This window comes from Microtus oregoni, unplaced genomic scaffold (assembly GCF_018167655.1).
Source record: "Microtus oregoni isolate MIOR12 unplaced genomic scaffold, Mior012 000002F_ref0000024, whole genome shotgun sequence".
NCBI classification, from domain to species: Eukaryota; Metazoa; Chordata; class Mammalia; order Rodentia; family Cricetidae; genus Microtus; species Microtus oregoni.
In genome coordinates, this window is record NW_024543061.1 from 88519906 (window position 1) to 88626840 (window position 106935).

The window sequence follows — 106935 nt, forward strand, 5'->3', positions numbered from 1 at the left end:
CACCTATCCTTTCTCCTGCCATTCACCTATTGGGCATTCAGTTCTTTATTAGACCAATCAGGGCCTGAGGCAGGAAAGATGAACCAAATGTTACACATCTTTTCACAATTAAACAAATGCAGCAGAAACAAATAAAACACCTTTACACAGTTAGAGAAATATTCCATGGCATAAACAAATGTGACACATATTTACATAGTTAAATATTCCTGTTGTATGGAGAATGGCGGGGCTGCTTCCCGCCACCTGGCTAGCTTTATCTGAAATAATTACACGGAAACTGTATTCTTTTAAACACTGCCTGGCCCATTAGTTCCAGCCTCTTATTGGCTAGCTCTTACATATTGATCTAACCCATTTCTAATAATCTGTGTAGCCCACGAAGTGGCTTACCAGGGAAGATCTTAACCTACGTCTGTCTGGAGTGGGAGAATCATGGCAACTCCCTGACCCGGCTTCTTTCTCCCGCATTCTGTTCTGTTTAATCCACCCACCTAAGGGTTGGCCTAACAAATGGGCCAAGGCAGTTTCTTTATTAAATGAAAGTAACTCCTCCATCATTTCCCCTTTTTCTGTTTAAACAAAAAAAAGGCTTTAACTTTAACATAGTAAAATTACAAATAACAAAACAGTTATCAAGTAAGAATTACAGTTACAATATTTATATCTATTTTATCTTTTATCATAACTAAGGAAAACTATAATTATCTATCCATTCTTTAACTCCATCAAAGACTCCAGAAGGATATAATATTACCTAAGCAAACAAGAAATAAGAAAACTTTAAACTCTAGAAATGACAGAGACATCTCACTGCCTGTACAGTCACCCAAAGTTCTTTTGTACCGTTGGGGCATCCGTCTTTGGCTTTCAGGCCCATAGTGTCCAGCAGACATTTCCATGAAGCAGGAAATTTTAAAGACAGTTCAGTCATTTTCTGCTGTGTCCTGCAGAATGTCTCGCAGACTCTTTCATGAGTCAGGAACCCCGAAAGACCATCTCACCTTTAGGCAAGTTCAGCAGTCCTCTCTCTGCGGGTTCTTTGTGTCCAGTTTATGCAACAGTTCAGGCAAGAGCAGTTTCTTGTCCAGATAGCTATCAAACTCCATAAGGATCCTCTTCGATGCCCATTTTCCTCTCAAAGTAGATTGGTGCTGCCAGGAGCAGACGTGTCTCATTGTCATGAAAAGCCCTAAGTTATTAAAACATTTAAAATGTCATATTCTGCAGTCTTTGAAAGATATGAAGAATGCCTATCTAACTGAAATATATCTCTATATATCTAGAAAATCTAACTAACATGACTACAAGCTTTATTATTATCGATGATTATCCATTACAACCTATATTTTCTAATTATACAGTACATTTTTAAATGAACTACACAATCACAATACCTTAATCAAGATCAGAAATACATATACATATAACAAAATTGACCTTAAAATCCATACCAATGCAAATTATTCATATCTATATCATATCCCCCTTTAAATGTAAAAGAACATTTATAAACAATATTTCGGAACATGGGCGCAGATTTTTATCTCCAAACTGCTTCCTGCTGAATGGGGACGCTGTTATTCTGATCTTTTATGGGATAACCTATCTGTTAGGTTCATCTCAGTCGACTGTTGAGCAAAGTAATTTTCTTTTTTTTTTTTGGATTTTTCGAGACAGGGTTTCTCCATGGCTTTTGGTTCCTGTCCTGGAACTAGCTCTTCTAGACCAGGCTGGCCTCGAACTCACAGAGAACCGCCTGCCTCTGCCTCCCGAGTGCTGGGATTAAAGGCGTGTGCCACCACCGCCCGGCTGCAAAGTAATTTTTTGAGGGTGTTTACAGCAACCTTTCAGGAGGGTGTGGTCTATCAAACCATATTGGGATAGAAGAAATCCACAGGGTCTCATCCTCTGTGAAAACAAAAGAAGATCCTCTCCAAAGCATCATATCCTTAGATCCAAATTCTGAAGTCATAATACCTTTAGAACATACATGTAGTTTGGCAGACCACACAATGAAATGTTTATCTGTATTTAGCTCCTTCACAGTCAAAAATTTTAAAGAAAACACAATGTACATAATCCAAACTCTCTGTGAATTTTCCATTTTTACGTGGCTTATTTTGCTTTATTTATTTTAATCTCTTAACTATCTGTACTCTGTCTCTTTAAAGACTTTACCCTTTTTTTAAGACATTAACTTTATTGTTTATATTGTTTTTCTTCTCTCTCCCAAGCCTACGTACATTCATCCAACACTGTGATCCATAAAGGTCTTTTATGTCTGAATCTGTCCTATTTTGAATCTGTGATTTTTTTACTATCCAGGAGCACTTTGTTTTGCGCCTTTAAATCACTAAGCTCTTAAGAATCTAAGGTGTGACATTCCTAGGTCAAAAACAGGTACTGCCTGCTTGCCCTGCCTGGTCCAACATGGCGGAGCCGCTTGTGACTCTTATCCTTGCACATTGCACCAGTAGCATATTCCACAACACGTAACTGTCATGAGTGGGGTTTGCTTTTAGCATATCCATGAAATTTGTCTTATGTCACAGACACTGAGCTTGCAGGGTGTCCCCAAGTTCACATCTACCCTCTTGGCTCCACCTCTGACAACACCACACCTGAAAGCCACCAATAGTCACCTGACATTTATTTCAAGTACTCTGATTACAACCCTGTAAGATACGAAAACACCATGTCCTCTTAATAAAGGCCCAGCATCAGAAGGCTTGCGTGACCTGCCCATGGCCAAAGACCCTGTACGACAAAGCCCAGACTACTGAACTACCAGATTCCAAGTTTTTTCTCCAGTGTAAACTCCAAATGCAAATCTTTTAATGTTTTTAGTGGAGTAAAATAAAATGCATACATAAAAGGGGTGTTGCGTGTATTTATTCAGCCTTTGGTGATAGCTTGTTTTATTTTGCACAATGCCCTCAAGTTTAACCACATTACAGTATGCATTTGAATTTCCTTCCTTTTAAAGGCTACATATTATCTCACTTATGCACACAAACATTCTTTTTATCCACTCATCTGGCATTGGATCGCTGAGTTGCTTTTGGTCAAAGCCAATAATAATACTATGAGCTAATTGTAAAGCATTTTTACATCCCTACTTTGATGATTCTATTTCTAAATTTTGAGCAACTGTAACTGGAGGTTTCTCTCCTGCCTACTAGTTCTGGAACATGAGGCTTAATATTAATTATAACTGTTCGACCTATTAGCTCAGGGTTATTATTAGCTAACTCTTACAACTTAAATTAACCCATTTCTATTTTTCTGTATTTTACCACAAAGCTCATGGATCATGACCTCACATTTTGCTTCCCCAGCAGCTACTGATGTCTCCCCGATTCTGCCTTCTTTTTCCCTGCATTTTTGCTTGAATTTCCTGCCTGGCTCTATTCTGCCTGACTATTGGCCAAATCAGATTATTTATTAAACAAGGGTAATAAAATCTATTCATAGCATAAAGAGGGTATTCCACATTAAAGAACCATCACACCGTCTTCCTTAGTGACCATTTCACAGTCTTTCCAAGAGAGCACACAGCTTCTAATTTTTCTGTATCCCTCACCAATAACACTTGTTACTTTCTGATCATTAGAATTTTGGATCAGCTCTGGTTTTATGTTTGTTTTGTGACAGTGACCATTCTACTGGTTCTTTTTATTTCTATAGCTTTATTAAGGTATGATTCTCATATTAAATAGTTTACCCTTAAATGTAAGTCTCAAAGGCAATGACTGTTCAAGCAGTCGAACTCTGCAGCTACTGCTATGTCTAGTTCAGAACATTTTCATCTCCACCAAAAGAGTTTCCACAGCAACCACCACTCTCCCTGTACAGCATAAGTTAATAACTATCTTCTGTCCATAGACTTGCCTATTCTTAGAAATTCATCTAAATAGAATATAGGAAATACAGAAGCATGGAGCTGACTTCTTTTGCTTCATGTTTTTTCAAGATTCCTTCTCCTTATAGCATACCTCAAAACCTCATCCTTCTTCATAGTTAAATGACATTCTGTTGTATGGATATTCCATGTTGAATTCATCAGTACACAGATATTTGGGTTCTGTGCTTTGGGGGCATTGTAAAGAAATGAAGATCCGTGAGAAAGAAATCTCTACTTTTATACACAGCTCTGCAGGAATATGGTGGACAAAATATGATTTAATGATAATAAGACCTCCACATATAGGCAGGATATCCATCACAGGAAGATCTTCAGGGTGTATCAGAGAGTTCCATTCCTGGTTTCATGACCTGATTCAAGAAGAGAGGAGCAGAGGCGAGAAAGGCTTCCCACTGCCCTCTCAGCCTCCTCTGTTTCTAATGAACAAGTCACAGGAAAAACATGTGAGTACTACAGAAGCTCGCTCCCCCTACTCACAACTGGGTCAGTCCCTCTGGTTAGGTGGTCTGTTTATTGCTTGCTTTGGTTTAGTTGGAGGTGTTGTTTATGATAGGATATTGCTATGTAACCCAGGCTACTCTTTCTCATTGCTAGGCTTAAAGGGATGTTGTTCTGCCACTCCACGCTTTAAAAGACATCTTTAAAGCTTTGCTAAACTATGTTGATTTAGATCACAGCGGTGCAGGAGATGCAGAATCTAATGGTGAGCTGTCAGAAACCATCATGTTAGTAACTGGGGTCATCACAGTCAGAGGTTCCTTGGAAATATACCTCAGACATGTGCCCCTCTATTGAACCGAACTGGAGCCCAGCCTGCAGCTTGCCAGGTTTTGGGGCTGTCCACTGTCACAGTTTCAAGTGGCTCCTCTGTAAAGTCTCTGGTGGCAGCAGGTTCATCCATGGACCAGGATGGAGGAAACTGGCCTCTGGCTTGATCTCCATGGAGACCAGAGAAGTACCTGGTCTATCAATCTGTTCAAGAGACGATTGTGCTGTGCAGGTCACTAGGGTGAGTGCACATCTCAGCTCACCAGGTGCCTCTTTTCTAATGGCCAAGCATCTTAGATCCTTAGATGTGCTCATCAGGGTTTTCACATCTCAGCTCACCAGGTGCCTCTTTTCTAATGGCCAAGCATCTTAGATCCTTAGATGTGCTCATCAGGGTTTTTGGTAACAGGATCCTTACCGTGGTCCAGTTCCAGCACAGCCACTTTATGTGGGTTCCAACTTCCTCAAGTGATGGCAGTGGAGACAATCACAGATGACAGGGTCCCCTTCTCTAAGACTTCTCTAAGGTGTCTTGATATGGATCTATTAAATGCTGGGGACGCAGCCACGCCGCTCCTATTATTACAGAATGGCGCCCAGACGTGTGGACAACTGAATCCACTAAAAGCCTGAGAAAGCTTGGGAAAGAGTAAAGCATGTTTTCTTGGTAGCAGTGTTGATGAAAAGCTGAACGCATGCTTTTCGGTTTTCAGCCGTAACAGGAAAAAAGCTACACTGTTTAAAAATGCCAGCTGTCTGGGCTGTCCTGCCAGGGCAAACTCTGACTCTTTTACGCAGGCGGTTCGTGTGGTTTGCAAGCACAGGCTGCTGAAGCTCGCTTCCTGGTAAGGACCTTGAAATGCCGTAGAGTTGTGGCAGTAAACATGGCTACAGCCAGTACCTCAGCCATGAGGCTGGAAAGCTAAGGAATGGACTGGATCTAGCTGGCAAAGCCACGGCTTTAGTCCTACTGATATTGCTTGGTAAATTAAAGACTCATGTGGTCAGAAAAAGAGAGATATACAGTAAAGAGAGATTCAATGACAAAGAAAATTTCTAAATGGTTTACAGTGTGTTAAAAATATATGCAGGCTAAAAGTTGAAGTTCTTAAAGTAAAAAACAAAACAAAAAAAAAGGAAGATAGTTGTTGTGTGTGGTAGTACACACCTTTAATCCCAACACTAGGAAGGCAGAGGGAGATTGACCTCTGTGACTTCAAGGTGTGGTAGCACACGCCTTTAATCCCAGTGCCTAGAAGGCAGAGACAAACAGATCTCTGTGAGTTCAAGGTGTAGTAGTGTACACCTTTAATCCCAATGCCTGGGAGGCAGAGACAGGCGGATCTCTGAGAGTTCAAGGACAGCCTGGTCTACAGAGTTATTCCAGGACAAAGATACAGAGAATATAAAATAAAAGTAAAAATAAACAAAATAGAGGTTAAAATAAAGCACACAAAGATAGAAAATACACAGAGAATTTTGATACTGTATGCTATTATGCTCTGTTTGAATCGTTTGAATGCTGAGGAAGGACCAACAGCTGCTAAAAGATATTTGTTTATAAATGCTGCTGAACTAATCCAACATAGATATTTTGAAAATGCCTTGACTTTGAAATTTGGATTTAAGGACATGATGCTTTGGAAAGAAGTTTCTTATTTTGTTTTCACAGAGGATGAGACCCTGTTCATTTCTTCTATTCTGATATGGTATGATGGACCACACCCTCCTGAAGGGTTGCTATGAACATCTTCAGAAAATTGCTTCGCTCAACTGCTAACTGAGATGAAACTAGCACACAGGTTATACCATGAAAGACCTAATTAACGACGCCCCCATTCAGCAGGAAGCAGTTTGGAGAGAAAAAACTGCGCCCATGTTCCCATATATTGTTTAGAAATATTCTTTTACATTTAAAGAGGGAAATGATATAGGTATGAATAATTTGCATTGGTATGGATTTTAAGGTCAATTTTGTTATATGTATATGTATTTCTGATCTTTATTAAGGTATTGTGATTGTGTAGTTCATTTAAAAATGTAATGTATATAGGTTGTTAATAGATAATCATAATAGTCAAGCTTGTAGTCATGTTAGTTAAGATTTTCTAGATGGGCATAGATATATTTTAGATAGGAATTCTTCATATTTTCAAAGATTATAGAATATGGCATTTTAAATGTTTTAATAACTTAGGACTTTTCATGACAATGAGACACTCTGCTCCTGGCAGCACCAGTCTACATCAAGAGGACGATGGGTATCGAAGAGGATCCTTTTGGAGTTTGATAGCCATTTGGGCAAGAAACTGTTCTTGCCTGGACTATTGCATAAACTGGAAACAGAGAACCCTCAGAGAGAGGACTACTGAACTTGCCTAAAGGTGAGATGATCTTTTGGGGTTCCTGATTCATGAAGGAGTCTGCACGGCATTCTTCAGGACAAGCAGATAGTGACTGCCTTTGAAATTTCCTGCTTCATGGAAATGTCTGCTGGAAACTATGGGCCTGTAGGCCGAAGATGGATGCCCCAACGGTACAGAGGAACTTTGGGTGACTGTCCAGGCAGTGAGATGTCTCTGTCATTTCTAGAGTTTTGGATTTCTTGTTTACTTAGGTAATATTATATTCTTCTGGAGTCTATGATAAACTTGAAGAATGGTTATAGTTGTAGTTTTCCATTGTTATGATAAAAGATAAGGTAGATATAAATATTGTAACTGTAATTCTTGATTAATAACTGTTGTATGTAATTTTGCTATGTTAAAGTTAAAGCCTTTCCTTTTTAAACAGAAAAAGGGGAAGTGATGTGGGAGTGTCATATATCAATCTGTTGATTTCATTGGTTAAGCAATAAAGAAACTGCTTGGCCTCATAGGTTAAAACATAGGTGGGAGGAGTAAACAGAACAGAATGCTGGGAGGAAGAGGAAGTGAGCTCAGACTCGACAGTTCTCCTCTCGGGAGCAGACGCCTCAGAGAGATGCCATGCTTCCCTCTCCCAGGATAGCTCTGCTCTCTGAGGCACACATGATGAAGCTCTGACCCAGGATGGACATAGGCTAGAATATTTCCCGGTAAGACTGATGCTACACACCTTATTAGAAATGGGCCAGTCCAGGTGTGAGAATTAGCCTAGAAGAGGCTAGATAGAAATGGGCCAAGCAGTGTTTAAAAGAATACAGTGTCCGTGTAATTATTTCGGGTAAAGCTAGCCATGCAGGCGGCCGGGGTGCTGGGGACGCAGCCCCGCCGCTCTTATCACTATTAGCCTAGAAGAAGCTAGATAGAAATTGGCCAAGCAGTGTTTAAATGAATACAGTTTGTGTGCTGTTATTTCGGGGCATAAGCTAGCCAGGCAGCCGGGGTGCTGGGGACGCAGCCCCACCACTCATATTACTACAATTAGAGATTCCTCACATGAGGTACCAAAACACGTTGGTTAAAATGTTAAAGACAGAGGTGCCAAAATATATTGTGGGCACTAAGGAAAGAAAGTCATATCTCCTTGGATTAATTTGACCAAGGGCCAGCACAAGTTTGAATTCTCAGCTTCACTCCCTGTGTTTTCCATCTGTCTGTAGCTTGTGTTTTTTCAGCTTGTCTGTAGTATGTCTGCTGTGTGTCTGTCTATGCCTGCCTGGTGTCTGACTGTCCCTCTTCTGTGTGTTGAATGCTAACCCTAACAAACGGTTTTGCTCTGAATTTGTTGGACAGCAGGAAAACAATACATGGGGCATATATAAGCGATAGTTTACAGAAATCTTTAACAGAGATTTCCAAAAAATTAAGCTATTTACTCCAACTTACCCTAACTTGTAGGCAGAGGGTGCTTGTTTGTTCCTGGCTGCCCAGACCCAAATAATAACACAGAAACTATATCAATTGCAACACTGTTTGGCCAATAGTTTAGGTATATTTTTAGCTACCTCTTACATTTTAAATTAACCCATTTTATTATTTTATATTTTACCACTAGGCTCATGGTTTACCAGTAAGGTTCTGGAGTCTGTCTTCTTCGGCAGCTGTATGGCATCTCCCTGACTCCACCTACTTTCTCCCAGTATTCAATTTAGTTTTCCCATCTAGCTCTATTCTGCCCTGCCACAGGCCAAAGCAGTTTTTTATTAACCTATGGTAATAAAACATTCACAGCATACAGTAGGGAAATCCCACATCACTAACTGACCCTGAAGCATTCAGTATTGCAAACATACCATTTACCAAGCAATATCTGTATGCAGGATCCAGCATTTATGGTGGGTACTTGTTGTATGAAGTTACTTGCACTAGGTTACAGACATCAGTAATCCCCCTTTCTGTCCCCATGGTTGGTCTATTCTGAACATTCATATACTGAAATATACAGTGTGTTTGGTTTCTTCTACTCAGCACATTTTCTGGGTTCATCTATGTTACAGCACTTATCAGTCCTTCATTCCTGACTGACCAAATAATGCTCCATTGTATGGGTACCACGTCTTTATCCATCTGTTGGTGGACACCGGACTGTTCCCACTGTTGGGCTACTATGGATACTGTCTCATGTCAGAGTTTTGGTATAAATGCCCTTCTACTTCTCTGGTGTAAGTGTCTAGAGATGGAACTGCTGGGTGTACTGTTCTGAGGAGCTACAAAACTGTCTTCAAAGCAGCTCCCTCTGTAGGTGTTTCACGGTGTTCTGTAAGTGTGATTCCCTCTGTAGGTGTTCCCCGGTGTTCTGTAGATGCTCTGATTCCTCACATCCTCTCAGGCACTGCTCCTTGTCCAGCATTTCACAGCGGCTGGCCTAAGCGGCCAACGTATCACTGTGCTTCTCGTGGAATTTGTCTAGTGAGCATCTTCTCATGAGCATTCGGCCATCCATACTTCTTGTCTCATGAAGTGCTCACTTACATCTTTTGCTCCTTGTTTAACTGGCTTATCTTTCTCTATTGCACTGGAAAAATCCTTCACGGATTTTAGAGGCTATTATCAGATACCTGATTTGTGATCATTTTCTCCTGGAACCAATATTTTGTGAGCTATCTTTTCACTTTCTTGATAGGTATCCTTTAAAGCACAAAAATTTAAATTTCTGTGAAATCCAATTTTCCATAACTCTGTCTTTCTTCTTGAGCTTTTGATGTCACATGTAAGAATTCTTCACCAAATCCCAGATAGGGAAGATTTTTGTGTGTTTTCTTTTAAGCCTTCTGAAGTGTCATACTTCATCTCTATGATCCACACTTAGTTCACTTTTGCCTGAGGGATGAGTTGTGTGTTGGAATTTTTAGCTTTGTGACTACAGGTGTTATTATTACAACACCACATACTGGAAACATTATCCTGGTCAGACAACATGGCTCTGTAAAGGCACTTGCCATTAAGCCTGACAGCCTGAGTTTCATCCCCAGCAACAATCACGGAATATTGGTCTTTTCTTGGAAACCTAGCTAAGTTGACAATTTGTAGTTGAGTTGTGCTTTGTTGAATTGTTTACACAACACTGGGATTCCTTGTATATTTTGAAGCCATCTGTATGTAGATAAAGACAAGCTCACTTCTGCTTGTCAGTGTGCATAACTCTAAATTTTTCTTGTCTTGTCACACTAGCTGGGACCTCCAGTACAATGTTAAGTTGCAATATTTGCCTTTATCCCAGTGTTAGTGTTTGACCATTTTCTTAGTTGATTCCAATTATTATTGAAATATAAAAGTGAAATATAAGCAACTTTATTTCTCATAGCTCTAAAGTCTGGGAAGACCAGTGCCAAGGCAGATTACATGTTCAGTGCCTTCTTGCTTATAGATGACTCTTGTTATGTCTTCATAGTGTAGAAAGGACAAACTCCCCTGAACTTCTTTATAGGGATGCTATCTCATTTATGAAATCTCTTTCCTCATGACCTAATCACTTAAGGGACTAACCTCCTAGCCCCTCTCCCAGGGGTTTTCAGCTTATGGATTTAGAGGAAATGCAAAGGCTTGGGCTGTAGTAACCACAAAGACTCATTTTGTCACAAATTTTCTGTCAGTGAGCAGGGGTGTCATTTTCAATACTTTCCATCCAATCATAGAATGCTTTGGTATCAATATTAACATACATCATTAATGTTGTGTGAGCTTGTATAAATTATACATAATAAAGTTAGAGAGACAGCTCAGCAGCTGAGAGCATTTGGTACTCCCACAGAGGACTCAGCATCCACACGGCGGCTCACGACCATCTGTAACTTCAGTTCTGGGGGATCCAATACCCGCTTCTGACCTCTACAGGTCATGCATGTAGTGCACATGCATACATGCAGACAAGATATTAACACACATAAAACAAAATAACCTTTTAAAATAAATTTAATAACATTATTACATTTTCACACCTATATAATGCATTTTAATATATTTACCCCATTATTCTCCCTTGTCCTCCTGCCACACAATTCTTCCCAACTGGTCTGCCTTCTGCTTCCATGTCCTTGTGTATATGAGCACGTGATTAATTAAAGTGGCTTGCAGGTCACAGGTCAGAGATTCACAGGAACACAGGCAAATTACCAGTTACGCCACTGAATAAATTGTCTTTTTCTCCCCTAATAATTAGCTGTTTGTAGGTTGGGACTAACTTCCCCGAGTGTGCTCACCATGGACACAAAACTAGCATTGCCTCTTCTGCAGCCCACCCGTGCACAGCAAGCGATTGCTTCAAAGAGTTGGCAAGTTTGAGTGAATTCAAAGCCATTGATGACAGGGTTGAGACTGAAATTACTGCCAGCCACTAGATGAGGTCATCTCCTTGTCAGCATCTCCCTACACAGAGACATGGTCCATGGTGGAGAGGGACTTACTCCACAGTAAGGTGAGCCTCCAGGCTGCCTCACAGGGCCCAGTAACGACCTGAAGCTTGACTCTCGGGACAAAGAAAGAATGACTGGCTTCCTTTCTGATTTCAGAACTGAGTAAAGTTTCTCTCCCGCCAGCATGTGGCTGGATGTACAACCTTCAGAGAATGCCAATAGATGGTGTCCGACTGACAGCGTCTGCCCTGAAGAAACTCTGCACTGGGTGTTACACGTCCAGGTTATTTCCCAGGGATGCACTTAGAAAAGTTATTAGTTTATCTCCATAGTTTTGTTGAAGAAAGAAAAAGGACCTTGTGATAGATCTGTCTGGCCTAATCTTTTTCAAATGAGAAGCCACAGCCCAGGGAGTTTGTGTGGCCCTAACTCAGCTTTTACAGCTAGTTGATGACAAGCTCTGAGCTGGACTTGCATGTCAGAAATAATCAGTGACTGTCACTGTCACCAGGGCTGGCTTCAGCACTAAATTCACTTACAACATAATGATCCTATTGTAGATTCCCAGCAACCAAACTCAAGATGCTCCGTTAGAATAATCTAGCTCCTAATCTAGTCATTTAGAATTAGTATGAAATTATATTTTAGGGACCAGCAAGAAGGGTCAGTGGGGAAAGGCACCTGCTGCCAGACATCCTGAGTCCTGTCCCCAGGACCCACTTGGCACATGAAGAGAACTAGGTGTTACAAGTTGTCCTCTGACCCCCCTACACAGCGCACCATCACAAATGCACACACGCTAAATAAATCAATGTATGTTGAGGTATCTCACTGGTCCTTTCAATAAACAAAAGATGGAAAAAGCACTTGCTAAATTTTTTAAAGAAAGTCAAAAGGTATTTCTATAGCACATCTGATATGTTTGCGTGTTATTGTGGCATTCTGAGCATGCAAGGGACGCCACTTCCTTCTCTCTGCAGTGTGGATTTAGGCTGGAGGAGGGAGCCACAAAGAAACAGGCATTCAAAAAAAAATAGTCTTCCAGTTCGGATCTTTCCTGCGGATGCCGAGAGATGACTGCCACCAAGTGGCTTGTGAGATCCATTTGATTCTCTAACCAGTGCTTCTTGAATCCTACTAAAGACAGTGTTAAGCCTCTTGTGGGGCTGGGAAGATAGTAAAGTGTTTGATTTGCAAGCAGGGGGACCTGAGTTCAGCCCCCAGAATCCATGTTTTTTGAAAACCCAGGCTTGGTGGCATCAGTGTGTAATCCCCAACCCTCAGAAGGCAGAAACAGGAGCACCCTTGGGGCTCCTAGCCAGTCAACCTAGCCTACTTGGCAAGTTCCAGCCCTGTAAGAGGCTTGTCTGAAAAGAGCAGGGATGATGTCTAAAGAAGGACAACCCAGGTTATTCTTCACACACCTGTACATACAAGTACACACGCACATCAGCACACGCACATGCTCATGCATACATGCACACAACACCGTTGTAAGGGCAAGTTATCCAGCCACTCGAGCTGGCTGACAAATTTAGCTATGAAAAAAACCAGTATAGGGGTACTTTGGAAATCTTGGGACCTGGAGCTTGAACATCTTGAGACCGTGGACACTAAGAGTTAGTATTAGAGGTAACCTGGTTGTGGAAATTTTTTATTTTGTTTACAGTGTTATGTCTGCATGTGTGCCTGCAGGCCAGAAGAGGGCACCAGATCTCACTGTAGGTGGTTATGAGTCACCATGTCGTTTCTGGGAATTGAACTCAGGACCTCTGGAAGAACAATCAGTGCTCTTAACCTCTGAGCCATCTCTCAAAATTTTTAAGTACTTCAGGGAATTCCATAATGTAAAAGAAAAAGCCTAGGATTGATGGAGGAAGGTCCTTGGTTAAATAAAAAGAAACTGCTTGGCCCTCATTGGTTAGAAGATAGGTGGGAGGAGTAAACAGAACAGAACGCTGGGAGGAAGAGGAAGTGAGCTCAGACTCCACAGCTCTCCTCTCGGGAGCAGACGCCTCAGAGAGACGCCATGCTCCACTCTCCCGGGCAGATGTGATTCAGCTCCGACCCAGGATGGACGTAGAATCTTCCCGGTAAGACTGGTGCTCACAGATTATTAGAGATGGGTTGATTGGGATGTGAGAATTAGCCTGTAAGGGCTAGAGCTAAAGGGCCAAGCAGTGTTTAAATGAATACAGTTTGTGTGTTGTTATTTCAGGGCATAAGCTAGCTGAGCAGGCGGCCGGGGTGCTGGGAACGCAGCCCCGCCGCCCATTTTACTACATAGGATACTCCATTAGAGAACACTAGTCATTACCTGAGAGTCATTGGACACAGGGAACTACAAAAGTCTTTCTTCAAGAACACTGGGATTGCCGGGTAGTGGTGGCACACGCCTTTAATCCCAGCACTCAGGAGACAGAGGCAGGTGGATTTCTGTGAGTTCAAGGCCAGCCTGGTCTACAAGAGCTAGTTCCAGGACAGGCACCAAAAGCTACAGAGAGAACCTGTCTCAAATCCAAAAAATTCAAGAAATCAAATAAATAAATAAATAAATATAAAAATAAAAAAACACTGGGATTGACCAGACGTGGCATGTGCCTCAAGAGGCAGAGGCAGGTGGACCTATGTGACTTAAAGGCTAGTCTAATCTACACAGTGAGTTACAAGACAGCCAGAGCTCCATAATAGAGAGACCCTGTCTCAAAAAAATCCACTGGGATTTTAAAACCCCAAAACAAGATGAGAAAGATTGCCCAGCAGTTAAGAGCACTTGTTGCTTTTGCAAAGGAGTCAGATTGGGGTCCCTGCACCCACACGGTGGTTTACAGTCATCTGTAACTCCAGTTCTAGGGCATCCAACTCCTTCTTCTGACCTCCTTAGGCACCAAGACATACATGCAGACAAAACAGCCTCACATAAAATGAATAAATAAATCTAAGAATTAAAATAAAATCCCTAAACAACTCTCCCCTCCAAAGCAAGGTTATCCTGGCATGCAAAGTTCAGAAATCTCACACTTAAACACACGACAAGTCTTAATATTCCTATATAAAACCAAATATTCAAGGAGGTCCTCCCGCCTCCCCTTTGAGACAGGAAGATGACATCTCTCAAGGTTTTGTGGGGTTTAATTATTCATTTGTTTTCTGCTTATAGTTGTTTTATCTACATATGTGTGTGCATACCGTGTAAGTGTCTGGTGACCACATATGTCAAAAGAGGGCATTAGACCTCCTGCACTGGAATTACAGAGAGTTGTGGGTCACCGTGAGGATTCTGGGAATCAAACCTGAGTCCTCTGGAACAGCAGCAAGTGCTCTTAACCACCAAGTCATCTCTCTAGCTCCTTTCAGGGTTCCTTAGAGGTGTGGTTTTAGACTTTGGTGTTTATGGAGAACTCTAAGCATTTAAATTTGCTAACTTGTAAGAACATTACTCTATGAGACTTGATATAGAGACTTACAGAGTTCCATTTGAAGTGGGAATAAGGAATATTGAAAATATACCTCCTTAGCAAGGTTGAAATAACACCTGAGTCCAATCACGCTGTGTTCTAAGAGACATAATTTCAACCTTGGTTTCCTGAGTTGAAGATCCTTCCTTGAAACATAGAGAAGATTGTAGACTAGACACTGTGCAACTTAGAGACACAGGAAGGTCAGAATAGGTTCTAGGGGCTGGAGAGATAACTCAATGGATAAGAGCACTACTGTTCTTCCAGAAGGTCCAAGGTCAGTTCTCAACACCTAGGCTGAACAGCGGGCAACTGCCTATAACTTAATTCTCTTCTGGCCTCTTTGAAGACTGCACACAAGTTTCTCTCTCTCTCTCTCTCTCTCTCTCTCTCTCTCTCTCTCTCTCTCTCTCACACACACACACACACACACACACACACACACAGGGGACCTGAGAATGTAGTAATATGAGTGGCCAGGGCTGCGTCCCCGGCACCCGGCCGCCCACATGGCTAGCTTATGCCCCGAAATAACAACACACAAACTGTATTTATTTAAACACCACAGCTGGCTAAATGTAGCTAAGAGAGGTTCTTCCCATTCGAAAGAAAGAAGATGCTAAAGCCGGGTGGTGGTGGCGCACGCCTTTAATCCCAGCAATTGGGAGGCAGAGGCAGGCGGATCTCTGTGAGTTCAAGACCAGCCTGGTCTACAAGAACTAGTTTCAGGACAGGCTCCAAAACCACAGAGAAACCCTGTCTCAAAAAAGCAAAAAAAAAAAAAAAAAAAAAAAAAAAAAAGAAAGAAAGAAGATGCTAGAGTAAGACCTCAGACCTGTCATAGAGAGCGGTGACTTCAGTTAACAATCATACAGAATGCATTTGAAAGCAGCAAGATGCAGGTGCAACTTGATTATAAACCTGTAACTTTAAAACCAGAAATGGGCCAAGATCATGACAACTGTTACCGTCATCTCCCTGAGAAACTGCCAAGATCCGCACTTCACCTAGCCCCACACAGAGCAGTTACAAAAAGTGTGAAGTCATTTTGGAAAAAAAAAATACAGTTTTCAAAATGTGTCATAGCAAATGGCCCTTAAGATGAACAGCCTGGGAATAAGCTTGCTTGGGTATAACATCATGAAAATTCATAAAATCAAACTGAAAAAGCTCCCTCTGTAGATCCTCCAGGGACTTTCAGGGTGGACAGCAGGTACTGCTTTCAGTTGTCCAGACCCTTCACAGAATATGCTGCTGAAACCAGCCCTCTGGGGACCTTAAGAGAACGCTAGCTCTGATTCCAGTGTAGCCCAAGCTCTGCATAGGAAATGAGATCCAGGCAATGAGGATACATGGGTAAGATAACCCAAATGTGGAGATGAAAATTCACATGACCTAGAGAGTGAGTTTTTCAGTGAAGAACCAAGAAGACTCAAAAATACAACATGGGGAAGAGGGTCCCCAAAGAGCACTGACTGGGGCAGAAATTCCTAGATGGTCACACTGAGTCAAGCTGGAAAGGGAAATGTCTGACAAAGAAGAGCAGAAAGACCACATTTGAAATTTGAAAATGACAGACAGATAAGAGACAGCCAAGGTAAGTCTATGGGGGAAGAAATGTTTCGGGTATTGGTGGATTGCGCGATACATTCTAACCACAAAGGCTGAGACCTCAGTTTGCGGCAGAGAGTACGCACAGGTGAAATCTACTGCAGAGAATTTCATCGGGTTGGTGGAGCATAAGAGCATAAGATATAAGTTTAGAGAAAAAAAAAGCCAGAGCTGGGGGCTTGCTGCTCAGTTACAAGAACCCAAGTTCAGTCCCCTGCACATAGACAGGACATCTCACAACCACCTGTAACTCCAGCATCAAAGGATCTGATGCCCTATTCTGGCCTCCACAGGCAACTGGAAGACACACGTGAACATGCACACACACACACACACACACACACACGCACACACACACACACATGGAGCGCACGGGGGAGGGGGTGAAAGAGAGAGGAATTATCTCTAGAGCAGAGCCCCTGGGGCACTTGTTCTCAAACTGTGGATTTTGACCCCTTTGGGAGTCAAATGATTCTTTAACTGGGGTCGCCTAAGATCATGCTGTGTATCAGATATTTACATTACAATTCACAGCAGCAGCAAAAGTAGTTATGAAGTAGCAACAAAAATAACTTTATGCTTGGGGGTCACCACAACATGAGGGACTGTATTCAAGGCTGTGGTATTAGGAAGGTTGAGAACCACTGCCCTAGAGGTCTGTGAAGACATGAGCAGTCAAAAGGTCAATGTGGAAGAAAGAAGGAAACAGGATCGAGTTTCAGCCCTGATTTTTTTCTTCCCCAATTACACAAATAGAGATATACAGATATTTTTCCCAGTAAGGAAAGGCACACGCTGAACACTCATATGCCGCCTGCTACTTACACAAGACAGCCATCATTCTGCTTTGTTTCCTGCAAAAACTGTGGTGTCCAGCTCATAGGCAAGTATGCTGTTATATGTAACACTGTGGCACCGGTAAAAATAATGTTTCAAGAGTTACTTAAGCGGGCGGTGGTGGCACACGCCTTTAATCCCAGCACTCGAGAGGCAGAGGCAAGCGGATCTCTGTGAGTTCGAGACCAGCCTGGTCTACAAGAGCTAGTTCCAGGACAGGCTCCAAAGCTACAGAGAAACCCTGTCTCAAAAAAAAACCAAAAAAAAAAAAAAAGAGTTACTTAAGTTACTTGGTGTTGGTCATTTAGAGTCTTTTCAGTTTTAAATACGTTTACATTTTGGGTTTCCCCAAAGTCTACATTGAATTAATATCTTATGACAGATTCCTAGAATTGAAATGCCTGTTAGACAGTATGAATATATTTTGTGGAGTAAGGTTATTAGTTTGCTTCCAGGAGAGGGTACCGATTCCCACTCTCACTGTCAAGGCTTGACGATTGGGTCTGCATTAGAACGGGACCTTTATATAGTGATGGCAGCTGGACTGTTTAAAGCGAGATAAATTGGATCTAGAAATCACATGGAAGATTTTCATAAATAAATAGTAAGCAAACCAAGCCAAAAGAAGACATCAGAGAAAGAGAATGGAGGGAGTATTTTTTATATCACAGGCTGTCCTCTGAGCCTCCTTCAGGTCTGAGAACCGATCATTAGCCAGCTTCTCACAGTGATTCATAAACACGTACAAGATGCTTGCTTCTGCCCCATAGTCTCATGCAATAATATTAAAAATAACCAAACTTTTCTGTGATGCTGCCTGCCTTATGGCTGACTAGCCCCAAGTTTGTGAAGTGTTGGCAAAACTAGAATTAACAGTTCACCTAATTGGATATTTTCCTTGAATGCATTTTGGTGTTTGTCTTTACCCAGCACATGGATAAAAAAGAACATTGGGCCAGGTTACAGAAGCTTTCAGAGGTTGAAGTCTTGCTGGAGAAGATATGTCACTGGGTATAGGGTCTGAGGATAGCTTCACCCCATTTCCTTCTCTCCCTTTATCTCTCCTTCTTCCTCCCTCTTTCTCTCCCTCCCTCCCTCCCTCCCTCCCTCGCTTCCCCCTCTCTCATGTGTCTCTCTCTGTCTCTCTTTCCCTCCCTCCCTCGCTTCCCCCCTCTCTCTCTCCTCTCTCTTTCTCTCTCCTCTTTCTACCCCCCGCCCTGCTCTTGCTCTCTCTCTCGCTCTCTCTCTCTCCTTCCTGTGTAAGGATGAAGCATGATCTCTGTTCCTTCCTGTCTCTGCCACCATGTTCTGCTTGCTCCCTCTGGAACTGTAAGCTAAAATAAACTCTTCCTTAAGGTTCTTTTCGTCATGATATTCTACCACAGCAACATAAAAGCAACTAATACATTGTTCTTGAACTCACAGTAATCCTCCGGCCTCAGCCTCCAAGTGCTGGGATTACATGTGAGCCCTATACCTGGCCCCTTCATGGATCATAAGAGTAGCTCTTTGCTCACTCAGTTTATACCTGTGAGAAAGAGAAAGAAGGCCAGTCACTGGCAGCGCTTGTCCCTGCAGCACTATTTTATGGGCACTCTTGAAATTGAAGCCATGGGAGAGATTATTTACCCCTAAAATGCATGGTCACTCTGAATACTTTGTTACCTTTTCGCGGTCCCAAAAGTTGAAAACTGGCCGGGTTGTGGTGGCACACACCTTTAATCCCTTCACTTAGGAGGCAGAGGCAGGTGGATCTCTGTGAGTTCAAGGCCAGCCTGGTCTACAAGAGCTAGTTCCAGGACAGGCAACAAAGCTACAGAGAAATCCTGTCTCGAAAAAACCAAAAAAATTAAAAACTGTCTCTCAGATATCCATAAATGGGGCAAAACATTTTAGTATAAAATATACAATATGTGCCACACCTTTAATTCCAGCAATCAAGAGGCAGTAACAAGTGGATCTGCGTGAGTTCAAGTCCAGTCTGGTCTACAGAACTTCCAGGACAGTCAGAGCTACATTTTTACATTAAATTTTTTTACATGTTTGGGAAGTGAAAATTAAACTAGATAGTTTCCCTATTGTTTTCTGTTATATTTTACTTCTTGAAGGTATGGTATTAGAGAGTTAATTTTAATGTATCTTTTCAGGAAAAATCAATTTCAATGTGTGGTGTGAACTGTGCTCTTGAAATCCCAGGTCTCTTCAGATTATTTTTAAGCTCTCTGTTGAAGAGGTAGCATCGATGGTAACAGATGCAGAAGGTAAAGGTGACATTTAGATCTTGACAACACCTAATGTGAATTTCTAACACATCTTTATTCATGAGCTAGAGGTGTTATCTCTGAGAATGTGTTAATTTAATTTTCACTCTTCGTTCCCTTTTCATTTTTCTGGTTGAATACTCCATAGTAGCAAGTTGTCATCTAGTAATGAAAAATTCTCAGAGCACACTGAAGAAAACATTGCTGGAGGATTATGCTGCCTCAATGCTTGGATTTGACCTTCAGAGCTACATGAGAAAGTAGTGGAAGTGTTGAATTAAGATAGAGCCTCAGGAGTTTAAAAATTACCAGTTCCCTTCCACCAACTATAATGTAAAAGTAAAAACAATTCTGGCAGACGATCTTTGTTTATAAATGTGTAGTGTGAAATCTAAGGGCTTACAGCATTATTGTTCTTACAAAGAGTACCTGATTGGTAGATACAGGTCAGGCACAGGGTGCTGTGTCTATATTCCTTTTCTGCAGAGCACAATGTTCTTTTGAGGAATAATAATTAAAGTAGCCCTCACCAAGAGGTCGGTGGTCTCAGGTGACTCACAACATGGATCTTTGACTTGCTTCCCATTGGAGCATATTGTCCTGCCTCAGGTTGGTATTAAAACACAGACCAAAGTAGCATAGACAAAATTAAAAGAACCTAGCTACGTCAGAGCTACCCAGAAGGCTTCCTCTAAAAAAGCAAATTAATCTTGTGCAAGGCCTTAGATTCAGTCTTGCCATGGTTAATTACTGTCCACGTGGATGGATTTGGAGTCACCTAGGAGAAGCATCTCTGAGCATGTCTGTGAGGGCATTTCCAGAGAGATTTAACTAAGGAAGGAAGGTCCAGCCTAACAGGGGTGGCATTGTTCCACAGGATATGGTCCTTGACTGAACGAGAAAGAGGAAGAGGAGAGTACTAGCATTCATCATCTACTTCCTCTTCTACCAACATGTGAGGACTCAGTCTCACAATCCTGCTTCCAGGGAGCCCCTGCCTCTTTGTCCTCCCCAACATAATAGAACACATCTGCTCAAACCACAAGTCAGAGCACTCTTCCTCCATTACGTGCTTGCCAGGCATTTGTGTGCAGCAAGGAGAAAATAATTCATAGAAAACCCCAGTCCTGTTCCCCACACCCCCAAAAAAAAGTTAAAAATGCCGCAGAGGCAGAGCACCCCTGAGACTATGATTAAATGGAATGCAAGCACAGCCCACTCCTGCAGAACCATAACCAGAGATGGGTTAGTGACGGGCCAAGGTTTCTGTTCAGTGTGTGAGGGTTTGAATTAGAAGAGATTGGATGGCCGGGCAATGGTGGTGCACGCCTTTAATCCCAGCACTCGGGAGGCAGAGGCAGGCGGATCTCTATGAGTTCGAGACCAGCCTGGTCTACAGAGCTAGTTCCGGGACAGGCTCCAAAGCCACAGAGAAACCCTGTCTTGAAAAAACAAAACAAAAAAAAAAAAGAGAGAGAGAGAGAGATTGGATGTTGTCCTGTGACTTTTTAGGCTGTGAAAAGCCCAGAAACAGGTAGGTACTATGAACTAGCATAGTGGTTTGTCAGCAAGAAGACAAATTTACTTGGCTGTTATGTGGTTCATCCAACAATGAGTTTGAAGCCTGGTGGAGTCTCCCAGTTCCACATGTGAATGCCTCCAGGATGCTAGTGAACTGAGCTATAGATCGTTGCTTAATCTAATGTAGCCAGCCCCGTTCACTGTGTCTGTTAAACAACCATGAGTCCTGGAATGTCAAATCTTCCAGCTTTTCAAAAGGAGTCAAAAGGTTGGTTCCATGAAAAAAAATCTAATGTTTGCAACAGATTTTAAAAGTTAATTCATGTTGCAAGCCAGACTAGCTAACCACAGTACATTTATTTCTGTGCATTCTGACTAGACAGTGTGATCATGGTCCAGTCCTTCCTGGAGGGATACATGTCAATAGATATCACATGAGCTAAAGGCAACAAGGCTGAAGTTCACAGTAGTGATGTGGGAATCCCCTCTGTATGCTGTGAACATGTTTCATTACCATTGGTTAATAAAGAAGCTGTTTCAGCCAATGGTTTAGCAGAGTAAAGCCAGGCAGGAAATCCTAACAGAAATATAGAAGAGAGTAGGCAGAGTCAAGGAGATGCCATATAGCTGCCAAAGGAGACAAATGTCGGATCCTCACCAGTAAGCCACAGCCTCGTGCCAGTACATAGATTAATAGAAATGGGTTAATTCAAGATGTAAGAGTTAGCTAGAAATATGCCTGAATCATTGGCCAAACAGTGTTGTAATTAATAGAGTTTCTGTGTCACTATTTGGGTCTGAACAGTCAGGAAACGAATGAGCAGTCTCCACCTACAGAGAGGGACAGTGATGCCACTCACTCAGATGGACCCACTGGGGACCTGTGTCCTGCCCAGAGGAGGGGTCGGAGTAGGGGGAATGCAGGTTGGCCATTTCAAGAAGAGATTTTAGTGTGCTGTCAGCATAGAGCTGTGGAAATGTGGCAAAGTAAGGAAAACACAAAAAGCCTTACCCATAATCTTCATGAGCTTCAATAGACCTACAATCTTTATCAATGTCCCCACAATCTTTATGCTGACCAAGGTTTCTGTCCTGCCCAGTCCCGCAGTCATTCAGTCCCAAAAAAACACACAGAGGTCTACATTAATCATAAACTGGTTGGCCTGGTCACTCAGGCTTCTTATTAACTCTTATAACTTATATTAGCCCATAATTCTTGTCTGTGTAAACCACATGGCTTGATATCTTTTTCAGTGAGGCAGTCACACTTTGTTTCCTCTGTGTCTGGATGACAGCTGCAGACTGAATCTTTCCTCTTCCCAGCATTCTCCTGTTCTTGTCACCCCGCCCCTACTTCCTCCCTGGTGGCCCCACCTATACTTCCTGCCTAGCTAGTGGCCAATCAGCATTTTATTAAAAATAATACAAGTGACAGGATAAAGACCATTGTCCCACAGCACTTCCCCCTCTTTTGAAAAAAAATAAGAACTCTGAAGAACTCTAAATCAAATCTCCTTTGTTTAGCTTTTTGTCCAGGCCATTTTCCATAACATCTTGTAACCAACACTCTAAACAAAGATAAATATCCATAATCTATTTTTTGGGAATGTGGGCATAGTTTTCCAGGATACTTCCTGCTGATTTGGGGGTGCTAATAATCTTATAGGGATCTAAAGAAAATTTAGAATTATGATCAAGTCCTGACTGGAGTATTCTGTGAGGCTTGATCATCTCAGACAGCAGTCTTGAGGCCATTCTGGATGTAGAATTCAGACATCTGGGTCATCCACTCAAATCAGAGATTTTTCAGGGGGTTTTCCTTGATCAAACCTGATTTTTCTTAGCCTGGAATGAATCCACAGCCTCTCATTTCCTGTGGAAACAAAAGCAAAACCTCTTCTCCAAAGTAAGATGCCTTTTGACTTAAATTTTGAAGTCAAAATATATATGTTGGATTAATCCAGCAGCATTTATAATCAAATATCTTTTAGCAGTTTTTTTTCCTTTCTCAGTCATCAAACAATTTAAAGACAACACAATAACATACAGTATCCAGACTCTCTGTGTATCTTTCACTTGATGTGGCTTTATTTTAAACTCTATTTCTTTTATTTTTATTTTTAATTTTTGACTTTTTGATATACAGGGTTTCTCTGTGTATATTTGGTTGTCCTGGCACTCACTCTATAGACTAGGCTGTTCTTGAACTCACAGAGATCTGCCTGCCTCTGACTCCCAAGAGTTAGGATTAAAGGTGTGTGCCTCCATACCCAAGTACACTCCCTCAAAGCTGCTGTCACTGTGTGGAAATGTTTGGACAGGTAAGGTAGTACACACCTATATCCCAACACTTGGAAGAAGTGAAGCAGGGAAAATTCCAGTCCCAGGCCAGCATGGGCTACACAGTAAGAACCTGTCTCAAAAGGGGAGGATAAATGATCACATGGAGAAAGAGGTGTAGCTGGCCCTGCTGATCCCACCCCCAGGCAGCCAAACGGCTACCTGCAGGTGTGAATGAGCCATGATTAGGCAAAGGAACACCACCTAGCCAATTCAGAATGAAAAAAAAAAGTGGGGGGGATGATCTTGTTTCTAGTTTATGTGCATGAGTGTTTGGCTTGCATACATGTGTATGCACTGAGTGCATGCCTAGTGCCCCAGGAGGTGGGAAGAGGCCATCAGATTCTCTGGAACTGGAGTTACAGTTATGAGGCACCATGTGGGTGCTGGGAACTGAATCCAGATCTTCGGTAAGAACAGTAAGCTCTCTTAACCATCTCTCTCCAGCCCAAAAATCTTATTTAAGCCATCAAATTAAACCAACTGACCAAAGCAATACATGACAAAATGCCCGTTTTTATAATTGGTACCTAGTTAAACCCTGCTTAAATTTTCAGGTTAATCCACAAATCCTGCAATCATTAAAAACTGTTCTTTAAAAACAAAGGGGAAAATGTGCCATCATTTTATCCTCTTTAATTGTATATATAAACAATGTATTTGTTATCTATAGCAGCATAATCAGTTGCCCTCAAACGTAGCCACTGAGACACTATTCCTGAGGGCCAGAAGTCCATGGTGCATGGTGGCTGATCATGATTCAGGGCTATACACTAAGCAGAGTTTCTTGACAAGGGACGAAACATACACCAAACTCCTGTGTCCATCAGCAGGAAGCTGATGACTTGAGCTAAATGGACTTCCTCATAGAGCTGCTTGTGACAAGGCTCCAATCAGAGCAAATTACACAACATAGAGACAGGGAGAGAACGCATCCATCCAAGATGGAAATCACAGGTTTAAATGACAGAATCCTTAAAATACTATGCTGCAAAGCCTCCTGTTTGCCGTTAACATTGCCGCAGATGTATAAGGCAATTGGATAGGATCATTGGCAGTCATCTTAGAGGCATGGGATCCATTCTAGAATCACAGGGATCTATCCTAGGTCAGGGGACATCTTGAAGTCATGGAGCAATCTTAAAGTTATGAGGGCCTGATGGGGAACCTCCTTCAGCCAATGGCCTTTGAGAGGCCAGAGCAGGTTGGGCGTGGCCTTGGGTACCTAGAAGCGCACACTCAGTCTGCTTCCTCTCTCCTCCTCTATCTCCTTCTCAGTCTACAGACTGCCATGCCAATGTGTGCCAGCTAAATTCACATAAAACCAGAGAGAGAGTGGAAAGAATTCTAGACACAAAAAAATGAAGTTTAGCAGCATTATTTTTTTCAGATAAACTCTGTTTGCTGGCAGTGAACAAGGGTGCTACAGCTCCTTTAAGAGAGGTCTTCCTGATTTATTATTAGAAGCAAAAAAACTGTGGGGGCTTCCTGGTTCATGCTGCCAGCACGAACTCTGGATCTTTTAGGAGGTCAAGCACTTGAATGAGGTTTGTGGTAGCAAGTTACTAGGTGGCAACATGGGCCAACTGCTTACCAGAGTTGAGGTGGTGAGCGTGACTCCCTCCTGGCCATCCCAGAGCTTGCAGTAAATTGCCTCAGCCGTGTTAAAGAGCTATAAGAGGTGGAGCCAGCATCCAGGGCCACCGCAACCAAGCTGCTTTCCATTTTAAAAGTGCTCCTGGCCAAAAATGATTACAGATACACAATGAAGACAGATTCCGACAGAACTAAACCTCTAAATGTGCTTAGAAAATGTACATGGGTTTGGGAGAGAGAAGAAAAAGAGTATAAATAGAAGTAAATCATTAAAAAAAATAAAACAAAGTCTTTAAAGAGACAGAGTGCAGACAGTCATAGATTAAAGGAGAAAAGAAAAATAAGCCATGTAAAGATGGAAACTACTCAAAGAGTCTGGATTATGCATATTTTTGTGTTTTCATTGAATTTTTTGACTGTGAATGAGCTAAGTACAGAGGGACATTTCATTGTACAGGCTGCTAAACTAAACTAACATATATACTTTAAAGGTATCTTGACTTCAAAATTTGGGTCTAAGGATATGCTGCTTTGGAAAAGAGGTTCTGCTTTTGTTTCCACAGAGGATGAGAACCTGTGTATTCCTTCCAGACTAATATGGTTTGATGGACCAAGATCCCCCAAAAGGTCTCTGTGAACTCCCCCAAAAGAAAATATTTCACCCAACAAAAAGCAGGAAGCAGTTTGGAGAGAATACTGCCCAAATTCCCTAAATGATTGTTTATAAACATTTGTTTACATTTAAAGGGAGATATGATGTAGAGATGAATGCTTTGCATTGGTATGGATCTTGGTCTGCTGATACAAATTTAAGGTCAATTTGCTATATGTATATTTCTGCTCTTGATTAAGGTATTGTGCATGCAGCTCATTTAAAAATGTAATGTATAAGTTTAAAATATGGGTTAATAGGTAGTCATCTATAATAGTCAAGCTTGTTGTCATGTTAGGTTTTTCTAGATATAAAGAGATATATTTCAATTAGATAGATAATCTTCAAGTCTTTCAAAGACCTATGGAATATGGCATTTAAAATGTTTAAAAACTTAGAACTTTTCATAATAATGAGACACATCTGCTTCTGGCAGCACCAATCTACTTCAAGAGGAAGATGGACATTGAAGAGGCTTCTTATGGAGTTTGATAGCCATATGGGCAAGAAACTGCTCTTGCCTGGACTGCTTGATGTTATGCTGTATGAACTGGACATGCAGGACCCACAGAAAAATAACTGCTGAACTTGCCTATAGGTGAGACCATCTTTCAGGGTTCCTGCTTCATGAAAGAGTCTGCCAGACATTCTGCAGGACACAGAAGAAAGCAACTGATGGACTTTGCCATTATAAGGCAGAACAGATCTTCAAATCTCCTGCTTCATGGAAAAGTCTGCTGAATCCTATGGGCCTATAGGCTGAAGATTGAATGCCCCAATGTTACAGAAGAACTTTGGGTGACTGTCCAGGCAGCAAGATATCTCTGTCAATTCTAGAGTTTTGGAAGTTGCTTACAATGCACTTTCTATTTAGTTAAGTAATATTATACCCTTCTGGAGTCTTTGATGGAGTTGAAGAATAGTTGTAATTATAGTTTTCCTTAGTATATAGTAACTGTAATTTTTGCTTTATATCTGTTTTATTATATATAATTTTACCATGTTAAAGCCTTCCTTTTTATTTAAACAGAAAAGGGGAAATAGTGTGGGAAGTCCTTCTGTATATGTGTTGCTTTTATTGGTTAATGAATAAATCTGCTTTTGGTCAATGGCTTAACAAAGTAAAGCCAGGCAAGAAATCCAAACAGATGTAGAGAGAGTAGGCGGAGTCAGAGAGACACCATGTAGCCACTTCCAAAGTAGACAGATGCCTGGGAACTTTTGTGGTAAAATATAAAATAATAGAAATGGATTAATTTAAGATATAAGAGCTAGCTAGCAATACACTTAAGGTATGGGCCAAGCAGTGTGAGGGAGGGGGAGAGGAGTGGGGGGAGGGGGAGAAGGGTGGGAGGAGGGGGAGAAGGGTGGGAGAAGGGGAGGGGAAATGGGAGGCTGGGAGGAGGTGGAAACTTGTTTTTTTTTTTCTCCTTTTCTCAATAAAAAAAAATGGAAAAAAAAGAATATAGTTTCTGTGTGATTATTTCAGGTCTGGGCTGCCAGGAACAAACAACCAGCCTCTACCTACAAAGGCCATCTTGGAATCAAGGAACATCATGTAGTAGACAGCACATGCCCCAGCATTGGGAGATAGGGAAGACAAGCAGATCCTCAGAGCTCACTGACCAGTCAATCTAGCCAATTGATGAGCTGTAGATTTAGAGAAGAGACAATGTCTTAAAAAATAAAGTGGGGATCAATTTAAGATAGTCAGTGTTAGCCTCTGGCTTCCACATGCGTATGCACATGTGTACATATATGTACATACACAACATAGTCTTCCAATGTGAACATGGTGCACCTTTCTACGTGTGTGTCTTCAGTTTCTTTCATCCGTCATTTATCTTCATTACAGCTTGCTTGCCTTCTCAGTAAAATTTATACGTTTTGGGGTTATGTTTATTTTTATAACTCTTATTCTCTTGATTTTCAACTAGTTTATTATTTATGTATGGCTAGGCTAATTTGATAGGTAAATCTTATATTCTGCAACTTAATTGAACTTCTTTTCAGTCCTAACAAATTTTTAGTTGTGTCTTTTTAGTTTTTTTCTTCATAAGATCATTCTAAGTTCCCAACATAGCTCATCAGGTAAGGTGATTGCTGCCAAGCCTGAAAAACTGAGTTTAATCCTAGAAACTTTATGGCAGGACACACACACACATACACACATTAAATATAACAAAAAAAAACATTCTGGGGAGGTTCTGGGAGAAATTGGAGGGGGAGAAAAGGCATAATCAGAATATACTACACTAAAAAATTGTCAAAAAATATCCTATAAAACTTAAAAATTAATAAATAAACATTTAAAAACCATGCTATTTGCAAACAGATAGAGTCCTCTTTCTGTGAACCTAGTACCTTCCTGGACCACACTGTAGAGCTGACCCTCTTTTTTTTTTTTTTTTTTTTTTTTTTTTTTGTTTTGTTTTGTTTTGTTTTTTTGAGACAGGGTTTCTCTGTGGTTTTGGAGCCTGTCCTGGAACTAGCTCTTGTAGACCAGGCTGGTCTCGAACTCACAGAGATCCTCCTGCCTCTGCCTCCCAAGTGCTGGGATTAAAGGCGTGCGCCACCACCGCCCGGCAGAGCTGACCCTCTTGATAGCAGTGACGGGAGCTGGCCCTAAGTATTCTCTGAGCACAGATCTGGTCCCGCTCTTCATTTGACGTGTGGTGGTGTGGGTGGGGAAGGACTGCTTCCCCCACCCCTCAACACCTGTGGCAGGTGGAGAACTGCCCCTTCCCCTCACCGCCCGCAGCATTCTGGGAAATGGCCCCTGCACCTCGCACGGGCCGCAGTAGAGCTTGCTCTGGACTTGTAGGTGTGGGAGAGCCGACCCTAAGGGTGTGAAAACAGCAGAACCGGTCCTCGTTCATGACTGCAAGGGGTGAACTAGCTGGGGCAAGGCCGGAGAGCGCATCCTGGCGGTAAAGACGTGGCGAGAGTTGGCGGGCTGACTAATCCTGCAACTATCCATGCCCAGAACCAGGGATATGAGCTGGCCCATCCCAGCATCCACCCATCTATGATCTGCTGGAGCGCGTGAAGGGGCCTGACCCACAGACCGAAAGCTGCAGGATCTCCATGACACAGGGCAACAACAGGAGACCCAAAGAGGAATCTGGTGGTGAGGGCCCAGAATTGACTGAGAAACCAGAGGCCTCCAACCAGACCAATGACTCTTTGCAATGAACATTTGCAAGTAAAGATCTATGGATAAAAGGGTTTACTGTGTGACTGTGTTGCACTACAGCTTCCGTGATGAGATTTTTTTTTTAATTTTTCTTCTCAAGTTTTATTTTATTGGAGTGGAGGGTTGGTTTGCAAGGGCAGAGGGTGGTACAAAGAGGTGGGAAATGAATGGGATTGAGATGCAAGATGTGACAAAAAGTTACAAAAAATAAATAAAAAGAAAGCTAATAATAATAAAGAAGAGTCCTCTTTCTGATCTGGGTGCCTAATTTCTCAGAACTGTAACAACAAAGCTAGAACCTTGTCTTATTCTAGTTCTCAGAAGGCAGGCTTTCAACTTTCCCCCATTAATATGGTGTCATCTGAATATATTATGTTATCTGAATATATATTATAATAAGGTGTTATATATAAAGTTGTGTTGAGGTGAATTCTTGCTATATCTGACTTTTAAAGTTTTTATTATTGGAGGATGCTAAATTTTATCAAATACTTTCACAATACTGTTTGGAATGACGATGGTTTGGTCCTGCAGGTATGTTTGTGTGTCAAACCATTTTCAGATCCCTTAAGATGAATTCTGTGTGACCACAGAGTAGAATCCTTTTCTGGTGTGCTATTCAATTCGATTTTTAAAATTTTAAATTATTATACATTTATTTTTGAGCTAGTCATACATCACCCAGGCTGGCCTCTGACTCACCATGTAGGTGAGGATGGCCTTGAATGTACAATCCTCACGCCTGCTATCCCGGGCTGCAGATATGTGTCACCATGACTGGCTCTAAAGTACCTGTGATCCTCCTGTCTCGTCCTCTTTAGCATCTGCCTAGCAGGATGCACTCCTGTGGCCTGCAGAAGTACTCTCACGCTCACACTGTTCATGAGGAGACCAGAGATGCTGATGTTACTCCCACTCTCCCCTCTTGTTCCAGGTTCCTGGAAGTCAGGAAAACGTGCCAACAAGTTATCAACTCCATGCTCCAGAAAACAGTCACACAGCAGAGTTCAGTTGGTGGGAATTAGCCCACACTTTATTTTACAGTACATTCATGTAAGTTCCTGCATTTCCAAGGTAACCAGATCACATTCCGGTTAGCACTTCTGGTAATAAAATCATACAATGACTCTGGCTTCAAAAACAAGGTGTGGTGGTGTGCAGGAGTCTCTGTTCCCTTTATAGCTGCAGATGACAATCCACCACAAAGCAACATCTCTCAAACCCATGCCCCCGAGATCCAGTGTGAAGGCATATAACCTACGTTACAATTAAACCATATGAGACATGGGAAAACCAAACAATTTCCAAGATCTAAAATTCCCCCACAATGCAATCTTTCCCTTCTAATTGCTGGGGGTCATGCAGCTTTGGTGCCCTGAAAAATGAGGGGTGGGAAAATGCAGGGCCATTTCACTCTGAAACGTATGGCTTTTCAAGATACTTCTTTAAAAAAAAATTAAATAACCTAAATTTTAAAACAAAATATATGAGCAAGGGTTGGCAATTCAGGAAGCATCCAGAAAATTCTGCCAGCTGCAGATGGAAATTTACACTGTAGGCATTTCACAGAAACAAAATTTGTATCACATCCAGAAATACATCAAGTCCTGATGACATATTTTCATTTTGCTAAATAAAAGCACTGTGGGGTTCATATTCGGCTTTTGAACAGTTCAGGAAAAAGTCATCTACAATACTGACATCATTCACCTATAATCCCAGCTGACCAAAAGACCAACCCTTGGAGAATTTTTAAAAACCAACTGAGCCATAATAGAGAACAAGCTAAATCAGGCTGGAGAAATTTCAGACTCTGAGAAAGCAGGTAGTGAGATCTGCTGGGTCACCTGAAGTGGGCCGTAACGCCAATCCCTGGGAAGCTGAGGCGGGGGGACTGCAGCAAGTCGGAGGCCAGACTAGGCTGCGTAGAGTTCCAGTCCAGCAGCCAGAACTGTGAAGCATAAAAATCAGCTGGGCCTGTCGACAGCAGTCAAGAGGGATGCAACTTTGGGGCCAGCCTGAGTTGCATACAGAGCAAGACTCGGGGGGGAGAAAAGAAAAAAGAAGAAAAAAATTATAAAATGCATTGGGCCCTGTCCAACGTGGCTGGAATGGTAAGTAGCGACCAAGTCCTCCCCCAGAAATTGCCTTCTTAAAACTTTAATGTGCCTTCGTATTTGGATGCCCCCAACCAGTACAACATAGTCAAACATGTGATTCGTAAGACCTTCAGTCTTGTTGCTAAGCCCAGTGACTAACAGGCCCCTGCTGCTGGTGCCCAGAAGTGGGAAAAGCCTGAACTTAGCAGGTTACCAACATAATCAACACATTTGTGATCCTGAAACATCACCCCATTCAAGAGGGAAAATGTGAAGAAAAGGGAATACAGCAGTTCTCTGTAAAGCCACGGATGTCTTATGAAGAGCCAGTCACGGCCTAAGCTCCGACCCCTGAAGAAAGCCACTCAGCACAGGGTGGTCAGAGGAGCAAGGGTGTTTCTGAAACCAGAGTTAGACTCGCACTAACTGCCTGACAGCCACTGCAGAGGACAATGAAGAGTGAGGTGACATACAACCAAGGTTTACAGGATATCTAGAAATGCTTTGTGATTTAAAAAAATGCAACACACTCCAAAAAAATTTGTTTCTGATAATTCATGTACAACAGAAGGCACTGTTATCCGCATAAATCCACTGATTCTGCAAGGCAAAAACCTGAGACGCATGCGCCGATACCTAACTCTAACCCCTCAGTGTTTGGCCTTCAGACCAGATGCTTTGTCCTTTCCACTCAATGACTCTGCTTTTCTTTAATTTCATACATTACAGTAGCCATTGAAAAATACATATTCCAGGTTAAGAAGGATCAAGGGAAGGGCGAGCGAGTCCGGGGCTGCCTGATGCCGACGACGCGGCCCCTTGTTTCCCTCTTGGCCCCCACGCATTCCGTGAAAGCAGCAGCAGCGGTGATGCTGGTTGGTGAACGGTGGACACGCCTTTCAGTTGTTGCTGGGCGCGACCCCAAAGTTAAACGCAGAGAAGATGATCTTGTCCTCAGATGTGAAGCCTCCCTGCTACTGAAAAGCGGGAAGGGAAGACATAAAAGGATGTTAAGGCAAGAGCACTGATTAACTTTAAAGACTTTAGACTCACAAAGATAGGATAGATGATAGTGTATTTTTCTAATTTGCCAAATATAAATGGACTAAATATTGTAATTATAATTCTTGCTTGATAACTGTTTTGTATATATAATTTTACTATGTTAAAGTTAAAATCTTCTATTTTATTTAGACAGAAAAAGGAAGGTGATGTGGGATTCCCCTCTGTGTGCTGTGAATACCATTAGTTAATAAAGAAGCTGCTTTGGGCCTATTGCAGCGCAGAATAGGGCAAGGTGGGAATTCCAAGCAGACAGAGGAGGAGAGAGTAGGTGGAGTCAGGAGATGCCCTGCAGCAGCTGGAGGAGAGGGATGCTGGAACCTTGCCGGTAGGCCACAATCTCATGATGATACACAGATTGATAGAAATGAGTCAACTCAAGATGTAAGAGCTAGCTAGAAATATGCACAAGCTAATAGGCTAAGCAGTGATATAATTAACATAGTTTCTGAGAGATTATTTGGGTTTGGACTGCCAGGAAACAAACAAGCAGCCTCCACATACAAATGAGCCCAGGAGAAGGAACACATACCAGTAACTCTAGCACACACATACAGATCAAAATAGGAGGATTACTAGTTCAGGGAGGTCTAGGCTGCACAGAAGAGCCTGTCATAAAATCAAAGCAAGAACAGCCATGGAATTCTTCATTATCATGAAGGGCTGCTCTTCAGCTAATCAAGCGAGGTGGATGGTGGCCCTCAACCAACCAAGCGAGGTGGATGGTGGCCCCCAGCCAACCAAGCGAGGTGGATACGGTGTGGAAAGGATGGCTGACCTCCCATTGCCCTCCGATGCTCCGCCAATGTGTACACCTCCTGCAGCTTTCTCTTCTGATCCTCACTCAGTGGTGCCACCAGCAGCTGATACCAGGCAGCATCCCGATTCTGCACAGCTACAGCATTTCGGGGGGTTTGGAGGAGAAAAGGTAAGAAAGCCAGTGACCATTATTATCTTGGGAAAAGTAGGTGGTATGATCAAATCTTAATAAAATTCTTCCAGACAATAAGAGGCAGGGTGATGAAACTCATCCCCAGAGACAATCGTTTCAGACTCCACTTACCAACTAAAGTCCCCTTTACAAATCTATGGTTTCCCCTAATTTTGCCTATCTTCTTCTGAAGTTTTCCCTAAATATATATATTCCCTAAGATTCTGATCCTGGGAAACACCTAGATTCACTGTTACCATTCTCCTTGGACTCTTCCTAAGACCTTCCACAATAGCTGTTTCTACACTGAGGACCCAAATCTGCAGCCTTGTGCAAAATCCTTCCCTTCTCTTCCTGGACATTTCCAGCTAAACCCTTCAAATTTAACACAACTGAAACAAAGTTTAACATTTTCTTTCTAAATGCTCTCAACTTCCCATTTCAATCACAATTGGTCAATTGGTCTCTCAGGAAGCCACTGCGACGCCTTTCCACCCCACATCAAACCCTCTGCCTGTCTCTTAAAGTCCTCCACCTACACACCCTTCTCATCGATTACTGTTCTACTCCTGATCTAACAATCTCACATTGTCTGGGATCCCGGAGACCTTACACTTCAAACCTAATTACTCCCAGAAGTAAAATACCATAATAGGTCAGCAGCTTAGAGCCACTTTGCACTGGGCAGAAAGAGCCCACATTCATGGCAGTCGCCTGCAATCCTATGTCACCCTTCCCAGAACTCCTCAGAGGCTCCTTAGTGGTCTAGTCGAGTTTGTCAACAGACGGCTGCGCAACCCACGAGAGGAGCGTCTCGACTGTCGAGCATGGTCAGGATGCCCATCCTGGAGCACACTTTCCTATTTCTAGCTCCACGGCTGGCTTTGAGAACCAAACAGTGGTGGTGTATTGTATTAGCATTGCCTACTTGGCAAAAATAGGACGCACACATGAGAATTTTAAACATCCAATAGTAGAAATGAAAGAGGTCCAGTTGAAGGGCAGAAGGAAGGAGAAGACGAGCAAGGAAGTCAGGACAGTGAGGGGCTGGTACACCCACTGAGGCAGTGTGCCTGTTCTAATGGGAGCTCACCAAATCCAGCTGGACCGGGACTAAAGGAGCATGGGATCAAACCCGACTCTCTGATTGTGGCTGACAATGGGGGCTGACTGAGAAGCCATTGATAAAGGCACTGGGACTTGTTTTTATGGCATGTTCTGCCTTTTTGGGACCCTAGTCTATATGGATGCACAGCTTCCTAGGCCTGGATGTACGGGGGGGGGGGGGTCCTTGGACTTCCCACAGGGAAGGGTTCCCTGACTTCTCTCAAGCAGGGAGGGGAAGGGAGGAGGGGGAGTGGGGGAGTGGGAGGGAATTGGGAGGAGGGGAAGAAGTGTAAATTTTTGAATAGAGAAATAAAAAAAGAAATTAAAAAAAAGAAATTATAGAACTTAAAGATAAATATAAAGGTACAGATATACAAATAAAGAAATTTTGTCTTAAAAAAAAGATAATATAATCACAGAACTACTATTTAACCATAAAGCAAATAACAGACATTAACTAAAAATTGTTTTCAGTATAACGGTTAGATTAATAATTCACAAGGGATTTCATTCGCTTATTCTTTATTTTTGTAGGAAGCAACTGCAGCTCTGGATTGAATGCATGTTGTTGCCATGAGCTAAGTCAAGGACCCCAGTGCCTCGGCCCCATGGGAGTGGCAGTTTTCCCCAGATGAGGCTCAGAGAACAGCAAAGCTTTCCTGGGCCCATGTGCCAACACTGACAATGTGTGCAGACAGTGTCTACCACAGCTCCTCCCACCCCCTACCACCCAGTGTTTATAGCCATATACAGTAACCCCTGGTTTTTTGAGACAGGGTTTCTCTGTGTAGCTTTGGAGCCTGCCTCTGCCTCCTGAGTGCTGGGATTAAAGGCATGCACCTCAACCAATAAAATCTCAGCTGTGAAAGAGAAAAAAGGCCATTCTTGTCTGAGACCAAGCACAACATGTAGACACTTGTGCCTAAAATGACGTCTGTGAAGATGGCTCAGCCTGATGCTACTGCGGCGGCAATGGGAGTTTAGGGTGGCTTTCGGGTTACCATTCTAACCTTTATCATTTGAAATGTGTTTGGATATTTCTAAAGCAAAAGAAAAAATCTTAAAGAGTCTATACCAATATGGGGGCAGATCCCAAAATACCTTCTAACAGGAAGAAATTAAAGATGTTTTAAAAAAAAGTTTTCAAAGCCGGGCAGTGGTGGTGCACGCCTTTAATCCCAGCACTCGGGAGGCAGAGGCAGGCGGATCTCTGAGTTCGAGGCCAGCCTGGTCTACAAGAGCTAGTTCACCAGGACAGGAACCAAAAAGCTATGGAGAAAACCTGTCTCGAAAAATCCAAAAAAAAAAGTCTTCAGGTTTGAGGAACGGAGGTGGGGGCGGCGAAGACATACTTAGTAGAGCGTGTGTAAAAAACTGGTACTCGTCCACACTGTTGTCGAGGTCCAGCGGGGTGCTGAAGCCCTCCAGGGCCGTCTCCTCCAGCACGTCTTCATCCCAGTCGTCGTCATCCTCCTCCTCGCCTCTGCCGGCATGCGACTGCATGGCTGGAGCCGTGACGTTCGTTTCCTCCTCCTCACTGGAGATCTCCTCTGGGGACCCAATCATGTAAAGAGTGAAAACAAGGACAATGAAGTAATCCAGAAATGTGAAACCAGCACAGGATCTATCTAAACTATCAACTTCTCCTCACGAGAGCAGACTGACTGCGTCTCCCTCTTAAACTCGGCAGCTCAGACCCTGCTGAACTGCAGACTGCCCTGCTCTTCTCATGGGAAGAAACGCAGAATGGTTCCCATTCACAATGACTTCAACTCTCAGGTCTGGGGTATCCCCAAGACCATACTAGTAATGAACCAACAAATAGGTAAGAAAGTAAGAAATTATAAAGAAGCAAAGATTCCTTACTGTTTACTCCAATGATTCTTCAAGGTCAAAGTACTTCTAGAAAACAGTTATCACTCTAATGTCTACCCCAGATACAAAAGTACATCTTTCAGGAATCAGTTCCCTCCCTGACATGTGGGTTGTGGAGCCTGAACTCAGATCATAAGGCTTGGCAGAAAGCATTTTACCCACTGAAATATCTTGCCAGCCCTGTGATCCTTGATTGACTGAACTTCCTGTATTCATCCATTTTACGCTAAATTTGTTTAATCCTTAAACCTCTCGAAATTTTAATTTTTAAGATAAATTACCCAAGAACCATTAAAAAAAATCTCTATAAAACTCTTATCCTGAGAGAGTATACCTAATCTAGGGAGTCAATCAGTTAATGGTAGCTACTTTCACTGAGCTCGTCAGTATATACAAAAAAATAAGTCTTCAGTTGCTAACTCATGGTCAAGACCATCTGATTCTCATATATATGCTTTTCAAGGCAAAACAACACCTACGAGGCTTCACTTAGAAGTCACAGAATTTTAAGTATCAAGGGGCACAGATCTAAACATACTCCACAGGATAAAATCTGTAAGTCATGCAAGGCCCAGTTTAAATGTGTCACAGGCCAAAGAATGTCAATCTGTTTAATGATCACAAACAGGCTGAAATAAAGGAAGCATGTTCCAATCAAAATTCAAGTCAGAAATGACAGTGCACACACACAGTCCTAGCACACAGGAGACAGAGGCAGGAGAATCGTGAGTTTAAAGCTAGTCTGAGCTACAAAGCAAGACCTGTCTCAAAAAACAAGAAAGCAGAGGCCAGTGAGATGTTCAGTGAGTGAAGTACTTGCCTCCAAGCCTCAAGATCTGAGTTCAATCCCCAGGACCCAGTAAGCTGTTTTATGACTTCCACACACATGCACACAAGTATAATTATAATTTTTTAACATTTTTAAAGCAGAATCTGGGGCTGAGCTCAGTGGTCCTCTGCAAGAACCAAAGTTTGGTTCTCAGAACCCACATGGTGGTTCACAGTGATCTAAATTCAGTTCTAGGAGATCCAACACCTCCTTCTCGTCTCGTTCATAATGATCTAAATTCAGTTCTAGGAGATCCAACACCTCCTTCTGGCCTGGTTCACAGTGATCTAAATTCAGTTCTAGGAGATCCAACACCTCCTTCTCGTCTCGTTCATAATGATCTAAATTCAGTTCTAGGAGATCCAACACCTCCTCTGGCCTCCACAGACGCCAGGCATACATAGTGTACACGACCATGCCTGCTGGCAAACACTCATGCACGTAAAATAATTTAATTTTTATAGTAACAAATTAATGATAAATTATTTTTACAAAGCAAAATCAACTACAGTACAAATCGTAAGTAGGCTTTACCATCTTCCTCCATGTCGGCTTTCTGTGCTTTTGCGGGATCTCCACGGCTGACCTGCTGTCGTGTTGCACAGACCTGCTTCAGGCCGAGGAACAGGAAGAGGATGGAGGGCAGGATCTGTGCAGCCACGGCGTCCACAGCAGGAGGTCGGTTCTGCAGCTCCAAGAGGATGCTCAGTCCTATTATACACATCTTCCGGTCGTGGTGTCTGTGAGCGTTGAAAACCATGCAGATGTGGTCACAGAGGGCAAACTCTGGAGCCATGGTTCTCAACCTTCCATAGTGCCGTGACCCTTTAATACGGCTCCTTGTGTTGTGGAAACCCCCAAACATAAACTAATCTTACTGTTATTTCATAACTGTACTTTTCCTATTGTTATGAATCATTATGTATTATTTTGGAGATAGAGGTCAGTCCAAGAGGTTGTGAGGTTGTGAACCACTGCTCTAGAAAAACTAAAAGAAGTAAAATCCTTATAAACCAAATTCTACAAACAAACCAACCAGCTCTTACCACAAAAAAGTCTGTCAGGGAGGTCAGGTGTGGTGGATCATACCTATAACCACAACACTGAGGAGGCTGAGGCAGGGGTACTGCAAACTCCAGATAAATCTCAACTATAGAGCAATTCCAAGCCCAGCCTAAGCTCTATAAAAAGACTTGATTTCAGCTTACAGGAGTCATGTTGCTGTAACCACTTATGATTAATGAAAGAGCTGTATCTGAGGTTGTCAGAGCTGAAATGTCTACTCAGCAACGTAAGGTTGCATGCAACGGGAGAAATGAAGGGCTCTCCAGACCGTGCTCTCTTGGCAGATGCTCCATCCACACCAACCCCAGGTGCCAAACAGTATTTCAAAAAGTCAGCATGCTAGGTGGCTACACAAACACATCTTCCGGCAGATAAGAAAATTTTAATTCCAAAGGCAAAAATGATTGGTTATTTTATGTTAGACATATTTCTATGAAATTATTTCCTTTGTTTAAAGACATCAAAAATTAAGACAAAAGTGGGGGGGGGTGCGACTCAGTGTTAAGAGCAATTGCTGTTCTTCTAGAGGACTTGAGATTGATGCCCAGGACCCACAACACCAGCTCCAGAGGAACCAACACTTCTTCCGGCCTCTGAGGGTACCCACCCTGCACAGTATACACACAGTAAGCATCCACAGAGACGCACACACACACATGACTCATACACACGGTAAGCATCCACAGAGATATACACATACACACACGACTCATACATACGGTAAGCATCCACAGAGATATACACATACACACACGATTCATACATACGGTAAGCATCCACAGAGACGCACACACACATGACTCATACACACGGTAAGCATCCACAGAGATACACACATACACACACATGACTCATACACACAGTAAACATCCACAGAGACGCACACACACATGACTCATACACACGGTAAGCATCCACAGAGACGCACACACACATGACTCATACACACGGTAAGCATCCACAGACACACACACACACATGACTCATACACACGGTAAGCATCCACAGAGATACACACACACACACATGACTCATACACACGGTAAGCATCCACAGAGATACACACATACACACACGACTCATACACACAGTAAGCATCCACAGAGACACACACACACAGATGACTCATACACACGGTAAGCATCCACAGAGACGCACACACACATGACTCATACACACGGTAAGCATCCACAGAGATATACACATACACACACGACTCATACACACAGTAAGCATCCACAGAGACACACACACACAGATGACTCATACACACGGTAAGCATCCACAGAGACGCACACACACATGACTCATACACACGGTAAGCATCCACAGAGATATACACATACACACACATGACTCATACACACAGTAAGCATCCACAGAGACACACACACACACATGACTCATACACACAGTAAACATCCACAGAGACGCACACACACATGACTCATACACACGGTAAGCATCCACAGAGACGCACACACACACATGACTCATACACACGGTAAGCATCCACAGAGACGCACACACACAGATGACTCATACACACGGTAAGCATTAACAGAGATACACACACACACACACGACTCATACACACGGTAAGCATCCACAGAGACGCACACACACGACTCATACACACGGTAAGCATCCACAGAGACGCACACACACATGACTCATACACACGGTAAGCATAAACAGAGATACACACACACATGACTCATACACACGGTAAGCATCCACAGAGATACATACATATACATGAATAAAACTGAATCTTACGAGCCCAGTACTCAGAAGGTAGAGGCAGGAGGAGCAAGCATTCAAGGCCAGCCTGGGCACATGAAATCTGTCTTGAAAACAAAATTAAAAACAACTATTCTATATTATATACTATATAATGTATCTTTCCATCAGGTTATACTTCAAAACACATTCCTAATTTTCTGGATTAAAGTGATGGCTCAGCAGGTAAAGGTGCTGGGCCCAAATGAGTTAAGAACAAAATCACTCCTAAAAGCTGTGCTCAGACATCCTTTACACACACGGCATGACACGTTGTGCCCACACACATAAACTGGCACAGATACAGAGTATCTTTTTAAATATTTCTAATTTTCAAAAATTTAAATAATAATGGACTAAAAATAGTCCCCAAGATATAAAACTATCCCTCAACACAACACTGTATTAAAAACTAAACTTCCCAAAACATCAAGGCCATGTAAAACCAACAGGGCACATACCCAAGGAAGTAATCCGTGTCGTTCATCCACTGGTTTATGAACTGCGAGGTGACGGGTCCCGGGTTGTGTGGCAGCTGGACTTGCTCCAGAGTGTGGAACAACAGCTCGGGGCTGTAGTAGAGGGCAGCGATCGCCACCTGGAGACACATCGTACGCAGCTCGCTGGTCTTGACCCCACGGGTCAGTCTCTCCAGGACAAGTTGAACGAACAGCGGGATACACTGGAGGGTGGGACAGAGGCAAGAGTCACCCACACGCTGCAGCCAAGAGCCTTTCCGAAGGCTGATGCTGGCTGTGGCCCCAATAAATCTATCTTTGTGACTAAATAAAGTGCTTATTTCAACTGTGTGTAGGATATTTGAAGACATATATTCCCAAACCAAGAGAGACCAAGAGACTAAGCAGACAAAAAGTGACGGTCTCGTTCCCTCTTATGTCCACACTGCAGCCAGCAGGAAATAGTTTGTGAGCTCCACCTTCAAAAGAGCTCCTTCACTCAGCCACTTCCATGTTCAAGGTAAATGACAAAGGTAGGGTTGATGCCAATTTGGAAATAAATGAATCAGACTACGACAATACTGTGGGTCCCCTGACTGCAATGCTAACTCAAGCTTGTATTTCTCATCTAGATACTCACTGATACTGGACTGGATGGTGTCACACATGTCTGATATCATCTACATTAGAACCACAAGTCATGGTGAAGTAATTATTTAATAATCAGTAAAATCACAAGGAAAGCCAGCCATGGTGGTGCATGCTTTTAATCCTAGCACTCAGGAGGCAGAGGCAGGGGGTTCTATGAGTTGAGGCCAGCCTGGTCTACAGAGCAAGTTTTAGAAAAACCCTGTCTCAAGAACCTCCCTGCTTAAAAAACAAACGAACAAAAAACCCAAACTTTCTGACATGTTTCAAAACTAAAGTTAACGAATTTACTATCATATGTAAAGCCACCAAGAGTTAAAGAAACCTTTAGGTTTTAAAATTAATATAACAATTATCCCTTCCATTAAATTAAAAGAAGACTGACGACTTAGGAAAATATATTCATAGAAATACATTATCCAATAAGAAATGAATAAATAAATGAATGAAAGACCAGCAGCAGCACTGGCATCCCAGACGAGACACACCAGCCCTTCCTCTAGTCGACAGGAAACCCAGAGGAGGGCAGTCCAGGCTCTGGCTGAGGGTGCTATGCAGTGTCCACACCAACATTCCATCACCTACAGTCCTCAGCTCGTTGGCAGAGGTCATGAGCTTCCCTCTGAAGCCCAGGACTAGTGCACACTCGCTGTATTACGCTGCAGACTCTCGTTGACTAGACAAGGTTGGTCCAGCTCCTTCCTACTTACCACACCCCTCCAAACTGAAGCTGTCACCTTTTCCCACCGATACAACTCTCCTAAGTTGGTGATGAGATAAAGTCACCGGACAGAAGTTTTCACATCCCATCTTTCTATCTCAAGACAAGTCACTGTGAGCATTATCCAAACAGCCCTTTCATGATAATCAATAGGCCCTAGGGTTTAGAAAGCAAAACCATTCCATAGTTAACTTGGAAACAATACAAACCCAGCTTCCTAGACACACTCCAGACAGTCGCTCAGCAATGGAATCTGTCGACTTTTGTGTGGCTCATTTTCCCTAGATTTGGCCCTAGAAAACTTGTTTAATGAACATCTATGACCACCTGCAGGCAGTAAGTGTGGGTAGCACAGCCCCGCTCCCACCTGCTGCTGCCCATGGCCTCCTTACCCAGGGCAGGTTCCGCAGGCAAACCGAGGTGTTTGCCCTTGCCCGGCTCCCACCTAATGCCTTCCACAGGAGCTCCTGCTGCAGATCCTGCTCTTCCCTTCCCACTGCTCTCCCCAAGCCTCCTCGCTCATCTACAGAAGACCCGCTCATTGGTAGCACACTCAGCACCCAGACCCTGGCCTTTGCTCTTGTCATTTCTCTGCGCGAGGGCTCTGTTTAACTGCTCAGAGCAGGAGCTAGCCCACATGATCCCTACTCTCTCTACTGCATACGCTCCTGTTTGTTTATTGTAATGTTATTGTTACCATTGCCATGAATGTTTCTGAGTCTTTTTTTTTCTATCAAATAGGATTTGCATCAGCAAACACACACTATGGCTGCCTTTCCATCAAAATATAAGTAGAGTATCAGTCAGGCATGGACATTTTTACATTAAGTGTCCAGGAGGAGGCTTTTCTAATAAGTATCACCTGGTCAATTCCCCTTCCTTTGCACTGGAGGATGATGACTTCCAGGAGTTTGGCAGCATGGCACTCGGCGTCCTCTCCTGAGTCTCCACACAGGACCTAGAGTGACAAGAGTGTCAGAGGAAGCAAACCCCTGTGAATTCAGTCACAGAAATAAGCTTTTATTGTTTTTTGAGACAGGATCTCTATGCAGCCCTGGCTGGCCTAGAACTCACTGTGTGGACTGCCTGCATCAGTCTCAGAGAACTCCACCTGTCTCTCTGCCTTTCAAGTGCTGGGATTAAAGGCCTGTGCCATCAACCCTGCAGGGATCACAGTTTTTAGAAAAGAAATTGGCTAGGCGGGTGTGGTAGTGCACACCTTTAATCCCAGCATTGGAAGGCTGAGGCAGGCAGTTCTCTCTGAGCCCAAAGCCTGTCTGATCTTTATTTGCACAAAGGTAATTTACAAACAGGCTGTGGAGCCACACACCTGAGTTCAAACTTGGCTCCAACATAGAAGCTCTGAAACCTGGTTACTAAGCAGCAGCCCAGTGATAAATGTAGGGTTCTCGAATGTCTTAGGGCTACATAGGGTCAAAAAGCCCAGAATTGTTGCTAAAGAAGAGATATTTTCTTCATAGGTGTAGCCACTGGCAAGACGCCAGTGCTCATGTACACAACCCTAAGAAAACTGGGTCAGAGAAAGGGGAGCAGGCATGAACGTTCATAGGACACCAGTCTGGGAGAGAAGGAGTCACGGGGAGTTGGAGCCAGACAAGCGGGGGCAATAATGAGTAATTATGACTGACATACAAGTGCATGTATGAAAATAATGTTATAATGAAACATTACTATGTATAATTAATTCATGTTATCAAAAACATTTTTAAAAGAGTCTGACATGGTGTCACATGCCTTTAATCCCAGCATTCAGAAGGCAGAGGCAGGTGGATTTCTGTGAGTTCCAAACCAGCCTGGTAAACAAAATGAGTTCCAGGCCAGTCAGAGCTACACAGTAAAACCCTGTCTCAAACAGAATACTGGGGAGGGGAGGTGGGGGACAGCCTACAGAGGATGTCTCGGCAGTTAAGAATGCCCTGGCAGAGGACCAGAATTTGGTTCCCAGCACCCACACTGGGAGACGCATAACCACCTGTAACACCAGCTCCAGGGGACCTGATGCTTTCTTCTGGCCTCCTTGAGCAATGCACTCACACACACACACACACACACACACACTTAAAAATATTTTTAAAGCACACAGGAAATGCCTGATGCATTGCAAGAATTCTTTAAATATGAGCTAGTATTAGAACGAAAAATGAGCTACATGTCACCTACTTGACAAGAACCTCCTGTGAACACTGCCTGGCCTTTGTCTGCTGCAGGAGCAGCTGAACTGCGATGGGACACACAACTGCTCTACTGCAATTCTCTGTCCCCCTCTCCTCACACCACAACTGAGGGCTAAAACCTGAAGACCGACAGGTGGGAATGGTTCAGTCAAGGGGCTATCACAGAGCTACGGAAGGTTTAAAATCTCAGGATAGATAAGATCAAGGGGCTATCACAGAGCTACGGAAGGTTTAAAATCTCAGGATAGATAAGATCAAGGGGCTATCACAGAGCTACAGAAGGTTTAAAATCTCAGGATAGATAAGATCAAGGGGCTATCACAGAGCTACAGAAGGTTTAAAATCTCAGGATAGATAAGATCAAGGGGCTATCACAGAGCTACAGAAGGTTTATCTCAGGATAAATAAGACATCTGCACAACTTTGTAAGCTCTTTATAATCTAGCTGGGACCTAAAGCAGACACACTAGTCACCAGCCCCGAATACACCTCCCTGTGAGAACATGGGCTGCATTACAGTTATTTTCCCTCGAATTCTACGGCCAAATTTCTTGGTTTCTGACTAGTTGAACTTTCCACAATCTGCCTGCCAGCTTGATGTAACACAAGTTTACACACACACACACACACGCACGCACACACACACACACACACACACACACACACTTACCTGAAGGAGGCAAACATGACTTAGTCATCAAAAACTTCTTAGGATATAACCAAATGAGGATTAAGTTAACATAGTGGGCAATTATGTCTGTGTATAAGCATCAATGAATTATCACAAAGTATGCTTTTGAAACTTTTATCATTGTTTTATGCTGCTTATGTTCAAATTAACTACATGTTAGTACACAGGTGGCTTCCAATATACAATTAATTAAAGGTAAAGACTGGCACCATTCTGTCACAGGCTGGCAACCTATAGCGTCAGTTTTCCCATCACTTTAATTAGCCACAAGTTTATGTTCTTAAATTTTCTTTTTATATTTATCTAATTTTATCTATGGCTTTCATGTAGGTATGTGCATCTGTACATGTCTGGTGCCCAGAGGCCAGAAAAAGGTGTTCAAATCCACAGGGACTGGAGTCACAGATGGCTGTGAGCCACCATGTGGGCGCTGAGTACCGAACCTGAGTCCACAGGGACTGGAGTCACAGATGGCTGTGAGCCACCATGTGGGCGCTGAGTACCAAACCTGAGTCCACAGGGACTGGAGTACAGAGGGCTGTGAGCCACCATGTGGGCGCTGAGTACCAAACCTGAGTCCACAGGGACTGGAGTCACAGATGGCTGTGAGCCACCATGTGGGCGCTGAGTACCGAACCTGAGTCCTCTGCAAAAGCAACAGGCTCTCAACCACTGAGCCATCTCTCCAGCACCCACAAGTTTATATTTTTGAAAGAAAAAGAATGGAAAGAAAAGTAGAGTGCTGGCCCTCCACAGCCACAGGAGGCTGAATCTCTATCCACTAAATCTCTGGCCCACGTGGTGTAACAACTGTTTACATCACACTCTACTGTCCTGGTGTTATTACACAAGTGGACTGAGTGCACAGCGAGATGCGCGGTGGCTATGGGCAGATACCGTACTTGTCAGTTATGAGGCTGGAGGACCACAGAGTCTCCATGGATACAGAGAGATGGCTGTAAGTACGTAAACACGGAAGTGACACTCGTAAGTAAAACGTGTAACACATATTGTGAAACTAAAATTACAACAATCACAAACTTAATTTTTAAAATGAAACTGACAAGTCTATTCCGGTAAATTAAACACAAGACGTTGCGAAGACTCACGTGACAGCTGAGGCTGCACCTACCTTCCTGCACATGGAGAACAGGACTTCCAAGTGCTTTGGATTGGACAGCAGCGTGTTGGTGTCCACTGTCACGTAATTATGCAGGAGCGGCATCATGTCTGGGGAAAGACAGAAGCCCAGAGACGTGTGCAACAGGAGCAGAATGAATGTTCCCACTGGAGCACTGCTGCAGCACCCAGACACCGTGTCTCCTTAGCATTGCTGCAGCAGTCAGACACCGTGTCTCCTTAGCATTGCTGCAGCACCCAGACACCGTGTCTCCTTAGCATTGCTGCGCACCCAGACACCGTCTCTCCTTAGCATTGCTGCAGCACCCAGACACCGTGTCTCCTTAGCATTGCTGCGACACCCAGACACCGTGTCTCCTTAGCACTGCTGCAGCACCCAGACACCGTGTCTCCTTAGCATTGCTGCGACACCCAGACACCGTGTCTCCTTAGCATTGCTGCAGCACCCAGACACCGTGTCTCCTTAGCATTGCTGCAGCAGTCAGACACCATGTCTCCTTAGCATTGCTGCAACACCCAGACACCGTGTCTCCTTAGCATTGCTGCAGCAGTCAGACACCGTGTCTCCTTAGCATTGCTGCAGCACCCAGACACCGTGTCTCCTTAGCACTGCTGCAGCAGTCAGACACCGTGTCTCCTTAGCATTGCTGCAGCACACAGACACCGTGTCTCCTTAGCACTGCTGCAGCACCCAGACACCGTGTCTCCTTAGCATTGCTGCAGCAGTCAGACACCGTGTCTCCTTAGCATTGCTGCAGCACCCAGACACCGTGTCTCCTTAGCATTGCTGCAGCACCCAGACACCGTATCTCCTTAGCATTGCTGCAGCACCCAGACACCGTGTCTCCTGCAGTCAGACACCGTGTCTCCTTAGCATTGCTGCGACACCCAGACACTGTGTCTCCCTCAGCAGCACAACCCAACACACTGCCAAGGTTCTCAGTGGTTGCCTTTAGTTCACCCTTGCCAACCCCGCTCCCACAAGAATGAAAACTAGAGAAGGGCTCAGCTGTTCACTGCTGGGTGGCTGGGCGGAGAGCAGTGCTTAGAACATAGCTAAGTGCACAGAACATGAACACATGCTCTGGCTTCAAACGAACGTAAGAAACGAGACATACAAACCCACGTCCTCTGCCTGTCTAAGGCTGGAACACTGCTATAAGCACCCCACGTCTGATTAGTACTAATCACCAATTGCTAAGGGAAGCATGTCTAGAAAGAAGAACTGTAGTGTGATCGTTACATACCTGTAAAGTACTCGAAGGAATCCTGCTGGAAAACTTCATATAAAATGCCCAGGAGCTGCCACATCTGCGGGGAGATGGCATGGCAGGTTAAACTGTATGCCAGGGAGAGGATTTCCTCATAGAATTCTAGAAGGGAAAAACCTCTCGTTAGAATGGGAGGAAACAGAGAGATCAAAGGGACCACACAGAGGACTGAAAACATTGCTAAGGAGCATAAACGAGGCTGCCTTCAACTTTAAAATCAGTCCTATACTCAACAATGCAAAGCGACAATCTGCTCATAGCACTGAAAAAACAACAACTTGGAATTTCTATTTTATAGTGGCCTGTAGTCCCAGCACTCTGGAGGCAGAGGCAGAGGCAGGCAAATCTCTAAGCTCAAGGCCAGCCTGGTTTACATAGCAAGTTCCAGGCAAAGCCAAGACAACATAGTGAAATCCTGTGGAGAAGAAAAAGAAGTCAGATTTCAGCCTGGCATAGTAGCACACATCTTTAATCCCAGCACTCAGGAGGCAGAGGCAGATGGATGTCTGGAGGCCAGCCTGGGCTACAAAGAAGAGTTCCAGGACAGCCAGAGCTATACAGTGAGACCCTGTCTCAAAAAAACAAAAACAGAAAACCAGTAACAAGAAAATCAAATTTCTATTTTATAGCATAAAATAGAATTTCTATCTGTAAATTCATATTGCAAGTATATAGGATAACTGTATTAGCATACCTCTATCATGTAGATTTAAAATGTATAAGCTATTAGTAATTTTTGAGACCTTAATGATGCAGAGATAATATACATTACTATCTCGTTTATAGTTTTACTAATAACTATGAAAGAGCATTTTCTTCAAGTTATAGAACTTGCAGTTTGAGCAGTATTCTTTACTGACCTCAGAACACTTTATACCCACTATAAGAGGCCCAAAGAAATGCTGTTTTCACACGCACTATCATGATCTCGGTCAAAACTGTATCTAAATATTTCATCAGAAAATGCATGGCTCTTACTTCCAGGCAGAGATATCTAACTTCTAAACTCTGCTTTTTCTAGCACGTACCTTGGAAGCTCACAGTTTTTCTGTTAACGTATACTCCTGGTGAAACACTTGTCTAATTGAGCACTTTTCAAATCCCAGATAAACTTCATCCCAGTCTCCTCCCTCCCCTTCCCTGTCTTTCTCTCTCGCTCCTTCCCCCACTTCTTTCTTTCTCCCTCTGCCCCTCCACACTAGGTCTCAAGTAGCCCAGGCTGGCCTCAAACTCCCTGTGTAGCCAACTTCTAATCTTCCTTCCTCTCTCTCCTCAGAAGTACTGAGAACTCAGGCAAGTCCCACCACACGGGGGTCTGTTGGTGCAGGGAACAAACCCAGGGCTTCCTGCCTGCCAGGCAAGCCCTCCACCAACTGAACTGCATCCCCAGCACCAGCCCAGTTCTGCTGAAAATGTAGACACTACATTCACCATCCTTTAAATTTCCTAGAAACAAAAATTCTTCTCTGGACACATTAGGAGTTCCCCACTGAATGAGAACATACCTAGCTAATATCAGAAAGCTGAGCCTCAAGTTTAAAGAACACAACTTCCACTCTCTCAAAACTGTATGCCTAAGTTTAAAGAGCTAAAAGAACGTACTTTTGAGTTCATCAAATTGAAAAAAAATCTCAGTTTACCTTTTCTCAGACCTCTGAACTTACCAATGACATGCTTCTGTAAAACAAGATCAATGATTCTCAGGCAGATGTTCTCCAACTGCTGTGTGATCTAAAGACAAATTTTAAAGAATCTAAAATTTACTGTAGTCATTCTAAGGTTATTGTGTAAATTAATATTATATTAATAAAATATCCACAGATATTTGAGAGAAGTTACAATCTTCATGTAAAAATTAAATATGTAAAAATACAAGAGAATTCTGAAAGCAGACCAATGATAGGAATGAAAGTTAAATCCATGGAAAATTAGAATTAGATACTTCCCTACCTCATATTCTAAAGCAAATGATTCCTAATGGATCAAAGATTTCTATGTAAAAAACTTAATATAAAATATATCAGAAAAAGTAAAAGAATTCTTGTATAACCATAAGGAAGTAAAGAAAGTCACAGCCAAAGTAAGAAACCACCTGACTGCAACACTGTCAAGTATTCCCACACAGGGGCAGGAGCAGATCAAGACGAAGCCACACAGACTGAAACAGTCCAGTAGGATCGCAAACAACATTAAATTCTCCTTACACATGAACTCTAACAACTTGACAGAAAAGTAGCTAAGCCTATAAAGCAATAATAAAGAAGAGCCTCAAGCTCATGAAGAGACTGTCACCCTCACACTTGACGACTAGGACACTACATGGCTGTGTCACAAGTGAGGGGCAGGAGGACAGGCGCTCTGATCTCAGGATCGCACACTCACATGCCTGACAGTTTTGCAGTGGGGGGTGGCCTTGAACTCACAGAGATTCATTTGCCTCTGTCTCCCGAATGTGCCCCCATGGCCTGGCCTCTACGGCTAACTAGTGGCTAGGTCTGCACTCTGAGCGTCAAGCAAGCTTTATTCGTTAGATCACAAACACCACACATCTCCTCGAGGAAGTCACCACAGACACGTCTCACTCCAGCGACAGGACATGGATAAAGCCATTCAGCGCAGCAATATCTGTGACAGTAACAACCAAGTATCCACTGAACAGAGAACGTCAGTGTCTATTCGTGACGGGCTGTGTGACTGTGACATGCATACAAGAGAATACTATTACAACTATATGCTTACTGACTGATAGGGAAGAATCACGAGATACAATGAGTGGAACGTGACAGTTAAAACTACTGCACAATGTGTTGCTATGCAGCTCCACCTCCTGAGCAGAACAACTCCCACCTTCATCAGCAGCGGTGTCTACAAGTCAAGAGTCCACCACGAGTGGTCCTGCCAACTACCAACGTTCCTCACAGGAGGGTATGGGGCAATCATTGGACCCAAACTTGAGAATCCTTCCCATCTTTGCTTCCAGAGACTAGCTGCTGTATCAGATAAGACCCCTAAGACAGGGTCTTACTCTATCTCCGGTTGTTCCTGGAACTCACTCTGTAGAACAGACTGGCCTTGAACTCACAGAAATCTGCCTGCCTCTGCCTCCCAAGTGCTAGGATTAAAGGTGAACGACACTATTCTTGTATGATACTATTTTATATTTTTTAAAAGTGAATAAAAGTTAAAATCAGTGGTGAGATATACTTTCATGTAAATTTATAATTCAACCTTAGAACATAGTCTAATACTCAATTTTAATTTCATTTTGGGTATTTTATTTAATTGAAATAATTTATAGGTACAGTTTGATAATTTGATATATGCTAAACTATTATTTGGAAGATCAAATGATCCAAAATCTGGACTCTACCAATATCCTTAAAACATCAGATAAAAATGAACCTGTTTGAGTACCCATTCTGGATTTCCAATTTTGCCCTTTCTAACCAACCATAGGTGTGTTCTTCTTTGAGAGAGGTCTGGCTTCCAGAGTTCACCTTCACTACATGGAAGTTCAAAGTTAATGAATGGGGAAGGGGAGAGGTCCCAGCAGTCAAGAGTGTGTGAGAGCTCCAGTTCAGCACACAACACAGAGTAACTCCAGTTCCTGGGGATTTGATACACCTATGTGCACATACCCACATGTAGACACACACACACACACATATAACTAAGATATACACATACCCACGTGTACACACACGCACACATATATAAGATATACACATACCCGCGTGTTGACACACGCACACATATACAAGATATACACATACCCGCGTGTACACACACGCACACATATATAAGATAAACACATACTCACGTGTACACACACATATATAACTAAGATATACACATACCCACGTGTACACACACGCACGCATATATAAGATAAACACATACCCGCGTGTTGACACACGCACTCATATACAAGATATACACATACCCGCGTGTACACACACGCACACATATATAAGATAAAAACATACCCACGTGTACACACACACACATATATAAGATATACACATACACACGTGTACACACACGCACGCATATATAAGATAAACACATACCCACATGTACACACACGCACACCTATATAAGATATACACATACCCACATGTACATACACACGCACACATATATAAGATAAACACATACCCACATGTACACACACATGCACACCTATATAAGATATACACATACCCACATGTACATACACACGCACACATATATAAGATAAAAACATACCCACGTGTACACACACGCACACATATATAACTAAGATATACACATACCCACGTGTACACACACACGCACACATATATAAGATATAGACATACCCACGTGTAGACACACACACATATATAAGATATACACACACACGTGTACACACATGCACACATATAACTAAGATATACACATACCCACATGTACATACACACGCACACATATATAAGATATACACATACCCACGTGTACACACACGCACGCATATATAAGATATACACATACCCACATGTACACACACGCACACATATAACTAAGATATACACATACCCACGTGTACATACACACGCACGCATATATAAGATATACACATACCCACGTGTACACACACGCACGCATATATAAGATATACACATACCCACGTGTACACACACGCACGCATATATAAGATATACACATACCCACGTGTACACACACGCACGCATATATAAGATATACACATACCCACGTGTACACACACGCACGCATATATAAGATATACACATACCCACGTGTACACACACGCACACATATAAGATAAAAACATACCCACGTGTACATACACGCACACATATATAACTAAGATATACACATACCCACGTGTAGACACATATAACTAAGATATACGCATACCCACGTGTACATACACGCACACATATATAACTAAGATATTCGCATACCCACGTGTAGACACATGCACACATATATAAGATAAAAATATACCCACGTGTACACAAATGCACACATATATAACTAAGATATACGCATACCCACGTGTACACACACGCACACATATATAAGATAAAAATATACCCACGGGTACACACATGCACACATATATAACTAAGATATACACATACCCACGGGTACACACATGCACACATATATAAGATAAAAATATACCCACGTGTACATACATGCACACATATATAACTAAGATATACACATACCCACGTGTAGACACACGCACACATATCTAAGATAAACACATATCCACGTGTACACACACGCACACATATATAACTAAGATATACACATACCCACGTGTAGACACACACATATAACTAAGATATACACATACCCACGTGTAGACACACACATATAACTAAGATATACACACATGCACGCAACAATTGATGAAAGAGAGGGGAGCATATGGGGGGTCTGCAGGGAGGAAAAGGACCAGAGAAACGATAAAAGTAAGAACAGGTGACGAGGAGGCCAGATCGCAGCCAGGTTTGCCTCTAATTACACTGAAGGTTTTATATTTTCATCTCTAGGCAGGAAGCCAGATGTGAATTGCTTAATGTGTCTAACTTTAACTCATGCCTCCTTTGATGATTATAGTTGTTAACTTTGAATGCTCAACATTACTTGAAGTTCAAAAAATAATATCAAGATCAAAAAGATTAAGCAAAAGACAAAGAACTATTGTTTCTAAAATAATCCTGCGGTTTGCTCTCCTCACCATACCATACTAGGAAAAACTGGGTTAGTGATTTCTTAGGTCTCATGAGATTGAAAATACAAGTGAAGGAAGTATAGCTGGCCTAAGTACAGCTACTCTAAGTTAATCTGGTCTAACGCACTGTCACCAAGAAAACCAGATTTTCAGCATGAAAACACAAAATTAAAATACTGAATATGGAAATTAAAATTTTACATAAAGTCCTGAGGTGCAGGAAGGTCTAGCAGAGAAACACTGCATGGTTCAGCAATCTGGGTGCCTTACGAACACGGGATGAATGTGTAGTCACATGGCTAACAGTGCTTCCCAAACCCTCACTGAGCAGATCTGTCACTGCTAAACACAGCAGCCTGTGCTCACAGATGCAATGAACACATGGCTAGTCTTCACTAAGGAAAGGCCATGGACCATTTGGAAAGGAGAACCCAGATGGACTGCAGGTTAGAAAAGCTGATGTGTGACAAGAACGTCCTAAGGACAAATCTAGACCTATACCTGACCAGCTGTGACCAGATACAATAGTCCTAAACCTCCTGACCCTCACATTTCTGCCTCTGCAAAGGAGACTCGATTACCTCTTGGCCAGCAAAGGGGTGAGCACTGAACAGAATGTCTAAACTCTCATCCCTGGGCCAGTTGGTGGAGTGACTGCCTAGCAAGCATGAAGCCCTGGATTCCAACCCCCAGCACTGCATAAAAAGCATGGGATTAAATACACCTGTTCTGTCCCAGCACAAGGGAAAGAGGTAAGGACAGGAGGATCCGGAGTTCAAGGCCATCCTTAGCTACAGAGTAAGACTGGGGTCAGCCTGGGTGGCATGACACACAGTCTCAAAAAATTAATTCTATAGCTCAATGTTCCTCTGGGATTTGGATGTCATCAAGTTCTTGCTTACTCCTTCCCATCCTTACTGTGCCTTTGGCATCACAACCCTGCTCCTTTACAAAGCCCGCCACTGTAATCGAAAGTTCCATCCTTCTCCACGAAGATTAGACTGTGGGTTCCTGGAAGGCAAGTCCCTTATTCTATTCAATCTGGAATTCACAGAAACCGAGCCTGGGAGGCTAGGATGACCTAGACTCAGATTAATACAAAGGTGTATGCAGGTTACTTTTAATAAATGTGTAACTTCCCTCCTTGATCATCTTAACACATTACTTCAAAATTTGAGAGAAATTCAATCTATTTGTTTGTGTGTTTGGACACAGAATTTCACTACCAAGTAAGTCCTGGTTCCTGTATAAATGCTCAATTATGAGGACAATTCTTCTTATTCTTCTTTTTTTTTTTTTTTTTTTTGAGAAAAAAGGGTTTATTTGACTTACACTTCCAGGTACTGAAGGAAGTTAGGACAGGAACTCAAATAGGGCAGGAACCTAGAGGCAGGAGCTTATGCAGAGGCCATGGAGGAGTGCTGCTTACTGGCTTGCTCCCTATGGCTTACTCAGCCTGTTTTCTTTTTTTTTTTTTTTAATTTTATTGATTTTTATTGAGAGCTCTACATTTTTCTCTGATCCTCTCCCTTCCTCTCCCCTCCCCCCTTCAACCCTCTCCCAAGGTCCCCATGCTCCCAATTTACTCAGAAGATCTTGTCTTTTTCTACTTCCCATGTAGATTAGATCTATGTATGTCTCTCTTATGGTCCTCATTGTTGTCTAGGTTCTCTGGGATTGTGATTTGGTGAGGACAATTCTTAAAAACTCACCAATACAATAAATACAAATCTTTAACACCAAGACTTTAGGCTGGTGTGATGGCTCAGGAGGTAGAATCTCAATGGTTAAAAATGCTTGCTGCTTTTTCAGCAAACCTGGGTTCCTATCCCAGCACCCATATCAGGTGGCCCACAACTGCGGACAACTCCAGCTCCAGGAAATCCGAGGCCCTCTTCTGGCCTCTAAGGATACCCACATACGTGCATACATTCAGTATACACACAACAAATACATAAATTTTAAAAACTTAAAGGGAAAAAATCATTTGCCACAAATGCCTGGCCACCTGAGTTCAATCCCAAAAAGCTACAATGGAAGAAGAAAACACAAGAGCTATCCTCTAACTTCCATACCACGGTGAGCACATAAAACACACACACACCAAACTAAGAATTCATAACCACCGGTCATATAAATTTCAGTTAATATAACCACTATAATAAAACACAAGGAGTCCCACCTCTTGATGATCTTCCACGACTGTTAGGATAGTGTCGATAGTATGCAAAATCCCCATAGCCATGACAGTTTTGTCTTCAACTTCTTCATATTCATCACTTTGAAGAACTTTACCAAATATCTCAGCCTGTAAAGATTACATTAGAATACTCACTAGCTGGTATCACTGCACCATGGCAGAGGGGCAGTGCTGCACCCAAAGGCCAGCATTTCTCAGACACTACGTTCTACACTCTGTTGACTGAATCACCTTTTCTCTTGCAATGGCAGATCATGTCATGCTTATATGAACACCTTCTGCATCCGTGATAGTCACTGACATGAACCACATATGAGCTATTATAGCCACTGACTAATATTTAACGTCTAGTAATCTGTAGACTAAATCAAATTCTAGAAATACTGAAAATAAGTGTTTCTAAAAGGAAAGATGTAACAGAACATTTAGAAGATGAAACCAAAGATCACTCGGAAGATGAAACAAAAACAGACACAGAAAAAAGAGAAGAAAAGCCATGGAGGCCCCAGTTCCAGTCTGATATTCCACATCAGGAAGCACAGGAGAGGGGAGAAAACAATAGGAACATTTTTAACAAAGAGGCAACAAAAAACATTCTTCTGAACTGGCAAGATGGTTCTGTGGGAAAAGGCACTGGCCACACAAATTTTAAAAAATTTTTGGTAACAGGAGTTCAATGCCCAGGACATACATAAAGAGGGGAGAAGAAAACCAATTCTATAGAATTGTCCTTGAACCTCCACGTTCTGCATCACACACACACACACACCAAGAATGTATACAATAAAAATAAATTTTAAATTTTCCAAAGAAGGGAAATGAAATTCCAGTTCCAAGTGCAAAAGTAAGAGTTCCAATAACTCACATCAAAAGTGTCGTTATGGCATTTCAACGTACTACAGGGAAAGGACTGCCCTGAGTGGGTTGATTTAAGGCTGATCAGCCCAAACCCAGGAACCTTATTGACTAAGGCAGATGCTGCCATGTTAAGATTTCATACATAAATAAAACTCAACTCCAGATTCTGTTTAATTTATCTGGGAGGGTGGCCTTATTTAGACTCCTCAGGGCTTTTATTTTTAATGAGTATAGGTGTTTTGCCTTCGTGTATGTCTGTACGATAAACACGCACATGGCTGATGCCATCTGGAATTACAGACAGTTGTGAGCTGCCGTGTGGGCTGGGAGTTGAACCCAGGACCTCTGGAAGAGCAGTCAGTGCTCTTAACCACTGAGCCATCTCTCCAGCCCGTTAAGGGTTCTTTACAAAACTAGTACACACTTAGCTCATTCTTACTGTTGCTATATGGCTATTTCTTCTTAAAGGGAGTGAAGGGAAGAGAAGACTCAGGAAGCAAACAAACCTTACAAGGTTCACAAAACAGAATTCACAAAGTTCTTAGGATTCACAAGGCTCTTCTCCAAATCATAACGACAGTAAGTACTGGGGAAGAGAGTGAGTTGCCTGGAAGTTACACAGGGAGCTCCAGGGATGCAGCTTCCAGTTACCCATGACAGAATAGGCTTTTCAACACCACCACTGCCTTGGGCCAGCCACTCTCCTTTAAGTAACCCCAATAAGCTCACTGGTTCACTAAGCTAGACTTGTCCACGCCTCCCCAGAGGAAATCATCCAACACTTACCAAGTGCTGGGTGGTGTCGACAGCGATGGAGGTCACCTCATGACTGTACTCACAGATCATCTTCTGGATGACGTTGGTGACATCATCATTCTCCGTCTCTCTGACGATATGCAGCAGCTCCTGCATGATGGGCCTCACGTGTGGTTTCATGTGCTCCTTGGCTAATGCAGGCAGGTGAATGAAATCAGCAAGAGTGGACACTCACACACTGTAACTCTAGATACGGTTCTGGACGCTGCTGTGTGTGCTGAGCCAGGATGAGGTGCTCTGCCTAAGGAATTCTAGTTACACAAATGTGTCATCAGCCTGACTGTGTCCCCACATGACAAGTATGAGAACTCCTGCCCACAGACACCATGGTCAGCTCTGATGGGGCTGTCCCTGTCCTGACCCATCTCTACCCACAGACACCATGGTCAGCACTGATGGGGCTGTCCCTGTCCTGACCCATCTCTACCCACAGACACCATGGTCAGCACTGATGGGGACTGTCCCTGTCCTGACCAATTTCTACCTATAGATTCTATGGTCAGCACTGATGGGGCTGTCCCTGTCCTGACCCATCTCTACCCACAGACACCATGGTCAGCACTGATGGGGACTGTCCCTGTCCTGACCCATCTCTACCCACAGACACCATGGTCAGCTCTGATGGGGGCTGTCCCTGTCCTGACCAATTTCTACCTATAGATTCTATGGTCAGCTCTGATGGGGACTGTCCCTGTCCTGACCCATCTCTACCCACAGACACCATGGTCAGCTCTGATGGGGGCTGTCCCTGTCCTGACCAATTTCTACCTATAGATTCTATGGTCAGCACTGATGGGGGCTGTCCCTGTCCTGACCCATCTCTACCCACAGACACCATGGTCAACACTGATGGGGGCTGTCCCTGTCCTGACCAATTTCTACCTATAGATTCTATGGTCAGCTCTGATGGGGACTGTCGCTTTCCTGACCCATCTCTACCCACAGACACCATGGTCAGCACTGATGGGGGCTGTCCCTGTCCTGACCAATTTCTACCTATAGATTCTATGGTCAGCTCTGATGGGGACTGTCGCTTTCCTGACCCATCTCTACCCACAGACACCATGGTCAGCACTGATGGGGCTGTCCCTGTCCTGACCCATCTCTACCCACAGACACCATGGTCAGCACTGATGGGGACTGTCCCTGTCCTGACCAATTTCTACCTATAGATTCTATGGTCAGCACTGATGGGGCTGTCCCTGTCCTGACCCATCTCTACCCACAGACACCATGGTCAGCACTGATGGGGACTGTCCCTGTCCTGACCCATCTCTACCCACAGACACCATGGTCAGCTCTGATGGGGGCTGTCCCTGTCCTGACCAATTTCTACCTATAGATTCTATGGTCAGCTCTGATGGGGACTGTCCCTGTCCTGACCCATCTCTACCCACAGACACCATGGTCAGCTCTGATGGGGGCTGTCCCTGTCCTGACCAATTTCTACCTATAGATTCTATGGTCAGCACTGATGGGGGCTGTCCCTGTCCTGACCCATCTCTACCCACAGACACCATGGTCAGCACTGATGGGGGCTGTCCCTGTCCTGACCAATTTCTACCTATAGATTCTATGGTCAGCTCTGATGGGGACTGTCGCTTTCCTGACCCATCTCTACCCACAGACACCATGGTCAGCTCTGATGGGGGCTGTCCCTGTCCTGACCAATTTCTACCTATAGATTCTATGGTCAGCTCTGATGGGGACTGTCGCTTTCCTGACCCATCTCTACCCACAGACACCATGGTCAGCACTGATGGGGGCTGTCCCTGTCCTGACCCATCTCTACCAATCCCATCCCCCAGCAGATCTTACACCTCATCCAGCCTTCCCACTAAAACAGGACACAAGCTCATGTTCTCATGAAGCTGAACTTAATTGCAAAGGTCATTTAGATCTTTGTGAACAAAGAAAACACCTATGTCACTGCCCACTGGAAACATTACTTGCTAATTTCTGAACTGGTAGAACCATAGAGACCCTGGAGCTGAATCTTGGTGATGTCCAGACAGGAGAAAGGTTCAGAGCCTTGTCAGCTTTGTGAAACTTCAGAGAGAAGCCACCAGATGCCTTCCCCACTTCATGCAGCCAGTCAAGAGAGCACCAAAGCTGGTCCAGGTGTTTTAAGGCCCAGCTTACCCCAGTATCCACAATTTTTAACTGGAAACCACACTAACAGAGCTCCTAAAACAGGTAGAATAAGGACCTATAAAATTCAGAAGGGGGCAAGAAATCTAAACTGGATCCTCAGACTTAGAAATCTCCTTCTTTAAGGAAAGAAACGAATGATTTAAAAAGGCAGCATCACCTTGGGTCTGGTGAGAGATCAGGGACTGTAGTGCAAGCGCAGCTTCGACCTTGACGGGCATCTCCTCATCTTCAATCAGGCTCTTCTTCGCTAGTTCAACAGCAGTTCTGAGGTTGAGCTCGTTATGAAACTTCAGAGAACTAAATGCGTGCAGCACCCAGCAGGACTGCAATGAAAGAAGGGGTAGAGACTGGGGTGACGGTACTCTGTGACAGTGTCAGGACAGAGACGGGGTGACGGTACTCTGTGACAGTGTCAGGACAGAGACGGGGTGACGGTACTCTGTGACAGTGTCAGGACAGAGACGGGGTGACAGTACTCTGTGACAGTGTCAGGACAGAGACGGGGTGACGGTACTCTGTGACAGTGTCAGGACAGAGACGGGGTGACGGTACTCTGTGACAGTGTCAGGACAGAGACGGGGTGACGGTACTCTGTGACAGTGTCAGGACAGAGACGGGGTGATGGTACTCTGTGACAGTGTCAGGGGACAAAGACAGGATGATGGCACCCTGTGAAAAGTGTCACCCATGAACAGTGCACACATGAACAGGGCACACATGAACAATGCACACATGAAGAGGGCACACATGAACAGGGCACACATGAACAGGGCACACATGAACGCGTCACGCATGAACACGTCACGCATGAACAGGGCACGCATGAACAGGGCACACATGAACAATGCACACATGAACAGGGCACACATGAACACGTCACACATGAACAGGGCACACATGAACACATCACACATGAACACATCACACATGAATAGGGCACACATGAACAGGGCACACATGAACAGGGCACACATGAACAGGGCACACATGAACAGGGCACACATGAAAAGTCTTTGACCGAATCATCACACTACTTCACAAACTACACTACACGTGAGATCTTAAGATTCATAACAGGTATGAGAAGATGAAAAACTTACTCTCGCTCGCAGATATCCCAGGTTAGACAATAATAATGGAAATACATGGTTCTGTAGGAACAGCTCAATTTGGTCCTTGAATAAACTCTTCTGTTAGGAACAGAAAGTGAAAAGAACAGAAAGTCAATGTCAGTGGCCAATGTTTCCACCATATGTAAGAGCCACGTCCAGAAAGTGTTTACGATGACCTGCAGTTAATGTCCAGTTTTGTAAAACTGATCTACATCTTTAAAGCAGGTCAGAAATAGGATCTTAGAACGATTTTATATTAATTGATTTTTGTATAAAGAAGAAATTATACCAAATCCTTCCAGATCTTTTTTACAGAGCTATAGTTCCACACAGTTAGGAAAGTGGGAAACGGAGCTGGTGGGAAACGGAGATGGCTCAGCAAACAAAAATGTCTGCCTCAAAGCCAATCACCTGATTTTGATCCCTAGAACCCACACAGAGACAGGCATGAACTGACTCCCACCCCCACACGTCTTCCTCTGACCTCCACGCCTGTGTTATGGGGCACACATGCAAATGGACAGGCACACGCACTCAAAATCAGTAAATAAAACGCAATCAAAGCTCTCCTCCTTTTGTCAGGGGGAGACGTCAGAAGGGTGGCAGTGGACCGCGGAGGACTGGGAAGTGAGTGTGATCATGGTACACGATATAAAATTCCCATATAATCAGTAAAAATATAATAAAAATACTTTTAAATCCCAAACAGAAAAAATAATAACTATATATTTTTAAATGTATGTAGGCTACAATGGAAAGGATATTTACAGTAAAGAATTCAGCAGAATTGGTCACCAAGACCTTTCATGCTTATATTGGCTTGGGCATCACAGCTTTAAGTGTTGATAATCTGAGCTGGGAAAATGGCTCAGTTGGTGAACTGCCTGCCACACAGCATGGGGACCTGAACCGAAACTCTCAAAGAGGCCAAAGTAATGGTGTCCCCGTGCATATTTGTAATCCAAGCATGGGATCCCAAAGCTGAATGGCCAGTCTAGCAATTGTAAGTTCCAAGCTAATGAGGGACCTGTCTAAAAATAAACAGCATCTGGAGAGAGAGCTCAGCAGTGGAGAGTACTGGCTCCTTTTCCAGAGGACCCCAGTTCAGTTCAGTACTCACATGGCACCTCATAACCATCTGTAACTCCTGCTTCAGTGAGTCTGACACCTTCTTGTAGCTCTTCAGGCACCAGGCACACATATGTGCACAGACACACATGCAGACAGATACCCATACACATAAAAGTAAGTAATAAAAATAAGGGGAGCCATAGAGGAAGGCACCTCACTCTGGCCTCCAAACCACATGAACACACACTATCACACAAACACTACACAAATACCTTCCAACATATGAAAAAAAAAAGAAACTGATAGTCTTAACCTTCAACAAGATCTCAGCCAGGGAACCAATCACATGCAAGGCTCCATCTTTCTTCCTAGGGTCAAAGTTCGGGTCTGTTAGTATTTGATAACAGAACGCCATCATTTTTGGCAACACCTAAAGAAATAGAAGAATCCATTTCAATCTGCATGAATCTCCATCTTATCACCACCATGTTAAATATGATGTGCATTTTCAAATTTAATTTTCAAAATTAAAGCCATTTTACTGTGTTTTATTCATCAACTATAAACTCAAAACGGTATCAAAGATATTTCAATCCCTTACTTTAAAAAACTATTTAAAGTGTAAGTTGTAAGTAATAATGATATAAATTAATAAATATTGAGGACATGTTAGAACGCCAAATAATACAAGCTACTTTTCGGTTAAGAACGACTGCATACCTCTTTCCTTTTCTTTGCAGCTGTGTACAAGAGAGTCTGGGCTGCGGTGGTGGGAGATGCATAATCTTCAAAAATATCTAAAATGTCCAAGTAAATCTTGTTAATAAAAATACAACTCTTTATCATACAGATTTAAACCTGCCCAGATGTTAAGGTTGTGATCCCATGGTTTTGATGCATAATCTAATTTATGATTTAGCATGTTTAGCAAACACCATGTGCTCATCCTTTCAAGAGGTAAGAGTAAGGAAAGCAGCTGTGTCTCGGGTATCTATTTTCCTGAACACAGGGAACGTACTTCACCTCTATCAAAATGCAACAGACACTTATTCCGAGTGTTCTATGCCAGGCACTGCTCTAGACTCCAGGGATAAAGGATCGAACACGGAAGCATACACAGCAAGAAAGAGACAGAGATTACATGGATGGACCACAGCAGGCAGGCAGAGGGGACAGCAGGGGAAGAACTCTAGGAGGACCTGGCCCTTTACAGCATCCGACGGAGTCTGTGTTGAATGGGACGTTCTTAAATGCTACGTAAGACCATGGAGACTTTCACAGTTTCACAACAGGCTGTGTCATTAAGAATTTGAAAACTTGCTGGTGGTGGTGCATGCCTTTACTCCCAGCACTCAGGAGGCAGGGGCAGGTGGATCTCTATGACTTGGAGGCCCACCTGGTCTACAGAGTGAATTCAAAGACAGCCAGGTGCTCCAATGTGGGTCTCTGTCTCTGTCTCCTTTCATCGCCTGATGAAGGTTAATATTCATGGGAGCCTAGGCAGTTTGGACCTGGATAGAGGTGGGCGGTCCTTGGGCTTCCCACAGGTCAGGGAACCCTGATTGCTCTTCGAGCAGATGAGGGAGGGAGACTTGATCGGGGGAGGGGGAGGGAAATGGGAAGCAGTTGCGGGGAGGAGGCAGAAATCCGTAATAAGTAAATAAATTTAAAAAAATAAAAAAATAAAAAAAAACAAAGACAGCCAGGGCTACACAGAGAAACACTGTCTCCAAAGCCCCTCCCACACCTCCCCACTTAGTACCACTCCATGCTGTGTACTGTACTACAACTTTACACTAGGATTCCAGTTCCCTAATCGGTCTTCACAGTACTGTCGCTGTATCCTGCTCACAGGTGAAAACACTGCCTCTCATAGAGGCTGAGCCACAGGAACACAGGGATGCAAGCTTGTGGTGCTCACCTCACACCTCCACAGCATCAAAGCCTGAGCTCAGGTCAGCTTCTACCAAATCTAAAACCATTATTCTTGGGAACTGAACAAATCTGATTACAGAATATGGTAAAACCACCAGTTTTAGTATTAATCAATACATTTAGACAGGAATGTAGTGATTTCTTCCCTGTGGTCATTATTGAAAACAGTGCCTGTGTCAAATGACTGGCAGGACCTCTCGATCATCCCAGGAGAGAATACGCAAGGGGAAAGCTCCTCGGTGACTTTTTCAGTTGCCAATACTCTTCTAACCAATTTGCAATTAAAAATACATGTGTATGAGATTTTGCCTTCATGAATGTCAGGATACCCCTCATGCCTGTTGTCCAGGAAGGCTATAAGAGGGTGTCAGACCCCCTGAAACTAGAGTTACAGATAGTTGTGAGCCACCTTGTTAGTGCTGGAAATTAAACCTGGATTCTCTGCAAAAGCATCCAGTTCTCTTAACTCCAGCCCTAGTTGGAGAAATCTGTAATTACCCACTATAGCAAGCAGGCTGGGAGCAAACATAAGAGGGTAAAAGATACTAGAACTATTAGTTGTTATATTTAAAAAAAAAATGTTTACCAAAACAAAGAATAAATTAAATAATGTTAGGTTTCTAAAAGTTAAGTAAATACACTGTACATTACAAAACAAACAGGGCTGGAGGAAAAAGGAAGACGTTGGGCATGGTGGCACACACATATAATCCAGTGGTGGGGAGGCCGTGCCTAGACTGCTGCAAGTTCCAGGTAAGCCTGAGAACAGAGAGAGACTCTCATTCACAAAGTCAAAAGAAAAGAAGGGCTGAAGGAATGGCTGAGCAGTTAACATGGGGAAGAGGAACAACTGAATAGTTAACATGGGGTGGAGTGACAACTGAGCAGTTAACATGGGGGAGGAGGGACAACTGAGCAGTTAACATTGGGTGGAGGGACAACTGAGCAGTTAACATGGGGAGGAGGGACAACTGAACAGTTAACATGGGGGAGGAGGGACGGCTGAGCAGTTAACATGGGGAGGAGGGATGGCTGAGCAGTTAACATGGGGGAGGAGGGACAGCTGAGCAGTTAACATGGGGGAGGAGGGACGGCTGAGCAGTTAACATGGGGGTGAAGGGACAACTCAGCAGTTAACATCAGGTGGAGAGACAGCTGAGCAGTTAACATGGGGGAGGAGGGACAGCTGAGCAGTAAAGTTGGGGCTGGAGAGATGCCTCAGTGGTTTAGAACACTTGCTGCTCTTCCAGAGGATCCGAGTTCAGTTCCCCCGCACCCACATCAGGCAGCTCACGATGACCTCTCAGTACAGCTCTAAGGAATAACACAACACTGTCTTCTGACCTTCTCGGGCATCCACACATTCATAGATAAAAATGTCTTAAAAATAAAATAGGAAATGGTAACCATCTGAAGAAAGCTCTAGGGCTGGAGGTTAGCTCAGTGTAGACTTAGCACACACAGAGCCCTAGACTCAATCCCAGCACACCTCTCCAGGCAAGATGGTATACACCTACAAATGCAGCACTCAGAGATCTGAGCCCAGCCTACACAGAAAGTTCTGGGCCTGACTGGACAAGTGAGTGAGAACCTATCTATCTCACAAAGCCTTAAACAGAAGGAAGAATGACTTCATTATGCTGTCAAAGCAAACAAGGAAAGGGCGGACACGAGGAAGAGGAGGAAACAAATCCTGCACAGGACAAGGACGTTTCAAAGGAAACGGCAGAATGGAGAGAGAATGGAGACGGCCAGTGCTGCCCCTTCCCTTGCTCCCTGGCCAGCATGCTGAGCTCTGTCGCTTGAGGTCCCACAAGGGGGGCCCTGGCAGGAGTTTAACCTGCAATATGGAACTCTACGCACCTGACTCAAACAGTAAAACAACTTTCCCACAGCACCGTCAACATACCTTAGTTGTGCCGATCAAGACCAGGAGAATATAGACATGAGAAAGGAAAGAAGAATATAAAATAGAGGAAATAAATACGACAGCCTTCCTGCTCTGACGTACCTCAGCGATGGGAAGCAGATTTACACATAACAACATCTGCACAGGGCTTTACCCAGAGAAAGCGGGAGTCATTACCAGGCAACCTACTCAGTACTACAGCTTCCAGAAAGATGCAAGCCATGTGAGGCTGATGAAGGAAATCCTATTCCTGGTGGAATATGTAGTCCAAAGGAGGGGAAGGAAATAAGCTGAGGTGCTTCTTTAAACAGCACGAACCACAATTATCCCAGAATGAGTGCTATGTGGTAACACAGCCCAGAAAACTGGTCCCTCCATTTCACTCACACAGTCTAGGTAACAAACCACTCAGCAGGGGCCTCAGCTCTGATGGAAGAGATGAATAAGGCTTCTTTCATCTCCTGCACTCAAAAGCATCAAGCTCCTTGGTGCAAAATAACATCAAACTTTTCTGAATTTCGGAGTTCACCATACAGAGCAGACTGCTTGGGAATATAAATTTAGTCATAATTATATATTCAGGAATTGATGAAGGAAAACTCATCTCAATTACCAAATTTCATCCTTATGTACTCATATGGGTCTTCTTGCCACAGCTCTTCATCCTCGTCTTTGTAACACATCACAGAAAAGATCACATCTTCAGAGATATTCTAAGATGAGAAACAAACAACACAATTGAGTACGGCCATTCCAGCAAGACTCATGACATCAGATTTTCCAGAGGTACAGTAATGCTTCCCAGCCTGCATTCACATCAGCGAGGACAGACTGAACACGTAGAAGCCGGAGGCTAGGAGCTGAGAAAAACAGTGATGTTCCTTGAAGTAAGGACAGGGCCAACAGAACTTCACTAACAGACCAACATTAAATACACCTTGACTTCTTGTGGAAGAAAAATGTCACCAGGGTTCTGGTTTACTATTGTTATAGTTCTCATTCTGAAAATGCTTCATATGTCCATGTTGGTCCCAAGCATCAATACAACAACATTTGTGCCTTTTCTGCTCCATCTCCAAAGCACCAGTGCTCTACTGCACAGCCGTGTGTTCCAGAGAGGAAGTTCCCTAAGCAGTCTGTGAACAGCAGCCAAGCTGAAGCAGGCCCTTTCTATTCTAGTTACTTCTCATATAAAAACATGGCCTGGGCTAGAAGGGTGGCCTGGCAATCTTCCAGAGAACCTGGGTTCTACTCCCAGCACCCACATGGAGGTTCCTAACCACCTCTGATTCCGGTTCTAGAGGACCCAAAGACTTTCTGACCTCTGTGGCACCAGGCATGCACACAGTTCACAGAGAAAAATGCAGCAAAATGTCCACACAAACAAAATAAAAATAAATTAAATACATCTTTTTAAAAAAGGATCAATTCTTATCACTTAGTTGAAATTCAGCCTAAAGGTCAGTATTTTCCTGAAACTTTCTATGTGAAGCAATGTAAAAATAAGTCCAAAGGAAAAGACGCTATTTCATACTTCATGTCACCCTTACAATTACAGGTATAAAGGAAGCAAAATGAAAACAATCTTTATTGCAAAGAAATTACCACTACTTAATCGCAGTACATAGGCAAATAGCTACAAAGAGCCCACAGTTCACAAATTTAAAAGATACTACAGGGGGCTGGAGACATGGCTCACTTAGTGGTTATGAGCACTGGCTGTTCTTCTGGAGGACCCGGGTTCAACTCCCAGCACCCACAAGGCAGCTCACAACTCTCTGTAACTCCAGGTCCAGATGATCTGCCACCCTCCCACCATTGCACATAAAATAAAGTTAAATTACTTTTTAAAAACTCCCTTAACAGAACAGAAACCAAGGCTATATGAATGACTGAATGACACCTGACGCCAACCCTCCCAGTTCACAAACCTGAAGATCTCTCTCTTCTGAAATGCTTAAACTTTGGAAGCCCTTCGTAATGTAAGACTGCACTTGTTAGAAATTGTTGTTAGTGGAAACAGAGATTAAACAGAAACCATAGGAGTAAACAACACCTGCTTCCACCAGAAAAACCCAACTTAACTGGCTGTGGTTTAGAGAGCCACCACCAACACCAACCTGTATATGCGGCTTCATCTGCTTCCAGGTCACAGCATGGACAACCCCTTGGTTGAGATAGTTGAATGCTTGCTGAAGAACACGGGGGGCTACATATTCTTTCTGTCTGTATTGGTCTAAAATTTTTAGTAGTACCTGTAGGAAAATAGGTGGGGATTGGAAGGGATGAAGATAGAGCAATTACTGTGTTAAAGAGCAAATGAGTATTTGAGGCGTGACATGGAATACTGTGCAAACAGACGGGGGAGATACTGTGAGAAAGCTCACGCAGGCATTTTACTTTTTAGATAGGGCTGTATGTTACACTGAGCTAAGAGATGCCTCACTGAATTTTAGGCATTTGTTCTTCTAACCCATATGCTGTTCAGAATAAGTCTATGTTCTAGTCCAAGGCTAGTGTGGTGGCGGGAATGAGCATGGCCCCTGTAGGCTCCTCGGTGTGGCACTCTTAGGGGTGTGGCCTTGTTGGAGGAAATCTGTCACTGGTGGTGGGCTTTGAGGTTTCAGATGCTCAAGACAGACCCAGTGTCATTCTCTCTTCTTGCTGCCTGCCAATCCCGATGTAGAACTCTTAGCTCCCTCTCCAGTAACGTGCCTGCTTGAGCGCCACCTGCTCCCTGCCATTAGGACAATGGAATAAACCTCTGAACTGTAAGCCAGCCCAAGTAAATGCTTTCCTTTGTAAGAGTTGCCATGGTCATGGTGTCTCTTCACAACAGAACTTTGACTAAGACAGCTACTTTCTCCTAATTTCAGTAAAATTACAGATCTGACTGAGTAAATAAACATTTCAAAATTTTATATAACAGCAGCACATGTTCACACAGAACCAGCAGCACCAAAGCTCAGACCTTAACCAGAAGATAAACACTATTCTAAAAATAGTTCTCTCATCACCAATTATCCTTTGAAGTAATTAGATTCTTAACTAACCTTCATACCAAAATAAACTCCAGATAGGTAAATACTTTAGCAGTTAAAAACCCTAAGCACCGAGTTTCTAGAAGAAAATGTAGGATATTTGTATTTTATAATCTTAGGCCACAGACAATCTCTGTAACATAACACAAAGTTAACTTTTCTTATGGGCCGGCTATAATCGTGTTTATAAGAAAGAATCTTGAAAAGCATCTATGACTGACTCAAGGGCCTACAGAGACAGCACAAGGCTCCTGAGCATCCTATATCCTGGCCCCCACCACGTCATCGTGTCAAGCTTATGAGAGAGTTGCTAAATCTTTCAAAACAAGTACAAAATTTATAAACCAGAATATGAATTTTGCCCAAGCACCTAAAAATTTAGGTTAACAAAATTGGTCTGAGTGCAACGGCCACCTAGAAGCTCCTGCGATGGCAGCTGAGAGGATGTCCTGATACAGGATACTGAACAGGACTGTCCTGATACAGCTGGGTGCACACAAGTGTGGTGCCATGTCAGAGGAGCAGCAGTGACAATGGCACCAGGGATCAGTCCACCAGCATGCAAGGCCCCAAGCGCCTCAGCCCCAGAATGTCTCTTGCTCCTGCTGTGTCTCTGCATGTTTGCCACTGACATTTTTCTCTGGTATCTGCCGTGGTGTGAATGGATGTAGAGAGATCCCCACTGTCTTTAACACAGTGGGTTTATCTCATGGACAATCCCCTTCTACAGTTTTACCTGTGAATTATTATGAAGATTATTTCCTCTTAAGCTGAACCGCTTAACTGAAGCAATGATTTTATACAATAATAGTTTAAAGAAGACTTGGATGATTGAGGGTCTTTAATAGATATAGTTAGGGATTATGACAAAGGTTAGCTTAGTGGGAAAATTAATATAGATAAAAGCAAGATATGGTGTTGCCCTTGCCCTGCCCCTGATAAAGCAGAGGCCATAGAGGACAAAAAACTAGAACAAGTAAATGTATGTCACACAGCCAGTTTTTCTTGAGGAGCCGTATAGACTGAGGTTAAGATTAATGATTAAGAAAAACACTGAGTCCCAGAAGCCCAGCTAGCTCAAGTTCTTGTAATCTTAATGTTGGGAGGTGTGTTCACAGGATTTTGTGTGCATCATAGCTAAAATGAAGCTTTAAAAAAAATAATTTAACATTAGATTAACATGTATTTGTTAATGGTTTTCAGGCTAAAAAAAAATCTTGGAAAACGATTTAAAGGCATACTTTTAATAGCTGAGCAAGGAACTCACTGAGGTCAGGAAACAAGAACAGCGGCAGCCTGACTGTTTTTAGATGACGCACCTTTCTTGCTAAGCTGGATTGGTAATCAAGGGTAACATTAATTCCTTACACCCATTTCTGCCCTCCTGATATAAACACTGTCGATGAGTGGCATGCACCCTGAGGATTTAAAGTAGAGCTGACTGCTTCCCACATATAAAAGTCTACATTTGTGATTCCTTTAAAATTTTTTTGCAAGATTACCTTTTAAGACAAATAATAAAATTGATCTTTTCTTTGCAACCACAAAATGCAGCCTGCAAGCAAAAGAACTGACTGAGAAAAATACCTTGCTTGCTTACACTCTGTTAATCTATAACATGGACATGAATGTAGGTGAGTTCTTGGAACAACTTGTTCCGAGTTGTAAGGGATGTGAAAAATATGTTGTCTTTTACTCGTATTCATTGTAATCATTCATTTGAAAAACAGTATATAAACACACAGTAATTTTTATATTCCTTGAAAGATTTTACTGGGATATATGAGCTTTAAGGGAAAAAAATAAAGACATGAGAAAAGGAAAATACCAGGAAAGGTGTAGAAGAAGAGCTAGAGAACAGAGAGAAGGAAAACACCAGGAAAGGTGTAGAAGAAGAACTAGAGAACAGAGAGAAGGAAAACACCAGGAAAGATGTAGAAGAAGAACTAGAGAACAGAGAGAGGGAAAACACCAGGAAAGGTGTAGAAGAAGAACTAGAGAACAGAGAGAAGGAAAACACCAGGAAAGGTGTAGAAGAAGAACTAGAGAACAGAGAGAAGGAAAACACCAGGAAAGATGTAGAAGAAGAACTAGAGAACAGAGAGAAGGAAAACACCAGGAAAGGTGTAGAAGAAGAACTAGAGAACAGAGAGAAGGGAAACACCAGGAAAGGTGTAGAAGAAGAACTAGAGAACAGAGAGAAGGAAAACACCAGGAAAGATGTAGAAGAGCTAGAGAACAGAGAGAAGGAAAACACCAGGAAAGATGTAGAAGAACTAGAGAACAGAGAGAAGGAAAACACCAGGAAAGGTGTAGAAGAAGAACTAGAGAACAGAGAGAAGGAAAACACCAGGAAAGGTGTAGAAGAGCTAGAGAACAGAGAGAAGGGAAACACCAGGAAAGGTGTAGAAGAAGAACTAGAGAACAGAGAGAAGGAAAACACCAGGAAAGGTGTAGAAGAAGAACTAGAGAACAGAGAGAAGGAAAACACTAGGAAAGGTGTGTAGAAGAGCTAGAGAACAGAGAGAAGGAAAACACCAGGAAAGGTGTAGAAGAGCTAGAGAACAGAGAGAAGGGAAGCATCAGGGTAGAAAAACAGAGCAGAAAAGAAGGAAAGCAGAACAAACACGGTAAGAACAGTAAGATGAAGAGCTAAGCTCTGGTTCTCAGAATAGTCCCCGTGTGCCTGTTGTCCGTCCAGTCATTCACCTGCTCCGCATTGCTTCAGTGTCTCTGACCTGCCGACGGCTTTCTCTTCATCAGCAGTCTAGGTGAGAGCCTGACACGCTGGAGGGATGTGTGTGTGTGTGTGTGTGTGTGTGTCTGTCTGTCTGTCTGTGTGACTGTATTATGTGTATGTCTGTGTGTGTGTGTATGTCTGTGTGTATGTGTGTGTGTGCGTGCACGCGTGTATATGTGTGTGTCTGTGTATGTGTGTATATCTGTGTGTGTATGTGTGTATGTCTGTGCGTGTGTGTGTGTCTGTGTTTGTGCATGTGTGTCTGTGTATGTGTGTATGTCTGTGCGTGTGTGTGTGTATGTGTGTATGTCTGTGCGTGTGTGTGTGTCTGTGTTTGTGCATGTGTGTCTGTGTATGTGTGTATGTCTGTGCATGTGTATGTCTGTCTGTGTGTCTGTGTGTTTCCCTTTTTTTCTGGTCCCAGAAAATTAAGTTCTACCCTCTCAGAGAGAAAAGTCAAGGAGACTGATTAGTTCTCCAACCCCGCTGGATCCCCCTCAATCCCTGAGCTGCTGTGGGCTGGTCCTCACAGCAGCAATAGTGGAGATTCAAGACAGCAGCCAATGACAGTTTTGGCAAAGAAACTAATTTTAAATATCAAGAGGATATGTCTTAGGTAACATTTCTGGCAAAGACACATGGACATGGAATTTATTTTTTTTAATACAAGTATATGCAAGTATGTACACATGCATGCTTAAATAACAAGAAAATTGTAAACACACTTCAAGAGACATCAACATTAAGACACTTCTTGAAGTTTAGCAGCAGCACAACAGAACCAAAGACACAACTGATTCATTTCCAGATCAGGCTGGTATCTGCTTTGAATATCTAGACAGAAAATTTCATTTTTTTTATTTACTAATTTCCTCTATAGAGTACCTCATGGGCACCCTATCAAAGCACCTTTCAGAAACCCTTCCACCTGAAATTCTTAATTTCACATTACCGAGATATTATGAAAAATCTATAGACACTTTCTGTATCATTGAAGTCTTGGACTGTGTGTGATTAAACAGTCCTGGCTTTCCCACAAAGGCCCTGGCAGAGCTATTACCAACTCACTTTAAAAAATGGCAAACATATCATGATTCGTTTGGCAATATTTGGTGAACCAATCAGAGTCCACCGTCAATTTTTAGTTTTCAAGTATTAACAGCAACAGTCTCATGAGTTCCACATTTTCCTCATGTGGAATGGATACTCCAACTTCTAGGAACACATGTATGTTCTTAACTGAAAGTCTTCATTAATGTCTAAAAGCTTGGCTACTCCTGAAATAGATTTATTCATAGTATATAAATCTTCAAATAAACAAGGGAAAGCTCAAAGACATACGAAATTTCTAAGAAGACAGAGGCTACATCAGCATCCGAGGCTTCCTTCTAGGTCGAAGAGTCGTGAAGGCAGCTGGGGTGGAAGCCGATGGAGGACTCTGGGTTCTCAAGCTAGTTGCCCTGTATCAGCCTCCACAGCTGCCATTTCATCCTCTGTAAGTGTGCAAGCTACTTTAAAACAGATGGAAATAGCACTCGGAAATAACCATAAGTTTATTACCTGCTGAATCCCGACTGCATAGGTTTTCAAAAAAAATTCAGAAAATTCGAAGTATTCTTTTGTGACATTTCCCGGGCTTCCATACCTAAAAATTTGAAAAAGACACATCTAAATACTGTGAAGTTTAAAAACAAAGCATCCTTGCTAGTTTAAACACAGATATCAAAAGATGTATTCTACTGGGCCAGAAAACTAGCACATTCTCTTTTTCCACTAGACACAATACATATCAGGAGGAACTCCTGGACTCTACAGCACAGTTAACACTTTGTACAGAAACTTTAACTTCTAAACCAATTAACTCCTAGAAGGGATTAAAAAAAAAAAAGTTATACTTGACATGCTTTTCAATAAAAGCTTTTAAAATTAAATTTGACTTTCTTATGGAGCCAAGTATCCACGTGCACCTTCTTAGATAATTTCTGGATATTTCCAATGGGGGAAAAAATGTTTTCCATGTTTTACACAGAGGAGAAAAGAGCCAGAAAAGGCTACACACTCTGTAATGACTTCTAAGACAGTTGGCACAAGCCTAGTTTGAACAGTTGGTTAAGCTTTGCCCTCTGTGTTTTTGGTTGTATGAGGCAGGGTCTCCTATAGGTCAGGCTGGCCTGCAACTCACTTCGTAGCTGAGAATGGCTTTGAATTTGTGATCCTCCTCCCTCCAGCTCCCTAAGACTTAGAATAAAAGTATACATCACAATGCCCAGCTACTCTCTATGTCTTTAAGGAAAAGGAAATCATATTCTGTAGAACATCAGGGAGCCACTCAGTTCTAGTATACCCAATACCAAGACACCAGCTGTAACAGCGTCAATATAATAAGTGGACTGGTACCGCTCAAAGAGCCGAGCAACGATATGCAGAGCCCACTTCTTACACTTCCACCACACCAGCTCTGGCCGGTCATCCTCATCAATTTGAAGAGTCTCCTAAGGGGGAAAAACATCCAAATCAGATTGTTTTTCCTAGGTTGGTTTACAAAAACAGCATAAATATTGGTATAGATCAAGCCACAATTAGTTAGGAATAAAATAAGTAAATCTTTCCAAGCAGTGCTGGCGTTCGCACTGATCTTCAAGGGAAGCAAGTGAGCAGAAACAAAACACCAAGCACCAAGCCGCTGGAGGAACTCTGGGAGAATGAGAAGGTTCTGAGTTTTGATGTAGGCAACACAACAAGATTGTTGCCAAAACTCTCTGCACTGTGTACTGCCTGTATGGACATACTAAAACTTGAAATAACAAGGAGAAGATGAGGACAACAAGGAGCAGTATGATTAGCATGTGAAAGGCCCTGGACTCAACCTAAATACGTAAATAAATAAAAGATATGGACACAAAAAGAATAGCAAACATTTTCAGGCCAACTCAAGTTTTTAAAATACAAAGATTAATTTGACAGAAGAAAAGGTACTGTTGTTGCTACCACAGACCACACTGAGATACTTTTTCTACCTGTCACTCAAAGTACACGCCTAAGCCCTGTTTCTGCTTTGCACAGTCCGCCAAAAGCCCAACACTTTCAGGAAGCAACCACTCTGCCACTGAGTTCCACTCCAGTCAAGCACTAAACTACATTCTTAAAGATAAACGCTTAGACATTAAAACCACCCAAATATCCAGCAATGAGGCATTCCATAAATATGACAGTATAAAAACAGTCGAGGGCCAGCAAGATGGTTAGGTAGGTAAAGGTGTCTACTACCAACCTTGATGGTCTGAGTTTGAACCCCAAGAACCACAAAGTGGAAAGAAAGACCCACAAGGGTCCTCTGACCTCTACACATACACCATGGTGTACTCCCACACAACATAGCACCTATACACACTCACACACACACTAAAAAATTTTAAATATAAAATAAAAATTAATTTAAAAAAGTTATAACCACGAAAGTAGTAATATATATATATATATATATTTCATTTTTGACAAAAAAATATGAAGGAATAGCTACATGTACTATTTTTATAAGTAAAATTCTAAATATGCATGCAGAAAAAAAAAACTAGAGAGATATGTAGCAAGGTCTAAAATGTTTTAACCAGTTTAAGCAAACAGTTACTGTTTTAATATGCTTGGTGATCTGACTTTCTAAAAGTGAACATTATTAATTATGTATTATATTACTTTTATTAGTTAATATGACAATGGTTTTTGTTTTTCAAAGAGCAAACCCTCAGAGCCCCGGCATACCGGAGGGACCGTCCTATCAATGATGGACCGAAAGATCTCCATCCAGGTTGTCATGGTCTGGTGAGTCACCAGCTGAAGAGGCAGTGCATACTGGAAAACAGAGCAGCAGTAGGAAGTCAGCCCTCCTGCCCATAAAAATCAATACCTTATATCAGAAGGCTAACTTATACAAAATAGCTAACATTTGAGCAAGAAACAGCAATTCGTGATTCAACCTAAAATTTAACTTTAAAAAATGCATAATCAAATATATACTTTTGGGGGATGGGAGGCAACAAGTGCTCACATATCCCAGGCTAGCCTCAAAATCACCCAAGGAGGATGACCTTGAACTCCTGATCCTCCCGCCTCCAGCACAGGGGACTGACCCCAGGGTTCCTACATTCTAGGTAAGAACTCTAACACCTGGGTTACTCCCCAGATTCTTTTTCTGTTTGTCAGGTTGACTGGTCGGTTGGATGCGTTTTGAAACAGGGTCTCCTATAACCCAAGCAGGCTTCAATGGAACCAAAGAGAGCCTTGAGATCCTAATCTTCCACCTCTACTCTGCAAACAGGAGGATCACAGACATGTACAACCTACCCCAGGCTTTTATACATAAATCTTTTAAATTTAGAAATACACACATTAGTTGTTTTCCTTGTCTACCTTTAAAAAGAAAGATTTACTATCAATAATGTCCCATTTATTTCACAGAATATCTTGGGTTATTTTACTTCATGTATCCAACTTTTAATTATAAGCACTCTGATGAAAACCTTCCCTTCATGAACACACATGAAGCTTTTTTTAATTCCCGTCCTCAGTGTATGGCCCAACACCATCAATGACTATTGCTCAAGTTTCCATCACCTCTGCTATGCAGTGAGCTATGGGGACCCACCTCCACGCCCACTGTTCCACCGTCCCTAGCTAAGAGCTGAGGACATGACCATGAGCTGGGGGACCCGCCTCCACACCCACTGTTCCACCGTCCCTAGCTAAGAGCTAAGAACATAACCATGAGCTGCAGGGACCAGCCTCTATGCCCACTGCCCCACTGTCCCTAGCTAAGAGCTGAGGACATGACCCTAAAAGAGACATCGCTGCTGTCTCACACAACTCACATTGCAGCTGGAAAACCTGAGTTCAAGAGCAGGAGGGGCAAATAGTGAAGGGGGAAGAGGCGACCACGGATGTTAAGTTCATACAAGCCAGGCATGGTGGCTCACACATGTAATCCCATCACTCAGATGGCTGAGGCAGGAAGACTGAGTCTGAGGCCCTACTAGACCACACTGTGGGATCCTGCCTCAAAAAAAAGAAAGGCCACACTTCCCTCTGTGGGAGCGAGGCATTTGGGTCCAGAGGAGGCGCAGGCAGGGGGTTAGGCAGAAAGTGGTGACTCCCGGCAAATGTTTGGAGGAACCAAGTTCATACACAGATAAATGCTGCTTAAGACAAAATCAGTCTCACGGAATTAGACATTTATGAGCGGTTCATCTGGGCCTTCTAGACCCCAGCCAGGCAATTCTCCCTCACACCATGATTGCAGTTTCACGGCTCAATTACTTTTATTTTTGCCTGCAAAGAACTTTCATCAGGCGATGAAAGGAGACAGAGACCCACATTGGAGCACTGGGCTGAAATCTCAAGGTCCAAATCAGGAGCAGAAGGAGAGAGAGCACGAGCAAGGAACTCAGGACCGCAAGGGGTGCACCCACACACTGAGACAAGGGGGATGTTCTATCGAGAACCCACTAAGGCCAGCTGGCCTGGGTCTGAAAAAGCATGGGATAAAACCGGACTTGCTGAACATAGCGGACAATGAAGACTACTGAGAACTCAAGAACAATGGCAATGGGTTTTGATCCTACTGCACGTACTGGCTTTGTGGGAGCCTAGGCAGTTTGGATGCTCACCTTACTAGACCTGGATGAAAGTGGGTGGTCCTTGGACTGCCCACAGGTCAGGAAACCCTGATTGCTCTTTGAGCTGATGAGGGAGGGGGACTTAATCGGGGGAGGGGGAGGGAAATGTGAGGCAGTGGCGGGGAGGAGGCAGAAACCTTAAATAAATAAATAAATAAATAAATAAATAAATAAAAATTTTGCCTGCAAAGGAGCACACTGCTGTATTTATAAATGAGAGATTACCAGAACAGTTAAAGATGTTAGAGCGGTTCATCTTTTGTTTTCTTTTTATGTGTTTAAATGATTTTTTTGCCCTACTTGTAAGCCAAGTAGATAAAAACCACCACAGAAAACTCACTCCAGGAGCCTTCACGTTACCGACCAGTGCCTGGGCTCTGTTTACCCAGTAGGAAAAGCACATGGACTATTATTGTTGTTGTTACAATGGCCCAGCATAAAGAAGGTTTGCTGGGAGAGAACTCTAACACTAACTCTACAAGACAGACATGCAGCTTTCCTCCCAAACACTTCAGAAATGTGGGGGAATGTATTTCCCTGATAGCCTACTTTCTTCTCTCTTGTGAGAACACCTTCCTTCCTTTTGTTCTGGAAAAAAAAAATCTGCCTTTATTAAACAAGTATGAGGCCAGGTGAGGTGGCCACACTTTTAATCTCAGTACTTGGGAGGCAGAGGCAGGTAGATCTCTGAGTTCCAGGACAGTCAGGGCTACACAGAGAGACCCTATCTCAGAAAACACACCCCCAAAAAAATTTTTTTAACTTTATGAGGGAAGACACCCAAGTCAAAATGAAATGAGCAAGTCCAACCTTCCCTGCAGCCCTAGCTAAACTAAACCACCCTCAAGTCACGAGGAATTATCAAGAAAGCTCAGAAAAGAGCCTCTACTCCATCGTCACAATTGGCTGACCCCAGTGCTTCTTCCCAGGCCAAATCATTTACTCAAGTTTTTCAAGGATTCATTGTTAAATATTCTCAAATTTTAAAGACATTTCATCTTTATCTTCTAATTATTTTTAATTACCATATTAGTATCCCTTATAGTTTCCACATTAGAAAAGAGGATTGGCTTAAATCAGAGAAAATATGTGGAGGGCAAAAAGGCCTTGTGCACCCAGCTAAGCCCTGGAAATATAGCTGATCTCTCCAAAGGGAGTGAATACTTAGCAGTTTCCTGGCATGCTGGAGGCAAATACAGTTTACAAACTGACAATCCTTGGCTACCTGCTGAGACAGGCTCCACCTACAGGCCCCAGACTTTGTTTATCCCAGACTTTTCCCCCTGAAACCTTGAGCTTTACTTCTAAGCCAGGAAACATCCTTGAAAGATGTCATTTGTACTTTACAACAGCCTAAGTGACTTCTACTTTATCCTGACTCCTGCAGGTGTTTGTTGACCTCAGACACCCTTATCCTGAGCACTGTTTCTAAGACAACAAGAAACCATCTTGGGGATGAAGTCATACGTACTTTGCTAAGAACTTCAATGTAAACATGTCTTAAGCTTTGTCATACTCATGAGGCTGAGTTGTTATCTGAATACTTTTTCCAAAATTGTGCTGTGATTAAATATAACAAAAGTAAAATGATCTGGGTCAGACTCCAAGAAGTCTTGGCCCATCATTGGTTACCAAAACTGGGCTGAGCCGAGTTTCATTCTTACCCACCATGATTGTTTTGACCCACCTGATGTAAAGCCTACAGGGACCCTCCCACAAAAATAAGCAGCTAAATCTGTATTGGCTTAAAGTTGGCTGAAGAAGAGGAAGGCATCAATCCATGTGATTTCCCAAGAAGAAGAACTTTGTGTCCTCCTCCTCCTATAACCACAGCTGACCTGTAGACGGGCACCTTGAATTTAAGCTCAAGCAACACCTGGGTTCTGAGAAAACAGCCCACAGACACCAGACTGAACCTTGGATACTCAGTGATCGTGGCTGAGTTAATTTCTGGGAGCCTGATTCTCCTAAGGTAAAAATATATTCTTGGGGCTTGAGAGATGGCTTAGTGGTTAAAAGCACTGTTTTCCCAGAGGACCTAGGTTCAATTCCCAGCACCCACACAGCAGCTCACAACTGTCTGTGACTCCAATCCAGGGGATCTGGTACCTTGAGACAAACATGTACACAGGTAAAACACTAATGCACATGAAATAAAAGTAAATAAACCTTAACATGTGTGATTCTAAATAATGATAAGGCTCCATGTTTATCTTCTGAAGTAGAACTAACCTGAACGAGCGCATAGAAGATCTTCAGGATCTGTTTCTGCAGCGACACAGAGTAATGGGAGGCATCGGGAAGTAGCTGCAGGATTTGCTGCTGAATTCGAGGCAGAAATATCTGCATGGCTGCCAGGAGAGGCTCCCTTTCCTCTGCTTTCTTATATCTGCATAAGCGAAGGAGACAGAATAAAGAAGGTGGTGACGTCTCTCCTTCCCAGTGAGCTATAAACAATGATGAACCACATGAAACCAGAACCATGTAAAACGCGAGCTTCAGTTTTCTATGTAGTTGCTGCAATAAAGTTGGAAGGAGAAGGTCTTGGTTCAGGCAGACACAAAATCCTTCTTAAAAGGTTTGGACTAGTTTGAGAGTCTCAAATGAACACCTGCGATCCCAGTTCTTGGGAGGTAAAGTCAGAAGGATGTCGATTTTCAAGGCCAGCCTGAACTTATAAAGCAAACCTGTCTCAGAACACCAAGAGCTGGAAATGTGGCTCCCGTAAAAAGATCCTGGGTTGGTTTGCTGTGCATCAGTGAAAAAGAAAGGGACGGAGAGGAGGAAGGAGAGAGAGAGGTGGGGAGGGAGGGAGGGAAAGAGAGAGAGAGCATATCATGATGTAGAACATACTTTCTTTGGCAGCTGCTGTAGATAGACCTCAGACACAGAAATCAGATAGAAAATGTAAAAGTTCACCAGGACACTTCCATGAAAGTTGGAGTGAGGTATAAGACTTGGGTGGCAGCTAATTAGAGAGAGAGAGAAAGAAGAAAAGAAAGAAAAGTCCAACTATCTAGTAATTTTATATGGGAAGTTTTCTAGTAGTTAATATCAAACCATAATTCAAACCATAATTCATTCTACAAAATGAAAACTGATCTGCCAGTTTAAACATGATACTGTACAGCAAACAACAGAGAAAACGTTCTCATATCATCCTACGTTGAGAGCGAATGTACTTTATAAGCCTGGTGCTCACTAACCACTTCTATTGCTGCCAATCTAAAATATTTTCTAAACAGAAATCCTATAAAACTTAAAGAAGGAAAACTACCTGGGTGGTAATGTCAGCACTCAAGAAGCTGAGGCAGGAGGATGGCTGTGAGTTCAAGGCCAGTTGGAGCTACCAAGTAACACCCTGTCTCAAAGCAAAGGAAAACTACAGGATTGCACATACAAAAGCAATGTTCATCCTAAAAAAACCCAAAAATATAAAGAAAGTATGCGCTCCCCACCTCAGAAACCAGCAGTGTACACCAGAAAACCTGAGAGCAGCAAGGGAACACAGTCACATGCTGACTCAGCATCTCCACAGTGACGGCCACTCTCTGAGCCCGAGTCCACAGGACACTGGCTCCCTCTGGCCAGGAGGATGAACTTACTCATAGGTCTTCACCAGCTGATACAAGCACAGCAAACTGCCAAGCCAGTTCCCACTGTTGGGTGACCGTAAGTAGAAGTCCATCTTGTCGACCACCGCAGGCCAATGACCAGGAAAATCGTGCTTAATGATGACTCGGAGACACATGGTTAACTGGACTCTGTAAGGCGGGAGAGAAAATCCACATGCAAGCAGTCAGGAGTATCGCCCACGAAAGAACTACAATACTGTTATCAAGTTCTGTAACTCACCTACAGTCAGGCACCACTGAGGAAGAACGACAATATTGTTATCAAGTTCTGTAACTCCCTTTCCCTGTAACTCACCTACAGTCAGACACCACTGCGGAAGAACGACAATCTGTTATCAAGTTCTTTAACTCCCTTTCCCTGTTATTCACCTACAGTCAGACATCACTGAGTAAGAACGACAATACTGTTATCAAGTTCTGTAACTCCCTTTCCCTGTTATTCACCTATAGTCAGGCACCACTGAGCGTGAACAACACTGAGAAATGTGTCATTTGTAAGTTCAAACTTGTGTGAACACCAGAGTGTCTTTATACCTAAGATGTTCATCTAGATGCATCTAGATGGATATAATCACAAGGAATACAATGTATATATTGTAAACAGAAACTACTGTATATGTGGTGGGGTGTAAGGAAAAGTGATCATATTTAAAACCTCAATGGCTCACTCTACTAAAAATAAACAGGGGTCTTTAGGGCATCGGAAGAGCAAAGCCACAGGACTGTCTCAGAACAAACAGGGAACCCTGTCCACCACCAGCAGCTGCTCCTTTAAACAACACTGGAGTAAAGCATAGCTAAAATTTTTCTCTTTTTTTAAGATTTCACCTTGAGATGGGCCTCATGGTAAGTGTAAGACTGGCAGGAGAAGCTACTCCTGTGTGTTGCTGTAGGAACACTGGGAGATTCTGGAGACCAGGAAACAAGCGTCTTCACAGATAAACATACAACAGTTTTGAGAGGTTCCTGGAACACTACTGGCCTGTAGGCAACCAGTGAGAATAAGGAGGTTTTCTTTAGTGCACACATACCTGTGTTCCCTAGCTGAGAAAATAACTACACCACAACTCAACGCCTGTTCTTCCTGTTACTGCCTCCCTCAAGTTTCCTTTCTTTCCCTGTTTTCATCATGATTGCTCTTAATATCTGATATTAAACAACCTTATGCCTCACCATCGTTGCATCTGTTGACCTCCCCTCCATTTCAGAGAAAACTTAACGACTGGATCATATGCTGAGGTAAATTTATTTCTATTTTAAGACTGCAAGATGCTTGACTCCACAGCTAAGCTCCAATACATGGCACTAAAAACTTATTTCCTGGGTTGGAGATGTAGCTCAGTTGGTAAAAACTTGCCCAGAACGAAGCTCCAACTCCACATATATCCATCGTAACCTGTAATTCCAGTACTTGAGAATGGAGACAGGAGGACGAAGCACACTTGCGACCAGTCTGGGGTACAAGAGACCTGTCTGTCTGTCTGTCTGTCTCTCTCTCTCTCTCTCTCTCTCTCTCTCTCTCTCTCTCTCTCTCACACACACACACACACACACACACACACACACACACAAAGTGGAAGATTACACCCAGAAGTCAGTCCCAACCAAGGAGGTCAAATGCCTCCTCAAATCACAGACAGGGCATGGCCTACCTCACCAGATCCGGAGACCGAATTATCCCCTCCACAATGTTGTCACGTATCTGCTGTCGGTCGTTCTCGTGGATATTGAATGGAAAGATTGCTTCTCCTGGGGGAGGCTCCCTGTCCGGCCAGTACTGTGTCACCATGTTCTTCAGGTAGATGGCAGCTGAGTTTAAGAGAATCAGAAAGACCACTTCAACTCAATCTCAAGGAGCTCAAAGGCTAAACAGCCTTCCTTGTGGAATGCGATGTCCAACAGAGATGGAAAACCTTACAGGTACAAAAAGCCAACTCGGGAAGGGGAGATGGGAAGAACTCAGAGTTTCGTATGGAGTCAGAGCAGCAACATTACACTAGAGGACATCTCCAGATGACACAGAAATGACCTAGGAGTCATAGACATGTTTTCAGACTGACATCGGGAAATTGTTGTGGAATAATCTTAGTGTACACTGTGAATATGTGCCACTCTGTTTAATTAAAAAGCTGAACAATACGCAGGCAAATTTTCCAGGCAGAGGACACTGAGAAGAAGGGCAGAGACATCAAGAAATGCAGAGGAAGCAGCATGGGCAGTACAGAGTGAAGGTAACCTAGCCATGTAAAAGGACATAGATTAAAAGATATGGGTTAATTTACGTTATAAAAGCTAGTGAGAAACAAGCCTAAACTATTGGCCGAGCTCTCATACCTAATAATGTCTCAGTGTCATTATCATGGAGCTGATGGTTTGCAAAGAAAAAAATCCAACCACGGATAACATGTACTGAGCAATCCAACCACAGATAACGTGTACTGAGCAATCCAACCACAGATAACGTGTACTGAGCAATCCGACCACAGACAACGTGTACTGAGCAATCCAACCACGGATAACGTGTACTGAGCCATCCAACCACGGATAACGTGTACTGAGTAATCCAACCATGGATAACGTGTACTGAGCAATCCGACCACGGATAATGTGTACTGAGCAATCCGACCACGGATAATGTGTACTGAGCAATCCGACCACGGATAACGTGTACTGAACAATCCGACCACGGATAACGTGTACTGAGCCATCCGACCACGGATAACGTGTACTGAGCAATCCAACCATGGATAACGGGTACTGAGTAATCCAACCACGGATAATGTATAATGAACAATCCAACCATGGGTAATGTGTACTGAGTAATCCAACCATGGATAACATGTACTGAGCAATCCAACCACAGATAACGTGTACTGAGCAATCCGACCACGGATAACGTGTACTGAACCATCCGACCACGGATAACGTGTACTGAGCCATCCGACCACGGATAACGTGTAACCACGGATAACGTGTACTGAGCAATCCGACCACGGATAACGTGTACTGAGCAATCCAACCATGGATAACGGGTACTGAGTAATCCAACCACGGATAATGTATAATGAACAATCCAACCATGGGTAACGTGTACTGAGTAATCCAACCATGGATAACATGTACTGAGCCATCCAACCATGGATAACGTGTACTGAGCAATCCGACCACGGATAACGTGTAACCACGGATAACATGTAACCACGGATAACATGTACTGAGCAATCCAACCACAGATAACGTGTACTGAGCCATCCGACCACGGATAACATGTACTGAGCCATCCGACCACGGATAACGTGTACTGAGCCATCCGACCACGGATAACATGTACTGAGCCATCCGACCACGGATAACGTGTACTGAGCCATCCGACCACGGATAACGTGTACTGAGCAATCCGACCACGGATAACGTGTACTGAGCAATCCGACCACGGATAACGTGTACTGAGCAATCCGACCATGGATAACGTGTACTGAGCAATCCGACCACGGATAACATGTACTGAGCAATCCAACCATGGATAACGTATACTGAGCATATCTGCCCACCACTACTTCCCTTCAGCTCCCCCAGGGACCACTATGGCATCACCCTCCCATCTCCGTGTCCTCTTTATGTTCTGCTGTTGTTATTATTAGTCCTGAGTCTAATAAGTGATGTCCTATGAGCATGGTGTGTGGACATCAGTGAGGCATGAGCAACTTAACAGAGCCACACCCCCAAAGAAGAGTGACTCCTCAGCAGCAACTAACGGCTAGCAGCTCTTCCACTAGGGGAGGCGCTTTAAGGATCATCCCTGCATCTGTGTTGGAATTTTGACTGTCATGATCTTGCACAAGTCTTTTTTTTTTTTGGAAGGTTGTTTTTATTATTAAGTAAATGTTTTCTTTTGCAGGTCTTGTACAGTACATTTAACTATTCAGATTTAAAGTGGAACTCTCATTTTCTTGAAAAGGCAACTTACCTGCCTGACGCACTGGGAACTCCACGTGGTCGGAGACTATGATCCGAAGCAAGCTGGGGGCAAAATTAATAATCTTGTAGGACTGAAATTACAAAGAAATGTTTGTAAAAATAGGGTACTCAGAATAGCTATTAGCACCATTACAGAATACATTACTGTCCAAATGAAAGAAATACTTTAAAGAGGAAAAATTTCTTATAACAAAAATGTGAATACTTTTATGATGTTCTCCACAGTCTAGGTAACCCTCTAACACCTGCACAGGCATGTTCATTCACCTACCTCAGGAACCCTTGAAACTTTAAAATCTTATTACTATTTTAAAAGATACTTCCTCTGTTACTTTCTGTTGACCATTCATTTCTTCTACAAATTTCTTACACCCTTTATCCTCTGAAAGGAGATATTTCACTGTTTATTGATCAACTCTAAGAGTTACTAATGGATTTACAATCTCAACCTTTTATTGGACCTCTTTGGGAGTCAATACTGATGGTCTTCATGACAGAATCGGCCTCATAGACAAGCCTCTGGACGTATCTGAAGGAACCTGTAGTTGAGTTTATTGAGATGGGAAGACACTCCTTACATGGACTGGGGTCCTGGACTGAAGAAAAAGCAGCAAACCAGCTTGACACCAGCATTTATCTCTCGCTGCTTCCTTACTGTGGACTGCAATGTGACCAACTGTTACAAGCTCTGAATGCCAGGCCTTCCCCCTCATGATGGACTATATCCTCAATAAACCCTTCCTCCCTTAAGTTTCTTGTATCAGGTATTGTGTTGCTAGAAGAAGAAAAGCAACTAATATAACCTACTCACCACAGATTATCTGGGATTTAATTTTCTTGATATGTATTTTTGACAAACAGAAAACAAAACAAAATGTCATCTTCAGAAACCAGAAGCCCCAGCACAGGAGAAAAAGATAAAACACATTGATAGTGAATTCCCGTGCAATAGAGAGAGGCTGGTCCAGAGGAGGACAGTGATTCCACGTGCTATAGGGAGAGGCTGGCCCATAGGAACAGTGGATTCCACATGCTATAGAGAGAGGCTGGCCCACAGGGACAGTGAATTCCATGTGCTATAGGGAGAGGCTGGCCCATAGGGACAGTGGATTCCACGTGCTATAGAGAGAGGCTGGTCCAGAGGGACAGTGGATTCCATGTGCTATAGAGAGAGGCTGGCCCACAGGGACAGTGGATTCCACGTGCTATAGAGAGAGGCTGGTCCAGAGGGACAGTGGATTCCACAGGCTATAGAGAGAGGCTGGCCCACAGGGACAGTGGATTCCATGTGCTATAGAGAGAGGCTGGCCCACAGGGACAGTGGATTCCATGTGCTATAGAGAGAGGCTGGCCCACAGGGACAGTGGATTCCACGTGCTATAGAGAGAGGCTGGTCCAGAGGGACAGTGTTCCATGTGCTATAGAGAGAGGCTGGTCCAGAGGGATAGTGGATTCCACGGGATATAGAGAGAGGCTGGTCCAGAGGGACAGTGGATTCCACGGGATATAGAGAGAGGCTGGTCCAGAGGGACAGTGGATTCCACGTGCTAGAGAGAGGCTGGTCCAGAGGGACATTGGATTCCACGTGCTAGAGAGAGGTTGGTCCAGAGGGACAGTGGATTCCATGTGCTATAGAGAGAGGCTGGCCCATAGGGACAGTGATTCCACATGCTATAGAGAGAGGCTGGCCCACAGGGACAGTGATTCCACGGGCTATAGAGAGAGGCTGGCCCACAGGGACAGTGGATTCCATGTGCTATAGAGAGAGGCTGGTCCAGAGGAGGACAGTGATTCCACGTGCTATAGAGAGAGGCTGGCCCACAGGGACAGTGAATTCCACATGCTATAGAGAGAGGCTGGCCCATAGGGACAGTGGATTCCATGTGCTATAGAGAGAGGCTGGCCCACAGGGACAGTGAATTCCACATGCTATAGAGAGAGGCTGGCCCATAGGGACAGTGGATTCCATGTGCTATAGAGAGAGGCTGGCCCACAGGGACAGTGAATTCCACATGCTATAGAGAGAGGCTGGCCCATAGGGACAGTGGATTCCATGGGATATAGAGAGAGGCTGGTCCAGAGGGACAGTGGATTCCACGGGATATAGAGAGAGGCTGGCCCACAGGGACAGTGAATTCCACATGCTATAGAGAGAGGCTGGCCCATAGGGACAGTGGATTCCATGTGCTATAGAGAGAGGCTGGCCCACAGGGACAGTGAATTCCACATGCTATAGAGAGAGGCTGGCCCATAGGGACAGTGGATTCCATGGGATATAGAGAGAGGCTGGTCCAGAGGGACAGTGGATTCCACGGGATATAGAGAGAGGCTGGTCCAGAGGGACAGTGGATTCCACGTGCTATAGAGAGAGGCTGGTCCAGAGGGACAGTGGATTCCACGGGATATAGAGAGAGGCTGGTCCAGAGGGACAGTGGATTCCACGGGATATAGAGAGAGGCTGGTCCAGAGGGACAGTGGATTCCACGTGCTAGAGAGAGGCTGGTCCAGAGGGACATTGGATTCCACGTGCTAGAGAGAGGCTGGTCCAGAGGGACAGTGGATTCCATGTGCTAGAGAGAGAGGCTGGTTCACAGGGACAGTGAAACACGGACAACACAGAGGACCGGCATTCCCAGGCACCGTCAATATCACAATGCCTCAAGAGTCCATGCTAACAACTTCCTATTCAGCCTGCTGCCAGGGCCATTTCATCCGTAGGTTGTTTAATCTGATCTGCTTCCAGGTCTGGGCACGGGCACAACCAACACAGAACCCGATTCCTTCTGACCATATTTTTGCATAGATGTCTAGTATCGAAACATCCCACAGCTCTGCACATTCCTGGAGTTCTGCTTGACCTGCCCACTGACATTGCTAGAAGCCTCAAAAATTCTCAAGAAGAGAAACCAGACCTTGAACACTCCACAGGGTCCATTCAGTCTGAAGGCTTCTAAAGCCTATGCAGGCAATATCACCCTTTGAAACACAGCTAGGCTAGTACAGCCGCTCCATTTTTCTCAAATATATATATATATATATATATATATATATATATATATTCATTCTCTCTGTGTGTGTGTGTGTGTGTGTGTGTGCGCGCGCGCGCGCACGCCCATCCATGCTGAGGTCAGAAGATAACCCGTGGCCTCTATTCTCTCCATCTATCTTTATATGAGCTCTAGGGATCAACCTCTGGGCATCAGGTTTGGAGGGCAAGCACTTTTACCCACTAAGCCATCTTGCTGCCAGCCCACTCAAAAATTATTTTAAATCTATTTTTATGTGTATAAGTTCTTTGCTTGCATATATGTCTGTGCACCATGTATGTGCCTGGTCTCCACAGAGGTCAGAAGAGGGAGTCAGATTCCCTGGAACTGGAAATACAAATGGTTGTGGGCCAACGTGCAGGTGCTGGGAATTGAACTCAGGTCCTCTGGACAAATGTCAATCATTCAATTTTAACAAGGACTCGGGAGCCAGATGCTAGGGTCAAAGTTTTCTAGCACAGAAAACGCGCCCAGGTGACCTTCCTCCTCAGCCAAAGTCCCAGAAGCCTCTCACTTTTACTCCATCTCAAAATACCTCTTTAAACGGAATGTCCCTCCCTTCTACTTCCTGTGAGTCTCTCTGTCCTCCTAACTCCCTCTTAATCTCTACGATTTTTTCTTAATACTCATATCCTATATTTACTTTCTGTCAACTGGTTGCTTGCTCTGTCTCTTGACCTATGGTTGACTTTATTTAATCCTGTTCACAGTATTCAAGCAGAAAATTTCTTGGATTAAAGGTGTGTGCTAGGGCTGAGCCACACCACAACTAGAAAACAGGTTTTTCCAGTAAATATCATAATCTTAGGGTTCACAGCGTAATCAAATATCCTGCAACAGCTCTTAGTTGCTAATCTATCTCTCCAGGCCCTACTCAATTTTTTTTAAAATGACTTTTCCAACTAGGTGCAGGAGTATACACTTTAATCCCGGCACTCATGGGGCAGAAACAGGTGGATCTCTGTCATTTATAGTGCAGCCTGATCTACAAACAAGTTCCAGGCCAGGGAGGGCTACTCTATCTCAATCGATCAATCAATCAATCAATTAAAAGGATACATTCCTTTTAATTTATAATTAAAACTACAAAAAAATTTTAAGCAGTTTTTTAAAAGCAAGTATGGGAAACTGGAGGGATGGCACAGCAGTTAAGAGCACTTGCTCTTAACTTCCAGAGGACCCAAGCTCAGTCACCAATACCCACATCAGGTGGTTCACAAACATTCCTAACTCCAACTCCAGGGTAGCCACGACCTTCTTCTGGCCTTCTCAGGACACACACACATGGCATACACGTAAATAAAAATGTTTAAAAACAGCTTTGGTGAGAGAGCTCAGAAGTAAGAGCAGCTACCGTTCTTTCAGAGGATCCAAGTTCAGTTCCCAGCACCCGCATCAAGTGGCTCACAGGGGCCTGTAACTCCAACTCCATGGGTTCTGGTGACTCTGGCCTTCACGGGCATCTGCATATACCCATACTGTTGTAATAGGAGCGGAGGGGCTGTGTCCCGCCACCCGGCTAGCTTTACCTGAAATAATTACACAGAAACTGTATTCTTTTAAACACTGCCTGGCCCATTAGTTATAACCTCTTATTGGCTTGCTCTTACATATTGATATAACCCATTTCTAATATTCTGTGTAGCACCACGAGCTGGCTTACCAGGAAAGATCTTAACCTGCGTCTTTTTGGAGTGGGAGAATCATGGCGACTGTCTGACTCGGCTTCTTTCTCCCAGCATTCTGTTCTGTCTACTCCGCCTACCTAATTTTCTGTCCTATTAAAGGGCCACGGCAGTTTCTTTATTTAACCAATGAAATCAACACAAAACAGATGACCTCCTCCATCATTTCCCCTTTTTCTGTTTAAACAAAAAAAAATTTTAAAAATAAGCCACGTAAAAATAAAAATTTCACTGAGAGTCTGGATTATATACATTGTGTTTTCTTTAAAATTTTTGACTGTAAAGGAGCTAAATACAGAGAGACATTTCATTATATGGGCTGCCAAGCAAAACCAAAATGGATATCATAAGGGTATTATGACTTCAAAATTTGGGTCTAAGGATATGATGCTTTGGAGAGGGTCTTCTTTTGTTTTCACAGAAGATGAGACCCTGTGGATTGCTTCTATCCCAATATGGTATTATAGACCACGCCCTCCTAAAAGGTTGCTATAAACACCCTCAAAAAATTACTTCGCTCAACTGCCGACTGAGATGAATCTAGCACACAGGTTATACCATAAAAGACCTGATTAACAGCGCCCCTGTACAACAGAAAGAAGTTTGGAAAAAAATAACTATGCCCATATTCCCAAATATTGTTTATAAATGTTCTTTTACATTTAAAGGGGGATATGATATAGATATGAATAATTTGCATTGGTATGGATTTTAAGGTCAACTTTGTTATATGTATATGTATTTCTGATCTTGATTAAGGTGTGATTGTGTAGTTCATTTAAAATGTAATATATAATTTATGGGGGAAATATAGGTTGTTAATGGATAGTCATCAATAATAGTCAAGCTTGTAATCATATTAGTTAGATTTTCTAGATATATAGAGATATATTTCAGTTAGACCCATATACATTCACAGAATTTAAAAAAATAAACTTAAAATTAAATAAAAAAAAAATTGTTAGCCTGAGTTACATGAGATCCTGTCTGTAAATAAACAGATATGAGAACTGGAGAGATGGCTCACCCATTAAGAGTGCTTGGTGCCCTTGCAGTCACCTGAGTTCAGTTCCCAATACCCACGCTAGGCCGCCCATAACTGCCTGTAACTCAAGCTCCAGGAGATCTGATGACTCTGGCCTCCGCAGCCTGTGCTCACGTGTTCATACACACCCATACACGTAATTTATGCATATGCATTCTTAGTTATACATACAATTAAGAATAAATCTTCCTGTTGAGTTCAGCAGCACATGACTTTAATCCCAGCACTTGGAGGCAGAGGCAGGTAGATCTCTTTGAGTTTAAGACCAGTTAGATATATCTAGCAAGTTCCAGACCAATCAGAGCTATACAGTGAGACTTGATCGCAAAAAAGTCTTGACTTGAAAAAATATGTGTTTTTAACAGCAGTTTGTTTGGTCTTTTGGGTTTTTTGGGTTTTTTGTTTGTTTTTTGTTTTTTTGAGACAGAGTTCACTGTTTAGCCCTGGCTGTCCTGGAACTCACTCCATAGACCAGGCTGGTCTCGAACTCACAGAGACCCACCTGCCTCTGCCTCCTGAGTGATGGAATTAAAAGAGTGCACCACCATGTGCAGCTTAACAGTAGTTTTATGGAGGAAATTTTAATATGAATTTAACTCAGTCTTCTATAATTTCAATATATATGTTATTAAAATAATTTAGGTTTATAGCTTTTTGAAAAGTAAAAGATCAAATCAAAAATAAACATCTATAGTTAATTATAATCATAAAAACTGACTTCAGTTTTTTAGTTTTGTTTTTTGCTGGGTTGGGTTTTTGTTTTGTTTTGTTTTTTGGTTTTTCGAGACAGGGTTTCTCTGTAGCTTTGGAGCCTTTCCTGGAACTAGCTCTTGTAGACCAGGCTGGTCTCGAACTCACAGAGATCCACCTGCCTCTGCCTCCTGAGTGCTGGGATTAAAGGCGTGCGCCACCACCGCCCGGCTTTTTTTTGGTTTTTCGAGACAGAGTTTCTCTGTGTAACAGCTTTAGCTATCCTGGAACTTGCTCTGTAGACTAAATTGGCCTCAAACTCAGAGATCCACCTGCCTCTGCATCCCAAGTGTTGGGATTAAAGGCCTGCACCACCATCACCCCGCAATTCTTCAAACCTGTTATACACACAGAAAACAACCTGCACACTTAAACTAATGCTTCTTATTAAAACTGTGGCCACTGTACACATTTCGGAACTCCTGTTTTGCAACCGCTGGCCATTTTAAGGAACTTTGAAACATTGACTTCTTTGCTGATTTAACCAATGTTAATTTGGCAAGCTAAGACGTCAAGGCAAATGCAGATGCATTCCCATGCAACTTCCCTCACAAATCATACCCCATCACTGTTCCTCTTTGGGCTCCAAGTTTCTAACCAATAAGAGGAGTTGTTTCTCAATGACTTCGTGGGTCTATCTGCTTTGTATCTGTGAAGCCTTCTGAACATAAACTGTTGTGTTTCTTACTTAAATCCTATGGTTTATGAACACTCATACAACGCCAAGACTTGAGATTCCTGGTCTCTGACCACTAATCCCTCAGACCCCAGCTGGTGGGGTGAACAGATGAAGCATTTCTCAACCTGCTGTACCCTCTGCTCCTGCCCTCTGCTTGGCCACCCTTAGAAAGTGACCATCCCATCTATTTATCCCAGCACACTTGTAGGCTGCTCCCTACAGAACTCATAACCTGTCTCCAACTAGCTTGTGAGCTCCTGAGTAGAGTCTCGCACCAATGCCTAAAACACAACTCAGCAAGTAACTCATTATTCCTAAAAGCAAACTCCTTAAGGGCAAAGAAAATGATGGATCCTAAGGATGCAGCTTGGGGTATGTCTCACCTGTGTGATCTTGGGTTCAATAAGCACCACCGCAAAAAGATAAAAAAACATACACATCTATAAAGTAGGGATTCCAGAACTTGACAATGAAATGTCTTAAGGCTGAGAATAAGAGTTCAGTGGTAAACGGTTGACCTAGCATGAACAAAATCCTGGGTTCAAACCCCTCTCCCACCACAAGAAACAAAAAGCCAGGCATGACAGTACACACCTATAATAATCCCACCACACAAGAGACTGAGGTAGGGGGACTAGGCTATATAGCAAGACACTATCTCAAAGAGATGGGGGAGGGAAGAGGAGGAAGAAGAGGAGTAAATATACAAGGAAAAACAGATGGGGAGGAGTGTAGTTCTACTGGTACAGTGCTTGCCTGGCATGCCCAAAGCCCCAAGCTCCAGAGCCAGCACCACAGGAACCACACAGTAGTGCAGCACTCGGGAGGTGGACACGGGAGGATCAGAAGTACAAGAGCATTCTCAGTTACACAGCAAGATGGAGACAGTCAAAGAGCTGAACTCTAATCCCTTACAGCGGATACTTATTCATCCATGCAGCAAGAGAGGATGACACAGAGGTGCTAAGGGACAAGCATGCAAACCCAATACCAAAATCACATGAACAATAAAATAACATCACATCTAGTCTTTCTACTCCAAGTACAAAAACTTATTGAAGGCATATTACAATCCAAAACGTGGAATGTACAAGATATAGATGCTCAATGAATGGCACAGAAATGCTACCTTGTTGTTTTGGTTTGATTTCTGCGGTGCTAGGGATAAGCCTGGGGTATCACACTTTAAAATACAAGTAACAGAGAAAACGGTCTCCGGTGAGATGAATAGATATGGAGCAGGGAAGAGTAAAGACAGAATTTGGATTAAAATACTATGAAGAGGGAGCATGGGATTGAACCTCTCCCGGTTCTGCAGGCTTCAAGCCTTTTCTGCTTTCCAAACAAAGCTGCACTTATATGATGGCAAAACGGAAGGCAAGGTTAGGCTATGGGCAAAGAGCATAACATAGCATCAAAGTTATGTTCCCTCTTATCACTATCAAAGGGACCTATTGCTCTGTGGTGAGAGCAGTGTCAAACAGGAAGCCTTCCTTGTGTGTACCAGCAAGTTGCAAGTCCTGCCCTCATGGCATTCTTACTAACACGTAGCTAGTAAGATGTACTAACAGTCCCTAGGATGCACCTAACGGCTGTTGCTCCAGACAGTACTCTACAAAGTCTGGGACAGGCACTGACTTTAAGTGTCTCTTACTCTAGGGTGACTGTCATGCTCCTTTTCGAAACATCAAGCATCCTTCTTAGCCTTTCATTCAACACAAACTTTGTATGTATTAGGATTACAGGCTTGAGCAGGGCTGGAAACCAAATAGGGCCTGCCTCAAGAATTCTTGAACAGTCTACAGCAGAGCCAAATAGATAGTAACAGAATCTCAGCTTTCCTTCTTATCTCTTGGGGATCCTGGATTCACATGTACCGCAAAGTTCACAGAGATTTTCAGTTAATAGTATCACTTTCAAAGATTCGAATAGACGTGCTTTTAAAACTCAACTAGAACAGACACACTGGCCTATACTTTTAGGAGACACAGAATCACCTTGGGGGAGCCAGTAAAAATACAAACCTGTTACCACTCCCAGCTTTTCAGAGTCTTTGCATTGCATCATGGATGAAGCCCCATAATTCGCAAGCTCAGTTGTTCTCAGAGAAGCAGAGGCTACTGGTCCTGGCGACCCCTCAAGATAGACTAATTAAGTAATATCACTCACACTTGTAGCAACCTCAAACAATTGTCAAGTCATGCAAGGAGATTTTAATTTGTACTTTTTAGTAAGGGGTCCATGGTCCCTCTTAAATGTGCAGAAACGGAGCTTATGATTATTACAGTCTTGAAATTTGGGCCAGATGTGGTAGCACACCTTTAATCCCACAAGTCTAGGGGCAGAGGCAGAAGCAGCAGGCGGATCTCTGAGTTCCAGGCCAGCCTTTTAACTACATAGTGAGACCCTGTCCCCCCAAAGAAAGAAAAAGACAAAAAGAAGAAAGGAAAGAAAGGGAAAGTAACACACATTTCAGCACTGGAAAGAAATGCCTCAAATATGTATTATAGTCCGGTCTTTGAAAGGGTACGAGGTACATGGAAACCGCGTGCTCTCCCTAGAAGCCTCTCTGACAGCACTGACCAGCGCTCCAGCAAAACTGCCCCACGCCAGCAGCAGGCGAGGGACCGGGTTTCCAACAGCAACACCTGAAAAGGGCGGGTCTGGAGAAAAGCTAGCTCAGCTCTAGTGAATTTTCCCAAGGCGTCCCCGCGTTAAGCGCGCTGAAGAAAAGAAATCACACCCAAAGAACACTGGCAAGGGCTTCATAGCTTCTTTGTGCTGTCCAAGTGGGCTGGACAAGCGCACCGAGAAAGGACCGGATGCCCAACAGGTGCTCCAGCAGCTCCGCAGGGGTCCGAGTCTCAGGCTGCGATGGGAGGCGGGAGGCAGGGAAGAGAGAAGAGGAGGAAAAAGCAGGCCCGCTGCTCACCTGATTCAGCTCCGTCTCGGCCGCAATCCTCAGCTTTGGGTCTATGGTGCCCTTCAGCGCCTGGATGATCCGGTTGAGGTCCATGGCCCCGGGCGGGGAATCCGGCCCAGGGCCAGCAGGCCGGGTTGCAGCCGGGTTATCTCCTGGCCCTTTCGGGCCCGGACGCCACAGGGAACCACCTTACCCTAACCCCCTGCCGCCGTCACCGCCGCCTGCAGCTACTTGCTGCGCCACTCTGACTCCGCGCCCCCTGTCCTCCCTCCTTCGCCCCCCCCTCCACAACTCTCTCTCCATTCACCCTTTACGACAGCCGGTGGGAGGTGGGAGAACAGGAAGTGGCGACTCCTTTACGACCGCCTCTTCCCCTGGGGCGTGCTGCGCCGCCCGGCTCCTCTGGGGGACGCCATGATGCTGTACTGAAAATGCTCTACGCTTGTCAGTAACCGTCATCGCGTCGCTGTGCTCCTGCAGGATGCTGACATGGCTTTGTAGGAAAGGAGCTCAGATTCGTTCCGCCCGCTGAACTCCCGCAGACGGCCGCCATTATGCTGTACGGAAACCCTAGCCTGCCCGCCCACCTGTGTAATCAAAGTAAGTTACATGGCCTGGCATCTACTTACAGATGCAGCAAATTAGGCATATCTAAGTGGAGCGGCACCTCTTGTTCAAGACCTCCGGGCTGATGCCCATCTCAGTCCTTTATGCGCTCAGCCATCAGAATGAAAAGGCATTTTTAACTTGAAACAGTGCCTTTCCTACCCCAACCCTCAATTTCCTTTACTTGTGAAATCTTAACTCTAAGAGACTTTTCTCCCTGTGTTTTGATACACAATCTCTCTTTATAGCTGTCTCAAACTCTTGGCAATCCTGCTGTTTCAGTCTTTCCAGTGCTGATATTTCAATCCTGAGCTTCACTTCAATGTACTCCTTACTACGTAAAACCTGTTTGTAGGTGGAGGCTGCTTGTTCGTAACCCCACATCACCTAGTCTATCTTCCCCGTAGAAACACTACACTTATTCTTCAACTCCCTTGTCCCTTAGTTCCTGAACGGTTTCTTGCAGACTACACATCTTTTTCTGCTTTGTGTCTCCCAGTTTGTCCTCCGAACTACTGTGCTTGTTGACACAATTCTATTCCTTGTCTTCAACCAATACTACCCCTTGTTCCTTCAATAACTGTTCTGGACCACAGGGATGTTCGCAGGTACCCCACTCTCTTAGAGAGACCTACAAAGATAAGCAAAGCCCCTGGCAGCAGTATTCACTAACCCCCAAATTCACCTCTGTGTACCTCTGCACCTCAATCCCTACATCCTGAACAGAACCTCTCCCATATTCTCCAGAGCCTGGCTCTGTTTTGCTTATTTTTTCATTAAAATAAATGGGGAGAGAACTGGAGAGATGAGTAAGTAGTTAGGAGCACTTGCTTATGGAGTGGACCCAGGATTAATTCTCAGCCCCCACAAGTTGGCTCACAACCACCCATGGCACAGGTTCCAGAGAATGCAAAGCCCTCTTCAGGCACCAGCCATGCACAGGGTGCAGTTATACTAGCAAGCAAATCACTAAGATATGTAAAATAAATCTAAAAAATTTTAACATAAAAATAAATAAACGTCTGTGGTACTTATTAAATGTTCTTTGCTGACAAACGGTAAGACTTTTTCCTCTGAGATATCCAGCCTCTTTCTCCCCACTAACTAAAGTTCAGCCTAAAAGCTGAGTAGAAGGTTTTGGTGAAAGAATCACCAGCCTGGACAACATAGCTAGATCCCATCTCAAAAATTAAAAAAAAAAAAAAAAGAAAAGAAATAGGGAAAAACATAAAAACGTTAAGTGATACTAATTCTTAATTCTTATTCAAATTTGTTGCAAAGAATGCTCTTCGTTTTCTATTTCTCCTCTTTCTTTCCATTCATGTGTCAAGCAGGTATCACCAACTTTCTGGCCTTGGTTCTCTTGACACTGACACAATCAGGACTGGTCCCTTTAGAGACCAAATGCAGTAGGTCCTTTTTTTAAAATTCCTCATACTAAATTGTCTTCCACTGGTTGTAGCTGTATTTTATTCTGTTTATTATCTTTTTTTTCACATGCGTGTTTTGACTGGATGTATGTTTGTGCACATAATGCACAAAGAAGGCAGAAGAAAATATTAGTTCTCCATTGTGGCGGGTATCTGATCATACTGTAAACCTCAAGATTGCATTATTTACTAGAAAAACCTGTGTAGACAAATTTTTCTTTGGGCTTTCAGCTCACAAAAAATGACACAGAAACTTATTATTAATTATGAAAGCCTGGTCTACAGTTTAGGCTTGTCCCACTTCCTTTTATGATTTAAGTCTAGCTAGCTCAGTCAGTAGCGCATGATACTTCTAGTTTCAGGGTCGCGGGTTCTAGTCCCACTTGAGAAACCATTTGTAGTCAGATTTTTTTCAGCAGGACTGTTGACTCCCCTATAATGACACGGAGACTTATTATTATTAATAATATTAATAATATAAATATTAATATTAATCAATAATATAATTATTATTAATTATGAAAGCTTGGCCCATAGCTTAGGCTTGTTTCTGACTAGCTCTTATAACTTAAATTAACCCATATCTTTTAATCTACTTTCTTTTACATGGCCCGATGACCTTTACTCTATATTGCCCATATTGCTTTCTCTGCATCTCCTGGCGTCTCCACCCTTCTTCTTCCTAGCATCCTCTGTGCCTGGAAACCCTGCCTAGCTATTGGCCAATCAGCTTTTTATTAGGCCAATCAAAGCGACACATCTTCACAGTGCACAAAAAGATTATTCCACAACAAACCTGTTTTCTAGTTGTGGTATGACTCAGCACACACCTTTAATCCAAGAGCTTTCTGCTCACTGTAAAGATTAAATAAAGTTAACCATAAGAGGCAGAGCAAGCAACCAGTGAACAGTGCTGGGAATATTTTAAGGTGTGTTGCTTTTGTTTATGCTGTGGAACATTTGTTTAATGATGTAAAGATGTGTTGCTTTTGTTTATGCTGCATTTGTTTAACTCTGTGAAGCTGTGGTTCTTTTTTTTTAATATTTATTTATTGTGTATGCAATATTCTGTCTGTGTATATGCCTGCAAGCCAGAAGAGGGCACCAGACCCCTTTACAGATGGTTGTGAGCCACCATGTGGTTGCTGGGAATTGAACTCAGGACCTTTGGAAGAGCAGGCAATGCTCTTAACCTCTGAGCCATCTCTCCAGCCACAGAAGCTGTGGTTTTTTGTCTGTCTAAAACACCTGATGGTAAAATAAAGACCTGAACAGTCAATAGTGAGACAGGAGCAAGGATAGGTGGGGCTGGCAGGAAACGAGGATAAATATGAGAACCGAGGAAGAGGAAGAACAAGATAGAACAAGGAGGAGGACTTCAGGGACCAGCCACTCAGCCACCCAGTCAAACACAGAGTGAAAGTAAGATATAAAGAAATAAGAAAAGGGGGAAATCCATAGACAAAAGGTAGTCGGGATAATTTAAGAAAAGCTGGAAAGAAATAAGCCCAGCTAAAGAAGGGCATTCATAACTAAGAATAAGCCTCCGTGTGTGATTTATTTGGGACCTGGGTAGAGGACACCCCCCAACATCACACAACAGACAGGAAGTGAATAAGAAAAACCAGAGAGAGTAAGATGGACTCAGGATGGAGAGAGAGATGCATAGGAAGTAGAAGGGAGGGACATTTTAGTTTGAGGTATTGTTTTTTTAACTTTTTTCTCTGCTCCCCTCCCCTTCAACCCTTTCCCAAGGTCCCCAGCTCCCAATTTACTCAGGAGATCTTGTCTTTTTCTACTTCCCACGTAGATTAGATCTATGTAAGTCTCTCTTAGGGTCCTCATTGTTGTCTAGATTCTCCAGGATTGTGATCTGTGACCTTGCTTTATGTTTGAGTTTTGGTTTGGTTTGGTTTGGTTTGGTTTGGTTTTTGGAGATGAGAGAGTACAGGATTGTGATCTGTGACCTTGCTTTATGTTTGAGTTTTGGTTTGGTTTGGTTTTTGGAGATGAGAGAGTACAGGATTGTGATCTGTGACCTTGCTTTATGTTTGAGTTTTGGTTTGGTTTGGTTTTTGGAGATGAGAGAGTACAGGATTGTGATCTGTGACCTTGCTTTATGTTTGAGTTTTGGTTTGGTTTGGTTTTTGGAGATGAGAGAGTACAGGATTGTGATCTGTGACCTTGCTTTATGTTTGAGTTTTGGTTTGGTTTGGTTTGGTTTGGTTTTTGGAGATGAGAGAGTACAGGATTGTGATCTGTGACCTTGCTTTATGTTTGAGTTTTGGTTTGGTTTGGTTTGGTTTGGTTTGGTTTTTGGAGATGAGAGAGTACAGGATTGTGATCTGTGGCCTTGCTTTATGTTTGAGTTTGGTTTGGTTTGGTTTGGTTTGGTTTTTGGAGATGAGAGAGTACAGACAGAGTTTCCATCAGAGACTTATTATTAATTAAGAAAGCTTGGCTGATGTTTAGACTTGTTTCTAACTAGCTCTTATAACTTAACCCATTTCAATTAATTTACTTTCAGCTTGTGTCTTTATTAACTCATCTCCAGAGTGCCCATCCTGCTTGCTCTATGTCTCCTGCAGTCTGTGCCTTCTTCCCAGCATTCTCTGCCCTAAAAATCCTGCCTAGCTATCGGCTACTTAATTGTTATTAAACCAATCAGAGTGACACACCTTTACAGTATACAAAAAGATTATTCCTCAAAAAGAGGAATTTCAGGGACAATTGAGGAAGATGGGCAGTTGGGTGCTTTCTCGGCCTCACTGAGCTAGCAGGCTTTCACCCCAGCATCTGGATCCCAGGTCTTCATTGATGAAATTGGACAATTGAGATTATTATAAAACAACACTTGGCACTACAACATGTGGCATGATCACAAAGACAGAAATTGTGACAGCTGCAGATAAAAAGAAAAATCTTTCCCATGTTAAGGATTAAAAATATCATAATATAGGACCCTGTATAATGCTACAGTTATTTATCTTTTTATTTTCTACTTCTGTTTTAAAGGGAATCCTTACCCTTTCTGAAGAGTGGATGCGGTGGGGGGAAAGGGTGGAACAGGAGGAAGGGGGAGTGGAAACAGGGATAGCTATACAAAATGAGAAAAGAATGTACTAAAAATTTCTTAATAAAAAATTTTTAAAAAGAAATATTAGATCTGAGATTTAAGGATGTGGTCATTTCATACAGTATGTATGTATATATGTATTCACCACATATGAAGCATATATTAATTTCATGGGCAAATAAGAACAAAACTATGCTCAAAAACTGGAAAGATTTGGCAACAGCAATATTGGAAGCTGTACCTCAGTTACAACGGTGAACATGGTGGAAAGAGGAAGCTAGAGCCATGGACAACGAAATAGGGCTGGAGGCATTAATATTTCCCAATATCTAGGTAAAGGTCGATATGCCGAATTACAAAGGCACTTCAGTTTGGTGACCAGACCTTGGCACTATATGATTTTAGCAGCTTAGGACAAGTCTGAAGAATCAGGAAAAAGATCTGAGTAATTTAATAAACTACACAAGGCCCAAAAGAAGCCCTGACTGATTTTTCTTGAAAAGTCTGGCTTCCGCTGTAAATAGAATAGTATCAGATCCAGAAGTCAGACAAATATAAAATGAATCTTTGGCTTTTGTGCTATGTAACAATCTTTGTGTGTGCTGTGAAGATGTGTTGCTTCCATTGTTTAATAAAGAGCTACATGGCCAATAACTAGGCAGGAAGAGGTTACGTGGGACTTGCAGAAAGGGAAAGAGCTCACTGGGGAGTCACCAGTCAGACACGGAGGAAAAACAGGAATCAAACCACAGTCTCCTCTGGAAGAATAGCCAGTGAGTGCTCTTAACCACTGAACCATCTTTCCAGCCTTTGGCCATATTTTTATAGCTGAGATCAGATATTCATAGAGAAGTGAATGTCCTCTTAGTTACTGAAAGAGCCCAAACTTCAACAAAATGCTGCCTGTACCATAAAAACAAATTCAAGAGTTTGTTCCAATACTGAGGGAACTTAAGAGAGCCTTCATCCAGCAACTGATTGAGGCAGAGGCAGAGACCCACACTGGACTGAGCTCTCAAAGTTCAATTGAAGAGTGGAAAGACTGAGAATATGAGCAAGGAGGTCAAGACCATGATGAAACCCACTGAAACAGTTTGCCTGAGCTAATGGGAGCTCACCAACTCCCCAGAACCTTACTGGTAAACCATGAGCCTCGTGGTAAACATAAAATAATAAAAATGGGTAAATTTAAATTGTAAGATTTAGCTAAAAATATACCTAAACTATATAAAAATAGTGTTGTAATTGATATAGTTTCTGTGTTACTATTCGGTTCTGGGCAGCCAGGAACAAGCACCCTCCGCCTACAAGTTAGGGTCAATTGGAGTAAATAGCGTAATTTTTTGGAAAACTCTGTTAAAGTGGTGTGGGACAATAGTCTGTATTCTCTCGATTATATTTTAAATAAATGCTGATTGGCTTGTAGCCAGGCAGGAAGTATAGGGACAACCAGACAGGAAGTAGATGTGGGTCAATGAGAACAGGAAAATTCTGGGAAGAAGGAAGTCCACTTCAGCGGTCCTTTACCCAGCAGCAGAGGAAGCAAGATGTGACTGCTTCGCTGAAAAGGTACCAAGCCACATGGCTAACATAGACAAGAATAATGAGCTAATATAAGTTATAAGAGTTAATAAGAAGCCTGAGATAATGGGCCAATCAGTTTACAACTAAAGTAGACCTCTGTGTGATTTCTTTGGGACTTAATGACTGGGAACCGGGCAGAACAGAAACTCAGACAACATTAAAGATTTCTCTAAACTATCGCTTATATATGCCCCATGTATTGTTTTCCTGCTGTCCAATAAATTCAGAGCAAAACTGTTTGTTAGGGTTAGCATTCAACACACAGAAGAGGGACAGTCAGACACCAGGCAGGCATAGACAGACACACAGCAGACAAACCACAGACAAGCTGATAAAACACAAGCTACAGATAGATGGAAAACACAGGGAGCAAAGCTGAGAATTCAAACTTGTGCTGGCCATTGTCAAATTAATCCCAGGGGATGTAATGAGCTTTCTTTCCTTAGTGCCCACAATACATTTTGGTGCCTCTATTTTTAACATTTTAACCAATGTGTTTTGGTGCCTCATGTGAGGAATCTCTAATACATTTAATAGATCCATATCAAGACACCTTAGAAAAGCCTTAGAGAAGGGGACCCTGTCATCCGTGATTGTCTCCACTGCCATCATTTGAGGAAGTTGGAACCCACATAAAGTGGCTGTGCTGGAACTGGACCACAGTAAGGATCCCGTTACCAAAAACCCTGATGAGCACATCTAAGGATCTAAGATGCTTGGCCATTAGAAAAGAGGCACCTGGTGAGCTGAGATGTGAAAACCCTGATGAGCACATCTAAGGATCTAAGATGCTTGGTCATTAGAAATGAGGCACCTGGTGAGCTGAGATGTGCACTCACCCTAGTGACCTGCACAGCACAATCGTCTCTTGAACAGATTGATAGACCAGGTACTTCTCTGGTCTCCATGGAGATCAAGCCAGAGGCCAGTTTCCTCCATCCTGGTCCATGGATGAACCTGCTGCCACCAGAGACTTTACAGAGGAGCCACTTGAAACTGTGACAGTGGACAGCCCCAAAACCTGGCAAGCTGTAGGCTGGGCTCCAGTTCGGTTCAATAGAGGGGCACATGTCTGAGGTATATTTCCAAGGAACCTCTGACTGTGATGACCCCAGTTACTAACATGATGGTTTCTGACAGCTCACCATTAGATTCTGCATCTCCTGCACCGCTGTGATCTAAATCAACATAGTTTAGCAAAGCTTTAAAGATGTCTTTTAAAGCGTGGAGTGGCAGAACAACATCCCTTTAAGCCTAGCAATGAGAAAGAGTAGCCTGGGTTACATAGTAAGATCCTATCACAAACAACACCTCCAACTAAACCAAAGCAAACAATAAACAGACCACCTAACCAGAGGGACTGACCCAGTTGTGAGTAGGGGGAGCGAGCTTCTGTAGTACTCACATGTTTTTCCTGTGACTTGTTCATTAGAAACAGAGGAGGCTGAGAGGGCAGTGGGAAGCCTTTCTCGCCTCTGCTCCTCTCTTCTTGAATCAGGTCATGAAACCAGGAATGGAACTCTCTGATACACCCTGAAGATCTTCCTGTGATGGATATCCTGCCTATATGTGGAGGTCTTATTATCATTAAATCATATTTTGTCCACCATGTTCCTGCAGAGCTGTGTATAAAAGTAGAGATTTCTTTCTCATGGATCTTCATTTCTTTACAATGCCCCCAAAGCACAGAACCCAAACATCTGTGAACTGATGAATTCAACATGGAATATCCATACAACAGAATGTCATTTAACTATGAAGAAGGATGAGGTTTTGAGGTATGCTATAAGGAGAAGGAATCTTGAAAACACACGAAGCAAAAGAAGTCAGCTGCATGCATCTGTATTTCCTATATTCTATTTAGATGAATTTCTAAAAAATAACATCTTGAAATTTGCAGGCAAATGGATGGAGCTAGAAAACATCATTTTGAGTGAAGTAACCCAGACCCAGAAAGACAATTATCATACGTTCTTACTCATAAGTGGCTTTTAATCATAAAACAAAACAAGCGTGCAAATCACAATCCCAGAGAACCTAGAGAACAATGAGTACCCTAAGAAAGACATACATGGATCTAATCCACATGGAAAGTAGAAAAAGATAAAGTCTCCTGAATAAATTGGGAGGGGAAAGGCAGGGAAGGAGAATAGAAAAATGTAGAGCTCAACAAAAATCAATTTTAAAAAAACTTTTCCTTTTTATTTAGACAAGAAGAGAAAATTGTGAAATAATCTTTTTGTACACTATGAAGATTTGTCATTCAGATTGATTTAATAAAAATCTGAACAGCCAGTAGCTAGGCAGGATTCTCAAGGTAGAGAGAATGCCTTGATATCAAATTTGATTCAATCATTCCCTATCAAAAACTCATCCACAGAGCAATTAAAATACTTAATATCTGTTGGAAAAAAACAACACTGCCGTGGGATAATCTGTTTGTACATTGTGAAGATGTTTTACCTCATCTGCCTAAGGCACCTTCTGATTAGTTAAATAAAGAACAGAACGGCAATAGCTTATGCAGGAGAAGATAGGCAGGACTTCCAGAAAGAGGTAGAAACTCTGGGAAGGAATCTCAGAGGCAGAGGATTCACCAGCAAGATGGGAAGGAAGTCAGCCCTACTGTACTAGGAGCAATAACAAGCCATGTGGCAGAATGTAGGTTAATATAAACAGTCTGATGTAAGTTTTAAGAAATAGTTGGGAACAACCCTAAGCTAAGACTAAGCTTTCATAATTAATAAGAAATCTCTGTGTCATTATTTGGGACTTGGTGGTTCTGCTAGAAACACTGCTCTGGATGTAATAAAGGCAGAACAGCTTCAGTATATAAAATAAAAAAATTCAGGAAAGACCAGAAAACAAGTATTTTGGCAAACTGGTGTAAATGACCTGAGACCAAAGCTAAAAATACAAATAAATGGCACTGAATTTGAAAATTTAGACATAGACACAGATGTAACAAAGATGCAGATGTAACAATAATTTCAACAAAGTCTTGGCATCCTGATTGACCTCTTCAGGAGGTAAATCCCTAGCTTCTAGGGACTGGAACTTTATCTCAGAGACTAACAACAAATACTCCAGAAGCAAAAGATTTCAGTTTATATGCCAAAGACAGAATAAGGTGGCTTTTTGGTTAAACAGACATTTGTAACCGTCGATACTTAGTGAGCGTGTCTATGCTTATCTCATTAAGTCCTTAAACAGCTCTTGGAAGAGGATGGAGAAAACAGGCTCAGAGGTGAAGTATATATGCAAATCATAATAAAAGATAAGATACCCAGGCCAACAAAGCGAGGGCATCTGTAAACAGATAGCCTCTTATGCAAAGTAATATAAAAAATTGGGATGCATAATGAATCATAATGAGCCATTAGATATAACCATAAGTTATAGCTGAGGGCAAGCCACTTAAAATGTAAGGACACATGAGAGCAAAGTTTAGCTTCCTGTTTTACGCTGACTTCCTGTTGTTTTGGCTACCTTTAATAACATTGTCTTTAATGAGTATTCTAAGTAGCTTTCTATCGCTGTAACAAAAATTCTGACCAAAAGCAATTTGGGGAGGAAAGGGTTTATTTTCTCTTACAACTCTAGGTTAAAGTCCATCATGAAGTAAGGGCAGGAAGTCAAGGCCTAGAGACGGGAACTAAGTAAAGACCATGGAGTAATGCTGCCTACTAGCTTCAAAGGGTGGCACTATTCACCGTGGGCTGGGCCCTTTGGGCTTATCACATCAATCTTTAATCAAGAAAATACCTCACAGACTTGCCTACAGGTCAATCTGATAGATTCATTTGAAGTTTCCTCTTTTCAGATGGCCTGAGCTTGTGTAAACTTGATGAATAACTATAACATGGAGTCTGTCCAAAAAATAGGGATAGTTGGCTTTTAAATGATATATTCTAAATTATTTATTTAGAGACAAATGTAGGGTCACATGTAGTTGTTAGAAATAAGATGGATTCCATGAAATCTTACCCAGTTTCCTTCGACAACAACGTCTTGTAAAACGGTAGTCCAGCATCACAGCCAGGATGCCAGCACTGACAGGAAGGATAGCATTTTCACCACAGAATCCTTGGGTTTCCTCTCTGTAGCTTCATCCACTTCCTCCTTATGTCCTCTCTCATGTTCTTAGAAACTTCAGATATTTTAATAATTCTTAGGGGATTATATAAATACAGACAATCTACATACAGTTCTCTGCACATGTGTTCAGGTTGCTGTCTATTTCATTGTGTCCTAGCTCCATTCTTTGATAAACTACTCTGATAAAGTAGCGTGGTGGAGAAAGGGTTTATGTGAAGGGTTTAGTTCCAGGCTACAGTCCATACGGCAAGGAGAGGCAAGGAAGCTGGCAATAGGAGCAAGTAGCGTGGTGGAGAAAGGGTTTATGTGAACTCACAGTTCCAGGCTACAGTCCATACGGCAAGGAGAGGCAAGGAAGCTGGCAATAGGAGCAAGTAGCGTGGTGGAGAAAGGGTTTATGTGAAGGGTTTAGTTCCAGGCTACAGTCCATACGGCAAGGAGAGGCAAGGGCTGGCAGTAGGAGCTTGAAATATCTAGGCACATCACATCCATTATCAAGAAGCAGAGAGGAAAAATCCATATTCTTGTGCTTAGCCTGCTTTCTTTGCTCACACAGTTCAGCATCCCCTACACTGCCATCCATAATGGGCAGAAATGATAGAAAAATCTCCCTTCAAATCCTTGCTTTAATATAGTGTGTCTTATGAAATTAGGAGACTTCTAGTGCATTTTCTATTAATAGCTGATGAAATTTGTCATTACCTTGTGCTAGAGGGCCTGATAGACCCATATAGGATCTGATAGGTGATATATACAATGGATGATTTCTGTTTCTGATTATTTGTTGTAGTTGAATAAACAGCGGAGTTAATTTTGAATCATCTGGAATAATTTCAGTGGTTTCACTGTGTAGGAAGATTCTGCATACTGAATTCAGTAACTATATTAAGAGATTCAGGAAAATCTAACAACACCGTAAGAATGGCATATAGCTCTGATTTTTTTTAAACTGAACCATAAGGGTTTTGAGTCACAGTACTTAATTTTCTTGAATTGCCTTTCCAGTTTTATTTGCATAAGTATAGAATTTAAGAGCTCCAGAAATTGGTGTCCCTTTTACTATATGAGGAAGAATCCAATTTTTTAATCCTCCCCCAAGGTCCCCATGCTCCCAATTTACTCAGAAGATCTTGTCTTTTTCTACTTTCTACTTCCCATGTAGATTACATCTATGTATGTCTCTTTTAGTGTCCGCATTGTTGTCTAACTTCTCTGGGATTGTGGTTTGTAGGCTGGCTTTCTTTGCCTTATGTTTAAAAACCACCTATGAGTGAGTACATGTGATAAATGTCTTTCTGGGTCTGGGTTACCTCACTCAAAATGATGTTTTCTAGCTTCATCCATTTGCCTACAAAATTCAAGATGTCATTAGTTTTTTCTGCTGTGTAGAACTCCATTGTGTAAATATACCACATTTTCCTTATCCATTCTTCAGTTGAGGCTGCTTTTCAGGCCAGCTAAGTGCTGCAGTTTCAATTAGAGATTTTCATTGAGCAACTGGAAAACCCACATTCCTACAAGAATTGGCAGGGGAAGAAAAGTGAATGAAGGGCTAAAGTCATAAAATAAGACAGCTCTATACCCAGGGAAGTCACATGGACAAGTACCAGGGGATATGGCTCAGCGTGAGAATTATCTGGCATAGTTTCTGCTTGATATATCAAAGTAATTTTTATCTAGACACTGCCACTATGGCCTTTTTAAAGATTTAACACCTTAGCTGTCCAAACAGAATATCACACAGAATAACTACTGTACACCCAATCTGTAGACAGTAGCTCATCTACTAATCTGTTAGTGGTTCATACGGTAGAGAGAAAATGAAAGCTAATAGCCCAGACCTAAAGACTACCTAGAGCAGGCATGGTGGTGCAAGTCTATAATCCCAGCACTAAAGTGATAGAAACAGGAAGATCTTGAGTCCAAGGCCAGCCTCAGGTACAGAGCTACTTTGAGGCCAGCCCCATCTCAAAAAACAATAGCCTATTGCCACAACATCCAGAAGGCACTTGATCTCGTCTGATTAAAAACCAACACGTAAATCTCATCAGTTAAACAGAACACATTTAAGACCATGTTAAGTCATCTGTCAGTGAATGTTATTTAGCTTATTCTTGAGCACCTCGATTCTTGGCAGGGCTCTGGATCATGGTGCCTAGTGAGAGCATATAAATAGTTTATAAATTTTAAAAAAATAGTACTATATTAATAAATGATAGTGATAATATCACTTACAATAGCATGAGTTACCAGAAGCCCTGAGCAACCTTTGCCAAAAGAATGTGCCAGACTTTCTGGCTAAAGAAGGCATCTGGGCTGGAGAGATTGCTCAATGGGTAAAGTGTCTGC

At 42.9% G+C, this 106935-nt stretch overlaps 1 protein-coding gene across 2 annotated transcripts; it reads right to left on the reverse strand.

Annotated features, from left to right (window-relative positions):
* Positions 1–29949: 29949 nt before the first annotated feature.
* Positions 29950–94088, reverse strand: Ipo8 (importin 8). Of its 2 annotated transcripts, none has more exons than XM_041639595.1 (25): positions 93802–94088; positions 83653–83734; positions 81338–81494; positions 79656–79814; positions 78283–78439; positions 74141–74230; positions 72779–72873; positions 71942–72026; positions 66721–66855; positions 65214–65313; positions 61477–61553; positions 61070–61186; positions 59674–59763; positions 58731–58896; positions 56390–56550; positions 54728–54853; positions 48482–48548; positions 46794–46919; positions 45539–45636; positions 42383–42478; positions 40155–40375; positions 37381–37586; positions 35495–35692; positions 32883–32999; positions 29950–32016 (listed from the first exon to the last, which is right to left on the reverse strand). In XM_041639595.1, the coding sequence occupies exons 1-25, from the start codon at positions 93883–93885 to the stop codon at positions 31997–31999; spliced, it is 3030 nt and encodes a 1009-aa protein (XP_041495529.1). In that variant the 5' UTR covers positions 93886–94088; the 3' UTR covers positions 29950–31996. The 2 variants fall into 2 exon arrangements, with proteins under 2 accessions (XP_041495529.1, XP_041495521.1); XM_041639587.1 differs by having other exon boundaries at positions 29950–32019.
* Between the last annotated feature and the right edge of the window lie 12847 nt (positions 94089–106935).

What these genes read in the sequence shown, in the direction of transcription:
- Ipo8 (XM_041639587.1), bottom strand. Translation starts at nt 93,885, where the DNA reads ATGGACCTCAACCGGATCATCCAGGCGCTGAAGGGCACCATAGACCCA. An exon ending in CAGCTGGTGAAGACCTATGA is followed by an intron (nt 78,440 to 79,655) that starts GTAAGTTCATCC and finishes TCGCTTATGCAG; the next exon opens with ATATAAGAAAGCAGAGGAAA. An exon ending in AGCCGACATGGAGGAAGATG is followed by an intron (nt 35,693 to 37,380) that starts GTAAAGCCTACT and finishes TTGGGTCCCCAG; the next exon opens with AGGAGATCTCCAGTGAGGAG.